The 144,179-nt window shown below is 38.9% G+C and overlaps 2 protein-coding genes and 2 long non-coding RNA genes across 5 annotated transcripts; 2 read left to right on the top strand and 2 right to left on the bottom strand.

Annotated features, from left to right (window-relative positions):
- Window positions 1–20,143: 20,143 nt before the first annotated feature.
- Window positions 20,144–24,800, bottom strand: LOC125337846. The gene is made up of 2 exons (XR_007208142.1): window positions 24,717–24,800; window positions 20,144–24,180 (listed from the first exon to the last, which is right to left on the bottom strand). It is a non-coding gene; the product is annotated as an uncharacterized LOC125337846 (long non-coding RNA).
- A 46,157-nt stretch (window positions 24,801–70,957) lies between these two features.
- On the top strand, window positions 70,958–81,485 carry ARGLU1 (arginine and glutamate rich 1). Of its 2 annotated transcripts, XM_048295941.1 has the most exons (4): window positions 70,964–71,574; window positions 75,583–75,808; window positions 78,155–78,238; window positions 79,468–81,485. In XM_048295941.1, exons 1-4 carry the CDS (start codon window positions 71,219–71,221, stop codon window positions 79,630–79,632), a joined length of 831 nt encoding a protein of 276 aa, XP_048151898.1. In that variant the 5' UTR covers window positions 70,964–71,218; the 3' UTR covers window positions 79,633–81,485. The 2 variants fall into 2 exon arrangements, 1 of the variants encoding a protein (XP_048151898.1); XR_007201904.1 differs by lacking the exon at window positions 79,468–81,485 and having other exon boundaries at window positions 70,958–71,574; window positions 75,583–77,727; window positions 78,155–78,204.
- Window positions 81,486–83,891: 2,406 nt separating this feature from the next.
- On the bottom strand, window positions 83,892–84,742 carry LOC125322252. Its single transcript, XR_007201905.1, has 3 exons — window positions 84,593–84,742; window positions 84,284–84,434; window positions 83,892–84,153 (listed from the first exon to the last, which is right to left on the bottom strand). It is a non-coding gene; the product is annotated as an uncharacterized LOC125322252 (long non-coding RNA).
- A 2,799-nt stretch (window positions 84,743–87,541) lies between these two features.
- On the top strand, window positions 87,542–133,222 carry EFNB2 (ephrin B2). Its single transcript, XM_048295940.1, has 5 exons — window positions 87,542–88,732; window positions 110,172–110,455; window positions 126,796–126,888; window positions 127,644–127,757; window positions 129,351–133,222. The coding sequence occupies exons 1-5, from the start codon at window positions 88,605–88,607 to the stop codon at window positions 129,731–129,733; spliced, it is 1,002 nt and encodes a 333-aa protein (XP_048151897.1). The 5' UTR covers window positions 87,542–88,604; the 3' UTR covers window positions 129,734–133,222.
- The last annotated feature ends 10,957 nt before the right edge of the window (window positions 133,223–144,179 follow it).

Raw genomic sequence — 144,179 nt, 5'->3', positions numbered from 1 at the left:
GGCATTGAGTTTTCAAGTTATTTTTAAAACCTGCATTATGTATTTAGGGTAAGATTTTTAAGGACAAGACATTTTGAAGTACATTACATCTGACTCAAGCTAACAATGAATTTCTCCGTGGTCTTACTGGATGAAAAGGAAGTCTTGGGTGAACCTGTTCTCTTTAATCACAGTGAAATAATACTCTTTGATTTTCAGTGCGTGTCACTCACAGTTATTTATAGGACAATGCTGGAAGTCAAAACAGTCATCAAGGGTTAGTAGATATTAGACTTAACATCATACGTTTTCATTAATGGGCTTAAATGAACAAGTAAAGAAATACTCCAGTGATTAAGGCTATTAGAAAACTAGTCACTCATATCAGCCACCAAACATGAGTCTCAAATTTCCATTAAAAAAGTATTTTCTGTCTTAATGAATGATTATTTGGTCACAATATGATTTTCTGAAAACAGCTAAATTATGATGCATCACTAAGTACTGATGGCTCAAAAATTTAATTGCCTGTGTCAGATTCTCTTCTTAAAAATCAGGCACTAGGATCCAAGCAGCTAAAACTATTATTTCTACAAATATAGCTAGTTTTAAGCAATATTACAGTCTTTTAAAACCCCATTGCCATCTGCTCTGTCAAAGTAATAAATGAAGAAGTTGGATTTACATGTGGCACTCTGTTAAATGAGGTAAAGTTCAGAACAGACTTTTGCTTCCCAGCAGATGGAGATCTCCCAGCAGGGATGGAAGTCAACAAAGAGGGTAGCAGGGGGTTTCCATAAATTCATGTGATCCCTGGGCAGAACTAAATGGATTAAATAACAAGGACTCTAGGAGTTAAGCTGTATCTTGTTATACTAAGATGTCTCTGCATATTAGGTGCACAACAGTTATTCATCCTTTCTTGATAAAGTAGAAAAAACATACTATGCATTTTCTTTGAATTTTGAGCTTGTTTTGCCATGTGTCTTCTTGTGGAACTGCAAAGTGTGAGGGAAACTGTAAATCTCTTCTACACAAGAAGATATTCAAAAGTCTATATTATCATAGAGAAAGGCAAAAAGTGTCTGTGGATACCATTCAAGGGTTTCACTCTAGTATCCTAAAACTGCTACCATTCATTGTTCATTGTTCATTAACATTTGCATCACAGTGTTTATTGTTAGAGGTTATTTAAAAGGATTTTTAATGTTATTTATCTTTTGTGACTGCAAAAGTGGACAAAATTGCTGAATTTTCCCTTGTTTTGCAGACTTGTATGTATCACCCATATTCATCACATTTGAGGAGTTTAGCAAACAAACAGTAGTGTTTAAAGAATGAAAATGGACATGGGAAAATGATTGTCTGAGTACAATATGCATCTTTAAAGTTATTTTTATGTTTGTGGGCAAAGAAATCGGCACTGAGTTTAAGTTTTTATTTTAGGGTGATGCCTTTTCCTGGTCTTAAAATCAAGAGTCTAACATGGATAGAAGGGAAAAAGGGATTTTACCTTTGTATTTATTTTAAGGATCCTTAGGAGCACTACGTCCAGGTGGAATGCACCTCAACACACACCACAATGCACACACACGATAGATCTGGTATAACATTATAGGTCTTACTAATTAGCATATCTGTCAAAAATTCCCCAATAAGAGGCTTGAATGAGCCCCCCTCCCCAAGGAGCCTTCCCCTGGATGGTTCTATCTTAGTTTAGAGAATGTGTTCTAGAGAGGATCTTGGTGTCTGGGGCTTCTAAGATGTTTAGTCTCCTAGCTTAACAAAATAAATCTAAGAATGTAGGCTAAAAAATACTAAGAATACAAAAAACTATAAGAAGGTATATAAAAGGGGTATAAAAGAAAAGGCAAAAAATCATCATGGCATCAAGGGCCATTGAGCCTGAACAAGAAATTGAATAGCCAGTATTATAATGCATCAAAGTGAACAGATGTGTTTGCCTTTGAATAGTCTTTCATATTTGCTTTTGACAGCATGTTCCAAAATTAGTCTCCTGAATTTTTTATGCTTTGTCTGACATGATTTCTGACATTCCTTGAATGAGCACCTGATCTGGAGTGAGGATTTTAAACTTGAGTTGCTTATTTGTTTTCTTAAATTTACTTTGGCTGAAATCATGCGTTATTTGCATCAGTGATCAAGATGACTGCTTCCTGTATTATGGAATGGTAAGGCTGTTCCTTTTTCAGTGTTTCATGGCATTGGATTTTCAGTAGATGAAAACCAAAATTTGCCTGCTTATGGTTTCCACAGGTTGTATGAACTGGCTACTTGCAGTGCAGGCTATTCGAGATGCTGTATTTCACTTAATTCCAACTCAGACAAACACAAGGAAAGAAAGTGTTTGCTCCTGTAGCAGAAGTAGCAGACATTTGTTTAGTCTGAATGTTATTTTAATTAAGCAAAATTATTTGAAATTATACTTGGTATTTATAGAGAGAGGTGTTTAATTTTAGATACAATACAGATATATGCCCATCTACACCAATATATTCACACATGAACTTCGGATAGTTTTAATTAGAGAGATGACTACAGGGCCTGTGTCACCTGGTTGTCTGATTGCTTAGAAAGTTTCTTCACTTAGGAATGATGATTGATTTAGAAATATAGAATAATTAATATGACTATTGCAAATCTTAAAATATTGTTTACGGACTTTTCTGTTTAACTGTTTTTTGTACTTTATCTGACACTAAACCTCATGAAGGATAATCCCTTTCCCAAGGAGTCAATACGTTTCCAAAAGTCCTTTGTTATGGTGACAGGCTAGTAATTCTACCCCCATCAGCTCTCTTTTTCCCATATTGCCAACTCTTAGCATGTGAAATAAGTTTAGGGGGAGGATGTCTTTGTCAAAATGAGTTCATTGCAATCTCAACCAAAATTCTGGCGCACATTTATTTTCACATCTCCTCTAAAAAGCATATAGCAATTCCAACAGCTGTTAACTTTAAGCTGACTGGCTTTGTGTCTTTTGAGAAGAAAAAAGGAAAGTCCAACAGAAGAGTGTAATGTGATAGAAATAGTCTGCCCAGTCTCTTCAGCAGCAGTAGGACTAATTTCCTGCTGCAGGAACATCGTAAGAAATTCAGTTCCCAAACAAATTGCTGGTTGATTTACCAGTGAGCATCTACAAACAAGATAATGGTGAGATGGTGGGAGCATCAGGCTGCGAGCTTCAAACCTCTTGCACCTTTTGTTTTCACACTCAGCTGAGCTGTCTTTTATATCTGTCTGCCAGTATTTTAGTGTTACCCTGGTTATGAGTGGATGGGATAGTTTGGGCATAGAAATATGTCTTTCTGCTCCTCTTTTGTTTGCAGTATGTGTATTTCAAAGAATATTTTTGAAAGCATAAACTTTTTTTTTAAGAAAACTGCAACAATAGAGATGAGTCTTTCATTTGCTTTCCCTGAATTAAGCATCCAGCTTCTATTGTTTTCAAAAATGAAGGATCATGTTCATGACATGTTTACAAGACAATACAAAGGGAAAAGAGAAAATATAACCAAAGTATAAATATCTCTATGCACCTATCTATATATAAAAGTAGAAACTTTTAAAGCAGTCTGTTCCTATTTAAAGAAATACACAAATGGTCCTGTTAACATTTGAATATACTGTATCACATTAACTGAAAGGCAAGGAAAAGAAAAGCAACAGAAACTTAGACAACACTTGAGAACTATGATACAGGATTGTGTTGTGCTAGAGGAGGGAATATTGAAGGCAGGCTTGAATCCTGAAGCAATTTTGTGGAAGGTTCCTTGTGAGGACTTCTTCAGAGAGCACAGGGCTGTCTCAGTGCATCTCTATGACTTCAGAGAGAATCTGAGCTGCAAATCTCCACAGGAACCACAGGTGCAAGCTCACATAGCACCGTAATCTCTGCATGCACTTAAGGGAACTCATGTACTGAGGTCTATTCAGTTACTTCTTGGAATGACTTCCTAGTCTGATTGTATTTTGTAGCAATGCCCTGTTTTAATTAGTCTCAGAAGCCCATGCTCAGGTATCACGTGATATTGGTCAGTGACATGAACTAGACTAAAGCATCCACCAATTTGTCAAGTCCTCGGGAGTGCCTGTGGCCGCCAAAAGTGCCAGGAAGCTTAGTTCATGTCTGAGTGTCATAGCATGCACCTCTTCAGCCATCCTTCTGTCTTTTGTAGTTTCTTGGCCCCCACTGCATATCTTCCAAAAGTGCACTGCAGCTGGTAAAAAAGGCTGCCATGGGTTACAGCTGATAGTCCTGCTATTTTTATTCTGCAAGGTAAAAAACTTTTACCCTGTCATTTTCCCATTGGAATAACCATTGATATCATAAGTAAGGGTACTTCCAGAACTTCTGCAGTAATTTATTCTCATTTCTTCACTAAAAAACCCCTGATATTTTGCCTTAAAATGATTGAATATCAATAATACAATCTATGTAATTTTCTTCAGAAAATAAGGCATTTAAATTTTAGCACTTCTTTCTCTGGAAAAGGGAGGGTCCCATCTTCAGGAAAAGAAAGTTTTGTTTAAATTTCCACCAAGTTATTTCAAAGTGCATTGGGTTAGACTCACACACGGACTCAGGCAATGGTGAGAAATGCAGATCACACCTCTTAAACATCTTTCCTCTTATTAAGCCCCACTGCCCTGAGTCAAATTAAATTAGGTATCTTATACAGAAGACATGAACAACACACATTTTCAAAGGAGCCTCGAGATAAAGCTTAGTCATGAGTCTATAGGTTACTCTGAGGTGACAGAGTTTGGGCATTAAGCTAGTGGTTTATATGTTAGGCATCATCAAAGCTTAGGTAAATACATACACAGACAGAGGCAGAGCTTTAAGAAACATAGCAGACAGACGCCTGTTCAGTCCCTCAATAACCAAGACATAGTGTTAGACCTCCAAATTGGTTGTTGAGTTCTAAAATCTGTCCCAGTCTTTTGACTGAATTAACCTTAAATTGCTTCAAATGTCAAGTGTTGCTTGAAGACAGGTGAGCTGTTTAAAATTATCTAAATATTTCCATTCTAAGGAGGAAGTGTGCTGTTTCAATAGTATTGCCAGGAGAAAGATTGAAACAGGAAAAAAAAAAAAAAAGGCAACCCTACATTTTAAAGAAGCGTCTACTCAACCATTTCTTTGGTAGTTTAATTATGATTTCCCTAGGGCCAGGTTTCCCTTTGCATAGTACATATGCAACTAAAACTCTTTTGCTTACAAATGCTATGTGCAATGTGACAAAGCTGCAAAACAAAGGAGTGAATGTGATTGTGAATGAGATCTTCATAAAAGACTTTTTACATTTTAGTTGGCAGATTCCATTGCTTTGACTCAGTACGAATCTGTAAAACAAATTTCAGATGTAACCTACATTATGGTGTCAGGTTAGAAGAAAAATATCTCATCCAAAAGTGTGCAAAGAATTAAAACAACATTTTCCCTTAGCTGGCTACTTATGAACAAGATGCTGAAATGTAGAATTATCACTTCTTGGGAGAGGCTATTTTTAAATTAGTTTTTAAATCCGTGGTGAAATAAAAGCTAGTTTTACTGTTCCAAAAGACAAATTTCATTTAGAAAAATAAAAACCAGATTTCTCTTTTATTTTGAAGTGTTCCTAAAGTTACTTTCTGAAACCATAAAGTACATATTTTAAACTTTAACTTTTTTGCACAGGATTTATCAGTAAAATTTATTTCACTCCATACATTGCAGATCAAGGACAGAATTGATTCAACTGTCCTATATGTATTCATTAATTTTCATCCAGATATTGTTATTTATAGTTAATCTGAATTTTCACACGCATGATAAAGCAGAAGAAAAGCATATAAATATTTTCTTTAACTGAGGTAAGCCTTTCATCATAAACTTTCCACTCAGCATGGGTGACCAGAACCTAGGAAATGTGATTGTTTCATCAACATTGACCAAAAATACCCATTTACACAGATGCAAGTTCAGAACAAATCTAGTGAAGGCCATGAACATATTCTGGATTTTCAGCAGTCTAAATGACAGTAGAAGTGTATCCCTGGCTGCCTCTGACAGTGTTTCACTTAAGCGTTATTTAAAACAAATTTCCAGTGCAATAAAGCCTCTCCCCTCTGCAAACGTAAATTATATTTAATATGCCTGGGAACAAGCGAGGCTGCCAAAGTCTGAGGCAAGCCAGCCTTTATGACTTCAGTCCGTTCTCAGCCCTTGATTACAATTTGATTTCCTTTGGCATCAAAAGACAAACTATTTTAGTGAACAATGTTCTTCCTTTACCAAGAGTGAGCTCTAGTTTCTTGGCAGAGGGCCTATTTACTGGCAGACAACATGTCCAACCTCCCAGCAATAGCAGACCTGCGGACTTTGATTTAAAGCAGCACGAAGTAAGAAAAACAGAACAGAATGTATATTGCTCACTTGAGAGGCTTATTGTTTAACCAGCCTACTTATCATTAGCCTGTGCTCCAATCCTCAACACTTTCTTTTGTGTACTTTATGTCAGACATATGGCCACATTGGGATGCTGACAGCAGTTTTAGCACTGCTGCACTATACATACTACTTGTAATTTGTTCTATCTTATAGTTGGGGCTTTCTTCAAAGAAGAAAGTGAATTTTAAATGCTGCTGTTAATAACTGTAACCCTCTGACAAGATATAAAAGTGATGTGCTTGGAGTGATGGCAGCGTTAATTCATCTACATTGAGAGCCTTGTAGATGTTAAAGCTTTTAAAATGGAGCATCTATTATGTGAAGAAATTAAACCAACAAAGGCTGCTGAATTCAGTAACACAAAATAAAGCATTCCCATGCTATTAACTCCCTGGCCCCCCATGTCAAAAGAAAAAAAAAAAAGGAAGAAACACATTTCAAAGAGAGACAAATTTCACTCAGGCTTTTTGTTTACCTCCACCTTTGGGTAACCACATATCTCCCTCAGGATTGTGATAACACGCTTTTCCCCTTCTCATCACTATCTGAGCTCCAAGAATGCCCTTTTACCTCTTCTTCTGTTTGTTTGTTTCTTTTACTTAAGTACCTTAAACCTGATATAGTGATCAGGAGGGAAGAGAGGGTGGGATAGCACTTGGGTCCAGGCAGGAGCCTTCCTGCCTGCAGAGGAGCACCAGGGTTTCCTTGCTCTTGCCCCCCCCAGTCTTCCCTGGGGCCAAGGTTCTTCCTGAATGGATTAGGATCCTCTTTGATTTCAGCTGAATTCTACACCTTATAAGACTTAGCAGGTCTGTTGTAGAGTAAGAAGCTTCCAATAATTATGTTTTTACATTAGAAAACATTGTTTTCTATGGGGAAAAAAAACTGAGGAAATGCCCTGGTGAAGAGACTGTTTTGTTTTAAAAATTCTGATAGAAAATATTGATAATCCCAGAACTGCATTTAATTTCTAAAGTTTTTTAGACAAATGTGGAATAAAAAAATTACAGGTCTGAATCAGAGCACAATATTACAATGATCCCTAGGTAGAGCATATCCATCAGTCTCCAATTATTTGGTAAAAACTTCAGTCAATTTTGGAATTATTAATAAAATTAAATTAAATCTCAGCATTTGCCAAGGAATAGACATTAGACGTTCAATCAGCTTTGCTCAAGACCAAAATCCAGCTGAACATAAGAATGAGAGATAGATATAGATACAAATATATAACATAACCTCCTTCACTACAATAGCAGAGGCACTAGAGTGAAACAGAAATTAACAGCACATCATTATAATAACAAGTAAAACAATCAAAATCATTACCCTTTTACATATCTTATTGAAAAACTCAAAATCACCTTAGTGAGGGAAGGGTAGAAGGGGGAGATAATGTGTCTGAACTATTATTAATAGCAAAAATGAAATTACATAAGATTATTAAGGTCTTGAGCATTCTTTCATTGTCATGACAAATGAAGAATAGGGTTTAGCTAAAAAAAAAATTCTCCTGCGCACTCTGAAGATTGTCATAAGTAATAAAAGGAAAGTGCAGCTGGGTGTGCATTCTGAGAACAAGCTCATTGTGAGACTGCTGGAGTAGAACAAGAAGGTAGAAAGGAAGAAAATAATGTTATTATATCTGAGCTGGAATATTCCTGTAAATATTTAAGGGGAAATATTAGGGAGAAAAAAACCCACCAAACCCTGCAGGGATTTTTAAACCATTAAAAGGTGTATTGAGAAAAAAAGGAGCAATGTAGGGTAATTAAAAAACAGTGAAGAATTATTACTGTGCAAGTTTTAGGATAAATTTCACAGAAGTGTAATTTATTTTATATGGAATCTTACTGAGCTCACCCCAGAGCTAGATTTGATTTACTAGCATAACTCCTAGAAATCTCTGGATTGCCTCTTGGTTCTAGCAAACAGGAATAATCAGAGAATTGCTACACTTCAGCCATATTCTCTTTACCCTTAAACATGCAGATAGTCAGGTACCTCAAAAACTAGCTAAGCAGGACTATGCACAATTTTACAGAGTAATAATGAAAATCAGTGCTGATGCTCCTGTCACACTGACTTGATCCATGTGAAGCACAGGGCTGATGTTTCTCTGCAGTGAGACAGATTGTCAGCCATGAATTTACTCTAAGGGCATTTTTGTCTAGTTTTCTGTGTCAGTGAGAAGCCACTGAAAGACAGAGAAGCCATCAAGTAGATCCTTCCTCGGGTCATTCACCTGTGCTTTAAGAGACTTGAATCTAATCTCTCTTGTAACTTCACAGAGGCAGTAATCTGAACTCACGTTATAATAGAGATTACCTTTAGCAGTTTGTCGCTGAATATTATGTTACTGGTCCCTGTCATTCTTCCAGTTAGAGGAATTTGTTTTGCTCATTAGACCACAGATGGAAGGAGCTGCTGTCCCCCAGCTCTTAAGACACATACTCAAGATACTGGTGCAAGTCTCAGCTCCAACAACTGCTCCAACAATTGCCTCATCAATTACATGAAATAAAAATCCAACATCTTAATGGCTGGCGCTCTCACAACATTCAGTTTGAAGTCCTGCCATCAAACAAAGGACTTGGACACAGCTTGTTACTGCTGAACATGCCACTGTCAAGGACAAAACCCAGAAATCAACAGAGGAAAAGTATGCTGTGTGTATTTTATGCACCACATTCATAGGAGATATAAGTAGATGAATGTTGCATTTGAGAACCCATATTTTAGAGGATGTGATATTTTTGTTTCAGTTAGGAAAGTTACTCTGGGATGGTCAGCAGTCACAGTGGCTACCTGAGACACCATCCAAGCTGTGTGCATCTTAGACACCCACATGGTGACAAGGCATTAAAGCTCAATTAAGATCAAGGAAACTGAGGATGACTTTGAAGGTGTCTGTCATGGCTAAAGGTGAACCTCAGCACTGTTTAGAGAGAGGTAGGTGCCTTACATCTTTAAGATTCTGGATTTCAGATGGCAACAGTTCCTTTGCATACAGAAGTGCAAAGCTCAAAACTTTAAATAATTATTTGGACAAGGACAATGAGAGCTAAAAATTAAGCAGCTCAATATTCTACTTTGCATCCTCCCTATCTCACTGGTCTCCCTCACCCTTAAAAATACTCTTTTTTCTGACGCTTACAATGCTTAGTCACATTCTAAGCAGGGAAGAAAATTATGATACCACCACCATTTTCAAGTACAAGAGCCAAATTTACTGCTGATTTGATCTCATTAGCTTAATGAGATTACACCAGGGATGTATTTGTCCCAAGGACTATATTAAATGAACAGTAATATATGTTTTTTGTAAAATCCTGTAATATACTTTCATTAACTTTGTTCCCCATACCACATATTTAACCTCTCTTCCTCCCTCTCCACTCATTGTCAGTGCAAATGCACCTCATCACCTAGGTAAGATGGAGCACATTAACTATATGAAGGAGTCAGTATGCTGAATTTATTGATTAATCTTTTCTCCCACCCTCTTAATGGACTGATTTCAACTCCATGAAGCAAAAAGAAAATATTGCTTTTCCCCTTAATGAAAACTTTTAAAAAAATTAGGCACCAGGTGCATTTTTTTTTTTTTTGACATTCTCTCTTCCTCTCCATCTCCTTCAAACTGGCAAAAATCCAGTGACTGTTTTGCTGCATCATGTATGAAATGTTTCACTTCATTGTAATACCAATGCTGCAATCCTTCTTTCAAACTGTGACTATTAATGTGTATTTCATCCTCTGGCTTTCCTGAGCCAAAGCAAATGAACTGTGGCCTCATTGAAATGATACGGTCTCTTGACCCTTTGTGCAGTTTAAAATGATGTAACCTGAACCATTTTAATCTGAAGGCTGGAACAAGTCAAAAGCTGTAATGAGTTCAGGACACTTCAAGACATTAGAAGAGCTATCTTGCCATAAAAGATGCATCCTTTGCATATAGAAGCTGTAATATCATAAATCTGAGTGACACAGACATAAAAAATCTGCCCACTATTAGATTTTTTTCTACCTCTTCCCAATGATGACTTCAGAGACCAGATCTTACACAAGGGATGTAATAATTGATAGTAAAAGCCACACCAGAGTTAAATGCCTCTGTCAATGTTTCCAACAGAATGCACATGATGGGGAGGGTTTAAACCTGTGCAATTTCTAAAGTGGAAGACTATTAAAAGCTTGGGGGAAATGCTGCCTTTCAGTGAACTGAGTTTGTTACAGATTTTGAGAATATTATGTTTGTCCCTCCAGCACACTCTGAGATGCCACTTCTGAAAATAAGCTTCAGATCTGTGGTGAGTTCCTTCCATTTCTATTGTGATCACCTCCGAATATCTCAGAGACAAACTCTGACTCCACTGAGGTCAGTGAAAAATTAACGTAATGAAACTTCATATGTTAGTTCAGGGTTTTTTAAAACCTCTAAATACTTTATAAAATGGGAGGGGTTCAGTCTTACAAGTGGGAAATCTTAAGGATAATGATCCCAGTCTGGAAAGCAATTAAAAAGGCACAAAAATTCTGTCCCAAGTGTCAAATCCAAAGGATCATCCTATCTTTTTTAACAGTTTCAGAAACAGCTTCTGTTCATGTTATGCAGTGGTGATTTAGTTCTCTATTCTCATCTTGAGAGCTAGCAATCTAATGGCAAAGGAAAAAAGGCAAATTAAACAAGGCAGAATGAATTCAGACTGCAAAGAATCCAGCAGAGCTGAACCTAACAAGCTTGAATTAAATAATTAGAATACCAAGGAAAAAAAAACAAACCTTCAGAGAGCAAAGGGTGTTCTTGGTCACTGATTGCTATTTAAATTGGTTTGGCCTCTAACAATTTAGAGATGGTCAAAATGCATAAATTTCCCCAAGCTTTATGTGCTTGGCTGTGATGACTGAAAAGGGAAGAAGTCCAATTTACATAGTAAATTTTTATAGACAGTTAAGCCTTTAAGTGGATTAATAAAGTTTGGTACTTTTAAAGGCATAGATTTTTATTAAATGACAGCATTCAAGTTAAAAATAAAATGGAAACAACATAAGCACACACTGATTAGAAACATACAATATCTATTTACTTAGGTTAAGGTCAAAGAGTTATTATAGTCAGATAACCAAAACATCTGCACAGGAAAAGCTTTCAAATTTCACCAAATTATGTATCAAATAATTTTGAGAGTCTCATGGTACTGTTGAAATCCTTGAAGACTGGTGTATGCTGAAATACAAACTTTCCAGCTTGGAACTCCAGCTAAAATCCTTCTGATTATTTGCTCATTTTCCAAGTCCAATGCCATTCAAACTCCTCACTTTAACTCTCCACCCCGATATCTTTACATTAAATGATGGAAAAAAGTTTTGTGATATGGTTTGACATCATAATGAGAGAGATAGAAAAACATGACCTGCCTTCAAACCCGCAAAATTAAATCCTATCATGCAAATTCAAAGCTTTTGCCCATAGAGAAAGTGTGTATTAACAAACAAATTATGACTGGACTGGAGAGAGTAGGTTTGTAGGGTGTTTTTTGTTATATCTGGTTAAATCAGAAAGAACATTTATGACCTACTTATAATTCATTTTTATATGCTTGTGATGAAATGAAAAATAAAATAAGTTGTAGCTGTATTTGGTTTATTTTACATGAAACATAGTGATTTCACTTCAAAAATCTCAAAAAAACCTTTTTACCAAAATATAATTTGAAATTTAAAACATAAATATTTCAATTGCATGACATTAAAGTGAAAGCTATTTTACCTTGTAGAAAATTATTTTATTTTAGCAAAAAGCAACTTAACTAATGAGACAAAAATTTACAAGATGTGACCCAAAGCAACATTTTGCAACATTTTTCAACTTTAAAAATGAAATGAAAGTTCTTGCACTGCACTGGTAAACATTACATTGGGCTACCCCTGTCACAAGATCAAAATTGACATGGCATTCTTTTGGATACAAACTGCTGTGTAAATGCAAATCACACTGAAAAACATTTCATCAATAACTGAATGTGAATCTTCAAAACATAGGGAAAGAAAAAGAAGCCATTCAAGAAAAAAGCAGACCCCAAGGTGTAGAAGGGGCAAAGCCTTCCCCAGACCCCAGAATCTGACTTAAGGAACTTGCTTAGGGCACATACCATGTCCTACTCCTTTTAAACAATTAAACATCACATCTACATAGAAACGACAATATTATAGAGTTGGAATAAGTGATCAGTTTAGCTAGTAATACCTCCATTGGGCCCTTGAAATACAGTCGTGTAACTAAATTTTTAATCAAAATAATAAATAGGTGTACAAAGTCAGTGACTAAGTATTTTAGATGATCTAGTAGACGGAATTTCAGTCTTAGTGTAGGTGCTTGTCTAGCAAAATTAAAATCAGGCCTAGGTCACTGTTGCATGCAGAGCACAGCTGGTAATGGCCTTCAGGAAAGCAGTGCAGCGGATTTGCCTTGGTATCTCTGTACCAGCATCCATGCTGCAGCTGTTTCCAGTTGTGCTCAATGTGCACGCAGTCAGGCTCTAACTTAGGACACCAAGCTCTGCTTCTTAGCTTGCATTTGGAAGGAGTTTGCAAAGGGTTAGCCAAATGCTAGTCAGGTGGTGTCAGCTCTGGTTGCATAAGTTGCTGTGAAAATCTGGGAATCCCTGAAAAAGTCCGGAAACTGGTTTGTGGGTGTTGCTTCAAAGGGCTGGGATGGACAGTGTCCTAGATTCTTTTTCCCAACAGCATCTAAATTTATCTCCATTGTTCTTTTTTTTCTTTTTTTTTCAGCTTAGTACTAAACCTGGATTCCAGCCAGTGAGGAACAACAATATCTTGACAGGGAACCTCGTGCATCCCACACGGGTCATCTACATTGTCCGGGATCCATGTGCATCAGAGATTACAACAGTGGAAAACAAAAGAATTACGCAACACAAAGGTCTTGATGAGAGTAAACAAGAGAAACGTGACTTACTGCTGAAGCACTTTCCTGCCTGTAGTTGAAGCAGAGGGATAACAGGAGGTCCACCCTTCAAATCTTCCCAGACAGTAACATACAAATGCAACAAATAAGCAAATGGAGTCTCATGTACTGTTGTCCAGTGTTTCTGTTTAGTCAGTACTTTCCTTAGAACAGAGATAAAGGACTAAATTGTATGCAGTTTCATACAAAAACATGCATTAGTTTGAAGCTGATAACATTGATAAAGTCTTAGGTAAATAAAAAATATGTGACTGAATTCAAACCCGGTTTATTCCAAAGGAAAATCAACCATACCCATGAGAGAGTTTGACTGAGAGCGAGACTGTGGAACTGGTAAAATCCTGGTCCATTCTGAACGAGGTTGTTTGACCTCACATTAAATGGCACAGTGGTGTGGCCAGCCTAAGTAGCTCAGAGCCCTTGGCACAACTGGCCCTCTAAGCATCTGTTCTGTGAATGGTTCAGCTTTCCAAGGCTCAGCAGGTTCCCCAGCCACAGCAACACGTGCCCAAGGCACCACTGCCATCACTTTTAACCCTGCCTTGGGCTCTGCATGTGTCAGCATAGGACCATCCCTGCTTTGAAGGAAGGGGATTGCAAAATTGGGAGTATTAAGATGGAGGTTAGATCCATTTTTTTCTCCTGCAACTCACTGGCAACAGCACATTGCTTCAGTAGGCACGAGTACATCTGCTCCATGTGGAAAGGAGAGACCCAGTCAGAAATAGGCTGAGGGGAGGGCTCAATATATTAAAAAAATTGATGGTGAGCTTAATATCAAGAAGCGCTTGGAAAGATGCTGTCTAGTGACCTAAGATGTTGGGAAGCCTTAAGGCATATCAAATACTGTGTTTCTCATACTTGTCCTTTTGCATGTATTGACTATTTGATAGAGTCAGTCTTCAGACTCTTGCCCTGTTTGGGGGGAAGCTTGTGTGTGTGTATGAGCTGTGTTTTGAGGTATCCCTGAGGGCAGTGCAAGATGAAAGCAACCAGAGGTAGCTCAAGGAAAAGATTTAAGCAGAATTTCAGCATACATGACAAAGACATATTATTCTGAAAATATTTTTAAGATCCTGCCCAATCCTGGAGCCACTTAGACTCCTTTGGTAAATCCATGGACTTTTGTAGTAGTCCGGAATGCACAGAGGTATCTCCGCTTTTGCAGTACTAAGCCAAAAAATACATTTCCTTTACCTAAACCAGATCAGTAGAAATATAACAGATGCTTTTCCACCTATTTTGACATCATGACACAATAAGAATTCTCGGAGCATACCTAGCATCCACAGTCATCAGCAGGAACGACACCAAGTGTACTGCTACCCTTTAATATAAAACCTAATGATTGTAATGTTCAGTCAGGATGTAGAAAAGAGCTTCAGATGACTTCCTTATTGAATCAATGCAAACCCACAACTATCATGTCCCCCAGAGAATGCTATAACCACCAGGATACAGATTATTCAAAATAAGTATAGTTTCAAATCAAGGCTGTTGAAGCAGTGCCACTGTGCACAATAGTTAATTGTAGCCAGCAGATCAAAAGTGGTTATTCCACTTTATTTGGCACTTGTGAGGCTGCATTTGCACTTTCCAGCTGGAGGCATCCCTCTGCAAGAAAGACTTTGAAAGACTGGAGCAAGTCCAGAGGATAGCTGGCAAGATGAGTATGTGGCATATGAGGAGAAGCCAAAAGAACTGGGTTTGTTCAGCCTTAAGAGGAGAAGGTGAAGGGGAAAATTTACTGCTCTCTGCAGCTGCCAAATATAAAGATGCAGAGATACCAGAGCCATGCTCTTGCCAGAGGAAGAGTACTGAAGATCTCATGCAGTGATGGCATGAGAAATGATGGTCACACTTCAGAAAAGAGGAAATTCTCTTTAGATATAGAGGGGGAAAGTGTACCATGGACATGACTGGGCACCTGAGCAGGCTGCCCAGAAAGGCTGTTGAACCACCATCTTTGGAGATACTAAAAAGTTTACTGGCCAAGTCTCCCAGCAACCTGACCTAACACAGCCTGCTTTGTGAAGGGCATGGGAGAGGATGACCTCAAGGAGTCTCTTGGTTTGCATGAGAAGATCTGAACTGTGGTCTCTAGAACCAAATGCCAAATGATATGTGTGTATATACACACAGGCATATAGGGAGATATTAAGGCTCTCTTAAAAACAATAGTGCCAAATGAGCCACTCCTTTTTAAAATGCCATGTGTTCCTCTCTCCCAGACAGAGCTCAAATTCTGGGCTACAAACTGCAGATGAAGAGGAGCATCTCTAGAAACCGTAAGTGAGAAAAACAATGAGTGGGACTTGATACATATCCCCAGGCTTCCAACTGGTTAGACTTAGGCAGAATTAAACCCATTTTCTAACCCAGGTAGCTTCCTCCCTCTATGCCAAGATGACTAATTTTCTCCATTCTTTGATACAAGAAGCCTGTATACCTCTTTCCCACTCAAGTCTTTGAGTGCCTTAATTGAACTGTTCCTTATCACTCCTTAGATTTCCTGCATATATACCAGCAGTCTTGAAAAGTTTCTGCATTCTGTGAACTAAATTCATTTCACCTGTTATATGGTTGATTTCAAATACACTTTTACAAAAAGGTGTTTTAACCCCTCGATCTTCAAGTTAGTAGATGCTACAGTGTTTAAATTAGCAAAATAGACAATGCCTCATTCAGAGACAGACTGATCTCTATACATATCTGCCTTATTTGATATCTCCTCTTGCAGTCCACCCATAAGTGTGTATTATCTGTTATCTCCTGCCTTACAATGTGTTCTCTTGAGAAACTATGAAAGGGAAAACTAATTTCTAGTTCTGTGCTTTCTTTTAAAGGCCTCATCACATGAGGTCTTTGTTACAGCCACGGACCCCATGTGCTATAGTTACATGATATTATTTAATTTTAAACATTGAAATTATTATAGGCTTTGTAAGAAAGAGGAGGGTGTAATTACCAAATTAAGCAGGAAGATGGTATGGTCAGTGAGGTCAGAAGTGTAAGGAAATACTTCAAGAAAGGGAAAACTGTTTTTAAATTTTACTAAATACGGACATCAGCATTTCAATTTCTTATATGCTCATATAAATAAAATAGACTTCACCTATGCAAAAGCCTGAAATGATCTCAGCATGAAAATAATATTTTGTGCATGTAAATCTCTTGTAAATCACTTTTTAAACGATTTTCACCTTTGCTCCATGCAATTAATTATTGAAATAATGCTTCTCTTACTGTTCTTATCATTCTCACTGAGTGTGGAGGTTCTGAACTATATATTACTCATGAATGAGTACTGAATTGACACTAGTGATCTAAGGAGGCAGAGGTGGATGTCTAAGAGATTTCATGCAAGCAGAAAATGCTGATATGTTACAGAACAAAATAAATTTCCCACTGTGATAGGTAGGTTGGAGTTTATTTCCAAACTATAGCAGAAGTCTCCATCTTAATGTCGCTAATCATATTAGCTAAATATCACAGCAAGTAAAATGAGTTTTCAATAACACTGCCGAGTAATTTTCCAGCTAGTTTCATGCTTGGGATAATCTTATTTTTTTCTTTGTAAGTTTTGCATGGATATACTGGGGCAATTATCTTCAGGCATTTGGAAACTTAGCTAACACAGCAGCTTGCCAGTCTGCCTTAGTGTGACCTACTGTGGTGTTTATGTTCTGCATGCCAGTTGTTATTAGCTCACATGTGCATGGAATACCATTTTCCTCTTTATTGGTTTAACATAATAGTGTGCCATGGGGAGTGTTTTACAGAGGGGACAGGATCTGAATGTAGAGGTCTTTCTTCAAAGCAGGTATTCATTATCCATACACAGGAGAATACAGGAAATCCATACATACAGGAAATTTTACTCATTACTCCCATTTTTTATTTTTAATCGTGAACACCAAAACAGATAATATGGAGGAGCTTAAAGACTAATAGATAGTGGAGAAAATAATTGCAACTATCTTCTGAGCAATCACAGTTTGCTCACTTTTGTATAAACATATTCCAAATCTGAGGCATTTGTACCAATAAAGGCCAGATTAAGATTGTCCACCATAGGAGAAGATAAATTTCACAGTGAATTTCTCAGTAAATTCAACAAGTGTAGGCACACATTGCTCAGTGTCCTCCTCTAACACTGTGGCTACATCCCACCCAGAGGTAAGGTAAACTTAAATGTCTCTTTACTTCCCTACTGTAAAGCTGCCCCCAGCCTGTCCCTTCAGCTGGGAACACTGAGTCAGGTCAGAGAACCATGCAGGTTTAAAAAAACTAAAAGATAAAAGCAAAACCCTCAGAAAAAGTTGTTTTTCTTTGTCCTAGTCTAGTGTATCATCTCATAAATAATGTAGCAGAGCAACAGAGAGAACAATGTATGGAAGTAATAAAAAGGCAGGGACAGAAAGATAAGGAATGCTTAAATGCACAAAACTGCAGAAAAAGGTGTAGGGAAACAGGACTCAAAAACAGAGAAAAGAAATAGGTGCCTTGCCCACAGATTTGCCCAGAAATTGAAATTTTCATTAAAAAGAGAGAGAAAATCCTAATATGAGTGAAGAAATGGAAGCCAAACCTCAGATCATACAGCAAGGTTATATACTCAAATGGATGGAACCCCTTTGATTTTGAGCCACATTTACCTATTGATCTAATGTGACTCCAAACCCCAAAATCCTAATTTCCAGCATATGTAGTTCTTTTCTGTTTTAGCTGAATTAGAATAAATGAATTTTTATATATACACTTTTTGTATAGTGGGTAGTCCACGTAGCAAAAAGACATTTATACCTCCTAACTATGGGGAAAACTTGAGTCAGTGTTTGTGCCTTTATTAGATGTCTTAGGATCATCCTGTCAGCTATAAGTAACATCATGTGTAAGTCTCTTGATCTCTAAAATAAGTTATAAACAATGAAGATTTTTATTTGCCTTGCTTCCCCCCCACCTCCAGTGACACCATTCATTACACACTTATTCAAAGTTCTCTGATCTTTGTCTGAGTTCATGCACCATCACTTATCTTCACTAAGAGCAGTAAGTAGATTCTCTACTTGGCTGCTGTTTTCAAGAACCATGTGAGAAGTCTGTGTCTTTCATACACCTACCTCTCTGTCTGATTTGGAAGTTGGCCAGTGGGTTCCAAAGTCATTAAGAAGAGAAAAATGAGAGTGAACGGAGTGGCGGGCTACACAGTGACAGCGTCTTCACTTCTTTTGGAAACCAGACAAAAATAGATGCTTGCACATCCTAAGTGACAAACTTAAGTGGAAGGCAACTTTTCTGGGCTTCCGGTCTAAACAGAAACCAGATGTTCTAGTGTTATTTTCTCTGGTGCTTCAGAGAAGAGTTGTTTTGCCAATAAGTTGCTTCCTCCATCATGGCCTGAGACTTTTTCTGCTGATATTCAAGTGCACTAAAGGCTGGAGTAGGGGGAGCAACCAACAAACCTTTCTCCAGAATTTTGGAAACTCATTATATAAACACATGTTCAGCATAAATATATGTGAGCTCATATTTTCAAGATTTAAATGTGTTTTCTTCTTACAGACAGGAACAGCCAAATCCTCAGCTTGCCTAAATCACCACAGAATCATTTAGAAGCCAACCAATTAAGAGTCTTTGTATGCAAAGCCAAATGATTTTCCACACACATCAGGTTTGATAGTTGTGCTGGTAGAAGAGTGGAAGCCACTTCTCCTTTGAATGATGATATTAAAATAAAGAAATTAGTCTTAGTTCTCCAGCCTAGTGATTTACTCCTACACACAATCAGGTGGCAATCCCCAAAGAGTGTTGGGAAGGTACTCCTGAAGGAAAGCTTGTGAAAGGCCTAACTGAAAAAAAAAAGTGCCAACTAAGTGATGTTTCAAAAGAAATATTATCTAGTTTTATTTTAAATAATTAAATAAATAGAACCTAGGACAATAGGTATCCCCTCAGACTCTGGTCTGAAGATAAGAAATAAAATTTTATTGAGGAGGATAAACATCTATTAATTTAGCAGATTGCTATTATATGCTGAAGATGGCTAGCCCTAATTTGGGGTTAACACACTCCAGCTCAGAGAAGATCGATAAAAGACCTTAATTTTACAATGCTGAAAATTATCAAAATACATTCTCACCATCAAGAAATCAGTCTCCAGAGGTTTATATATGCTTGTCACCAGATATGTTACAGTCATGAGACAAATCTGAATGAGTAAAAGTTGAGCTAAAACCTCTGTTGCAGGAAGAGGACTCTAACTGTTAAACTGAGGACAAAAGTGCTCTTTGAATACAGGTCTTAATGTCAGTTCCAATGTCAACAGAAGAAATCATAATTCCTTACTCTAATGTGATAGGCCATATCAGTGGGGTTTTTTCTGACACTATCCCTTTATTTTTCTAGATCAAATGCCACTATTAATTACATATGAAGATTTGGGGGGTTAATGTAATGTCTTTGTTTTTGGGCGGCGTGTGTTTCTTCTCTCATTAAAAATGTTTCCTTTATTAAGAAGCAACAGGAAAACTGAAAGGAGATAACAACATAAATTATATGAAGTACTAAACTGTAAACTAGTGTGAAATGTCTACCAGGCTATTCAGGGTACTGGTATGAGAGAACAAAATACATTTAGCAAGCTTTGACAATATTCAACAAGCAAGAGAGGAATTTACTCACACAGAGGTAATAACAGATGCAAAAAGAAATAATTACTTTTGAACTTATTAGTTTTTATTTATAAGGAAGTTCATTTCATGTTTTCCAACAGATTATTTACAAGGATCATTACAGATATCTATAAGCATTGTGAAAAACAAATACAAGATGAATCTATCCTACTTTAATAAACACAAGGTCCTGGCAGGAATGTATTCTCTTTTTTATTTATTCTGCAATGATAGCAGTCTTTTGACATACTTGCTATGTGTGAAGAATGTCACACTTGGATTTTTTGCTTCAGTACACAAGAGGCATTGATATCCTAATGATAAGTGCTCTAAAATGCCTTATTAATATGGTAGGTCTATTGGTTTCTCAAGTCTCAACACAGAAATGGAGACATTAATTTTCTTTTCATAAGGAAAGAATTTTCATAATAGCCCCTACATAAAATCAACCCATCCAATTTTTAAGGATCCTTCCTATGACTCTATACTTCATGTAAACCTGGCACTTAGCTTGTTGACATGCTTATTTCTTGATTTAGGACTTAGCAATATAAACAAGCTTGTGGCCTGTATTTTTTTGCAACCTTCAGGTGAATCATGGGAAAAAACTGCACATGGAGACTGCTTTCCATGACCATGTGTGTTCAGACTGAGTCAGCTGTGTTTGCTTTTAAAAAAATTGAGTCAACGCTATGCCCTATCTTGTAATGACACTGTGCAGCTGCACACAAACTAAGCCCATATTACTGTTAAAATGTAGTTTGACAAGTGCTATGAATGGAGCATTAAATGGAGAAATGGCAATACTTACACTAAAGAAACTACATTTCCTCTCCTTATGCTTTAGTGACCAAATTTAGCAGTCTGTAAAGGGTATTCCTATATGTGTACCGTCCTTATGAATTCTCCAAGTTCATTTTTAAGGTAAAATTAGCATTTCAGTAGCAAAAATGTCAAAATAATAGGAAATTATATTGCACAGGGGTAATAAAAAGGTTTCAGTCTTCTAAAACTCCTACAAAATTTTGGACTATCACAGTTTCAGAAAGACCAGGAAAATGTTTCTGAAAAATGTTTTCTGGCAAAGACACTGTACCAGTGTCCAAGAGCAGACCTAGAAATAAGGGGTCTATTTAAAATTGAATGTGGAAAGCACAAGCATGGTAGGACAGGGAAGGCATACAAGGAGAAGTATCACTCTAAATTTGATTAAATGCATGCCTATTACATCATGTGTCTCCTACTAGCTGTCATTGGAGACACTACTCAGGGCAGAAAGCTTGTTCTGCCTCTGTTACATCAATATGGGTAAGTGCATCTGTCCCAGAGAATGATTACTCACTTCTGAGCAGGTGCTGCAGCTCCTTTCACATACGTTGCTTGACTGTTCCCTTATAGAGGAAAATGGCTTCACCCACATTGCATGGAATTTTCTGTATGGATCCCCTCTGCTCCATGCTGGTGGCCCTAGAGCACAATATTTTTTGTGTGTGTTGGGTTTTTTTCCAGCTCAAGGAGTTCAAACTATTGTGAGATCAACACTTCCGTCCACCAGCACAGTAGTTATGTCATTTACTGAGGAAGTTGTTACAGGTCCTAGGGCATGACGTGGGTGTTTCAGAACGAAAATCTTTCAAGGAACATCAAATAACCAAATTTGTTGAAATCTTTTCAAATAATATTTTTTCCAATAATGAGGGACCTACAAAGAGAACTATCCCCCAACTTATGGCAGGTTTTTGTCTGATGGAGAGATACTAGCATACTTCAAAAGAAAGCCAGGGAGTCAATAAATACTTCCAATCTGTAAGACTTCAGCCCATTTCACTGTGTTCATTTCCTTACATGTATGGACAAATCAATTATATTGAAGCTGTGAAAAGTAACAAGAGTAGTTGGGACAGTGTCCCAATCACACATCTGCAATCAGAACTCTACCTCTGTTCCTTTACCTCCACCCACATGGCCTTTGTTTGGTTCATATCTGAATGAAAAACAAAGCAGCATCTAGATTAAAATGACTACTAAAGGATGTGAATGGGTGCCCTGTTCAAACATTCAAAACTTAGGCTATCAGATAGTGGCAATGAGAGAAATAACCTCATACCATTCCTTCAGAATCTTGTCAGAGCAAGTCATCGGGAAGGCATGGATATCTATACCTATAAACACAATACCTCTGCAAAGATTAGATATCACTATGTAGTGTGAATGGACTGAACATGAACAGCAATATTCCGTGTGAGACTGTACAAAGAAACACAAATGTAAATATTAAACTTTGCCCAGACAAGCACATCACTGGTACAGGCAAGTTATTACTGCCCCAAATACTATTTACAAATGTCTAACTACAGTAACCAAATGTTTGGTTTGAACATGTATTTTAAAGGTTGCCTTAGCTCAGCTATTCCAGTAGACCTATCCTGAACAAAACAGCAGCCTAGACAAAACCTGCAGCTGGGAATTTTTAGGGAGGATTTCATGTATTTGTACAAAGCATTGAGGCTGAAGACCTGACTAGTTGTGCTGGTGCATGACTGCAATTTAAGTGATTCATACAGTTCTGTTAAATTGCACTGTTCGGGTATGGTTTAATTCTTTACTGGAAATCTCTGTTTACAACAATTTGTTAAGCATAAAATAATAACAGGTACTTTTCAGAAATATTTTTCCAAGGTGTGGACTGATGAAATTAGTGGAAAAAGATTGGAATTTAAAAAAAAACCCAACAAAACAACAACCCACAACCAAATGTGGGGAGGGGGGAGGGAAAGTGTGTTTGATTGAAGTTTAGAAGTACATAAATCACTTCAGAAATATAATTTGCAAATTCATTGTATAAAGTAATTAATCAAAGCATGGCTAAGTTACAGTACTTGAGAGACTTTGATCTGACAACTGGAAGAAATATAAAGAAACTACTGCGTATCAAGCTACAGTGTTAGGATGTAAAATGTTTCTCCATGCTAGTCACAAGTTTAATTACTTCTTTTTTTCTGCTGACAGATCCAAATTAAAATAAATGGGCCACATCGAGACAAATTTCAGATGCATGGAGTGCTTAAGAATATGTTGTTCCCGTAATACAGAAACACCATGGAATTTATTAATAAAGCTGTTCATTTTTTTTATTTCACTGGGAATTGTATTGGGAAAGTAAAATGGAATATAACAAGTGCTTAACATTTTCCATTTAACATGCTTAATTTAGAGGTTTTAAGGGGTTATTTTTATATTTATAAAAGCATATGTGTCTACCCAGATTTACAGCTGCATATAACAAGAAAAATAGTTATGGTAAAAAAACAAAACCTGTAGTTACATATTAACTGAATGGACTTAATACAGTCATTCCTTACTCTCAATATAAATAATTTCACTTCAAGTGATACACAGTGATTACTCTGCTAATCTGTATTGCTGAAAGTGACTTGAGATGCTTCTAAAGTAACTAAATGCACTTTTAGAGTGACTAATTGCAAGAGAAAAAATGCAAATATAAAATATTTATTGGAAAAATATATGTATATCTTTGTTTCAAATTTAAAGGGTTTAGGAAGTGGATGGCACTCTTGCTAAAGGAAAATATTAAATCAGTATGTTCTGCTACCATGAAACCTGTGAAACACGGATGGGGCTGGTCCATCCTACTGGAACTCACATCAATAAGCATGCATTCAGAAACTAGAGTCAGTATCAACACACCCAAGGTCAAGTTTTCTAGTCATTTCCCTCAAATTAAAAACCACAAAGCTGAAAAGAGCTGTCATTGTTACACCACCTGTGTTATGGCTTTTAAAACCATAAAAGTTTATTTCTGATACTGTATCAAATATTACAGATGATTATTAAGCATCCAAAAGAAGCAGACAACATGTAGGAGCATTCCCTCTCCTATCCTAGTCCTGGCTGATAGGAAGAGGTCTTGAACAGTTCTTTAATCTGGAGGGTGATAATCTCACTTTTTCCCTTTTCACTTTCTCATCCTCCCAATGTTACTTTCCAGCATATTTCTCCTCCATCTTCACAGTCTCCTACTTTCTTCTCGCAGTTTTCTGCCCCAAGTTATCTGTAACCTGTACATAGCAATCAGCAGATAAAACACATAATGAAGCAGTAGGAAAAAATGAATGAAGCAGTAATGAAGCAGTAGGAAAAAATGAAGCAGTAGGAAAAAAGCCTCCTTTCATCTATTTGAGTGGCCATCCAAATGTAGATTTTTCATTGGCTGCTGCTGCTGCTATTACATAGCCATAATTCCTCTGCATATGCTACATACAATGGCAGTGAAGCGGGTCCATTCTCCTGTCCCTGCTGACTAAATTGCGTGAGTGATTAGGCAATCTTGCAGCAGAGGGTTCCAGAAACACTCCTTTTTGTGTATGAGCCAGCAGTGCTGGAGTTGTAGGGAAAAGGTGAACTATGTAAGAGAAGGAGAGTAGCTTTTAATGTACTAGCACTTCCTCTGGAAAACATACCTAAAAGCCAGGCAATTCAGAAGATGTGAACACCTTTTTTCTGTGTGATTCACTAGTGAAATTATCCTCAAATAAGGTGGTTTTAAAGCAAACCCTTCACTCTTAAGAGTCTGAGACTTTAAGGTCCCCCGCACCTGGGATCCACTGACATCTTCAGATTTTATTGACTTCACAGCATTGAAGGAGCCAGAAATTCACATGGACTGTCAAGCCTGAAGTATCAGTCCTATAGCAAAAAGAGAATGAATAATCTTTTATTCTGCAGACAAAACCAAAACAATCTTAAAGCAATGAAATGTCTTAATTGCAGCTGTAGACACAATGTGCTTTGCAAGCCCCAGCCTCACTGTATCCTTCCTGAGGCCCTGCTTCCTTCCAGACATCAGTGCTGGTTCGCATGCACCCAGTCCCAGCTCTCAGACTACAACCTGCTGAGTTCTTGTGTCGCTAAACCTGTCTTGCAATTCACCTATTCCCACAGCTTTGCAAAGGCTGCCTCAATCTCTTGCCAGGCTGGGAAAGATTTTTCAGCAGAGGTGAACAGGAAAAGCAGTGCTGGTTTGGAAATTTGAAAATAAAAACCAAATACATAACTAAAAAAAAAAAAAAACAAAACACCCCTTTTGACTATTTTTTTGCTCTGCATTAATCCATACAAGCAAGCAAGACTAAGTCCATCCCACAAATGGGATATGCTCTTGTTCACACAAGTTTCTTTAAAATGTATATGTATGCCTAAAATCCTAAGACATAACTAACAATTATCTTTTTCAAGATTTCATTATGTTCCACAGAAGTTCACTGAGAAAAAAAATCATGCAAGAAAAGGTTGTCTTGTTACTTAGGATGAGGAACTAATTCAGTATTTTTCTAGAAGAACTTCATTAGGGTAAAAAGGGTTGCAAGGATGCTTGAATAACAACAGACAATCTATAACATATCACTAACCCTGGTTATATATCTTAGAAATTCATTCTTATATTCAGTTTCTTCAGTACCTAATGCAGAGAAGGAAGATTATGTGACTGTAGCCTCCTTCCTCCTGCCTCAATTCCATTTTCTTTCAATAAATGTGTTTACTGTGAGATTTGATTCGGAAAACAAACCTGGAGGGAGGATGTTGAGGAGCAGGAAAGCAGTGAAAAGCAGGCAAAATGGGGATCTTTGTGGATAAGAGTAAAAGGTAAAGGGACATAAGAAAGTAAGATATAAAAGGGAAGAAAGGAGAAATGATGAAATGTCATATCAAATGAGAGATTTTTTTTTATAACAACCCAACGTTTAACTTTAAAGGACAATGTCTAAATGTTGTATTAACCATTCAGAGCTTTATCCTATCTGTATAAATAAAACTGTCATAAGCACTCTGTACTTATTCACTCTAGTATCTCCATAGCCACTATTTTTTTTTAAATTGCTGATGTTTCTTTTTGTCTGTCACTAAGAGATGCAATATTCTACTCCATGGGATTAAGAACTTTGGATTTTTGTAAATTCTTATGTTCTCTTACCACACGTAACGTGAGTGTTACATATGTCTGCAGATATTTAATCTTGATTTTTCTTCTATTGGCATTCGAACAGTGTAACCCTCACACAAAAGTGAATAATGTTCAACAAAAATGAGCATCTGTTCCTTTCATCAGCAGGTTATTTCCAGAATCTTCTGTTCACTCACCTCTTTTGCTTGAAGGAAATGAAAAAATTACTGATATGATTGCTACAAATTCTTCTCCTTTAGCAAGGTTTGAAGTACATTGAAGTTGATTTTCTGTGAGATATCCAGTGAAATCAAGTCATTATAGAAGATGCCCACCAAGATCCATTTTCTCCACTGAATTAAGAGCCTATATGGTATCAATATAAAGGCTTATGAAAAATGTTATTGTTCATTCTTCAAATAACATCAGCAAAGACTATCTTTGGTAGCTGTGGATATAATTAATTTGTTTCTTTTTTTTCAGAATTGAACGGTTTTCCACAAAATATGTGTCATTCTATATCATTACCTTCATCTCAGAAGATATCATTCAGTTTCTATATTGTGGCTATGGTAACAACTGAAAATTTCCAACAGCATGGATTCTATCCTTTTTGGTGTCCTTTCCCTCATAGTCACAATTTGCTCCTCCTCTATATTCTGATTACTTTTCCATGGGATTCCATGGCTCTCCTTCTTGAATATGACTTGGGGAAATTTCTTAAATCTGATGGTCTAAGAAACAGTTTTTTGGGGTTTGTTTGACTGTTTGTTTGTTTGCATTGGGAGTTTTTTGTTTGGTTTTATTTGGGGGTTTTCTTCCATCTGAAAATTAATGACAAATTTTAAAAATAAAATTGACTCCTTTATTTTGGTGAAATTCCCCACTGGAAAAGTTTCGTGATTCTCATCTTACAGTTAGAAAACAGAAAAAGGAAAGTTAATGTCATAAACCCAAAATCAAATATGGGAAAATTGTGGTTGTATGTGGACTAAATAGTAGCTGAAAGTTTTGGGCAGCATCTTCCCCTCCCTACCCTCTTAGGTGAGGTTACAACTTGTGCATGCAGAAACTTAACTGGCACTGAAAATTGTACTCTGCGCTGCCATGTCATACTGCCGGAAAAAAATGGAAGACGGCAGAAATTTGTGGGTTAGAGGTGCGAGATCTGCCAGCCCTTAAATATAGAAGGAAACAGGAGGGGGAGCTCTCAGTACATCGGCCAGCGACGGAGGGACGCTCCAGCGTAGCCGGGCAAGGAGGATTCGCTCTCCCACTGCTTTCAGAAAGGGTACAATTTTCTCACCTGCAGAGTCTGACCTTCGGCATTTACTGGCCAAATAATTTTCTTTAAATTGCATCTTCCTCTTTCTTGATCATTGGTACCTTGTTTGTTGGATTGCACAGAAAAAAAAAAAAAAAAAGACCTAATTCTCTTCTCATCTTTGCCTTTTGATAAAATACATCTAACTTGGTTCAGCAAGCAACTATAGCAAACAGCTACAGAAAGAGCTCGGACAGCACCAGTAACAAGTCAGAGATCCAAGAAATACTGCACAGCAAGAGAACCACACACAATTTCTTTTTGCCTCGTTTTCTGTCACCATTAGCTCTTTACTTCAAATGTTTGCAGAGCAGCACAATCTTCTCCTGTCCTGCGGCCCTATATGCCAAATGCAAACCATGCCTTGGTCTGCAATCTACCAACAGCAAAGTCACCACTAGAAATCACATTTCCTCTTTGCAGCTCTCCTCATTTATTGCAAGGTGATGCACTCACTAAACTTGAAATCAAGTAGAGACACTTGGGAGGCCTGAAAAGGAAACAGCTAATTACAGAGCAGCTACACATGCAAGTAACAGGGCAAAGAAGTTAATTTTATAAGCAAAACCAAAATACTATTGTAATCAGTCAGGAATAATTCATCCAGCCATTGCTGCCTAGCAATTTTATAGCAGGTAACATAAATATGCAGAAGGATTGAAACAAAGGTTTAATTGACATAGGACAGGCTAGACACAGAAGATAGACTGTATATATTTTGAATCATCGCCCATCATAAATTCATAATAAACCAGGATGATTTCTAGTGTAACAACCCTAGGTTCAACCCAGAAAAAAAAAAGGCTGTAAATGGTTCTAAAATTATCTAATTTTACTCATCTGTTAATTCAGCAAGTAGTATTCTCTTCAAAAGAGAAAACAATCGGACATTTTCTATCCTTTCATTATGAGCTGGATTCAGACCACTGAATACTGTAAAATCAATAGTTTTTAAGTAAGCTATAAGAAAGGCTTAGAGAAATATTATGAATAAAAACAATACTTGATACAAATCAACAGTGACTGTTGATTATTAAGCACTTACCAGCTGTTCATGATTGGCTTCTGAAGTTAGAAAAAAAGAAAAAAAACAGCTGAATTAAGTCGAACAATAATAAAAGTAAGAAATTTGACTAAATGGAAGAAAAGAGTTCCTAGGATGGTCCAGGGAATAGAAAGAAGATTTTGATAAGTCTTGATTAATCTAACAAAACAGATGCTGAGAGTATACACTAGAGAAGTCAAAGAGCTGGTAAAGCTGAGAAACCAACAGTCATCCAAGGATGATAAAAAAAAAAAGTATTCTTGGTTAATATTAGACTGGAAAATTAGAAGAAGGTTTCTAATTGCCAGAGAAGTAAAATAGCAGCTTAACTACTTCTAAGATCAAACTGGAAAAGAAATTATACAACATGGCTGCCAGCAACAGCAGAGAGCTGTTACCCCAAGAAGTTGTAGCTGCTCCCCATTACCCAGGATATCCTTTCACATCTCATGTCCTACCAGACAGAGAGACCTCTTGGCACTGGTTGATATTCCACAAACAGAAAAAGAGGCTAAATATGTCAAATGCGCTTTAGAAGTAAATTATCCACTGCAAATTATTCACAAGTTTTATTATTTTATAACTCATGCAGTGAATGAAGTTCATCTAATATTAATGAATTCTCTTAGTAGGACTAATTTAAAGATTTGTGGTTAAGCACTCAAATGACACGCATCAGACTCTCAAAGAATGCTGGCTACTATTTACTTCCCCAACGTCACAATTTTTCAGGTTTTTTTCCCTTTCTTTTTCTGCAACACATATTTTCCATCCAGTATTTATGCAAAAATGTCTAAAGTTAAAATGTACTTTGAAAAGTAAAATGTACTTTGAAAGTAAGAACTCCTGGGTCCAAAACCCGTGCGTGTTGATACATCCTTAAGTCACTCCATGGAGGTAGCACCCAGCCTCTCTGCTGAAAGTTATCTATATATGATGAAGGATATGTATATATATACATATAATTATAGGAAAATATCTAAACTGTGATCCCAAGGTTGTAGATAAACAAGCACAATAGTCTTATTTATTAGTGGAGACAGCATCAGTAATGGAAAACATAAAATGTGTTGCAAAAGCAGAGAACACACTAAATCAGCTTGGAAATGCCAGCACTCAGATAAAAATGAGAAAGAGAAACTCTATATTCTGACTTAAAGGAAGTATCCAGAAGGCTGCTTTGAAAAATCTTAAGCATCACTTTGAATGGAATTGATGGAAGAATGGAGAAGGATCAGAGAAAGATGCTAAAGCTTAATGAAGAGTCTCTTTATCACCACACCTGGGGATTTGTCAGCTTCCTGTAAATTTACTAAGCAAGGGACTGAGCTACAGGTTTGGCATGGAGACATTGAAGTTCAATGTTTAGTTGTATTTCATTTATAGAAGAGCTTTTAAGGGAAAGTTTATTTAATTTACTTGTAATTGTTCCTCATTTTCTTTCTGATTTGGATCTGGTTTACCCATTGTGGTTTCTAGATAAGAAATTATTGGTGTAGGCATGCTGTTGATGGGAAAGACATGGCTTCTTGTTTCATTTGCTCCTATCACCAGCAGCCTGCTTCCTGACAACAATATTCCTGTCTTTTGTTCAAGGATGGTACAAGGTACTAAAAAGTTATTAACAGCCCTACGAGCTGGAGCAGAGGCCATGTATCAGGTACATGTCCCAAAGCTTTATTCAGTCTGCTCCTTCCTCTTTCCCAGCCAATGGTTGTTTCTATTTCTGCAAAGAAGCGGAAATTTGGAAGGCCTCTTACTGAAACATTTTACAGAACAGCCTTTGAGCAGTAGCTGGAGAGTTCTGAATTCCTGGAAGCTAGATCTCACATTACCTGGGTACCACACACACTTTATGTGTTATCCAGGCTTTATGTGGTGTTCATGATCCAGAACAGTCTTCAGGCAGGCATGCAGGTGTGAATCACTGAAATGAGCCTGGGCATGCTATAGTTTGCCAGATTTTCCCCTTGTCCAAATCTAAGTCTGCACTGTTCAAAACCAGACAAGTGGAGAAAGTGGAAGAGCCTACCCTTAGTCAGAGGTACTTAATTTACAGCCATGTACCTTCAAAATTAATTATCTGCTTGCAGATATAGGTCATTGTGCTCTACTGTTTACATCACTAAATTAAAAGAATTCTTTACCTAGCAAGTTTAAGTGATGCTACAGCTTTGAAAATTGAGTGACACAATCAGAAAGACAGAGAAAATAATACCTAAAAGGTGAAATGAGCCCCTTCCTTTCCTGTGAGAGAAGAGAGAGGGAAGTGAAGGTGTGAGTCATTTCCAGATTTAGTTCTGGAGATCTCTGGGAGGTACTCAGCTACAGCTAAAATCGTTGTCATTATAAAGTCCTGGATAGATGAGATGTATAGAAGATAAAGTGGTAACCAGAGTCTCCCTTGGAGCACTTTAACAACTCAGTTTGAATTTGTAAGCGGCCTGATTGTACATGTGCAAATACTTCCATATAAAGGTTAGGCACCCATTGTTATTGCGGCGTCTGTTAAAAAAAGATAGCCGTATTGGTTGCTAGGAGATGGCAGCCTTCTCCTGGAGAAAAATCACTCCTGATAAAAAAAAAAAAAAATTATTTTACATAAAGACCCTCTTAAATATAAATATCTTTGACAGCAGCTATTACTATTCACTGAGTTTCTTCACAAATGAATAAATGGCAGAAAAATATATTATTTGAATACCATTATATCCTAAAGTGTTAAATAGATTTTTCTGCCACTTCTCCCCTCCCTTTTTTTGTTACACAGAAGCGATATTTACTTCCAGCTAAAATTACTGCCTTCCGTTTTCTAAAGACCATTCAGTGAAAGAAACATTTGGAGAACTGAACTCAAAAATTGAACTTGCTTGTCTTGCCTTCCACTGTAAACCCAGCTTTGATTAAAATGAACTGTACTGTAGGATAAACATTTTGTCGGGAAGGAACTTGATGCAAAAGGATGAAAAAAAGCTGCAGCAAGTCTTCACAAATGGATGGCTGGGAGAAAGCAGGTGGGAGGCTGTGTCACATGAAAGAAACTAACCATCCAATTTCATTTCAATAATGTTTGGAATTTTGCTCCTACTGAGATGGCTGGAAGTACAGCTGCCCTATAGTTGTGTCCATGTGCCCAGCTTTTGGTGAAAATGACCTTAACAAATAAAACATGAAACAAACTATATACTGGCTGTTTTAAACTTGTGTAGTCAATAAATGAAACAATAATCTTTCCTAATTTAGTGTGCTCAGATTGGCTATTGTGGACATGAGAACTCCCCAGCTGCAAAACACAAAGGCACACTGCCTGCACAATATGGGGATTCAGCAGCTGTGCCTTCCATTGACCAGAGCTGGGAGAAATGTAGATCAAATACTGACAATAAGAGATCGATGTTGTAAATATTAGCATGAGAAAGAGTGCACCAAACTCTGTGTCCTTTTTTTTTTTGTGCTTGTAATAAAGTTTCTCTAGAATTTTGCATGCAGTAGGGTGTGTGTGCATGTGCATGTGTGTGAAGTGCTTCCAAATCAGGGAGCAGCATGTTTCCTTATACAAATATTGACAGGAATCCTTCAGTTTATTTGGAATTTTCCTGAGAAAGCTGCAACAATATGGTAATACCTCTTCACTACTTTTCACACAGTTGTTTCAACTGTTGGCACCAGGAAATCCTTATTGTTTTAATCAATACCACTTGGAGTGATGACATGTTTCTTTTTTACTTTAAGTGACTGACACGGTGCATTTCCTTGCACAAAGTTCTCATGAGACACTTTTGCTCTGTGCTCAATATATCCAACAGAAACTATGTATTTGCCAGAAGGCTGAAAGAAGGGACTGCTATTTCTTCCTCTCACATTTTTCATCCTGATACTTTATGCTTCATTGCTGTACTTTCAAACTCACAAATGACCCCGAGAAAAGCAATGGGACTTCTGTCAATGGTTATAATGAAACATCTGAGTAATATCTGGAAGATCAGGATTTGTTCATTTAATGAAGCTTTGACTTTAACCTTGATGGCACCCTCCTCCTCCATCTCCTTTCTACTGCTTAGACTTGAACAAAAAAACCTATACAATAATGCTTCAAATGCATTCTTTAATGCTTTATATTAATTTCAAAGTGATTACAGTTATTAAAACAATTTGAATATAATATGTATATATCCAAGTAATAGACTATGATGCATGAAAACAGCCCAGTAGCCTCTGTCCCTGTGCTAGTAACAGCAAGAAATACTCCATTTTGAGTACTCAGAGAACAGGCAGGACCCTCACTCCCTGTTCCCAAAGACTCTGAGCAGTGAAGGAATTCAACACCTGCAGTACTCATGTCAATGTTTGGGATAAACAGAGAAGATGCACTTGTTTGCGTAGTGCTATATATGTTCATCGCCCAGCACAACGAACAAGTGTGCAAAATAAACATTTCTGACTTCAAACTTTTACAACTTAACACATGCCCCTTAAAGAGCTTAATTGCAGCAGCTGCACATCTACTGATCTGCTGAAGCTTATGGCTATGACATCCTCTCCGTTCCTTTTTTCCTGTCTTGATCAAGTAAATTTATAGCTTCCAAGCTTCATTCAGTTAAGTATTGCAAAGAAAACAGCATTTTGTGCTTTCTGAGTTTGTTTGTTTGGGTTCTTTTTTCCCATTTCTCCTCTTTTTCCATAATTGGGACTTTCTGTTTACCTCTCAAGGACCTTCAAATCATCCTTCAGTCGCAAACTTCCTCTTTCTGCAGCGTCCTGTACCACTTCAGACAGCAAAAAATTAGACATCTGCTTTAATGAAGGTGAGATTAAAGCCCAAATTTTAGCTGTATCACAAGGCCCAAGCTTCTGAGATGTTGAATGCATTTTCCTCTCATGGATTCTTTCATGTATGTGACTGCATGATGGTCCATATTTCTATAGTTAAGACACAAAAAGTGACAACCATCTCATCCTGTTTCTCTGGCGCAAAACCGATGTGGGTAGCCAAAGGAAGTGGCAATAAAGCATATTCTGCTTTCTGAAAAGATGCAGGTTTGAGATGGAGAATACAAATGGTTGGATTGCCATTTCTTTAAACTCTGAACTAATTTCTTTGTTTCAAACAGAGCCAGTCTTACAAGAAGATCTATATCAGCCTGTTCAAGGAGTTTAAAAGTAATTATCAACATTTAGACCTTGCAGTAATACAACAAACCAGTATAATTTTTCCATTCTGCTAAGTTATAAATCAGTCACTAGGTAAATTCCTGAAAATAGTTATGTTTTAGAACACTCATAATTAACTATCTTATTTGGGGCAAATGCAGGGTCTTATTCCTTAAAACAAAGTTCAAGAGCAAATACAAATCATAGCTACTTTCCTGGGAATCCTTCTGAAAAAGAGAACTATGTGAGTCTAAAGTTATTATTGCTACATTGTAAGATTAAACAGAACATTCTGAAAAAAGTTTACACACTGAAAAAAAAGTATGCATAGCACTTTTTATATTTGTAAGACTTAAATTCAACAACAGAAAGTGCACAATAAAGGGGGAAAAATTAAATATATCAGGAAACATGTCTACAGCCCTAAAGATTACCTTCATTTTTTTTTTTCCTAATGCACAAAAATTAATTGCTGTTTCATATGCAGAAGCAACTTTGGACAATGGCATTCTGACTGTAAAATGATCTTGAAAGAGAACTTGGTGAGACTTGCCCTTGTTAAGCTTGAACTTTTTTTTTCTGAAACTCCTTGAAAAATAAAGGAAAGAAAAAACAACTCTAGACATGCAGGAAATACCTGGTTTTGTGTTTTGTACTCAGTCATGAGAATTAGGAAATATATTTGGAACTGTACTGAACTACAGACCATTTGGCTATGCTAGACATTTGGCTCTTATGTCACTGGTGTTTAATGCTGATTCTATGACTAATAAATGCACAAAGTTGGGTAGGACACAGCTGGGTGCATGGCTGAGCACAGCATAAAATTTTCAAAGTGTTAGGGGTGGTAAAATTACCTTTGACTTCAGCGTAGTAGGGCATACTTCACTTTAACAACTGACTTGCAACACTTTTGACATTTATTCCATCCATCTCTTTAAAAACACATCTAATTAGCTTAACTTGATCCAGACAATTTTTAAAAATTACAACAAAAACAAATAAATCCCCCGATATCCCCATTTTACTAGCAATAAGTAGAGAAAAGTCTGAGTTTAAATGCTAGCTTTGACCCCATCTCCTCACAGAAAGTTAATGTGCAAAGAAAAAGGGAGAGAATCCAGTATGTCTTTTATCAAAAGTCAATTCAAATCTCAATATAAAGTTCAAACCTTCTGCAGCATACATTATCATTAAGATGAAATATTTAGTGGCTCTGTATTCCGGTCATCTTTTGACAATAACCTACAACGTCTCAGAGGTGGCAGGTGCTGGAGAATTCGGTGAATTTTTAAAGAATATCTCATTTTTCAGGAAAGAGGGTTGAAAACCACTAATTTGTATTAGCATGCCGTTGATTAAATTGCACCTTCCATTTTAAATGTCCTGAACAACTTCTATAAGCATTAAAAATTTTAGCGGCTTTGAATCTTTTACAGGCAGTTTATAAAACTTTGAAACATTGCTATTTAATAGCCATCTCCATCTGTTGCCCCAGTGAATGGGTATAAGTCTTTGTCCTGTGGAAAATAGGAAGTCACATTTTTGGAGTTCATGTAATGTTCTTTAGAGATAAGCTTTTCACAAATCATAGCTACTAATAATGTTTCGGGCTTCCGTGTGTGATAGGTGCAAGGTGAACACAAGGTTGGAGGAAAATTAAAGTAGAACTGCTTTTACAATTTTTTTTCAGATTAAAACCTCACTAACATTTAATATTTGAATTCAAGCAAGTGGCAAATGCTAAAAAGTAAAGCTTTTGTGATTATTAAATGAGCATTAAAGCAAAATGGAAATTGCATTGCTAAACATCCCATTGCATTCACATGGATATGCACACAGGAGATATTTCACATTTTGGAAAGCATCTGCCAAGTAAAAAAGCTTTTAAATACTTATTTTTGTGTGGAACTCTACTCACAGAGTTAATTCATACCACACACAGGGCAGAGGAAAAAGTACTTCTCTCTGGGGTTTCAGAACAGCACTACAAGCAACCAGCTCTCTGAGACTTCCAATATCTTCATTGTAGATTGCATGACATTTCCATGAGTCTTTACTAATCAAAGGCAGTTAGGCTGACCTGGTACCAAGGGATAAGACCTCTGGGGGCTGGTACCACACTTCATGTCCACTGTTACCAGCCATGCTTACAAAGAGTATCTTCTCCATTAGTAGTCCCACTCCATCAGCAGGCTCACCTGTGAGAGCCAGACGTAACTGGAGCATGTGACATTGCAGTCATGCAATCATGCAATCATACAATCATACAATCATCAACGCTGGAAGAGACCTTTCAAATTGTCAAGTCCAGCTGTCAAACCAGCACTACCCCTGTGACCCCTAAACCATCACCCAGTGCCAGACCCAGGCACCTCTTGAACACCACTCCAGGGATGGTGACTCCACCACCTGCGTGGGCAACTTATTCCAATGCCTGACCACCCTAACAGTGAAAAAGATTTTTCCAATATCTAATCTGAATCTCCCCTGTCTCAGCTTAAGGCCATTTCCTCTAGTCCTCTCACTGCAGGTATGGTAGAAGAGACCAGCACCCACCTCACTACAACCTCCTTTCAGGGAGTTGCAGAGCTGTGCCATTGCAGGACAGAGCAAAGGGGGAGATGTACTCTGCCTCCAAGATGTACAGCCCAGGTGTCCCTGGCAGGGAAGGAGAAGGTAACCTTGGACAGCTTTGCGAGGTCTGATGAGCAGTAAGGGCTTGGGGCTGAGCTTGACTTCATTTTCTTGTTCATTCCCTTCATCTCTCTTTTCTTTGATGACACAGAGAACAAAAGAGCAGCTATTTTGCACTTGCCTGAATGAAAAGTTCTGGATAATACTTACACATGCCATACTTGAGAGGATAACTGTACATTTTAAGAAAAGATCACTTCTATAAACATTTCCACCTCAATATATGCAAAGCAAAACTTTAACTGAAAAGGGTGGGAATGAAGCTGAAGTAAGCTTACAAAACCAGCTATATTAACAATGGAAAGCTTCTTTTTCTTTTCATTTTCTCTCCTCTAGCAATAAGATTCAAGAGAAACCAGATTCATAGAAAATGAGCAAGTGAACAAGTGCCTTTCCAGATGTAATCTAATACCGTTTTGAGACTGACTTCACAGAGGAAATGAACCCTTCAATTAATATTTGACTGACTGTTTCCTTGTCTTCAGTGATATTTTTTTAGTCTGAGAGAGTAAAATCCAGATTGTTGTGACAATTGTGAGAACAAATTAGTCAGAATTTATAAATCATTTGGAAGAAAAATTGGTATTGCTGATAATTATGAAATTGGATGAAATAAGCAAACATGTTGCATTGAAAACCAGTTGTTTTCTGCTTTTTTCATCTCAAAGTTAGAAAGGTAGAACTGCAGCAATCTATTGGTGATTTGGTGATGAAGGCTCCAGTACTCCAGTTAGGGCTGTTAGGCTTCATACTCCTATCTCCATACTCCTATCTCCATACTCCTATATTGCCATAATTTTGCCTTTCCAGTTTTGTAGGAATGTGAAGACAATTGACTCATTTGCACAAAACATCAGAAGTCTGAAAACTTTGAAAAGTTTTCCTTTAGCTTACAACCACCTAAACTGTGCAAGAAATAACTGTGATTTGATCAGGTTTACAAGTAGAGCAGATGACTCCCAGATTCTTAAAAGTATAATTCACACCTCAGTAAACCCATATCTCCTAGGAAATACTGGCACTTGAATCTGTAGAATTGAAGGCAGAAAATTATTGGGGAAGGTAAACCTCAGGGATCTGCTTCCCCTGGAGCCAGGCAGCCACACCTGCACACATGCATGTACACACATACAACCCACGCTTCTCACAGCACAATTGTGTTTTGTTTGTGTTTTGTTTATATTTTATTTTATTATCTTACTTTCTTTTACAGTTAAACCGAGGCTTGCATGAAGAACATTACAATAGTTCTTTCTTAGCTGCATGATGAATAAAGGCCACTGTTTGTTCTTGAATTACAAAACATTGGTACTAAAATATGTAAGAATAAACACTGGAAAGAAGGGATAAGTTTTTGGTTTTAAACATCTGTTTTAAAGTGATATGAGGGAGTGAAATTAAATTTAATAATCTCTCTTCCTTCCTCTGCTTTTGAAATCATAAGACAATGTGGTAGGACATGTGTTTCAGATCTAGTGTGGTATTTTCAGATGTAGACAATTCATTATCCGTGGTTCTCCTTTTCTGCATAAACCATGATTTTTCTAAGTACAAAATTGTCTTCTAAATTGTCCCCAGGTTACACAACATAAAACAGCATTTATGTATAATAAGGCATTACCTCCACCTGCTATAGACAGTGTTTATTCTGCACATTTTGTTTTCTCTGTTGGATTGCAGCCAGTGAACTCAATAGTTTGTTGGAAAGCAACGGATCTTACATGTCAAATTGTCTGATATATTTTACATAAGTTTAATCATCTGTCAGCCTTTTTTCAAAGGAATAGAAGGGAAGTTCTTCCATGCTTTTTAAGAGATATTTCTCCAGTGAGGTTTTTCCATGCTTTTTCATGGCTATTTCTCTAGCGAAAAACTCGTTTTTAACATGTCATATTCTAACTCACATATGTGTGTGCTTAAATCAGGCCACAGGGTGTGAGCTGATTTAAGCACTGAGCTACAGGACTTCTGCACTGGCATTAATCACACACATGAAAATGCTCATCAGTTGTGCCAACCACCTGCTCATTCTCATTTATACAATGTCTTCCGGACAACTTGGATTATACCTATGCCCATCTTTATGCCTACAGCTGTATGCCTCAGGGCATCACACCTCCTTGGACCAGTGGATCAGCCTAATCAAGAGAACTTTATCACACAGAAGCTAAATCTTTTGACTGACTGTCCGTTTGGATCAGTCAGTTGAGAGCAAAGCAAAAAGTGACATAACATTTTTCTCTCCTGTGCAGGACAGAACTGTGCTTAATTAGGCATTTAAGAGTGACTTAACTTCTACAGTTCTCACCACACGTTATTTTCAAGCAGCTCAATGATCTGAAACACCAATTAGTTTCAATTCACACCTATTATCCTCCTTTAGTGCACTGTTAATTCAAAGTCCAAATTCCCATCCTTGTCAAAAAGTGGTAATTTTCTCTTTTTGTAAGTGTTTCCTCTGAAGATCTGAAACATATAGTGCCAAATGTCATTACTTAAAACTTCATATGGAGGCCTTACACCACGTGCCAAGTTTCCAGTTTTCATGTTTTTAGGCCCAGCATATTCTCTTGCTTTCTCTCCATTGATAAACATATTGTTTCAACTCCCTAGAAACATTCTCTCTCAACATTTTTCTTTCTAAATCAGGTATAGATTTTTACAGGACACCAGTGGTATCACCAGAGATGACTAAGATGACTGCAGACTCATAAAGCACTGCAAACAAACATGCAATATATGTTAGAAAGGTTGAAACATAATGTCTTCACCTTTTTCACATATCACAGTCCATTCTGCAGTAACATCAGAAGAAACATTCAAGGCTTAATATGAAAAAAACCAAAATAAAGTAAGTATGCCTAAAAAAAAATCTCAATTATTTATCAGTTAATTTTCAGATCACTCATTTTCACCAGGCCATAGTCCAAAGAGGGAGAAAAATTCTTAGCCATGTTTTTACCATATATGATTACAAGCCTGTAAAATCAGTGATACCTACAGCTCTGTGGGCATAGCTGATAGTAGCCCCTTATTTGTTCCAAATATTACTGTTAACATAACAGATGAAAGAAATGGGGGCAATAACTTGTGGCTTAAATACGGCTTTTCTTTGAATGTCTTTAATGCAACCTAAATCAGATAATGCTTAGAAGAAGAGTCAGAAAAAAATGACCAAGTATCAAAATAAGCACTTTAAAAATGCACTTGTTACTTTACCTTTTCCTTTAGAAAACTAATGCTCATAAATGCTGATGACTGATTCTATTAATCGCCCTTTTTAACATTTTTAATAGTTTATTATACATAATCATAAAATTGTTCAGCTGTTCGTTAGTTTGTGAATGCTTGTTTTGAATTTTGGGGAAAATATAAGAGGTGGGAAAACATTTCAAATCTCCTGCTTATGAGTTGATAGTACAGGATTACCCATCACAACACAATAACTTTCCTGCAATATACAGAGTTACTTACCTGTGCACCTGCTGATGTTCTTTCATGCATGCTGTCTATACAAATTAGCATGTTTCACAAACTGCTTCCAGCTACTGCAAACCAAAATATCAGTTACACATTAATCTTTTCAGTTAAGCTGACAACACTGCTCATAATCTGTTGGAGTGCTTTGTCAGTCCAGCCTACCATCAAATATCCATACATTTCACATCTATCTGACTAGTTTTACATGTGATCCTCTTAATTATGGTGACAGATTGCATAAAAATGTACTGTGTTTGTAGGTAAAAAAAAATTGAAAAAAAAACAAAAACAAAAACACAAACAAAAAAAACCCACTTTTTTTTCCCCCCAAAAACTGGAGAGACAGATCTACACTTGTTGATTGGATTTTCAGAAAAATATGATGCAAATCCTTTGGTTTGGATAGAACTCTGGAACTACCTGTGATATGAACTACGGGCATGTCTTATTTCAGCACAAATGTAACTCTCAGTTTATATATATGCATGGTATATGCTACTGCCAAACAAAATATCTCCAAGCTCAATTTTGTATGCCTCCTGCACACTTCCAGTCAAATACACACATCAAAACCACTCAAAGGAAAAAATTAATTTTCCCTCATATCAGCAGCTAAGAGATCTAGCATATCTACAAGGGTCAAAACGTGCAGCTAACTGTATTAGAGACACAAGTAACCTCAATGCCAGAAAAAATGTAAAAGCCAGACTAGAATGTATCCAAGGTGGACTATCCACTTGAGACCATTTTTATTTAGATTCACAGAACTACCTTCTCATGCTCATGTTCCGAAATGAAAAGGCTGGACAACACAGAGCACCAGCAAAGCATTCAATTCCCAAAAAACTGTTAAACACAAAGGTCTTTTCTGTATGCAAATTTGCACAGACCCTCCACAGCATTTGAAGACATCATAACAAAGCAAGGACAAATCTTATCTACAAGTGTAATTAATAAACTTCCTCATTGTATAAAGGCGGTGAACAAGGATTAACAAAAAAGCAAGCAAAGTACAGCTATAAATCATAATTACTTCTCCAAACCAACAAGGAATATAACTGCACTTTCTTTGCCAAGGGTTAATTCTGGATATCTAAACAGCACATTTTCTAGAGATTTTTGTTCCAGATTGCAGTTAAATCTGGCCAGGGATTCAGACTCTCAAAATTGAGGATGTTCAACCTCTAAACAGTCACAAATGCTCAGCTTTTCATCTACAGTTCCTATCAAATATAGAAACATCTTTCATATGTTTAGTTTTTACACAGATTTCAGTACTCTTCAAACTTATTTTAAACCATTTTGTAGCTATCCTTCCTGCCTGTTAAACACATCAAGTGCTTCAGTGCCAGCTGGTGTCAGAAAAGAAAGTCTAAAAACAAAAAACGTACTGCTGGCTGTCTTCTATCCTTGCTGGCACCCAGTGCTTGAAGACAGATTATAACACTACTTGTAGCTCTTCCAGCTTTCCACAGACACCAGAATTTTATAGTGGGAGAGGCAATTAACAGTACTGCTCTCCAGAAAGGGGCATTTTCTGAGTTCCTTTCCTCAGTTTGATTATGACCTTCACTTTTGATCCCCTTTTGTTTGCAAAACAGCTTTCTATGCAACAAACTAAAAGGAAAAAAAAAAACAAGGCAACTGAGAGAAATACAAGGTGACTCTAAATCTTTAAATTCTATTCTGGTGTGACCAGTGAACAGAGGAAAACAAAATGTCTTTGTATGGTGTGTATTCAAAACTTTCAGGAGATTTATGCATTCAATACAGTACTGTCTCCACCTTCCCTTTCAGCTCCCCCACACTGTTCCTTACCAAAGAAGAAGCTCCAACCACCTTATTTCCCTCTGTGCTAGCCATAAGCATTGGAAGAGTTGATAAACTACACCACCATATCAGATGAGACAGAGCCATACAGCTCCATGTGTTCAAGAGTACAATAACACTGGAAAAAAAATGGAGATGATATAAATCTTTTCAAACTAACATGCTTGAGTTATGCCTTACTTTGGCATTTAGCTAAAAAGATAACTAGGAGATGTCTCATTTACTCCATATATTGATCCTGTGTTTTTTGTCAAAACCATAATTTTTTAGAGTCAGTGTGACAATTTTCCTACAAGCAGGAAAGTTTTGTACATACAAACATTTTGAAATCACTCGGATTGGCAGTTCCATTGGCTTTAATTGGATCCATTTTGTGGAGCACCTTTAAGTGAAAACTATGCATTTTTAAATAAATTCCTACAGGACTGAACCATTATGCAGTAATTGTAGGAAGACTTTAATAAAGCAATTGTTTAATATAGTCAGTTATTATTTCCATGAGACAACTTATTATTTAAAACCATATAAAAATTAGATGGCAAGTGCATATCAGCTCTCTCACCATTAGAAATTTTAAAAATAGCTGCAATGCTAATCTGATTAGAAGAACAAAGTCTAATTTAGTCAATGTTAATCAAGTTTGTGGAAAAATGTCATCATATTAGAAATTATAGTATGTGAGTTTCCTAATTTTACCTCCTAGCAGGAAAATTGAAAGATCTGCATCTAATGTAGTCATTTTTTTAATATAAGTAATGTCCACCTTTTTTCCAATAACATGTTTTCTATCATGATTAAAATATTTTTATCCCTATTGCTGTTACTTGTCATAGACTCATAGAATCATTAAGATTGGAAAAGATCTCCCAGATAATCTGGTCCAACCTTTGACTGAACACCCCATGACAATGAAACCATAGTACTAACTGCCATGTCCTACTGCTTCTTTTAAAACAATACCTTACATTTTTTACCAAATGCACTGAAAATAAGTGTATAAATAAACTGGTAAAAGTAGCTGCAACTGAATAGAAACATCACTTCATATAACTCTGGTTTTCACAACTACTACTTTATGAGACACAAAAGCCTTTTTTACCTATAAATAGATGTTTCAAATGAAACATTCAACCCAAAGCATTATTAAAAGTTTAAATCCAACGTCTTTGGTTATTATTCATTGCTGGAACAAAAAGAAACAATAGTAAAAACTTTCATTGGCTGTGCCCATTCTGGCAGTTTATGAAACAAATTAATAACTACTTTGCAAGCATAACTTTTGAACTTGCAAAATAATAGACATTTTGGCACTGGTCTAGTTGTTCTGATAGAATTTCACTTGCTTCCAATCTCCAAATTTCTAGATAGAGTAGAATAAACTTTATGGCTCAGTTCCATCTAAAGACAGCTAATTCTAAATAAACTATTCACATCAGGAGAGAAAGTATATTTGTGTTATGGACGTACTTCAGCCAGAATAACTTACCTCTGAGAGGAACCTGTTCCAGTATTTCTAGAGTAGAACTTACTGCACTTTGTAGACAAGAGTAAGAGTGAGGACCATGGAAGGATGCAGACATCTAAGGCAAAATATAGGCCAATGCAAAGGCCTGCATCCAAAATACCAATTTCATGTTGGACATGTTTACCAACAGCCCAGCAATAGGCAGTAGAGAATAAAGGTTTTTAGATATATCACTGTACTCACTGTTTTCCAATTCACAGCTCTGTAAACCCACTGCAAAGCCATGCATTCTCTCAATGGCTATGTTTGAACAACCAAACTGAGAATTCCCAAGCACCAAAGTCCACTTACATTCTCCAAAGTGGTCTTTCATGTAGATGACGATTCTCCCTCTTCCATCCTTTTTCTCATTGCCAGTGATGGAGACCCTACTGCACAAGCACAGTTATCTTCCTAAGGAACTTGAATCTCCCTGCAGATTGTAGCGGAATACTAGGTGTCCAATTCTGGACCACATATATGGGCACCCGAAAAGGGAAGAGTTTCAGAGCCTAAGTCTCAGTAGTGGACCTATATCTGCAAGTGGTTATATTATATACATAGTTATATATATAGTTGCAGCCAACTCCACAATCTTATTGCATCTGAAAGAAACACTATAAATGCGCCACACTCTATAAAAATAATCAGCCTGCATGCCAATCTCAATCTGGTCTTGTAAGCAAAGATTAGAGTGCCTATTTCTGAGCCAGTTAAAATAAAGTAAAGGGGCACTCTACAGTTACAGAATAAGATAATACCAGTCCTGCAAATACAATTCAGAAGTTTAAACTCAAATTGTTCGGATTTAGGTTCCAAAAATCATTATTAGTAAGTGTTAAAATTTAAAAATAAATATTTCTAATTAACAAATCAAGAATGCTCAAGTACATCTTGATGAAAGTGACACTGTCAGATTTTGTGTGGTCTCAAAGTACAAAGCAAAGACATTCCAAACCAAGAACGATACACTGATTCCCACTCCCTCCTCCTCCTTTTCATGTAACCCTTTCAACACCTAAAAAGTGAAAACACATCTTATTGCAGTAGTTGCTGAAAGTTACTCATATTTGTTGTTTCTAAAAATACCCAACTTTGACAGAATAACTTGGACAGAATGTCAGATGCTGATGTATTTTGAACTAATCTTAAGGAAAACAAAGATATTTCATCCCAAAATATTCAAGCAATTTACAAATACGATTCATAGGTGATTAATTATGGCCTTGATATTACTTGCTATACCAATAAAAACAGTAACTCAAGACTTCAAACCTTTTTGAGACTGGTCCAAAAACGCTTATGAAACTTTTCGAAAGTGATGTCCAAAACCAAAAGCATTAATCTTCAAAAGCATTTTATAGATTTTATACAAAATCCAATATATGTACTCAAATTCAGGTTGATACTTAGCAAAATCACTTTTATAACAGTAAATACTTCTAATAGTTCCAAATTGACTCTTTCTTATGACTGTCACTTAAAAGTCTTATTATTATGGGATTTGCAATTGCTGTTTTGTGAGGACTGAGAAAATTTCTCTCTTCTGTACGGTTATTTTTTCACTGGTTTTAAATGTTAAGATTCCTCTTTTGCAAAGGATTTTAGGTAAGGTTCTAGAAAATTATATTTAATTTTATGGTTAACTGTAAAGTTCCAGCTTTTCAGAGACTATTCATGTATAGATTATATGTAAAAATAGCATAACCCAGAGAGATTTAAAAACAAAACAAAGCCACTCAACTTCTGTGAACCAGACTAATGACATAGGTCTGTGATGTTTTTGTCCCTGTTTCTAGGCCCTCTGTGGTGCCAAAAAGAATACAGTTTATGCCAGTCTTAATCTAACCATGGGAAAGAAACCGCCAAAGATATATAGACAGAACTGTTTACGAGATAAACAAAAAGTTTACTGCTTCCCACACATGAGGGAAACAGTTGGATTACACATCAGCATCTGGTTGTTCCAGACAATACTACCAGGAAGTTAATGAAATTGGAACAAGGAAATTACTATGACTCGGCACTCCATAAAAAAGTGTAATTTATCATCAGTAAAAAAACAATGGGAGCTTTGCTGATAAATTAACAAAAGAAAATAAAAAGGCAGTATTGCTGTAAAACAATAAATCAATTTTTTTTTTTTCTGGATAAGTTAGTTCAGTTCCAAAAGCTGATGTCACCTAATATTAGAAAAACGGCGACCTCATTCTGATGAGAATTGGTGACCTTTTTGTGTTACAAGTAAGAAGTTTATCTGAAGTTTCAAGATACTTATGGCATGGTATTCACATGAAAACTCCCTTAGTTCTATTCTAAAGGGGTTTGATTCCAGCAAGACGAGGAAACCAGAATACATTCAGCATTTTGGAAAGTTTCTTCCTCTCACTAAAGGCAGAATAAGTTTTTCTCTTAAGAGACTCATTTCCCAGGAATAAAACTTGAACTGGCAGTTTGGTGACCTGACAGGAAAAATATTCTGAAACTCTGGAATTTCGTTGCCTGAAACTTCTTAACGTTAGTTTTTTAACTAAAGTTTTTTCAACTTTACTCAATCTACATTACCTGTGGAGTACTACAAAATGTGTTGTATGACAGTTCCTAAGAAATAATTTCCTTCAAAGCCAGAAAATTTCTCTTTCAGGAATGTACTTTTCATTCTCTTTGGCTGTTTCCACAGCAGATTTATTCCTGAATAAGATCTCAGTTATGGCACTACAATGGAGTAGACTATTTCCACTTCAAGTTCTTAAGAGTGTCTTCCGACCACTGTGGGCAGAGCACACCTAGGTCAGTACACCCTGAGGCACAGCACTTATCCACTAGCCCTGGCCCAGCAAGACTTTCTCAGGCTGGGCCCCCTCCTCTCTGGCATCTGTGTGCCAGCAACCTGGCATACCCACAACCTACACAAAATTCCGTGTCTGACTTATATCAGCAACTGGCAGCACTTCTCAACAAAAGGAGGAAACTTTGGTCCTGGTCTGGGTGTTCCTTACTCATATGCTCATAAGGCGTATTTGTCCATGTGCCAACACAGGAGCAGGCAGCAAGAAGTCACCCCACAGGCTCAGTCTTCTCCCATTTGCAAATTCTTCTTGTCTAAAGACAGCTTGAAGAGGATGGTGTGCCTTCTCTACTAATTTCTCGTGCATGGGCCTAAGAATATATGTGCCCCATACCAAGTCAAAACCCTCCTCTGGATCAGTATGAACGGATAACAGCAGCAGGCAGAAACACAGCTCTTTAGTCTGGAGGGAATAAGGGACGGCACCATATGTATGCATTCTGGGGGCAGAAAATTGACTTAATGGTGGAGAATCCCAGTTCTCTAGGAGTTTCTATTATAAGACAAGTATAAAATGAAATGTTACTCCCTTCAACTTAATAATAGTAATTAAAAATCCCATTGTGGTTTTTGGGGGATTTTTTTGGAGCAAATACATTGCTTTCTTTATTCTTGTCATCACTGAGGAACAAATATTCACCCTCAGCCCCCAAACTACATCTTCAATGTCCTTAATCATCTTGAAAACATGTAGCAGTAGACAGGATAGTCTCTTCCTCTAATCGACCTCTACTCTAAAATAATGCCCACCTAGAGTCAGGCCTGTGTTCTTTTGCACTACACCAGATTAGGAAAGTCTGGCAATGTTACCAAAAAGGGTCTTCTTAAAAGACCCTCCAAAGATATTCCATAAATTAAAGGTGTTGTTGCACCTACAGTCCTGGGTTCCAAGCAGTACAAAACTGCACTAAAGACTCAACACGTGTCCCTTGGGGTTGACCTTCAAATCAAGACAAATGAGACCTCTTTCTCTGATTATCCAACTGCCCAAAGTAAGTGATTTCACTCCACAAGGGAAATTCCAGTGGGAAAATGGCACTCTCAAAGCTGCAGCCTTGTGGTAGGTCTCTACTTACCTCCAGCATGTGTTCACCAAAATTGAGCCCAGGGGCTCTTGGGAGAAGGTCAGCTGTGGGGAAGCTTGCTTCAGAGATGGCGTAGTTTGTCAGAGCTCTTTTCTCAGACAGTTGTCAGTATGGAAAGTAAGCTGTCATCAGATCCTTTTGCAAGCCAATGCATTTTACTAATCTGGCAGAAAAATACAGCAGAAGAAAACCTGACTAGCTTCCTGCCAGACTAGTAAGACAAATTTGTCTTACTGCAAAAGCTGACACAGGGGAAGGGGTGGAACCATATGGCTAGAAATCGGAGTAGGGGTACAAAAGAATATGGAGAAAAGATTGGGACTTCCAGTTTTCTTGGCAACAACTACATTGGCCACTTACCCACAGTCTGGGTACTCACCTGGTTCACAGCACAAGATGGTAAGAACTTTAGAGAACATGCAGTTCATAAATGGCAAAGGGCAGGAAGATGCAACAGCATTTTAATGAGCCACTAAGGTTCAGGGACTTGGCCCTGGCCCCTCTCAAGTCAGCGGCACAGCTACAGTCTTATCCATCTAGCTAGGCTTACTATCTGTCTGTCTCCTCAAAAACCCACTGCAGTGTTTCCAAAGCAATAGCCACTCAGAGGAGTACTCATATATTGGATAAAATACATGCAACTGCAGATAAATGAAAAAAACCACAGTAGGATAGAAGTGCCTCTAGCATTTGAAGCTACAGTGCTCAAGAAATATATTGCCTTATTATGAAAAATACTGCTTATTGGCAAACTTTTACCAACATTTTGTCACTCCATTAAATTAGTACCCTATGACTGTTCCCACTGAAACTGCAAGAATTTCCACTGTATAAAAGGCATGTATAAGTCATTACACGATTTAAGCCACAGATATGAAACTCTACAGCCTGGAAAATACAAACAGTAGCATTGTAACAACCCAGGAACTGTACTAAAAGTTAAACAATGCCTTTGGACATAAAAGATAAGACATAGAATAGGCTAACAAACTACACAGCTGATGAAAACAGTAGTGAATTGAAGACTTGAACAAAAAGCATGAAAAGGAAGAACATCTGCAATACTTCACTACTGGAGGAAACAAAAGACAAATATTCTTGTTTCTTTAGCTGCAATCTATATCCCCACAACAGTTAAGCTAAAATTGAATGTATCTAGGAGGTAGTGCAGCCCAGCAGGAGCAGTGTAGGATAATCATATGCAATTTTATAACCCCATAGGCAAAACACTAATTCTATAGCTATGTGAAAGAAAGCAGACAAGTTGGAGATTCATAATTTTTCAGAGAGAAATACAAAGTATCCTTATTATTGAGAATGCTTTGTTGACAACTCAGTCATTATACATATGCATACGCACACTCTAAGTAGGAAGGACCACATCATTTATTTGACTGATTTCATGCACAAATTATGAAAACAGCTATATTTTCAACAAATTCCTAATTTCAGGAAACCTTCAAGAAGGTCATCCATCATATTGTAAATCCTTGAAGGGATGGAAATGTACTGCCAAATAAAAGTGAGCTAGGAGGGAGGACAGGCGTTAGACTTGACTTGTTGCTTAACTGTTATTCCAGTGTCTGGCTCTGTTTTGGGCCGCTCCAACTAATCATGTCCAGTACCATACCCCAAAAGCCATAAATAATGCCAGTTTATTGCAGTGAGCACTCCTAAAAGCAAAATAGGGGCAGAAAATCTGAGAAAAGCATGTCAGAATTCAAGTAAATTCTTTTTGCCATCAAAAAGAAAGAAATATTAATATAGCAAACATTATTTCAAAATGACAATTTCGTACAGTACTGTTTAGTCCAATTTGAAGAACCTGACTCAAAATAACATGAGGAGGAAAATCTGATTTGAAGACAATTTGACAATGGGCAATTAGGTACTTTATGTAGGTAGGAAGATAGTAGGTACAGATGAGTTTCTAAAGGAAGTGCTTCTGAATGTTGCATACCACATAAAATCATTTTGAATCCTGATGAAAACCACAGGATGTATATTCTCCCAATTAAAGCAAAAGAAACAGACTAAAATTAAAAGAATAACCAAGCCTCATAATGATACTATTAATATCTTTTTGTGAGACATTTAAAAAGGACATGTTATAGAGAAATGTAAGGCTGGGACCAAATGAATTATTAATGGTGGGCAGAGCCAAAATACCAGAGAGATTGAAACAAATATTAGACCAATTGGTCTAATAAAGCAGACCTTCTCCTGTATTGCTAGCTGAGGAAGGCTCCACAATTTATATTTATATCCAGATTATGTTAAAGTAATGTGAAACTTAGAGAAGGATGTTGCAAGTCCAACATCTCAATTTTGCATATTGCACACTCAAAAGCCTAAGATAAGGGTTGGAAAGTCTAAGACTCCAATTCCCCAGTTAGTTCATTTGGGTAATACAGGATTAATACAGGGCACTGTTTGCTGATCACCATAATGAAATTGCTCCACGTGGGATGCTGAGCCAAGGTAATTAATAAACTTAGGAATTTCTGGACCATGAAAGCTAGTGAGACATTTGACTCATGAGCACTTTTTTCTAAAAAGGTTTCAGAGGAATGTAGATTTAAATGAATCTACATACTTTATAAAAGACCAGTGCACTCAGGTGGATAATTAATCTGTAATTAGATCAATAAGGCTAAACAGCAGATAAACCAGGAATGCTGTTATGTGTCCAGTATTACTTAACCAAGCTATTTCATTTTTATCTTTATTAAATTAAAGGATTACTACTATAGAAGGCATACAAATATTGGAACAGATATTGAAAGATTGCTTTCCCTGATAATGATGTGAAAGTCTTTGTTAAGGATTTGTAAAAGGTCTGGCTATGTTTCTGAAGGCTTAAGGAATTGTTCAGGATTGTAGTAGTACAACATGAAGTATGCTAAATCTGAAATAACAAAAAAAGACAAGCAGCAGCCTAATTTTTCCAGTGCCATTAGAATGGAATGAAATAAAGAAAAAAAAATCAAACAAAAAAACACTTAGAGATTTGTTGTTCTCATTCTATCACTCTATTAATGCTGAACTTTTGACCAGTAAAATATTTTGTGATCTGATAAAAAAATATTCAGTCTCATATAAAAATGTGAGCTGTTTTAGGTAGACATAGGAGGGTTTCATGTGAGGGTGAAAAAAAATGTTTACATCTATTTACCAAATTTCACTCAGACTTTTGCATATCTGAACATGCATAGACTTACAAGTGTTTCAAATGACACATCACTGTAAAATATTTCACATTAGGAAAAGGATGCAAAAAATTGCAGCATCACCAAATCTAGTTCAGATGGAGAAAACAAAAAAAGCTTAATCGGTCTAGATTCATAATATTTTACAGCTTGCTATCTCTCCCACTCTGTGCACAACAAGAAGTTCTTGTGAAACCTCTGATAATATTCTCACATATTTATCATGGAAATTGAATCTTTTTCCACAGTCTGCAACCAGTCCATAAACTCTGCAATTAATTGGGAAGCATTTTCCCTCAATGGGAAAAGACAATTAATTGAGAACTTTCCCTCCAAATTTAGGACCTTAGAGGCACAGTAGGTTTCCCATTTACTTGTGCAGAGTGGAAAAATGACCTGACAACATTTCTCCCCAAGAAAACAAGACTGTAACTAAAATTTGGGAGAACAAAATGTCACACCACATAATTGTTCTTTGTTGTCAATTGCACAAAACCATTTTATTTGTAATGTGGCCTATAAGAAAAGTGTGAGAAGTGGTATCTCTGAAATCCAGAATATATTCCAGTGATGAGAACTGCATCTCCTCGGTGCAGGTAACAGTAATCTGCTTGGCACAAAAGGCACAGAAGGCTATAAGGAGTCACAAGTTATATATTATTACATATCAAAATGTAAATGAATTACATAATTACTTTTACATTTTTAGTAAGCTAGATCTCATCTTCAGAACTTAATGTGTTTGGTAATGTAACAAACCTCAAAGTTCTCTGCAGTAAATGCTTTTATGTACAACAAGAAAGAAATATGAGATACTTCAAATGACAGCCTGAATGCTGCTTTAGTACAAGGGATAATTTAGTGGTCTCCTTCTGATTCAGTTGCTGTTTAGGTCAGCGGAAGTTGTGAATCCCTTAAATGAGAACTGCGTGATCAAATGAAATATAATTCTCTAATAAAACCTAAGTTGTTGCAAACCTATATTTTATACACTAATTCCACCCCGCAGTTAAAACTCAGGTCCCTGAACAATAAAAAGCATTTTGCTGAGCACAGTCCTTCCAGCTCCTAAGCTGCTCCTTCCCCCACTGTCTTCTATGTAACCAGGCGAATACAAAAGAGACCAATCAAACAAGATTTTTGTTTACCTTTCACTGGGAGATAGAAAGTGGGGAGCCTGCATATACTCCTTTGTCCACAGAGGATATACACTAGATTTTGTTTGATACACATTTTTAAAGTTCCTTTTAAGTTTTCACTTCTTAGAGAATGGTTGTGTTGCTATAGCTTTTGGCCCCTTGCTAACAGCAGCTTTTTTCCCCCTCACCAGAATTTGAAGCTTTTGATCTCTTTTATCTTCTGCTTGCTCATAGCCTAAGAATTGCATCTGTGGCAAAGCTTGTCCTCTTAAGAGTCCATTGACTTATTGCTAGAAAACAAGGAAATAGCTTTCTTTTCACTCAAGTCCCTGTTGAGATAATACATTCTGAAGGAAAACAGCCTGTGTGGAGTAATCAGAGCTATTGTTCATCACTGTTTGAAATGTTACAAGGGAGATGTGGGGGAAAGATGGAAATCCAAGAGGGCTTCCACCTAAGAAAAGTATACAGCTGGCAACCCAAAGTAAGCTTTTCTTTAATATCACACATCAGACTATGCTACAACTTAAATAGCACATACTGAACATAAACAAACAGAGAAAAAAGCTAATAAATATATATCTATATATTTTTTTTTATTATTTCATTTCAGTGCCACAGGGGAGGCAAGGCATTAGTAGCACTCATCTTTCCAATTCAGAACAACACAGCACAGTCCAGCAGACCATCTCATGATAAGACTGGACCATGTTTTCAGGCTGATTTTCTAAACACTGGTGACTCTCCATAGCATCCTTACCAAAGAAAGTAAAAGCAGTGCTGGCCTCCACTGTATTACTATGCCCAGAGTTCACTAGCAGCTTGGCCAGAGGACTGTCATTTCCCAGCCTCAGCTGAAAAAGGAGTTCTTCACTTCCATCTTGCATTTCTGTACACTGCAACCCAAGCAGCTGGATGGCTGTCACCAGTGAAGCAACGACAGTATTCCAAATGGTTGAGACCAAACACCTTCCTACAAAAATCCAGGTGCAAAGATGTTCTAAATGTGACCTACTGGCTCCCAATCAGGTCCTCACTGCACAAGATCTGTGGTGGTATGAAATGCTTCTGACGCTGCCAGCCTATTGCACCACAATAGTGTTGGAACTATGGTCATGCAGCTCCTTATTCTGCAGCTTTCTCCTAATGGGTTTTCCCAGAACAATTTCTTTATTTCCACTCAATAAGAGAGAAAAAGTGGGTTGAAATTATTTTTATGCAGCTTCTCAGCTGTGATGTTTGTTCCTTGCAACTGCAAATTTTATTTTTAAAAATCTTTGAGTAGAATTGTACTCTACGAAAGCAGGCTATCATTATCTTAAAAACGTTTTTTTTTTAACTTCCTTTTCACTTCTTTACAATGCTGTAGAGACTGCACAAACACCTAATGGGAAGACATTATTTATATATCACAGCCAAATTCTTAATTTAATCCATTACTGTGTAAAGGAGCGCACACACTCATGTCTTAATTATTAAGAGTGGAAATTGTGTGTGTGTATTTATCTTTAACATCCCCTTCTTTTTTATTTTCTGCAAATAATTCCATTTTCATTCAGGGGAATAGCAACTTTCAACCCTGGAAGTAGAGAAACCCTCTGCAAAATTCTGACAATGCAATGTCTACATTCTAGAAAATGAAATATTAAAGGGTAAAAATGATTAATTTTATTTGTTTCTGAGTTTGGCAAAAAGAGGATATGAAAGTATATTAAGCAATGAATTTCATGTTCTACATGCAGTGCCATAAGGGAATAAAGATTTAAAGGTTAGCAGAGCAAGAAAGACAACCACAGCAGTAGTAAAAAGAAAAACAGCAATCTTACTGTCTCCAGAAATAAGCAAAAATTAGTATAGCATGACCACTACCAAATGAGTTCTTCACACTTTACATAAAGAATTGTACTAAATGATATCAAAAGGCCCTTCTGGTCTTCTATTCCCTCCCAATTAATAAATATTTCTTTGTGAAAGCTACTTTTCTGCCTAAGGAAAGGGAAACTACAAATAGTCATTTGGCCCAGTTTTTATGTCTTTTTTACAGACACATGATGTTATTTGACTTTATTTCACTTGCCAACTTTCTTTTCATAGTTCAAGTCATCAAGCACTAAGGTTATTGGTGAAAAAGTTTAAGAAAAAATGGCAGAGATACACAACATTTGGACTCAGATTGTCCTTTCCCCTTGTAATTTCTACAGGACATAGTTTCTTAGGTTCTACGTGAATATTTTTTTACAAAGATTTGCCTCTGGAGATACGTAATTTTGAGGAAAATTCCTCAGAGCAGTCCCATACCTGCTCTAACTTCAGTGGCTTCCTCAAGTGAAGTCGCACCACATGCATTCCCACCCCGGAGGGTTGTTACTCCAGTATGCACCATCCACCAGAGAAATCAATGACAAATTCAGTGTCATTTGAAGCTGCATAGATCCAGAACAAGGACACTAAACATTTTCTCTACCAACTCCCACCATAAATGAGAGTCAAAACTGACACAGCCGAGTGGCTTATGTCACAGTTTTCCACAAGAATAGAGGAAATGAGGAAGAGCCATTACTGTAAAGAGGTTGAGATAAAGCTCTATGCCCTGCCAGTCATTTCCTATGAGTAGAAGTTAACCTAGACTAGACCTTCAGCTCCAGTGACAACACTGAATGAGAATTTTACTGCTTTTTCTTTTTCTTTTTTTTTTTGTTTGTTTTTAAAGAATTAGCTTTTCTAAGATATACACTTAAAATAATGTCATAAATTATAAACTAAGTCTGTCAAATATAGTTCAGCAACAGTGATATAAATTCTCAGCAGCAGTAGTGAATATCTCCTCACAATACTTTTGAAGTCCAAAAACATCTTCGGAGATGTTTCAGGAATCTTTTCAGCCAGGCTTTCAGGCTGCATATCGGTTGGTTTAACTGTTTTGCATGCCACATTGTGAATGCATTTAATGCACTTATTTGTTGCCTAATTCCCTTTAGATTCTGTTCTGTATGGACAATATTTTTTATACAGCAATTCTGACAAAAGCTTTAAATAAAGTTAATTTGTAACATTACGGCTCTACTAAGCTTTTCAAGGTTGCAAAACAAATAGTTTCCAGCCTTAACACAAGACTTAATCAAGAAAAAAAAAAATATCCCAAATCAACCAAGAAACAAATAAAAATCTTATCACATAAAAGGCATTTTTGTTTTCACAAGAGATCTTTTTTTGCGTAGTCAGTCACAAAAAAAAAAGAAGTCCAGCTGCCCCTGAACTTAGTAAGGTCTGCCATGATGCGTTACTACTAGCAATGAGAACACCATTGGTATCGGTAAGAATGACAGCAATGAGGAAAAAATAACAGGTCACAGTTACATGATCAATCAAAAGGTTGTCTCTGCCTACCAGTATGGACAGTCTTCACAACTTCATCATGGCTCATGGGATATTTAATACCTTTTTCTTGAAAATATAGTCCGAAGGTTTGTGATGATACTGCATCCCTCAAGTTTAATTTTTAAAAGATTCTATCCCAGGAAATTTCTAAGAAATATTTAAAACTAAACTCCATGCATTCAGAGGAAAACAAAAAACCAAACCAAACCAAAAAAAAAAACAACCAAACCAAACAAGCAAACAAAAAAAAAGAAACCAAACTCTCCACCCCAAACAACTAAAAAAACCCCAAAAAACATAGAGGTAATATTTCTTAATATTTTTTAAATCTGCGCCTTTTAAATTTGTCCCCAGATTCTGTACATTTGGAAAGGGATTCAAACCTCGGCTTAAGAAGCTGCTCAAAGCAGTTGTGTAGACACCAGTTCTGCACAATAGCCCTTGCAGGCAAAAGAAAGGCAGCTGCCAGGGATAAGGGTTCCCATTCACACTGCCACACATTTCCTGAAATAGGAGTTGAGCAGGTCTCCTTCTCTTCTCATCAACTATTCAGGGGACTTGGTAGACCCCTAAAGCTGGATGAGAATTCTTTCACTCCAAGTTCCAAACTAAGAATAATGTAACAGTTAAATTTCCTAAGCTATGCATCGACTAATTAATATTAAGAAAAAATAAAAAAGTTCAGGAGTATTTGAATCTAAGGGACATTTTTAGTTCTATTAATGCATTACTCATGTAGGATACAAGCATTACAATATATCCTGATAAAACAAAACCAATTAATTAATCTTTGACACTGAACTGGGGCTGAGTAATCAATTTAATTTTCTATTGCTACAAAACCAAGATGATTTCGGGAAAAATGCTACATCATGTTTTCACCACCAGTGGTCCAATAGTAGCTACAACAGCCAAACCACAGAAAGGTTTAATTTCTTGTGAAGATTATCATATGACAGTAAACATCTCTGAAATGGCAGCCTCAGAAACAACAAATTCCCTAAACTGAGATGACTGCCAAGAACCAAGTTGTGTGTAATGAACTTGCCCACTTTCTGATGTTTCATATGTTCCTGTTTTTACATGATATCATGAGAAGTCAGCATGACTCTAATACCGAATTTAAGAAAAATTACATGCTTTATGTTATGATTGTTATTACAGGAAATCATTACATAAAATATTTAATATTTCCAGTCACATTGTAGGATTCTAACTTTTGTTTTTACAAATGAGGGAGTCGTTTCACTGGAATAATTCTTTTCCACCAGGGTTTGCCAGTTCAAAGATAACTACTGTAAGGTTACCCAAGAAGTTCTTAAATCCCTGTGGCTTGACACAAGTAACACACTGCCAGAAAGTCTCACCCCTCACAGAGCTCCATTATTATACATATTTGTAGTCCAGCAGGGAAGGATGACAGTGAGTCAGCCACAGTCACTGCCCCAGGGAGATGATCCCTTCTTGATGTCAATCACAGTGAAGATTCTCTCACTCTTTCATTTGCAGAAAGGCTGCAATGGCCAAGGGAGGGTTCAGGAATGCAGGTAGCACTGAGCAATAAGAGGTCCTGCTTAAACGTGCTTATTTAGGGCTTAAATGCTATTATAATGATGCTACTGAAACAATCTATTACAAACCCAAAGGTTTCACTTAAAGGAAAATTTTACCAAACTTTATAAAATATCAAGTTCTAGGATACTAGGACAAGTAGTTTCCCCTTCTGCTGTGACACAAAATATATTCTTTGGGTCTTAACTAGTGAAAACAGCCTCTGCCTTTCATAAACCCAAGACAGCTTCATATTCTAGTATGGCAGCTTAACCTAATTACATATATAAGAAAAAAAGGGTGGTTGAAGGAGCATAAGAGGAAACATTGATGCCTTCAGCCATGGAATAAGACAGACATTCATCTGCAACATCTTCCCTGGAACTGTACTGAGGATAACTCAGTCTGAGGCCTGATTTTGAATTCTTTGTAATGGTGATGATCCTAACAGTAATAATATGTTTGGAACAGGCAAATGCATCTTAAATAGCAATACTGGACTCATCATTAAACTTATTATGTGTTCCTGACATTAGACCACAGCAGGATCACCATGGATTGCTGGTACACTTTGATTTCTACAAGAATCTGCTCAGTAGGGGCATTCAAAATGCTGCTCCCATAGGTATTTGTACCTGTAGAGCCTATTAACATCAGCTATAAAGACAGGCACACAGCCAACCATCTCACCTGCCTTCTTCAGACCCATCCTTTGTTGAAGTTCTCCAATTTCAAAAGGATTCAGGTGTATTTAAAACACGTGTGATACAAAACAGAGTATCAGACCGCATTTTTTCACTGAATACACTTGCTTTCCAAAGTTTTTGTGAAGCAAGACATATTTTTATTAAGATCCATTATTATTTTCATTATCATTGCTGCAAACATTATCACTCATTATTAAAATGAAGCACAGAAATTGAATGGGCAAAGAAAACACTGATCAGGGGAAAAGTGTAAAATTTAAATATGCTGTTGCATCTACAGACTTACTTGGCATTACAAATACACTTTGTTTCTATAAATTGAAAACTACTTTAAACCAGTGATGAAGTTATTTCTTCATCAAGGAAGTTAATATGCTTTTCATAGAATTGTGGATTATAATGTGTGGACAATGAAAGGAAAAGTACTTATTTCTGTGAATTGTTAACTTGCTGGTGGTTCTGCTCTAACATTAATGAGCTGCAGATGTTGCCTACAAGGGGGTTTATGGTACAAAGAATATATATTGAAATATATAATATATATTGAAAACTTTGCTTTTAACGCAAAACTTCTTTTTAACTAATTCCTGCACTGTTACAGGAATATAGTAAGACACCTGAAGCCATAAAAACATTTAAGATATCAATAAAACTTAATAATGGACAAACTGGTTTGTCTCAAAGTACACAAAAATAATTGGACTGAGACGTTACATGCCAGGTTTCCACTTGGAAAAAAAAAAAAATAGTGATTCCTACTACTACAAAATACTGAAAATGAAGGTTCATAATGGAAATGCTGACCGACTATTTACTTCACCCATGCTAGCTAGACATATAAATGCTCTCAGACACTGTAAAAATCTGAAGCTTTCTTTGATAAACTCTGCTTCCATAACCAAAAATGAATGACCACCTTTCCCAGCTTTTAAGATCAGTACAGATATGGGCACAGAAATTCCTATCTTGTAAATTTCCTGATTTCCCACAATAGTCTGGAAACAGGAATTATTGTAAGTCATCAGTGAAGCTGTATTATAAGAAGTGCTAAGAAAGCATGAATTACACTATTTATGTTTTTTTTTTTTTTTGGTTAAGAGACCATCCTTTGAAGAGGTCACCAAAGTCAAAATATAATTACAAAGTTAATATTCTCTTTTCAGGGCAAATTGAAGGCATTTGTTTCAGATTATCTATCCAATACAAGCTGGGGAAATAGCTATCTAATCAAATCAAGCATGGTTTATATTACAGTTTAGCAAAAGCCACTGTATCTGACACTTTCAGAAATGATTCAGATATATAGGTACAGTAATTTCTGTACAGCAGTAGGCCAAGGCCAAACACGAAATGAAACTCATCATTAATATAAAATCCTTTAGCCTATGCTGCTCTTGAGACTTTTGCAGTAGATTCTTTCAACAGGGAAGCAAATAGCTTATTTGTGATTCATGTTTTTGCCTTTTCTGGGAGTGGTTCCCAGTACAGCAATCTTTGCCAACGGGACCAAATCACGGTCTTCAGGAGCATGTTCCAGATTTAGCCCAATGATTCAAGCTCCCACCTGCTTTTAAAGGGGAAAACCCTTCTCTGTGGAACTATTAACCTGACATGTCTCCAGTCTAGACTAATAATTATGTTAAGAACTGAGTGAGTCCATTATCCACATGGAATGGGTGGAGGCTTTGATAAACCAGTAATAATAGGCGTCAGACTAGTCACCAAGGATTGTTCTTACTTGCTTTCTTATAAAAGGGAACTTTAGGCTCATTCAAGAATTCTGCTTCCATTGGGACTGACAAACAGTGTGTTTATTTCCATCAAAGGCAAGGGACTGCCCTGTAGTGCATATAAAATGGGAAATGGAATATTGTTCAACGAAGGTTGACCTCCTCCTGTAGATTTTTGTCAACACTGCTTTTGTTCAAAATAGGAAGCAGTGTTCCTCTAATTGTACCATACCAATTCTTCTCATTGCAGTATTCTAATGGATGCAGTCATTTAATATATTCTATGCTTTGGAAAAAAAAAAAAAAACAAACAAAATGCACAAGCAAAACAAGTGTTGAGAACTGGAAAGAAGCTGATGACCCTCATTAAAAAAAGTAATGTACAATTCCCAAGGCGACAGTTTTGAAACGCAAGTTGCCCAGACCCCATCTCAGCAGCGGGCCTGGCAGCGGCTTAGTTTTCGCTAGCGAAGGAGCTTCAGTTCTGGCAGGAATCTGCCGCTCCATCCTCACGCCGCAGCCGCGGGAGTGGGGGATGTGCTCTCGGGTGCCGTCTACTGGCACCGGGAGCACGCACTGTTGGTACAATCCTGTGGGCAGTCATCTCTAACGCGTGCAGTTAGCCCAATATCCCCAAGCATGAGTGCAAATCCTTTTGCTAACCTCCCTGAGTCTATCCAGAGCTATTAAAATGTTGGGTTTTTTTTCAATTCAAGAGTGTTAACCAAAGTATGTAGCTATACAGAAAACTCTTTATCCCATTTTGAAATAGGCAAGAAGAAAACAGATTTTCAAGCACTCTTCAGACAGAGGAAAATAAATCACATAGAGCACTATTATAAAATATTTGAATTATTCACTTGCATTTTTCTATCAAATATCTCAAAGAATTGCAAGGAGATTGAGATGCATTGTTATCACTGTTTGTCACAGAGGGAAACCAAACGAGGAAACTAAAATACAGCTGTTTTATTTCTTACAAGCAAGGCTGTTACTGAAAAGGGAAATAAAATATTTCAGGAATTCTCATTTCTACATGCTGTTTTTCATATCACTCTTAAAAACAGCATATTTGAACTGATTGCTTTCATATTAATTCATGAGTTTGATATTTTTAAATAGCTGCACACAAATGTCTAACGAAAGATAAATGTATGACCTCTTTGAAAAAATATTGCTGATATCTAACTTTGCAGAGTTATGTCAGAAGTAAGAAAAGTTACCTTCTCTTATAGTAAAAATTTCTGTCATAAATGAACACTACAGAGTGAAGCACAGCCAGTTTCATACAAAGCAATATGCAAAGGTCCGAGCACAATGACCACTGAACAACTATCAGTCTTCAGCTATCAGTGTATTTTCAGGTTCAGATTTCTTTCAATAACAAAAATATGTTTAACATTACCTCAAAAGTTCCAAGTCTGCGTAAAATATATATATATATTAGAAACAGCAATTTGCGTGGTATGTTTCACTCCTATGCAGCAAGTACTAAAAGATGACTATGCTTAAAATTACTATGCAATTTATAATGTTTTCGTAATAAAAAAGCTTGACAATTTAAAGTGATGTTTTTCTTTCTCTTTAGTTCTCTGAAGTAACTATTCTAACAGGAAGCAGCAATCTTAAGAGACTGAACCCTTTTAGGGAACAGAGATGCCAAACACAGATACAAAGAAGATGGAAGAAAAACTCTTAAGATTCAGTTAAAAAAAGCAAAGATGACCCTGAAGCTCTTGTAGACACCCTAATGTAGTAACATAAGACATGGACATCACTGAAACAAACAACGAAAAAACAATCAGGAAAGAAGATCTAGCCACAGGGCTTTGTTTTCCTACAGATGAGAAGCAGTGTGCTACAGTCCCTATAGAAGCGCAGTAATTGGTGTGTTGGGAACATCCAACACCCATCCATTCTACAGCCCAGAGGACCGAGTTTATATTACACAATCTAACCCTTCCCAGCAGCATCAGCCTGGACTCTTTCCGGAGTACTGCCTCTCAGTCACTTTCCGCGTTGCACTCAGGTTTGAGAAAGTGACACTTGCCACAGCACGCTTTTTTTATGTAACCCCCTGTGATCGAGGAACAAACCTTCCCACAAATCACTACATGCTGCTAGTAAAGATAAGATCCCTGAGAATGCAGAACAACTGCTTGCAGCATGACAAAGCTAAACTAGATGGTGCCATTCAGTGAGGTTACCTCTGAGGAAGGGCAGCGGCTGTGGCCACATTGTCAGCAGGCGGGAAACATGACCAGAGCACTGCACAGCCTCCTTTTGTCAAGCTAATCACACACCTCTCTGTTTATAAATAACAATGGCTGTTAAAATTTGGCCTTAACAGGCTTTGCCAGCTTGAACTTGAAATTGCACTCATTTTAAATAGGGTCTTGCTGCAACACAGATATTTCATTATTAATGTATTTTTCAAGGCTATATGGATCTCCTATTGAAATTCCTGAAGTTATGATTCAAGCACTTCTTCAAATTTTCTTTTTCAATAGCAAGCTTTGTTCATTTACTTCCTGGTAGGTAAATCGACTGTTCAAGAAAAACCATTACGCTTGCCCTACCAGTACCAATATTCTACTACTGATTCTGTCACCTCAGAAAGTGAGCAAAGAAAGCTACTGGCCTGTGATTTGCAAAGTCCCTTGCCTGCCATAAGCTGTGCAGCTGTAAGCACTGCTCTCCTGCAGGCTCTGCCCCTCATTTGTGAAGCAGAGATAATAGCTACTCCTTGCTTGCTGCACAATAGCTATGAGAAGTCAAACACAATAAACCCTCGGGAACACTGTGGTCATAAGAAGAGTAAAGCAGCGAAGGTGAAAAGTCAGGACATATTTATTTTCCTGGCAGAGCACTGCTCTCAGAACAGTAAGGCAAACAACAGGCAAAGAACCCTGGTGTGACAACAGGTAGGGTTGGTCGAAAGTAAGATGCATTCGGCCTGTTGCTGTTGACTGGTGTTGTTTCTGTTGCTAGCTTTGTGGGACACTGCGATCAAATAATTATTGTTTCCTTGGTTGCCAACTATATTTCTTTTATTAGTAATACCGGCCTTTGTTTATTCTTCCTCTTCCCATGGGAAATTTCAACACATCTCCAGAAGGAATGTCGTATGACTCTCATTTATAATGGGATCCCTCCCTTTCTTCCCAGGCAAGGCTCTGTCTTTCCTTTTTTTCCCCCTCTATATTTGTAGAGAGGAACACCAAGTCAAATCTCTGCTGTGTTCGCATTCATGTGATCTGAACAAGATGAACAGATCAGCAGTTCTCACACATTTGCCTAGGAGACCTACAGCTGAGGAGAATTCATCTCAGACACCACTCCATTTGAACTGTTTAACATTCATTCTGACATTAGCAACAGTCTATAAAGAAAAGTAGTGCACATATATGTGTGTAGTATATATACATTTCCGTGGGGTTTTTTTCTTCCCTTAATGCAGTGAGTGTTTTCTGGGATTTTGCATCCTTCATTTCTTGGCTCTTTTGCTCTTAATTTCGTACTAGTTCTCCCACCATGCTCTTTTCTTTCTCACCAATGCATGCATTTTACTATCTGTCCCCAATAATGCTCACTCACAGCCTATTTCTTGATGTGGTTTTGTCTGCTTTTGTTACCCCCACCCCCACCACACACCTGATCATCCTTTACATAGTTTATTTTGCCTTCTTATCATGAACTACTACCCTTTGTCCTAGAAAATCATTTTCTTTCACTAGGTCATCATGTACTTCTGTCATTCTCATTTGTAGCCCCCAGCTCCACTACTGGCAGCTCCTGCTGATGACAGATGTCTCACAATCAGCTGCAAGCCTGCTCTTGGCTCCAAGCCTGAGGGAAGCTCCAGACTTTTGTTCACATTTTCTCTTTGCAGCAGCACTTTTATACAGATGCAGCAAAGTCACCTTTTCCTGAAGTATAGCTTCTTGGAGAATTCCAGGTCTCTCTGCACCACCAAGACTGAATACCTGTAGAAACAGCCTGAGAAAAATTGCAGACAATGCTATCCAACAGGGTGAGTAAGTATGGATGGCATTTTGCCCTGGAAGTCCTGTTTTGAGCAGTCAGAGCATGTCAGTGCATTATTTCATTGCCTAATATACACAGCAGGAGCTCCAGAATTGAGTGCGCTGATGAACCTTCATCATACCAACCCTAGGCTGCATACATCCTCCCCCACCATCTAGTGCCATACTTTCATCTCTTCCCATGACTCCTGTGCCATTCAACCTCAGTATTATCTTCCTCTACTCATTTCGTCTACTTTCCTTTGGCAAGCCATAAAGAATACATAATTGTCCAACATGGAGCTAAATGAAGAGAGTCTGGGGTGTGCTAAGTCATCAAACAACTAGCAGGAAAGTCTACAAATACAGATTAACTAGATATTCCAATGCTACGCACATTTAGATTGGACTGGTGCCTATCTATCAGGTGCTGGCAGTCAAATACCACAGTCTTGTAGCCTGCAAAAAAAATGTCTCAAGGGGCTATGTCTGTACAGATTCAATATACAAAGTAATTGTATCAACTTTTGGCCTTTTTGCCCTATGTGCTCCGGAGCAAAGAAACCAACACCAAAGGACTTGCTAACTCAGCTCTACGTGATGTTACCGCATTGGCAAGTAGCCCTTTGCAATAAAAGGTCTGTGAACTAAGAGAGTGGCTGCTGAGAACTGGATGCCCACGTGACCTGCTTTTGGCAAGAGCTTTACTTTTCACTAGCTCTAGACTAGTCCTGCAGACTGAAGCCCCAATAGTAGAGAGAGTTCTAGAACACGCCATCTGATTTCACAGAAACACAGAACAGTTCAGGCTGAAAGGGACCTTTGGAGGTCAGCTTGTCCAACCTGCCCTGTTCAAGCAGGACCACCTAGAGCTGATTGCCCAGGACCATGACCAGAATATGTCCAATTATGAATACTCTAAAACCTTCCCAGACAACCTTCTTTTTACTCTCACAGTAAAAGAAGTGTTTATGTTCAAACAGAATGTACCATATTTCAGTTTTTATTTTACACTTAAAAATTTATTATTATCCAAAAATAACCCAGTTCACCCAGTTTGAGACTACTCCAAATGCAATCAAATTGATGTTTGAGAGATTTGCTTCAACATCAAAAACATAAGTTATCATTCTAGCTGAAATGTTATTTTAGATTTATTCACTGTTTCATCTGTACAACAGTTGTGCCACTGTTATTCACAATCACCAGTGCCTGCCTTTAAAAAGTGGTGTTTAACATAGTATTTCTTCAAATGTTTTAACATTGTACGGGCAACTTTTTCTTCTTCCCTTAGCTGCTTCCCCATCTCCAAAAACGGGACACAAAGCAAAGTACAGAGTTGTCCAAATGCAAATATACCACTACACATTGAAATGATTTAAACAATAGAAGCATATATTTCATCCATTCAAAGGTTGGTAATAATGTAGGTAAGAGATAAAGAAGAAATGTGCTTTCCATTCCACATTTACTTTGTTTCCCACATTACCAAGATTATATCCCGAGACTTCTTAAAGCCACAATTAGCATCTGTGATAGAAACGTGAAAACAACTTTACCAAACTTTTATGCCAACACAAAACACTGTCAGTGACCAGAAACCACATAGACATTGATGCCAGGTATACCTCTGGATTAGTATATCTAGGCAGTAGATACTCCATGCATTTAGAAGCTGGTTTTGTTCTAACACAGTGTCATCTTAGACCCAAATGAACCAAACCCATTGTGAAATCAGTGCCCAGCTGGGCTGACGGCCGATGAAAGAGACGGTGCAGAGACACTACGGAGCGTGTAGCTGTGTGCAGCGTGGCACGACGCTACGTAAGCAGTGGGCTGGATGCTACATCTGCTGAGGGTGCCAGCTGTTCAGAGCTTTTGCGATTCACCAACACAGCCCTGTTCCAGTTCAGCTGAGGTCATGGTTTTTGTTACAGTTCTGTGGCAGATCATCAGCTGGGACAACTCAGCCAGATCCCTCATGAAAATACTATCCCTTTTGACCTGCAGAATTGCTATAATTCAATTTAAAAATTATCAAATAATCTGCAGACAAGTAGTACTGATTTAATTTAGGAATAAAAGATATAAGGAACAATCATAGAGGAAAATAACATATCCCTCAATATTTTTGGTCTTCCAAAAAGAGTGAAGAGACAGTCAAAAGAAAACCCCCAGAATAATGAACTTCAAAATGTCTATTTCCTCCTCAGTATTTTATTACTCTTCAGATCATTAAGAAAGATGCCTATAAGTACCGGCTCTCAGTTTCTGCCATTCTAGTGAGATTTTTCTCAAAAAGTTTCAAAAGTAAAACCTCTGTTAAAACAGAACTGTAAAATAAAATTGCATCATGCCCAAAAACTTTATTCCTTCAACCTTTAACCTAACAAGTCAAGGAAATTAATTAACAAATCAACTTGCAAAACAAAACACGACTTCTGTGAATACAGGAGGCAGAAACTGGCACTCAGAAGACTTCCTGCTAAACTGGCTTGCTCATGTCTTATATTTTTTAACTAAACTGCTATTTTCTGCCCACTCTAATATGTACAAGTTTTAAAGTTCATGAATTTGCATGGTGATTAGAAAAGAAAAGAAGGTTTCGTCTGACCCTTTTTGGATAAAATTTTAACAGAATAGCTGTTAACCTTAAATAATGCTTCAGGGTCAATTCCCACTAATTGTAGTAGCATTGATTTAATTTTTAAGTGTGGGTAGGATGCTTTTCCCATAACTGCAATCCTATTTTTATCATAAACAAGTTGCTTCTTGACTACTTAAAAAAAAAAAAAAAAAAGTAATCACTCCCAGTCATTTTCATACAGAAAAAGTGGTACTACTAGAGATGTGTGTTTAAAGAAATAAGCAGAAAAAAACCCAGGAAAAATCATGATTGCAGATAAAATATGCAAAACATTCTGGATATAAAATTTCCACAGCCAGTATTAAATCCAAATACTTTTTTCAAAATTAAACATAATTTAGGAACTCATCAAATACACATGCTAACTAGGAGTCAACAAGCCAAGAGGAAATTCTGTACAAGGAGGCGTGGCCGTCGCCTTGTTAAAGCCGAGGTGTCTGAGTCAGCACCACAAAGGTGGCATCTTCATCTATTCAGGAGCCAAAAACTGGGAGTACTCTCCTGAAGGCAGTGCCTACAGTAGCCTTTGAAGAACAGAACACGGCTCACTCCTTTTGAAATGCAGCTGCCTTGGGAGGGGAAATGTTATACAACACTCAAGCAGTTACAGCACCTGCCAAGTTTTGTGCTCCAGCTCTCAGGCTTAGCCCTGTCTCTTTTCTCATGATTATGTAACAAAATTCAGAACTGGTCTGTTGAATAGACTTAAATCCAGAGTAACTTGCTCCCCTGCTTCCAGAGTACCACTGACATTAGGTTACAACATGTTGCTGCCTGCCTCTGAACATTCATTTTCTATTTTGTGAAATCTGTGAGGACACAGAGGGAAACTTTGCCCCCAGCTCCCTTCTCACCTTCCTCCAGCCTAGACATTGGCCTAGTGATTAACATATGGTCATGGGAAGGAAGAGATGTTGATATGAATGAGGACACACCTGAATCCCATTTTCCTGCTTGTCCAACTAGTCTAACCACTGTTAACCACTGAATCATCAGCAACCTGGTTTTGAATAACAGTGTTCGTTGCTACTCTGGTTTGTTTTGTTTGTGGTTTTGGGGGTTTTTTAAAGGTATTATCCCAGTGTTCACATTGGATCAGTCCCTCATGAGGCTTAGATGACACCTCAACTCATTTCTGATTGGCTTAAATCCCTAGTCACACATACCAACACTATAATTGCTATGAAGTCCTTCAGAAAAATGAGAGCATGCCTACTGAGTTAAAGTAGCTCTATGATTATGCAGCTGCTCAGGAAGCTTGGCTGGACTTTTATTATTGCCAGTCTTTGACGGACCAAGGCATAGGTCCATATATAAATACTTACATGTGATCTTAAATGTGCATACTTACCATGGTATCAATTATATTGAAAAAAAAATACTCAGAAAAAGGTGCATTACTATGAACCACTATGGTTTGCAGATCAGTGTCTCAAGTTGTGATCAAAACTTATATTCACCACTTCTAACAGCATTCAAGAGCTTTTGTTTAGGACCTAAATAGACTAGGCACCGCAAACAAAGCATACAGATGAACATTTCTTTCCCCCCTACCATGTAGACAGAAAAACGTAGTCCAAACGTTAAAAAAAAAAGTGGCTAGTGGGCTTACATAAAACAAAAATCACAAAGTGTCCTCTGGCATTGACAATGCAATTTTTAAATTCCCACATTGATTGAAATTTGGCAATTTTCTTTATTTTCTAAAACTAAATCCACATGGGAAAGAAACCAGATATTGTTTTAAATTAATTTGATTATCATATATCCACACACTAGTCCTGATTACTCAAGCTGTGCCTTTTTGCATATCCAAATTACAAAACACTTTCAACAGCATTCTGTACAGTATTGCTCATTTCCAAGGACATGATTATCATCTGAACATGGAAAAGAGGAAAATAGTTATTTTACCTAATAACTATACTTATGTATACAGTCTACTCAACTTTTCTTTATAAGTACAATGTGAAAACTCTTTGCATTTATTTAATTTCTCATTTTACAGCATTTCTTCTACATTCTTTCAATTAAACTGTTTTTCTTCTTCTTAGTAGTCCTTTGAAGCAGAGTTTTTGTCACTTATTCTCTCAAGTTTTAGAAAGGATATTTCTCTTTCTGCCAACTGTTCCATGATCCTGCCATGCCTTCCTCACAGCTGTTCTGCCCATCTCCCTACCTCTGCAGCTTAGCAGCTCAGAACTCCACAGAGCTGCTCAAAGAGAAACAAAGCACCTGACAAAAAACACATAAGCACAACAAGCAACTCCAGCATTAGGCATTAAAAAATCATTAAAAAGTAACTAAATGATACAACTTCTACTCCTGTACAGCTTCTGTGATCTACGTGACATGAATCCCAGTGCTGCCTCATACTTAGAATAAAAAATAACTGAACCCCCCACCTGTATTCATAATTTCTGAACTCTGGCTGAAACAGCTACTTTGAAAGAACCAATACACATTTAAACCACCTTTTTCTTCTTAGCTCTTCTGTGCTACTTCTGCCCTCTTACTATTGTGAGGCAGACTATACCAGATGACAGCAAATTACATACCAAACACCTTATCCTATTATGCTCTTGCTTTCTTCCCCTGCTTGCCCTCCAGAGTTCTTCTGTTTTAGACCTATTGCAAAGATGTCACATCCAGCTGTGCCACACTAGCACAACCCAAAATAATCCACCTTTAATCTCCCAAGATCCCTCTTGACCCAGCTAATGACAGAAGTGGTAGTGTAAGCAAGAGCAGGTACAATCTGGAGATTATAAGAACACAATATCTCCATGGAGCTATCCCCAAATGCCTATGGGTTGAGAGATTTCATGTGATGACAGCAGCCAAGGTAAAGAAGGGTGAGGTGCTTTAATTACGCCACCATTTGGCTGTCAAATAAGGTATTTTCCAACTCCAAGGCAACCGTTTTAAGAAGCAAATTATGCATTTTAATATACGGAGATACATTAAATGGAAAAAAAATGCAAAAACACAAGGGTGCATGGAAATTCAGTATGGCTTGCAAACTGGGAATAAAACACGTACTTACAAGGGATTAAAAACACAACAATTCTAATATTATTTAATCAAAAAAAAATTTGCATGACTTTAATCAAATATTGAAAATTTTGAAAGAAAACTGACAAGGGAAATTACCATCTTCTTTTTTAATTAGCTGAAAACAAGAAATTAAATTATGTAATTAAACAAAGTTTTTAAATTTAGTATTTACTAAAAAGTTCCTTTTGGTACTGTAATTCCATATCAATTGTAATTATATCTGGGTGGGAAAAAAAACAAACCCTAAATATTAATATTTTACTATCATTAAGCTGGGAAATATAAGGTGGAAGAATTAAAAAAAAAACAACCAAAAACAATCAAACAACTACCAAACTTCAAAGTAAAGAGAAATCACAGATAGCAATGTTCTTCTGCTAAATTTTTTATCTACTAGGAATGTATTTTTCAAGAGGAAAAAGAGCTTTTTCCAGAAGTACTAGAAGTTAGACCTCATAAATAACCAAGTAAATAGAGTAATGACCTTAAACTATTACAGGTATTAAAAATCTTGTGTTCTTATTTATTTGGAAACTTAAAAATAATGAGACGGAACAATACAATAATGGATTGGAGAAAATTATTTCATTACTCTATATAATTCCTTAATTCCACACAATCTATCATAATTAATTGTTCTCATAAAATATTGCATATTACATTTTATAGCTCTGATGAGTCAATATTAATAAATAGGAATAAAAATCTGTTGATGAAATTGGTACTTCTTCAGACAACCAAGGTTGTCTAAAATAACAATAAATACAGGTCCAGGTTAGAGTGACTTTACCAAGGAGAAACCTTGGTTTATGAAAATTATTTTTAAAACTCATTTATAGTTAGAAGTGACCGTGAAATAATTAATTCTGCCCCTTCCTCCCTACTACATTTCAGGTCAAGTTTGGTACATCCGCTATGATACGTAGTACTAAAAAAATTATGATATTTTTTTTATCCAGAACCTGATGCACAGTATGAATTTAAAGGCTCCAGTACACACTTGTAGCAAATTGCTTCAGGAAAGGTGCCAGCTAGAAACTTACCTACCCGGTGAGGGGCTAAAAGGTCTGATTATCAACTTTCTTAGTTACCTGTTGCATGAGCTTCCCCAGGGCTAGGGACAAACAAGTATGCCCAGGGCCTGTGGCACTGGAATTCCTGCCGTGCAGGTTTCACCATGTCCTTTACTCAGCTATTACTTGCACAATGACCTGTCAGAAAGATGCTTCCATTTTACTTATTTTTGGTACTAAATAGACTGAGTTTCAAAATAAGAAAGTCTTCCTTTGAGAAAAATAAGGCAAGTCAATCAAATTAGTTAGAAGAAAAGATCTTAACGTGAGAGTGGATTTTGTCCAATGGCTAAAGGAACCTTCTGCAAGCTTAGTATAAGTACTTAGAAAAAATGCAGACCTATTTAAAAAAAAAAAAAAAAAAAAAAGCACACAAGTTCTGAAAGCTATCAAGGAGATAAAATTTTGGCTCAAAGTAAAGAATGAGGTTAACTATCTATAGATTGCACCAGTTTACTAAAATAAAGAATAACGCCAGTTCCAAATTTTGTTATAGTAGAAATGGCTAACAATTACACGGCAGAACTGGAATAAAAACATCCTACACATGCCTATAGAACAACTGAGTTCATAGTCTCTGCCTGACCTGGATACCACTGAGTTCATACTCTTCTATGCCTACACACCTGTTGCTAACAATGGACAATAACATGTACATGTAAATACATTTAAATACGACCAAGAGAGCCCTTCCCTATGCCACACTGGAGACAAACTAGAAGGAAACAGACCCCTAGGACCCTGGGCATCTCATCGGCCAGACCGACACAGCTGGATGGACGCTGAAATCAGGATTGACATTCCCTCAGCTGGGTCGACGGTGGAACCAAAACTGATGACCTCTTTTTCAGCTTTAATTCTTCTTTCCCTCATTAATTCCTCTCTTCCCTTTCACCCTGCCCTTTTATCCAAAACCCACTGCCATGGGACTAACATACTAATTTCTTTGCCAAGTGTGTGTAATTCACTGATAAAACCTTCTGGTTGTTTGCGACCCTCTGACTGTTGTCGTTCCTTTCTACCAATGAGCATTTACGAATCTCAGGTGATTCGTTCCCTTTAAGGATGGGTCTTCACAGAGGTGCAAGAGGACTCAAAAACTAATTTTCACAATTTAGTGGGGCCTTTAAGCGTTTTTCGCAACTTCCGTAATCTGCACTGATAATTCCCTCTGTTTCCCGTATCAAAACAAAAGAAAAAGAAAATATTCAATGCTTGATACAACTTTCAGTTAAAGGAAACCCAGCAATTCTCTCTCAGGCAACCCCTCGGCCGGAGCGCTCCCCACCATCGCTGCCGAGAGGCCCGCTCCAAGCGGCGCTTGCCATTGGCTGCCGAACATTGACGAGTGCTCTCGGGCTCCTCCGCCGCAGCGCCGGAGGCGGTGGGGAGGGGAGCGAACAGCTCGGGCGCGGCGCGGTGCATTGTGGGGCGGGAGAGGAGAGTCACTGCTTAGCCAGGGCCGCCATCTTGGCCGCGTCCGGACTCACTCCCGCTCCCGGGGCCTGTTCCTTCTCTTCGCAGCGCAAAGCGGTGGAAAGGGAGAGGACGAAGGGCCCGCCCGGGCGGTGCTGATGCGCGCAGAGCTTCCTCGCACCTCTCTCAGGCGCCGCTAGCAAAGGGGGCGGGGGTGGTCGAGCGGTCGCCGGCGCGGCCTCTCCTCTCCTCTGCCGGGATGGGTCGGTCCCGCAGCCGGAGCTCGTCCCGCTCCAAGCACACCAAGAGCTCCAAGCACAACAAGAAGAACCGGAGCCGATCGCGGTCCCGCTCCCGAGAAAAAGAGCGGGCACGGAAGCGCTCCAAGTCCCGGGAGAGCAAGCGGAACCGGCGCCGGGAGTCCCGCTCCCGCTCGCGCTCTAACACGGCCCCCTCCTCCCGGCGCGACCGGGACCGGGACCGCGACCGCGCCTCCTCCCCCCCCGACCGTATCGACATCTTCGGGCGCACGGTGAGCAAGCGCAGCAGCCTGGACGAGAAACAGAAGAGGGAGGAGGAGGAGAAAAAAGCGGAGTTCGAGCGGCAGCGGAAAATGTGAGCCCTGGGCCTGCGCTGGGGACGAGAGGGGTGGTGAGGGATGGGGGAGGAAGGGAGGTGCTCCGTGCCTTGGTGCCTCTCTCTCCGCGCCTTCTTCCTGTGGGCTAGGGCCGCTTGCGGCTGGGTACAGGCGCTTAGGCCCTCGCTGAGGCCTAACCAATGCCTGTTTTCCCGCCATCCGCCCCTTTCTCAAAGCCCGGCTCCCTCAGGTGCGGTAGGAGCCGCCCACTCGGGGTGCGAGCCCCCCGCACGCCTCCTCCCTCCCGGCCGGCTCTGCCCGCTTCCCATCCGCCGTCGCTGGTCTCTCCCTCCTGCGCTGCTCCTAAACTTCCCTCTGCGGCGGAGGCCTCGGCGCCCCTGAGGCTTTGTGCTGCACTTCCACACGCCCGCCCCTCCCCTCGGTGGCGTGGAGCTTGTTACGCGTCGAGCGGAGGCACCTAGAGTTGCTCGACTGAGGTTTTCAAGAAACACTGTGCAGCTGCTATATTAACACTGTGGGATTACTTTCTTGCCAAATGGGACGGTGAGATCCGGTGACTTGTTTCATTTGAAACCTTGCCCTTTTTTCAGTTTGTTATGGGGAGTGTGGTTATTTATTAAGTCTGCAGATATAAATACTACTTTAATAATGGCGGTGCATTAATATGTTTAGCAACGTATAAAGTTATAAAACAGACCTTTATGCAGCAGAGAGGAGAACGGTTTGAACAGTTGTGATCACTACCTTTGCTCATTGGACCACCTAATTCAGAAATAGCACTTGTTTGTACATGCGAAGCCAAGTAGTGCGTTAATTCTCAGGTGGAGCTTTACTTCAGCCATATTGTTCTCAGGAAATACTAGTTGTCATTGTCGGGCTTGGTGACCCCAAGTTGTCACTTTCATTTTTGCTTGAAGACAATCACCTTTGCTAATTTCAGGGTTTTGACAGTGATGTCATCAAAAACTTCCACAGTAACACAAACACGTGGAAATTGACATGTTTTGACATACTGATCCTCGGTTTGTGGTTTAGAATTTTAGTCAGTACCTAAATTAAGAAAAATATTCTGTGCATATCTACAATGAAGAACTGGAATGTGCTTAAGAATTTGAGAATAGAATGAATAGTTTACTCTAGTACTCACAAGCTGTTTTAGTTCATATGTAAGTAAATTTTCTATGTAAGTTAGCTTTGAAATTTTACAGCTCATGAAGTGTGTATAGAAGGAGTTTGATATTTGAGCAATACTTGCTACAGAATAGTAGACACATTTGAGGAAGAATCAATATTGGAAACAATTGGGCATGGAATTTTGATACTCCTTCAATACACTTTAAATTTTAAAAAGAAAAAGCAATAAAACTTAGTAGAGTAGAAAAGTATGGTATTTCAGTAAGTTATCTGTGAATTGTGTTCTGTATGTTAGTATAGATTCATGTTAGATAATGAAAGAAGTACTTCCTTTCTGATTGAATAAATCAGTGAACACTTCATAGATTGGAAGTGACTTTCTTCTTCTCATGTCTTGTTCAAATCTCAATACACAGCCTAACTTCAGCCCTTTCCTGTAATGCTCATTTTCTTGCCTTGCAAGTATGACTTTTTTCCCCCTCAGAAACTTTGTGAAATATAAGTGGTTTCTTTTCTGCAGATTTCATACAATTAGTGTTTAAGAAGTAAATGGATCATACTAAAAATAGTTTTTACATTAGTGACTTATCTGTTGCTCTGGAATCATAACTTAGTAGGCCAGGATGATGAAATGATAAAATATTGTAAGTTCATGTGATCTAAAAAAAAAGAAAAAAAAGAAAAAGTTGGTATACTGCAGAATAAATCACCGAGATTTATATCTGTGTTTATAATTTTATTTTCTTGATAAGGTCTAAGTCATCGTAATATTATCATTGCCTACAAGGCTAAAAATACATTTGATTGGTTTAATTAAATTTGAGTGGAATTTGTTGGAATGAGAAGAATGAAATGTGTGCAGGCACAGTGCTTAATTTGAGTACATCATCAGTTGCTGAGGATATTTGAAAATCTATTTCAGACATGAGTGTCATGGTATTTTTGTAACAATGCACTATCTTTATTCAATTAGCTAACTTTTTTCCTAGATTTCCTGATGTTAAACATAAAGCTATGATAGTTTAATAAAACATGAGAATATGGACTTTATGATGAATTGTTTCTTTAGAACAGACACTAAAGTATGCTAAGCTGTATTGGTACAGGATGGTGAGACTGCTGCTGAATAAATACTTGTAAGAGGGAAAGAAAACCTTTTAAAATAAAATGATACCTAGTATATAAAGGATGTTTAAACGTTTGGCTACAAAGGGTCATAGCTTGGCAGCGATAACACTTAAATGGGTTTCAGAATGGGTTTGATGCATTTTTCTGGGAGTGGTCTAGGTTTTTTGTTTGTCTTATGTTGTTTTGGGGTTTTTTTTCTGAAAAAAATCACCTCAAGATATTTTGTGTCCATTTTGAAAAAGTGACTGCTGGCCTAATGTGCCCCCAGCTAAGATTGCTGTCTCTGGGGGATCGTAAGACTAAAATTGGTATTCTCTGGCCGAATGATTGAGTTGAGGGTTCCAAAACATTCTAGGAAGGAGATCCACTTAGTTCAGTATACTTTTGAAAAGATGACACGTGAACAGGGGAAATTGGGAGCCTTTCACCTTTTTATTTCCCATATGTATGTAGATGAGTGATCCATACTTCATCATCTCCTTATTGCATATTTGCAAATTGTACCTTAGGTCATCTAAAAGTTGGTAAATTATGTAACTTTTTTTTTAATTAGTTACTTTTCACATAAGATTAGGAAGGATCTTCCAAATGACATAGGAAAATGCAAACATTCTGAAAATGACAGAATATTAAGATATTACAACAGTAGTTGGTATTCTGAATCCTGGATTTGTGTTGCTGACAGGCCAGAAGATAAGTTTCATAAGATTGTTCGGTACTTCATGGAATATTTAAAATGAAAGTTCAGTGTCAAGTTTAAAACCAAGAGTCTTCTCCCCAAAGCTCATAATAATTCCAAGTAAATAGTACTACATGAAAAACAGAATATTCTCTGTTGGTCATCCTTGAATATCTTAATTGCGATGTTGCACCAGTGATTACTACCTGGGTTGTTTTTCTGTATTTGGTAATTAACCTGCAAATTTACCTAGTATATTTGTATACTTTTTAATGAAAAATTAAAGTAGTGATCAGGCTAAATGATGATGCTGCTGCTAAATTAAAATAAAGACAATACATTTAAAAATATTTCCAAAATTCAGAACATGGAAAGCAGCAGTTTGCAAGGATTTATTTAGTGCTTGGTACTGTTGATAATTTATTTTGTATCGTTATGGTAGAAACACGAGTGCTGCATTAAAAAAGTTAAGAGCTGAAATACTTGAAATTTGTTAAGGTAAATGACTGGATAACCAGCTTACAGATACAACACCTAGAATTCTAGCTAAAATATTGAAATCACAAATTTTATTGCTTCTGTCTTCTATTTTAAGATACTGGAAATTAGTTTGGTGCCTCTAAGGTGGTGGCCTTATGACAAGATTTTACAGGATATTATTACTATATGTGAAAAATTGAGACCATTTAAACTCCTGAAGGGTGAATAATGGTCAAAGTTGGGTGGAGTTTGGATTTTTTTGAGGAGGGTGGCATGGTGTTGTGGTTGTTGGTTTAGGTTGGGGTTTTTTCTCTTTTTTCCCCCTAATTGTAATCAAGAAGTAGTAGGATAAGTTGTCTTCAATTTAGTCTGTTAGTATATAGAAAGATGTTAAATATGGTGTGGTCTGAATGGATTTCCTGTGATAGGAACATTGATGGCCTGAATATTCACTTTCTTTAGATGTAGGGCAAAATATTCTTTAAATATATCATCTATGTGTAGAAGTTATTCGGTAGCATGGCTGATGCTGTGTGTTGAAGGAGTTTGTTTCAGTGCAAACATTATTGATTAAAAATGTAATTCTCATGTTTGCATTTTGCAGTCGTCAACAAGAAATTGAAGAGAAACTCATAGAGGAAGAAACTGCTCGAAGAGTGGAAGAACTTGTAGCTAAGCGCGTAGAAGAAGAGTTGGAGAAAAGAAAGGATGAGATTGAGCGAGAGGTTCTCCGCAGGGTGGAGGAGGCTAAGCGCATCATGGAAAAACAGTTGCTCGAAGAACTCGAGCGACAGCGACAAGCTGAACTTGCAGCACAAAAAGCCAGAGAGGTAACGCTCGGTCGTTTGGAAAGTAGAGACAGTCCATGGCAAAACTTTCAGTGTCGGTTTGTGCCTCCTGTTCGGTTCAGAAAGAGATGGAATACAGCAAATCTAATTCCCTTCTCATACAAACTTGCATTGCTGCGAAACTTAATTTCTAGCCTATTCAGAGGAGCTCACTGATATTTAAACAGTTACTCTCCTAAAACCTGAACAAGGATACTTGATTGTTAAAGGAACTGACCTACATATTTCAGAATTGTTTGAAACTTTTGCCATGGCTGCAGGATTTATCAGCAGTCCTTTCATTTTGGGGAAGGGTATTGAAAAATCTGTAATTATATATCCTTCATTTGTTTCATTTTGTTTACCTAGACTGTAAGAGGCTTTTGCCTTCAGTCAGGCAAAAAGCAGGGTCCAGCAGTGAGCTGCAGTACCTGTCTTTAACAAATAGGTTTCTTACTCTTCATTTAAAATGAACATTTTCCTTGAGCTTACATTGGACTAATTCTGGGACTTCAAGCATAAGCCAATCCATGTCTTCACGAAGGATCTCTGTCCAAATCATTATATCCATTTTTAATAACTACTAACAACTCCTTTTTTTCTCCCTAGAAGTTATAAAAGAGCAGGTTGCCCTTGTCTGAAGTCAAGCTGAACATGTGACTTGGGTTTTTGGGGCTTTTTTGTTGTTTTGTTTTGGTTTTTAATCAGCAGCTGGAGCAGAAGCTGAAAATGTCTTTCTGTGAGACAGTAATTTGCTACTAAAGGCTTTGATGCCTGCCTGCACCAATCATTCCAGGATCTAGAAATTTCAAGACAAACTTCAAACTGTAGAGGAAATTTGTGCTAAATAGTCTTAAGTGTCAAATGCTTTTTTCACTCTGTACGTCCTACACAGTTTATTTTAAATTAATATTTTGATTGGCTTACGAAAGGAGAGACAGTAGCAATGCAGCTTTCCCCTTCGTACTAGATGTGGCTTGTCAGTCACATAGTATCAAATTAAATGGAAACAAATGGAATGCTAAGTTACAATAAATATTAAAACCAATAAATTATACTTTTTTTTTCAAATTCAGACTTTAATATCAAAGAGTTTAAGTTGAGTTTACATGTCCATAGTCAGCAAATTCATAATATTTAGAGGTTTTCATTTGAACAGATGGATGACTTGATTTTTTTTAAGAAAGTATTTTTGGTATCGTCATTGTCATGTGGAGAAGTCCCACCAGTTCCTTGTAATGCAGAATAAACCTCCATGCCTGGAGTGAAGTGTGCTAGCTAGTAGCTGGTTACTAGTCATAGTAAGAAGTTTTCATATGCTTGCTTTGTTCGTATTAACTTTTTTTTCTTACACAGACACAAACCTCTGGCTAACTTTAAATCCTCCAAATATAAAAATAACTTGGATATATATTATGTGAACTGAAACACTTCAAAATTTTTCACGCAGTCTTCATATTTGAGTTGCATAACAGAGTTCCATAAAATTCACCAAGAAAACAACAATTAAAAGGCTTTATTTCCTGATCTTGCCTTCCCTGGACTCCTGAATTCCAAGTTCATACTGCAGACAGTTTCAGCTGTCTTAAAATTGTCAAAATACTGACTGAATGTTAAGTCCATTCTCCCCATGAAAGAAGCCCATAGCTCCATGAAGTATGGATTACCATTTGTATTTTTCACTAACAGTAAATGTATTTTTCTTATTAATTGTTTGCCTTAGGAATGATTTACATATTTTTGTTCCTTCTTACCATAAACATCTGCATTCCTCAGCTCAGCCTTCCTTGTATGTTGTTTCTTTATAAATGGTTGAGCTGCTGATGCAGGTATTGCCAAGCTAACAGTACAAATCATTTTAAAGAGGAAGCTGGCGCGTATGGCAGCCGAGGAGCACACTCTGCAGGACACTGGACAAGACAGTAAATATTCAACTTTTAATGCTGATTAAAGGAGTATAGGTAAAGAATACGTAGGTATACTTAATTGGTGAGACAAACTATTCACTTTATTTATATTTTCTATATTACTTTTTAATTTGGTAAATACTATCCAGTTTTTGTAGTTGTCCTTGTTGATTTGTGTGATATTAAAATTCTAGTAATAAATTGTCAGGATTCTGTGATTAGGGAGGGTTTAGTTGGTTGCTGTTTGGACTGGGCGGGATGATTTAAATTGAGTACTAGAAACCAGTTTTAGTGGCTGCACAGTTTACCGTTGTGAGGCAAAATAGGTGGCTGTAAAGCTGCCACTTTAAGTCAGTTCACAAGAGAATTCTGAGAAAGATTAGTGAACATGCAGAAATGAGTATTTTACTTTACTAACATCTTGCCCTGTCCTCCCCTTTAGGAAGAAGAGCGTGCAAAGCGTGAGGAACTAGAGCGAATACTAGAAGAGAATAACCGAAAAATTGCAGAAGCACAAGCTAAACTGGTATGTGAAGGTGTTTTTAACTGTTCTGTAGGGAAATACAGGTGTCTCTGCCAGATTTGCGACACTTAAACAAATCAACCCTTTCTAGAGTTTAACTTGCATATTGCTGGTTCCATCAGTAACGCTGCTTTCCTTCCCCTGAGCATAAAAGACCAGATCCTTAGCAGTAACACTAGGTCGGTAAAACAGTTTGGATGCAGTTAATTTAGAAGGGAAATGTCTGCCTTCAGAATTTAAAAAGTACGTTTTAGCTGTATCTCATGGGGAATGTTGAAGTAAGTTTGCAAATGTGTTCAGCTTTGTGTGACTAATTCTGTTTTGTTGAGCAGGACAAGTACAAACTAGATTTGATTCTAGTATAATGTTGATGTAGAAGTGCTGAAAGGGACTTTCAGCATAAGCTTAAGATGTGTAAGTTAGGAAAGTCTAACTTTTGTTGGTCTTCAAGCCCATTTAATCAGATGCTTGCCACATGAAAACAAGCAATATGAATTACCTGATTCTAATCAATTGATGATAAGACAAACTAAGCTGCTTCTAAATTCTGATTGAACTCTGTCAGTTTCAATTGCCCAAGTAGTTGCACATCTTTCATATAAAAATGAGGCTTCTTAAATCTTTTTGCTTGAACTACATCTGTTTTAGATCTTTCTGTTTTACCCTCTTCTCAACCTCTTATGGTGGAAACAGGACAAATGGAAAATTTAAAGTATTGACTGATGTAATGAACTATAAGCACCTTTAGAAGACCACTGAGAGAGCTGTAAGAATTATAGGTCAATGTAAGGATCGACAAGTTGCAAATCAAGTGAAGATGGTTTTGGATTAGGAGGGGTTTTTAGATGGGTTTTGGAGCAGGGAGACCTCAGCCTGAAGGTATGTTACTTCAGCTTACACGTGACAAGTGTTGGGACACTTTCTGTATGTATCTAATGTCTTCCTTAATTAAAATATAATGTTATGTGCAAAGCAATGCTGAAAAACATGGCATGTAAGCACTCCAGATTTCGATACATTAGCTGTAGAAAGTTCTCAGTGTTTCTTCTAAACTTAATTCAAATAACCATTTTATAAATAGTTTCACTGAAACCAACTATGGCACCTAGCTCAGGCAGAACTGCTTACATACTTATGCAGGATTGGACCTGTTTGGAAGCTAATATGGACTTGTAAATTGCTTTTATGACTGCAAAATATGCTGGCCTAAATTTTACCATTTTCCTATATAGGCTGAAGAACAATTGAAAATTGTTGAAGAACAAAGAAAGATTCATGAGGAGAGGATGAAACTAGAACAAGAGAGACAGCGTCAGCAAAAGGAAGAGCAAAAAATTATCCTGGGCAAAGGAAAGTCTAGGCCAAAACTGTCCTTCTCCCTAAAAAGCCAGGATTAAATTTCAACTCTGAACTCTTAAAAGAAAAAAAGAAACAAACAAAAAACAACAAAAAAAGGAAAACAAACAAAAACTTTGTATGGTAGCTTCATGTTGAAGTGTTTTTTGGTTTTTTTTCTTTCTCTCAAATTTTTTTTGTCTTTTTTGAAAGTTGGAAAGTTAGCTTGTTCTAATAGGGGCTGTGCTCTGCAATTCTTTTTTTTTTAAACTTCCATTAAGTTAAACCCTTACCAGATCATCGTTGACTTTTAGAGGGTAATCTGTTTTCATCAATTTTGTTTCTGTATTGGTGGTCTGAAGCAACTCATGTCACTTAATGAACTGTGGATGATCTGATAAGGTTTTACTGACCTACTCATCAGAGTTTGACTCTGATAATTGACAGAACTTTATACTGGGTATTGCTGACTTTTAATGTTTTTATTTTAAAGTCAGTAAATACATGAGTAAATTGCCATAGTATTACTGGACCTCTGTGGTTTATTGTTAAATCAGTGTCCTATGATACTGTCCCGTTGTTGCGCTTGATGTTCCTGATACAGGTAAGGAAATAGTTTGTCATTTCTGCTATGAATACATAGAGAGTTCGGTATTGTCTCTGTTAGATTTGTTTTTATTACATTGACAGCATTCAACCAGCGTTCCCCATTGTGTAAATAAACCAATTTGCCGAATAAAGTGAAAGTCTTAAATTCGTATGTTTAAGTAAATTTTTTTAGTACACTTCTATAAACGGCTACAAGAGTGAAAATTCACATTATTAAATTCAAGACTATAGTGATATTTTTTTAAATTTTGCTTTAAACTATTGTGGCTTCTACTTATAATGCAAAATTACACACAGTAAAAAATCCCTGCAGTTGTGAATGTTATTGATGGCTGCTGCTGTTTTTATGAATGTTGGTTTTTATTCTGACAGAGACTTATTTCAGCTGTAGTATCATGTTTAAACGGCTGTTTGGCTTACTGCACCCAAACCAATACTTCCAATATCTAAACCCCTTCAGTTCACTTCATAATATAATATATTGTATAAGTTAAGGTCATTACCATATAATGAATCTGATGGATCCTAAAGGATTTAAAAATGGAAGTTTTTTCTCCCAAAGGACTGGACTGGCTAGTATATTTGAACTGAAAAACAGAAAGTGAGATTCTGTCTAAATATATTGTTTTAGCCAGAAAGCAACTGTTATACAGATCTTGAATATTATCCATTTATATATACAGGTTTTATTTTGAAAAATGAAACTACAGATTGAAAACTATATATATAAAGTTCCCCTTTTTGTATGTAATTCCTCTACCAAAACCTAGATTACTATAGCTTGTCCAGTTCTAAAACTTTCTTTTTCCTGTCAGCGTGGAACATCTGTAGTAACCATAAAATGAAAGTTACCGGTAGTTGCCTGAGCATCTGAATGCCACTGGACAAAGTTGGAAATAATTCCTGATATTTCCAATGGGTCTGTTTCTGTAGATTTAGCAAATTAAATGTGAGATCAAGTTGAATGTGCCACTGAAAGCAGTATTCAACATGCTTTGTATGAAACTGGGGCTTGGGGGCAGACTTATATGTATCACTTTGTCCAGTATGTCAAGAAAATGTGAAGACGGTAAAATACCTACACTATTACTGTACTTAAATTTGTCTATATATTGTATTACAAAAGAAGGTTGAAAGTTGCTTAATGCATAAAAACAAAAGCTGAAGCCAAATAAATCATGTACATGACCTGTTGGCAGGAGCAGGCTGTATTTAAAGATCAACTGATACCTGTATTTCTAAAACAGAAAACATCCCCTGTTCCCTTATGAGAAACAAGCTATTAAAAGTCAATACTCAAAACAGACCTATGCAGTTTTGTTTCCTGTTCTAAAAGCAAGAAGCCAAGTAATCATACATGCAGCTGTGGTATCAAGCATTTTGTTCTGCATCACATAATTTGCTGCTAAATAGCAGCATTTGTTTTCTGCATTTAATATTGTGTAGGCTTAGATGTTACCAGGTTATTTTCAGTCCCACCTCTAGGACTATCTTGTGGACAAAATGCCCATTCCTAATGAGATTGCCCCTTCTGCCATTCCACATTTCACTACTTGTTTCTCCTTCCAGTGCCCTTTTAAAAAAAAAAAAAAAAAAAAAAAAAAAAAAAAAAAGGGAAAGCAGCTAGGTCTTTGGTTTGGTCTGGTTTCATTTCCTCTGTTGCGTAGAAGTTCAGTTGGTGGAATCTGCTGTCTCTTTGCTGTCCTAAGGCATTCTCTAAGTTTTAGATCTTTGCAGACCTGGTGTTGGTGAATGTTACGTTTGCATTGTTGGGTTTTCTTTTTAAAATTATTGTAGGACTTCAGAGATACTGTTGATTTCTAGGAAAATAGTGCACACAGTTTGGGAAGGGGGCAAGTTGGCATTTGATGGTAAGAACTTGGGATATTCTTATATTCCCATAGGACTTCATATCCATTTAATGCAAAGTATGTAGGAACATAGGCTGACATTTATGTAGTGTTTAAATTGTGAGCTCCTCATATGCATCTATAGGAGGATATAAACCTACATAGAGAAGGTGCTGTTGGTGATTGTGTTGGGTGTTGAATTTTTATTTCATTACAGTTTGAAGTTTCAACTTCAAATTTTGGTTAGACAAGTCTTGGGTTATTCTGGGGTTTTGTGTGTTGTTGACCACCCCAGGGAGGCAGGTAGGCATTTTTGTTGCCACCTACTTTGAGCAGTATTCATTTCCCTTATATGGCAACAGAAGAGATCTTAATTTTCCCAAGCACGTTCATAAATGTCCTGGATAATTATTTTAATACGAAACAGTGCATCTGTCTGGCAAAGGCAGGAGCGTGGAAGGCCTTAGAGCAGCACGCTAAACATGTGCTCTTACTTTGGAGATTTGCTAAACTGCCATTTGAACTTCACATGTTCATTTATCATTGTTTTTCCAAGCCCAAGTGGAAAGCTAACTCCTAAGATGTATTGGAGGGATGGTATCCTTGAAGCTTAGCAAAGCAGAGACAGTTAAGTTAGTGAGATGTCTAAACTGCCAAGCAACTGCATACGTATGTATAATCTCACTAAAGTATCAAGACTTCAGCTATTCCTATCTTGTCTTGAAAAAGAAGGATTTACCTTTGATGTCTCCTTTTCTCTTGAGCTATGTGCCACCTCACACACCTCACCCTATCTATTGTCCTTCCTGACTTGAAGCTGGTATCCCCCTCTGCAATGCTATTAATATGCTCTCAGGACTGTTTTGAGTTCTGCCATTTATTGCATGTACACCAAATACGGAGGTGTTGGTTATTATTCACTTCTAACTGTATGCAGTATGTCATTAAACATTTTCAGAGCACTTGGGGTCTTAGCTCTGTCATTGCAGGGTCTCAGCTTGGTCCAAGTGCAGGCAAAATTCAAGTCAATAAACACCTTCCAGGCTGCATTACAACAGAGGGGATTTATTTCAGAAGAGAACTGGAGCAGCCTGTGTGCCTAAGGCTCATTCCAAGGCAGGAGGATAGGGTTGAAGTGCCTGGGTTGGTCTGGTTTCGGACTGATGCGCCAGTCTAGCAGGAGCTGAACCGTGACTTTCATGCACCTCTGTTCCATTCTCATGCTGGTCCTGCCACGTGTGCCTTTCAGGGTTATACCCCTCTTTCCATCCCACCGTTTTGTTAACCTGCTTAATAGTGCCAAGCTCCTGTTGACATTTCAGTACTGAACAACCTCATGCTTGCAATCATCTTCCCTGGACTGACACTTAGAATCAAGGGTTACGCTGCCTCAGCATCAGCTCTGCTCAAAAGGACATAGATCCCCTTTGATAATAAAAGGCCAGTTGTGTGGCAGAAGCTTGATCCCAGGTCATTTTTCTTACCCCTCATATCACAGACCGTAGAATAATGTAAATAGTTTTGTTTTCAAATACTGGGACTGAGAATTGGCATTAAGTCAAACAGAGTCAAAATGCATGGTTTGGATGTATGAGTCTTCTCTGACTTATTACAAGGCTGCTTGAATTCTATGGCTGTATTTGGGAAAAGCCAAGCTCATTTTCTAAGAAGCTATGGTTAACCAAAACTACGGTTATGAAACAGACCTGGAGAAGGCAAATTAACATCTAGATATGTACTTACTCTACCATAAGTGCAGAAAATGCACTGTTGTGGTGTGAATGAAGAGCTGTTTCAAGTATCTGGCACACTTGGCCTTTTGCACAAATTATAAACAATCCATTTAAGTCAATAAGCATCAATTGTGATCATTTCTCTTTATTGAATTTAGCAGTAATTGTATCCATTGAGTTATATCTTTTCGACTTTGAAAATTGGTACATTTTCATGTAATGATGAATGATGGTGAGCTTTTCCGCTTCAAAATTTTCATGTTTTGGTTGATGTTTAAAAGAGAATCTGGGATTGTGGGCCCAATCCTGATCCCATTCAGGTTAGTTGCCCTTCGTTATAGATTTTGTAGTACCAGAGCCAGTAGTATCTGTGTAGTTATTCCCCACATTACTGTCGGAAAGAAAGTGAAAACACGATTTTTTTTTTTAACCCTGGGTGAGGTACAGGAAATAAAGGTTTAAGCGGTGCAAACAGCTAAGTCCCAGTTTTTCAGTGAAGGCAAGGGATAGGCAGGTCTCACCTGCTCTCTGGCCGCGCTTATCCACCCATCTGTCCATTTGTGCGTCCATCCTCGTCCGCCGAGCCGGACCGCCCGGGCGCTGGGGGACCGCGGCGCCGCTCCCACAGCCGCGGCAGGATTTCCCCCAGAAGCCTGTTCCCTGTGTGTTCGTCTGTAAGGAAACCGCGTTCCTTGCGAAACCCGAAATGTCTGCCGGGCCCTCCTCCTGAAATAGCCCCCAGAGAAGCGGCGGCCGAAGCCGATTTCTAACTTCCGAACATTCGTCGGCATTTTTGCTTTGAAATCCCCGTCCCCAACCTTTACTCTTACGTTTCTCCCGTGTCCGAGGCCCTTCTCGGAAGCGAGACGGAAAGGCTGGAGGCCGGTGCAGCGGGCGCAAGGGTCGAGACCGGGGAAGGAGCGCGGTCGCAGGGCGGCTGCCCAAGGGCTCCGCGCCGCCGCAGCCCCTCAGAGCGCCGCCCGCCCCCGCCCGGCCCCCGCCTCCTGGTCCGGCCCGGCCCGGCCCTGCTCGGAACCGTAACTCTGCAGCGCTGAAAGGGCTCTGCGACCCGACCCCAGCCGCAGGGACCGGTTCCTCGGCCAAAAAGGGTGACCTGAGCCGTGTAGCCACCGAGCCCGCATTTCTTTGGATGTCTTAATCTTTGTTTCTTAGGTTATCTCGGAAACAAGTGCCCAATTTTGTCTTGTTTTTTACTGAAAAATGATTTTGTTAACGCGGATTTTTTTACTCTTACAGTGTGCATCGGTAGGATGCTGGACAGTAGAGTAAAACAGCTGTATTTGCGTAAAAATGATTAGGCACTGGACAATAGGAACCGTGTGATATATTTAGCTACAGGAGGATATTTTCAGACAATACCAGGGCTCTTCATTTCCTCTGGTTTACTTAAAGCAAGGATACGAAGAGTTAGAGGTCACAGTTTACTCACAGCTTTTACAAAACACCGCTCGTAACCTTTTGCTTCTAAACAAACAGAAGCAGCAGCATCACAAAATTGAGATAGACCTATTTTTGCATGTCTCTGTTTCTGGAAGCATTGATCAGGCTCCGTGTTTACGTTGCCTCACGACCGGCTATACACCACACATTTGCTTAAAAGTTTAATAATTAAGTACTTTCCTCCCCTCATTGGTGAAGTTCTCCTTTGATGCCCCTCGGTGTGCATAGATACCTAAGCTCCCACTTGAGTGCTAAGTTTCCGTCCCGGGAATCAGATCCTTTTCCACCAAATTGTGTCGCCGGATCTGCAATTCCTTCCTCACTGCAAATTAAATTTAATTAAGCAGTTTACTTAAAACGTATTCGATGTTTTGTCTGAAAAGCAAACTGATTTCCTTGTTTTCTTGAGTGGTAGATTTCATTAGGGAACAACCCTACACAATTAACACAAAATCTATGGGGCTTCGAGCGCGCGTCCAATTTTTTTCCCCTCTGTTGCGGGCGGGAGGAGCGGGCTCTGCCAGGCTGAAACACTCGTTCAGTTGAAAAGGGGTCGAAAGAGAACACTGGGTTCCAAAATTGATCAGGGAAATAAATTACACTGCCAGTTGTTTTCCTTATAAGAGCTTCTTGGCGTTCGTCTAAAAGCTGGACAAGCACCACCACGAAGCCGATTTTTAAGCGAATACCCATATTTCTTCAGGAAAAAAATTATGCGAAATTGGCTTTTTATTAGGGTCTTTGGTAGCATGTTCTTTGCATGCCTCGACTAAAAGGTAGGGAAATGGCAGAAAGAGCGCCGTAATTTCCTGGGATTTCACTTTTAATCCTTTCTGCAGATACTATTTTGGCAAGAAGTCTCTACTGGAAGAAATTCGGTAACCCCCTTAATTTCACAGGAGCGACTATGCCATTACACCACACGTGTTTAGCTTCGGTGCAGCTCTCGTTGTGGACCCCATTCGGTAACCCCCTTAATTTCACAGGAGCGACTATGCCATTACACCACACGTGTTTAGCTTCGGTACAGCTGTCGTTGTGGACCCCTCGTGTGTGCCGCCTCCCCAGCCCGGTACCACCTCCCGGGGCAGCGGTACCGCCGCCCTGTTTCGCTTTTGCCGGCGACTTTTGCCGTGGAACCGTGTGGGCGCCGGACCGGGCAGGACGCGGGGGAGGGCGGAGTGGGACCGCCGAGCGGGAGCGCTCCCCCTGCGGAGGGCAGCCGCTGGCCGCTAGTGGGAGCTGTGTCCCCGTGGAAGTGCCGCGGGAGCCGCGGCGTGTCGGGCTCCGAGGGCGGCGTCGGGGGTACCCGCGACCCCCGGCGCCCTCCGCACCTCCCGGGGGACCTGCGAAGCCGCGGGGAAAACACCTCCAGCGCTGCCCGCAGGTAGCTGCCTCTGGCCAGAAATTAATGATAGGATGAAATAAAAGGGCCAGGTGCCGTGTTGGTGGGATACGCGGCGTCTGAAAACGAACTGTGTCCGAACCCTTCCCACGAATATCTAGAGGGGAAGAAAGAGGCTCTGAGCAATCGCCAGAGAAAGGGGAGGGAATCCTCAGCCGGCCCCGGAGCCCTGCATTGCCCGCCGTTCTGCATCCCTCTGAGGGGCTCGGCATGTCCGGCTCTTCTTTATTCAGTGACGGCCCGTGGCTAATAGTCGCGCAACCAGATAAACTTCGAAAACTCACAGAAGCCGTGGGAAGGGCCAGTAGGAACCGAGCGCGGAAGCACCCTCAGGCCTCCTTCCCGGCAGGGAACCCGCAGAAAGTTGTGCACGGAGCTCCGCGCCAGTGGGAACACGGCCCAGCCCTTTCCCGCGCAACGGCGCGGAGGTGGCCGCTGCCGCGCAGCGCCGGCAGTGCGCTCCCCCGGGGTGCTGCGCTCGCAGCAGCGGGCAGGGTGGTGGGGGAGCCCCGTGCCTCCGGCCCTGCCGCTGCTTCCCGCTCTTTGAACGGCAGTGTACTTGGGAAACAGTTTTAGCAAAGGCTGTTTTTTAATGCTTATTTAATTTCTTCCCCCCCCCCCCCCCCCCGCCCGATTTCGCTCCATCTGGACCCGCCGCGCCTCCCGCACAGCCCTGGTGTGAGTCACAGCGAGCGGACTGTCCGCGCACGGCGGGCAGCGGCCGCCCGCGGCGCGGCGGGGCCGGGGGGTGTTACCTGCCGGCCCGCTCGGCCGGGCTCGGCGCGGCCCCGCCCGCCGCTCGGCGGTAAGTGACAGGCGCGGCGCCCAACCAGCGCGGCGGCCCGGCGGCGGCCCTATGAGCGGCGGCGGCGGGGCAGCGGGGCCGCGCTTATATGGCTACGGCAGCGCGCTGCTGCCGGCCGCGCTCCTGCGCTGGGAGCTCGCAGCGGCGGCACCGGGGGTTGGAAGCGCCGCGGTGGGAACGACTGTGGCTGGCGCCGCTCCTCTTCCCTCGCTCCATTCCTTCTCCTCCGCCCTGGGTTGCGCGGTGGCGCAAGTCCCGCGCCCAGCGTTCCTCCTCCTCAGTCGGCCGCCGCGGCGCGCACTGCAGATCGCGCAACGGGAGAGGGACGATTTGACGCTGCGACCCCCCCGCCCCGCCGTTTTTTTGGTTGGTTTTGGTATTTTTTTTTTTTTTTTTTTTTTTTGTAATCATTTTTGTCCGCCCCTGTTTATTTCCTTGCTCCGCTCCGTGGTCTTTGCCGGCGACAAGGACAGCAGTGCCCCTCGGGGAAGCCGGAGCCCTGTGGATGCGCCTCCTCGGGACTGGGGGAGCTGACTCGGAGTGGATTTATTGACTCGCGGTTGCTTCCGAGCTGCCTGAAACAGCCCGGGCTGGTGCCCGTGCGGATTGCAAACTGCGGGGACCAGTGAGAGACATACAGAAGGAATCTCCCGCCGAAGCTGTGTCCTTTTTCCCCTAACCCTTTTATTTCTCCCACCATCCTTTATTTTACCTTTTTTTAGATATATTTTTTTGTTTTACTCCTTTTCACACGAGCCTTAGACACTGTGAACGCGTATGGCGCTCTGGATCCAAATGGGAGTTGGCAGTTTGAGTGGCATCTTCCAAGGCAGCCGGGAGACCCCCACTAAGAGGAAGGACTGAGGCGTTTGCATTTTTTTGCTATTGCTGTTACTTCGGAGGTAGCTTGGATCTGACCTCTCAGGAGATATCCCTACGTGCGAGTGGCATACATGACTCAGTAGATCTGCTTGCAGCTCTCGCCAAGTGCATCGTCGACTCTTACTGTGTGATTTTTTTCAATTTTTTTTTTATTACTCTTTTTTCCGTATCAGTCGTCCCGGCTGTTGGGATACCGGGCACCCACCCTGCTGTTGCTGCTCAGGTGCGTGGGAAGGCGCACGGCGGAGTTGGCGAGGCTCCGGGGAGGGACTCGGTGCCGCCTGCGACCATGGCAGCGCGGAGGCGAGATGCCTCCGCCTGGAAGTACTGCTGGGGAGCCGTGATGGTTTTATGCAGAACTGCACTGGCGCGGTCCATCGTTTTAGACCCCATATATTGGAATTCCTCTAACCCCAAGTAAGTTTCCATCCCGCTCCCGCCCGCCGACTCCCCGGGGGCCGGCGCTGTCCTCCGAGGGCGGGGGAGGGACGGGACGGTGCCGCAGGTCGGCCCCGGCCGCCGGGAGACACGGGGACGGGGCGGGGTGTACTGGCGGTGAGCAGCGGCGGCGGCGAGGGACTCCGGCCGTGGCTGGCAGCGGGATCCGGCCCTTCCTGGGGCGGGTGTTCCGTGTGATGGCGGAGCTGCCCCGTCGCCCCTTGCCCCCCGGCGGGAGGGTCTCGGGAGGGAGGGGAGGCCGGGCCGGGTCGGCGGACCGGGAGCGGGCTGGGGTGTAGTGCGGCGGTAGCAGGATTAAACCTGCGGGCAAGGTCCGGACTCGCCCGGGCTGGAGCAGCGGAGGAGCCGGGCTGCGCTGAGCTGCCAGGAAAGGGTGATACTCTCCAACTTCTCCGTCTGCAGATGCAAACTCATCCCATTGACTCCAGCGAAGTTACATCTGCTTATAACAGGGCTAAATTTGGTTGAGGAGTTGATGGTATCAAGGCACATGTCAGTGAGTAATGAACTAAGCATTACCCATCACACAACAATTTAGTGTCATTCTTCATTAACAAACCCAGGCAAAAATGTACATGCGTTCCCAGGACCTCACTTTTAAAGCTCACTCTTAAAATAGATGTGTTATCTAAAAAAAAAAAAAAAAAAAAAAAAAAACACCAAACACAAAAAACCATCCTCTTTACTGAAACATACAAAATTATTGCTATTAGAAAGAGGAACTTTTTGAAAAGTGAGCTGTCCTTCTAAAGAAAAGTCTGAGGCAGTGGTGTAAAGCTACTTATACTTCTCTTTTGTCTCCTTGGATTTTTGACATACAAAATGGAAGTTGGCTTTGTTCACTTGTGAGATCCTCTGAACCTTTGTGATTAGAATTACTAGTCTGAAGAACAAAAATCACGATAGGAAGAAGTAATCTCTAGTGAGTTAAGGGAATTTTAAAGCAGAAGTGGATTGAAATTTTTTTTTGTATGCATGCTTTATCTTCAGTTATATGTGTATATATATAAAATCAAACCATATGGAATGTGTTAATTGAATTTAGAATTTCCCATTAAGTCCAGTAAGTACATGTTTTCTTTTCCCGGGGGAGTTTGTAGAGGAAATGTTAGGTGGTGATGAGACAAGTATGAATGGAGTATTTCCTGGATCAGGGATTAATCCTGCGCAGGTGGCAGGATCTCTGGGAGTTTGAGGAAGATTTTAAAGTTTGAATTAGGAGTACCACCTCGAGTTTACCAAGTAGCCTTGCCTTACATTCATCATTATCTACTGTTGTTTTCACTGAAGGAAAAAAAAAATCACCACAGATTTCTGCCTGTATTATTTTTTAATACTTGCTCTGCTTCTCTTTACTGAGAAGTTTCTTGATCTTTGTTAAAGAAAAAGAATCTAAAAAAAAAAAAAAAGAAACCGGCAGGAGCACTGTGGGTGGCTCAGTTTCGAGTCTTTATTTGTAATACTGATTCACAAATGCTTATTTTGTATATGCACCAGGTGGGAAGCCTGTAAAAATTAACTTTATCTCTAGTCACTGGCTCATCACTTCCATGATGCTGCATGGTTAAAGCCTTTCTTTGGCTTAAGAAAGGCACGGCATCACATCAGAGGATAAAGCGGCCTGGCCGGTTATAAAGCGGGCTTTATAAGGCTGTTTAGGCTCTCGAAAGGCAAAGGCTGAGAGCTGGGGTTGCATTGCAGGAGTGGGCCTGCTGTGCTGGTGGAAAACAGCCTTGGCTCGGCCTAGGAGGGAGGGGAATGCTTTTGCATCCCAGCCCTCGCTGAGTGTATGCCTACAGAGGTCACTCTTCCAAAGCAGAAGAGCCGGCTGCTCGGGGCTCTCCTCTGCCAGCCCCAACCTGCTTTCGCTTTTTTTTTTAGCTTACCTTGATCGCTTTTATTAGCCATCAGTGAAACGAAAGGATCCGAGCAGCTGAATTCAGCCCATCTCACAGAGCCTGGGGATATGCTTCTTTTGTCAAACACGATTTGTGTTTCCATTTAGTTAACTCTAAACTGTTTGATTACAAAAAAGGTTTGAATGTTGTTAATGGTAGATCTAATGATAATATCTAATTACTTTTTCAACTTAAATGCGCGCTTAAAAATAGGTTGTGTTGCTGATGTAATTGAATTTTCTTGAGTGATTCATTGAGGCTTAATCACCACAGTGAAGAAGTACACTATTAAAATTAGTCTTTTCAATTGCTGGGGCTAGTGATTTATAGGCCTCTTGGAGGCCTGGAGTTTGAGGAGGCTTGCAAATGCATTCCTCATACTGCTGCTGGTGAGGCTGCTCCACTTCTCAGAGCAGGATTTCTTACTAATTCTTCTCACACTTGTTTGCCTGAAGGATCCTGAATAATTTCTCCTTAGATAAGGTTGTCCTCACTCTGAATTCAAGCTGAATGTTAGCTTGGGAAGTAAAGCTGTTGAATAGATCTTGGCATGGTATAATAATAAAGCTCCTTTCTAGGTTTGAAATAATAACTGTCTTTCGTGCTGGTTAATTTATTCAGGGAATCTGTGCATTTAACTCTGTTGAAAGTCTCAACACATAAATCTGCTGAACTGGTAGGCAATTAAATGGTGGGAGAAGTTGTTAGGTTAATATAAAGTACGAAATAATAAATTTTAGGTTAAGGTGAACATATAAACTGAATTGGTTTTGCACTGAAGTCTAGAGGTTATAATTTTTAGCAGGTGGCTGGGATGGAGAGCACGCGGTAGCTACTTGAACACACAGCTCTCTCCCCTGTTTCCCCCCTGCCTCTTTAGAGATCTGCTTTATTGCCTTGACCAAATCACGAGATTGAAGTGACCTCCATAAAATAATTATGCCTGTGACTTTATTGCTTGGGAGGCTAAACGTCATTGTTGCAGATGGTCTAGGTAGACCTTACAGACTTATCATCTGAAGAACTTTAGGTCACCTGATCTTGAAAACAGAGGAAAAATTACACTAGGTCTAACTCCTGTTGACACTTTTTAACGGGAGACTTTCTGCCTGTGTTGTTTCTGCCAAGACAAACAATGTATGCAGATAGCATGGATTACCTCAGTTTCACCTCACAAGGGCTCAGCACTGCCTTTGACATGCAGGACCACACGTAATGTTATGGGGTGCCTTTTGATGAAGCAGTAGGGAAATCTCATTCAAAAAAGCATCGCTTATGTCTAAGTGTCACTATTTCCCTGTGTGCTATAGGCTGGGAAGCAAGGCAGTTCTCCTTAGTGACATGTGGAAGGTTATCCGCATAAGTGGTGCCTTTGACACTGATTAAGTTAGATTATATAGCTGTTTTTCTCTCCCTCTGATAACCAGTTATATATGGGATATTTCACAGCCCGCCTCTGAATGAATGCTAACATGTCAGAAACTGATAAAATAAACTACAATTGATGACCCTGTTAAATGTTCTATTCAGTAGCATACAGACTAGTCTGCTTCTCATTGTGTCTGAAATTCTTATTTTTGTAGGTAAACAAATGCACATTCACTACCGATTGAATAGCCCCTTGAACTATGCTCTGCAGTTTGCATTTGGGTTAATCTTGTCTGTTTTAATACAGAGAGGAAAAAAAGGAGAAAGCACCAGGGGTGGAATTGTTAGTGCTTTCACATCCACATTCCTCACATTTTGTCAGGATGATAAACTGTAGGTAATGGACAGCCCTTGTTTCACAGGACGGGCAAGCCAGCCAGAGCACAAAGAGCTTGCTAAAACGATATCTCACAACATGTTTGGGAGCCTCTCAGCTAGACAAGAATTTATTTGGGAGTCCTGTGCTGTGGGACTACACTTTCTAGCCTAAGCAATTACAGCTTCAAGCTGAAGAAGCAGGAGTGGAAGGTTAAAATGGTTTAAACACATGCTCCTAAATTGTACCCAAAACATAGCTGTTGACACTTGGCGTGCTAATACATGGAGCAAGTGGTGGCTTCCAGTCAGTCCATTTGATAGCTCTAGCATTTGTAGCCAGGTCTCTGAAGCACAAGTGAATTAGGAAAATGAATTCAGAATAAACTGAAGGCCAATTTCTTGTTATTTTCCCCATCCTTTTTATATGTAGAGTATAATTGCTATATTATTTATAGCAATTATCTTAAAGCATGTTATCTGTAAGCTGTGTTACGTTATTTCACTTTGTTTAATGAAGTAATTGCCTTTAGAAAGGCAGTGACTAAAAGTCATGCTAAAATCACTTAAGTTCTCCCTCTTCCCACACACAGAATGCCTCCCTCTCCTTTCTTTTCTTTTTTTTTCCTTTTTTTCTCTTCCCTCTTTTATTATAAGGAGATCACATTGCTTGAGGTGTGACACTCTGGATCCTCTCAAATTCGGTCAAGGTTCCTGGCATGGGAAATCAGGAGTGGAGGAGCTGAGGTGACTGCTCTGACACGCTGGCAAGGACAGGCCTTTCAGCCCTGTGCAGCAGCCACAGGCAGGCTTCCTTTGGGGACCTTTTTTTCCTTTATGATCTAGTCTTCATGCACCGTGCAAACCTGCAGTACTTGAAATTGCTTGTTGCAAATGAGAAGAAAGTGTTCTTCTGAGAAAAAAAATAGTGATTAAAATGTTATTCATGTGTGCCTAATGTCTGCCTTGGCTGCTGACATAAAGAAACCTGTTTTTCTGGTCATTTATCATACATCTACATGGATTTGCTTATGAGCTCATTCTTTGTGAGGCGTTGTGAAAACTTACATAGGAATGTTAAACTGCTTGAAATATTTTGATTAAAATACTCAGTGCCACAGAATGTAGACTTTTAACTAAGACACTGTTGTCTTGAGGGAGGGGAGGTTTTTTGGGGGGGGTTAGGGAAGGGAGCAGCAAGGGAGAAGAGTTTGTGGAGGAATTGCATGGAAAAGCAGAGGAAGGGAGGATGGCAAATGGACAGTGTTAGAAGAGCTTGGAAAAAACTCCTGTGGCTTCATTGTCTCCTTAAAGCCAGAGAACACAAAGACAAATGCAGTTCAGCCTTTCTCCCATGATGGAAAATGTAAACCGTTGACACAGCTCCCATGTTTAACTTGTTTAATTCTCATTTTAAATTCAGTACTATACCAGCCGTGTGAACTCTGAAGATTTCTTTAGTAATCCATTTTGTAGTTCCGAATCAAAAACAAAGTGAAAAGGTCTGACACAATTTGCTTTTATTTTTAGGCAAATCAACCCTGGTCATAGTTAATAAGGGGATTACAACCCAGACTAGGTCTTTACAGATGTAATGTAAATCAAGGGCAGAGTATAAAGAAACTGATCCCTTTTGATTGAAGTATGGTAAAAAGGCATAGAGAAACTAGCAGCAGTAATCTGATTGTATGGCAATAAAACCACCATTTTCTGTCTTTCAGATAAAAATAATGTGGTAAATCCATGCAGTTCATAAGATGTAAAGGCAGATAAAGGGTGATGCCATGGCAACATATAGATTAGCTTGATGTTAGAAATGACACGTCTCTGAAAGGGGTGTTATAAACTAAGGGCCTTGCTCCGGGCTGTAAGGTATTATGTGAGAACTGCACAAAACTTGGGGGCCGGGATTAGGAACTATGAAAGGCCTACTTGTGGCTTGGGGTGGTTGGAGCGGTGAAGAAAAGCGGCTCAGTTCTTGCTCATTGGTGGTGTATAATATGGTAAAGATAGATTTCATTTACTGCTTTTTGCCAAGATGGGGGCTGATTAAAACTCGAGATGGCTGCAATTGTGAGGTGTGGAAGATTTTCCTTTTTAACTCCTGCCCTAGCAGCAGCCTTTCTGAAGAATTGGCTGCGCTTGGGGTTTGTTGCCTTAATCTATTTGGGCTTCGGGCAGGAGCATGCTGGCAAGGCACAGAGAACAGAGGGGATAGGTAGGACTGGGGTTATCTGGAAGGAAAACAGAGACCTTTTGATTTCAGCTGTGTTTTAGTTTGTGGTCTCCATCTCACACTCCATGGGAGCAGCAAAGATAAACATGCTGCATTGTCTGTGCCTCAGCCAGGTGATACTTCAGCATCTCTTGTGTTTCCTATCCTGCAAAAATATAAAAGAAGAAAAAAACCAAAAAACCCCCAAAAAACAACAACAACAAAAAAACCCAACAAAACCCGAACAACCACAAACAAACCAGCATCCATTCTTATTTACCAGTCAAGCTGCAGATAACCGAATGGCTCTGGCTCAGTCTCTAGGTGGTGTTTATTTCCAAAAGGCTGGCTGAAATCTAGAAATGAATGAGATAAGCATCTGTCTCCCCCCCATTCCCCTCCTCCTCCCCGGCCAACTTACAATCACTGGGATGAGTTTGCTGTTAGCCCCTTGAGTTCAGCCGGCAGACAATATAGCTATTGTTTCATCACTTATTTTAAGTGATCCGCAGCTGTAAAGGTAGTAAATACCTCTTTTAGTGCAGCTACTTGGATGTGGTTTTCCTTGCTTTTTCTCTTAAGGAGCCTTTAAATAGTTAATACTTGCTTTTCTACCCAACTGACAACCCTGAACGCCCACAACTTAAAGTCAGTATTACATTGCAAATCAGGGGTACGATTCAAATGAGAAATATCTACTTTATTGCCTGTTCATTTGTCTGCGAAAAGGGGAGAAGAAAGCACTCTGCATTTGTTAAGCGCAGTCTAGACACAAGGGGGAAAAACACCGAAGCCTGCAATAACAGTTGTGTCTTTCTTCAGTGGGAATGAGCCTGGGATGAGCTCGGCAAAATGGAATTCATGCTGTTTGTTTGGCAGTGGTTGGACACTTTTAAAGTGGATTGGGTGTTTTGTTTATTTGTTTGTTTGATTATTCCAGGGGTTTTTTTTATATAAAGATGTTAATTACATGCTTGAATTTATCATTCTTACCCTATCCCATAGTATGCTGGAAATCTTCAGAATTCTGACTGAAAAGGGAACTCCAGACCCCAAACTGTCAAGCTGCTGATGCTGATGTGATTTAACAAATGAAAAATAAATGCATATAGGGAGCCGGACAGATTGGCAGAATATACAGGGCCTGAAGTGCTCAGATGGGTTTCCGGTCTTGAAATTTAACCTTCACAAATCTCTAGCAAAAGGTCCAATTCATTTGCTGAAATTCTCCAAAGCGCAGGGGCAACCTCATCTAATTTACAGGCCGGTCACATCCAAGCACCTTGCATTCTGCATTTGACAATGATTGCTAATGGGCCATTCAACTAAAGTATTTGCTTGTTAACAGGGAACAGAGCATGATAAATGTCCAGCAAGCTTGCGGCCTCCTTCAGCTTTTCAAATGCAGACTGGTGCATATTTATGGCAGGCAAATGACAAAGGGGGAAGCTGAATTACTCTGGCCTTATGCTTTCTGTTCGAACAAGGGTTAAAGTAATTAAAGAAATAATGCAAAAACCGATGTCCTTTGTTTGCCCACCATTATCCGACGTTTAGCTTTCGAACCTGCCTGTCATGTCACATTTCAGAAAATGTCACAGATAAGGCCGGACAGGTTTGGCAGGGCACAGGTAGAAATGGGGAATCATCTATGGAGAGCATCCTGGACAGTGCACCCCAGCTCTTCCTGCGTCCAGAGTCTTTCCCCGCCAGGTTCCCCCCTCCTTAAGGAGTTTTCACTGATACAAACTCGAAGGTGTATTTTAAAACAGAGATTTTGCAGTTTGCACTCCTGTTCCCTAAATGGGAAAAACACTCCCGAACACTGAAGAGTGGACAGGCTTTGAGAAAACGTGTACACTGAGCTCAGTATGTTTCTGGAAGCCAAGTATGAAAATAAAATGGCAGAACAAAAAACAATTTTGCATTGCTCCTTCACCCCCAGATAGATCTTGAGACCCAAAACGATAAAATGTGCACACAGAAATTTCCTCAACTTGCAGTGTCTTCAGTGTCATTTTGAATTATCTGGGTTGGTTTTTTTTTGTTGTTGTTACCATTTTTGTCCTTGTAAATTCAGGTTTAATCTTAGCCTATCTAGCTTCTGTTCAACTTCATGAAAATACCTCCAGTGGTTTCAGTGAGTACTGCAAGTCCTGCAAGCCTTCAAGGGCTTTACATTATAATTATTTTTCATTATAGGCAAAATTGAAATTTTCTTGTAATGAAAAAAATCTATTGTTTTACTCTAGGAAAGAGAACATACAGATATTTTTTTTTTTTCTGTTAGCTGTGATGCAAAGAACTTTCCTTTGATGTGATTATATACATTGTCAAAGACAGCAAATAAGGGCAGGACCTCTATCTTTTTTGGCAATCCTGGCCAGCCAACACCCAGTGTTTATTGCGGTATCAGCATGATAATTATAATGCAGCTGATTTAGACTTTGATGTAATAGTCTATGCTTTCTTCTGGTTTTAAACATAAGTTCCAAGCCAAAAAAGATAAAGGCTGGTAGAGGACTGTGTTGCTAGGTGAATCATTCCTCATGTATGACACATACATAACTATAAGATGGGTTTCCTACCTATAGTGTTCTTTTAAAATGTCTCATGGGTGATGGCTAAAATAGGATTTACAAAACTTTATTTGGTACAATCAGAGCTTTGTACTCTTTAAAGAAAAGTCAAGTTTTACACATGTCAACGGAAAACAAGAAATTATTTGGCTTGTTTTACACAGCAGGATAGGCTCGATGGTGAAATGATAATGTTAGGCTGAAAAATTTGTGATACTGCCAATTGCTTCTCACTGTTTTCTTACTTTTTGTTTGAATAGGGCATTTATTTAGATACCCAAACCAGAGAACAGCAGTGGGAAAGGTGAACACTGCACTGTAAAGGGAAATGCGTTTTAAAGCTAATAAGAGTGATTTGAAATTTTATTATCATTATTATTATTGTTAGTTAAAGCCCAGTCTCACTTGAATGCTGTTTATTTTGGATTGGGAGTTCTGCCAGACTCCAGCCTGTCAGAGTTAAGAAGACTCAAATCAAGCCCAGGCCTATTTCTGCAGCAAACGGGAATCCTGGCTCCTTGCCTGCGGATTCATTCAGGAAGACCCATCTGGCTTTTGATGTTCTGCAAGTTTGAAGCAGTTTGTTTAAGGAACCTATGCAGCAAGCACTGGTGGAAGCACACATAACTGCGCTTCTTCTGACTCCTCGAGTGGTGCATCGTTTCGCAGTTTCATTTTTGCTTGGTGCTTGCCATCTGCTTACCTACTGCCTGAGCAGCAGTTGGTTTCTATACCTGACTGGATAAAAGTGTAAATTTGGAGTTGGGAACATCTTGACTCCTTTTGAGGATTTGCAGTCCCGTAGCATTCTCTGTCCACACTTGAGTTGCTTTCTTCATGTTTAATTAATTTCAGTTTAGTTCAGAAGCAGTATAGCTTAATCACTGCACAACACTTGACCTTCAGGTTTTTGGGAGGTTTCTTTTTCCAGGGTATGGCTGAGCTATATAGATTAGCTGAACAGGGAAAGTCACATTGGCAGACTGATTACTTCACTGCCTGAAAAATACTTAAAAGGTGATTTTTAGTGATAATCATTCTTTCTATCAGACAGTTTTCAGGCACCTCTTGAAGAAAACCAAAAGCCAAATCTTAAATTTATAGCTTATTGTAGTCTTCCGTTCTGTGGATCAATGTGTGACACCAGGGCAAGCAGGACTGCACTGTGCTCCTACAGTGTGACTTGGGAAACTATCCTTATTCAGAAAAGCTCATGTCGAGCATGTGCTGAATGCTGAATATTTCTGCTGAAGCAGGACAAATTAAGCATGAGCTGTCTTGAAGCAAGGCCAGTGTGAAGAGGTTTTTTGGGGTTGGACAAATACAGGTCTCTCCAAGGCTTCGTTGTGTTTTTTTAAATCAGAAAATAATGTCAGAAGCTACAGCCCTGTCTGCATTTGGAAAGAGATGTATAGCTTGCCGATAGTCAGTGTATCCCTTGTGCCAGCTGGGACCTCAAGCAGATCCATCAGCTGTGCCTCTGGAGTCTGGCTGCACAGGTAGCTCTGCTTCAACTGATTTTTTGGTGCTTTTTTTAGCTTAGTCTGGTGTAATTCCAGCAGCACATTTCTGCTGACAACTGATCACTGGATGTGACCCGGCTGTTCCCAAGAGCCCAGGTTTCACCCCGCAAGAGAGGGCCTGGTTTATGAGGGGTGCACTGGCTGAGCCTCCCTGCAGTAGAGGCTGAACCAAATGTCAGGGTCTCATGAGTGCAGGGCAATGGGTTAAAACTGAGTGGCAGGATCTCCTGTTGTCCCCAGCTTTCTGCTGAACTCCTCCAATGGACTCTTCCATCTGGGGCAGGGGTCCCAGTTGTGTCAAATACCCTTTTGGAAGATTACAGAAGTTTTTAAACTACTCCAGTGTCAGTTTAGCTTCATTTCAGAGGCTCAGACCTTGTAGTGGGCCAAAAGCTGTTTCTTCATAAGTCAGATATTACTACTGCCATGAAGGTGGCTGTGGCCACCTGGTTTTATTCTGCTACTGCACGTCAGTCAAACCTTGGAAAAGTTGGTACTTCGTGTAAGAACACAGGATCTCTGTGCTTGTGAGTGGCTGAATCTTGGGTTTCATGTAAGAAGCAAGTGCAGATTGATTGTAGATCTCCCATTTGGATTTTTGCTCAAGGTCATTTTCTCCTTGGCATAAAAATGATTTGCCAAAATAGGTTTGTTGTACAATTCTGTTACTGATTTGGCATAACTTTTCCTGAAAGTTGTGAGTTAACAATTTGTTCTACTTCCAGTGTTTACTTATGCAGGCAAATGGTATGCAATAATATATTTTCTAGCAACTGCAAAGCAGATGAAATTTTGTCTTAGAATTGGAGATATAATCACCGATTATTAATGTCTCATCAACTAACAAGACAGTCCCCTCCCTCTTTTATAGACTTTGCTTGGAGCATGTCTTTGAAACAAGACTGTACAGGTGTGAGCAAACTGTAGTTTAGAGAAGGAAGACTGCAAACTTTGGTTGGCATCCTTATATTGTGGCTGACATAAGACATTTGTTTTTCTAAAAGGAATGGTAGAGAAGAGCACAGAATAGCATAGCAGTAGAACAATCTGGTTTGCACTTTTCAAAAAGTAGTTCTTTGGCAAATGCCAGCTGCTCTCTGTTAGCTTTCTAAAAGCAAAGGCTTTAGTGAGTTGTGTAAGACACACACATGGTTTGGTTTGACTTTCTGTTCCATGCTAACTCCTGCTCTGCATCTTTTCAATAAAGTGCCATCTCTTGGGTTTGGCACACCCAGCCTCTGTGAGCACAAGTCAAGTAGAGCAGGGGTTTTGTGTTATGCTGAATTCATGGCACAGATTTTTTTTTTATTATTTTACTTCCTTTTTTATTTTTTTTCCCAAAATTCAAACCATATAAATACCTGATTATCTTTGCCATGAGAGCAAAGAACTACTTTAATATTCCCAGTAGCATATTTTGAACAACAACGATTCTTTAATTAAAACAACATTGGTCTCTTCCTGTATTTCATGGCTAGCAAATGAGAGAAAACACCAGTGTTAATATCAAAGGGAGTCAGTTTTCATTACAGTAATGGTTCAATTGTGCAATGCTGTAGGCACTGAAATTTAATATTATTGTGACTTGTATTGTAATTGTAGGATGACAGAGGAAAATGGATTAAGTTTAAATGTAAGTGTACACAGCAGCACATGGACTTTGTCAAATGGCAGCCGAGGATTGGTACAGGATGGGTCCCCCTCTGGCTCTGTCATAATGAATTAGTATTTTGTAAATAACTGGCCACTAGACTATAGATTTATTACCTTTTGCAGATCTATGTGGACACACACAGACATACGTCGATTCTGTACTGACTGTAATTGCAGTGCGGAGTTGCAGAACGGGTTTATGCCTGTAGGCTTGCAGGGTATTTGAATGTCTAGGCTTCTTGTCTTCACCTTTCATGAAAATATTCTTGTCTGCCAGTTTGTGAAGTTTTGTTCTGAAGGATACACCCATCCTTTTAGTTCAGGCATTGCTAACATATGCATGGCCTCAGACTGGAAAGCCCTTTGTCATCCTGATGAATAAACCGAATTCAAGTTGCAGATGATCTTTGCTTTAGAAAATTATGCTAGAGACAACTAGTGTTAATGAGCAATATCCCCCTCTTTTCCAGTTGCCCATAAACATGCAGATTACAATGGAAGACAGTAATTTAAACCATCCATTACTGATCTCTTCCATGGAAGATAAAGGACAATGCAAGCTAGATGTTTCATTTGTTTGCAGTGTAGGGAAGTGGAAGATGTCCCTAAAGCAGTGACTGATAGTGTATTAGTGACTAAACCATGATGCCCTGTCGTTTTACCCCGTGTCTTCACACTGTTTCTCAGATGTATGTTCACATTGAAACCTGTTCTAATGTTAAAGTGCAAAAGGGGGCAGTAAAGTGCTATCCAAAAAAAATGTTTATTTTTATGGGTACTTTTTGTGGCAAAAGTTGCATTTCTCAATCGGCTTATAATCGCCGATATTGAAGTAAGGATCACAAGAGTATCTTCTGTTTGAAAGGCTTACAAATGTTGCCGAAGCATATCATTAAGTGTTGTGGAAGTAAAATTTGTAACATTTTGGCTTACAAATGTTGCCAAAGTGTATCATTAAGTATTGTGGAAGTAATGTTTGTCCTGTGTATTTCCACGTACTTCTGTCCTTGAATGGAGCCCTGAAACATGCTACATATTTGGAAGGAATCAAAGGCAGGAAACTTTCCTCAGATATATTTAGGACACAGCTATATGAAGCACTTCTGAAAGAATTCCAACTTTGCTAATCATCTCTGATTCTCATGTTGTGCATTACTAGCACCACGTTTCTGGAAAAAGCAAAATGAAAAGAATGCTGAGGCTAGGGGTTTCTGCTTGAAGTACTGAAGTGTGTAGTGGTGGCATGGGTCAAGAGTTGGGCTCTCATCCAGACCCGCATGCATCATTTGTCAAGAGGTAACTAGAAAGAGCAGCTAATTACAATGCACCTACTGAGTGTTTTTTCTTTCAGAAATTCCTCAGAATAAGCCATTTATACAGACTGGCTGCTGCTTTCCACTGCAGCCACTTGCAGTTTTTAAACTCTACACAGAAAGCACATTTCTGCTGAAGTGAAATTAAATAAAAAGGAGAATGTGCCTGTGTGTTTCCATGCTTGTGCATGGAGCAAGTGAGCAATGATTCTTTCTATTTGCTGAAGCTGAGTAAGTCCAGCACTGTTGTAAGGTTCATATTTCTGTAAATGCTGATGAAATGTTAATATAATACACTTTAAAATAGAACATTGGTCATATTCATCCTTTTTTTTTTTTTTTTGCTCCTTACTTAGAAGACTGTCGTGAAGCACATTAGTGGTTCTTTTGTGGTAACAGGAATTGATTTAGTAAATGGATCAGAATTCTCTAGTGCTTTAAGTACTTTAAGCAGAGCAGTAATGGCTTTCTGCATATAATACAAAAAGTTAATTGCTATTAATAGTGCCTTATGTGGAGGTCATGTATGAAAACGGAATATAATATCTGTATTTTTTGGAAAAAATGCTTAGATTTAGTAAAAGATTGGATTGTATACTTTTCAACATTTCAAGCCTTACCCTTGCAGTAAATGTTCTGAGTCAGGTTTCACATTCTTGTGCAAAAAACCCATTGCACAGGAAAAGACCAATAGGTGTTTGCTCTCCAAAGTTTTTTAAGGCAGGGAAAAACATGCCTGACTTTTACACGGGGAAAAACAGGCGTTCATTTTTGCACTCTGGATTTACTGGGGGTGAAGGGGTAATACACAAGTTGGTTTGAAAGTTTTAGTTACGTAAGTGGGCTTTTTGCTTTTTTCTGCGAGTGAGAGCCAAAGCAGCAAGGGAAAGGCCAACTTTCCAGCAAAACTAAACCACCTCTCACAGGCGGAGATGACATCCGATAATACACTGCCATACAGCAAAACCCTTCTGGCAGCTGCACACTAGGCTGCTGAAGGCAGGACGCTGCCTTGGCTCCGCATGGTGGGCTGGGGAGAGGAGGCTCTTGGTGCCCCTGCGTCCGTGGTCACTCCAAGATGCCGTGATCCCTACCTGAGATGACACGATTCCCTGGAGAGGGACTGCTAAGCAACCTACCTCTGCTGGAACCGAGGACTGGGGTAGCCTTGAAGGGGAGTCTGCGGCATTTCCTTTGGCTTGCTTACTCTTTGTGAAGACTGAGGTCACATTTGTAACCTCGTACATCACAGCTTTTAAGGAACCAGATTTTCTCTTTGAGTGTCTCCAATACGATGTGTTTGGTGCTGGGTTGCAGGCGACCTTCTGTATACGTGAAGGGTGAAAGGGGTACAGTTTTTCCAAATATTACATTTTAGCTGTGGGGTTTGTGCTCTCTCAAGTGCAAGGCACCTTTAGACTTGTGATGATTCTAAGCTGAGTGGAATGAAAAAGTGTCTGTATTTCTGCAACAGCACTAGTCATAAGAGTTTTTTGTTGAAGGAAGCTCGTGACAGATCTTTCTAAGAGACCAGCTAGGGCATTTTCTGGTGTGTTTGGAGACGAATGGTGTCTGTGGGTGTCTCTGTACAGTAGAAGCTCTGTGCCTTTAGAACTGTGATGTGATTGTGCGATTTGACTGTCAAATCCTGCAGGTCTATGCAAAAAAATATTTCCTTTGGGGGAAGCAGATGCACTCTTAGCCCATCCTTAGTTTACATGTATTAGAATGAGCTTGTTGTATTTTAGTTTTTTGCTAAAAGTAGTGCGATGAATGGATAAATGAAATGGCTAAAATTTCATACATGTTCCTAATTCCCTGTCCACTAAAAATTTTGAGAAAATGTAATAATGCTACAGAATCATTCTTGTGTAGGTTATTAAGATTAACATACTGCATCATTTTGCCCTACTGAAGTTGATGGAAGTCTTGCAACTGATGTCAGTAAGAATAGGTCCAGGAAGGGCATCGAGAACAGTGCCCATTTGCATGGCTGCTTGAGACACTTGAAATGGTGGCACCACTGATGTGTTGTGTCCAGCGCTGTGATTAAAACAACATAAAACCTTTACCATTCCCTTTTTCAGTGCACTGCAAGCATTTGCCCCAGGGTAGTCTGAAAGAAGATGGGCTCCTTTGGAGGTGAGGAAGGGTGAGGAGAATGAGGTACCCCAAACCCTAGGATGGAGATCAGCTGTAATTTCAGGCAACTGCTTCAAAGCATTTATGAGTTTACTGCAGGTTTTATTGCAGGGGAACCTGAACATACATTTTTCCCTTACAGTAGAAGTGAGAAATACAGGACTTGCTACTTTACCAGCTTGTGTTACAATATTTTATAATTTGGCTTTGTATAATGTGGTACTTGCCATTAAAGATCTTAAGGGATGAGCGTGAATATATTTGTTTATTTATTTGTTTGAATTCCATTTAGTTTCTAGCCTGCAAGTCCCATTAATGCTAGTAACCTTACATGAATAGTTTCATCAACTTTGTGGAAAAATGTTACATGTAAATAAAGGTTAGCAGATTAAACTTCTTAAATTTTATTTAAATTCAAAAACATCCCTATTTAGCATGTTGTATAAAACTTTCCTGGAGTATTAAAATGATTTAATAAGATTGCACTGGTAAAGAAAAGTAGCTTCCAAAACTGACTTAAAAGAATTTTAGTAATATGAAATGCTATACTTTTTTTGCTCTCATAGTTTCATTTGCTAGTCTGTGTATAAAGCCAGTCTGTCATCTTGCTGTGTCACACTATGGTATTTTTTCTTGCAAAGATTTCACGTAAGTGGTGCCTTTTTTCCTCGCAAAATTATGTACCCATTTTCAGACAGACTCTACATTAATCTTTTTTTTATGAAGCTTGTTTTTCTGTCTGTCCACAGCAGTTACTGGTCCTGTTCTCATTGAATTCATGTTCACTTAATCTATTTAAACTGGAGTGAGATGAGTCCTATAAAATTACTGCTTCAGCACAAAAAGCAGCTGAGTGTGCACATGGCATATTTTTGTACATGGTCTTGAAGCTGACAAAAACTAACATGAAAGTTTTGCACAGAGCGTTTGCAGAGAGCTCTGGTCTGTGTTTTGGATTTTATGTGGTTCAGTGTTTTTCGGAATCAGGAAACTGATTTTCATCATCATGAAACTGCTACTTCACTGAAATCACTACCATTTTCCTGAAACTTATATTGGCCTTGCATCAAGCTGGTTGGACTTTTGCCTTGCTTAAATATTTCTTCTGTGGACAAAGTGATGTTCAAAATACGAATGTTGTTATTTTCTCAAAAGTCAGATGATTAATATATATACTATTTAATAACCATTCTTTTTAAACAGCAAGAACTTGTACGTGGAATGTAATTCTGTATTCTGTTTCAGTTTGCAGTTTTACAAGTAACGGACTAACATACTGTGTTATTAGTATTCATGATATTTCCTTAATAAAAGTTTTCAATGAATAACCATAGTCAGGCTGGTAGTTAAACTTCATAAAGTTAAGTGGGGAGGATTCCCCAACAGTAGGTTTCAGGCTGCATTTTAAGAAGCGTCTTGATTGTTCACATTTTTAGGATTATTTTTGTGACATTAATTTAAAGCTAACTGCCTACACCAATTAGTTCTGGTAAGTTATTAAAGCACAGAATTTTGGCACTGCCTCCCCAGTTAAATATACAAGCCTTGCATCAAGTAGTAACATGCTTTCTAAAATTGTATTTATTTTATAATTACTAGAATATAGTTAAAGCTAAACATGCATATATATTTATAATATGAGTACATATATGTATGTATATAGTTTTGCAAGTTGGAAAAACCCTGGCAAGTCACTTGGTTACATCACTCAATACTGATTAAGAAAATCTCTTAAGAATTTATTTCTCTAAGAATTTTTTCTGTTGATAATTTTACAATTTCAGAAATTTTTGCGTACTAAGAAATGGTAGAATATTCTCATTGAGAGTGTGGGCAGTTTAAGTTTTTTTTTTTTGAGAATTTGCTATTATGAGGTGAGGCAGGTTTGAGTGGTTATCATTAAGCAAAATTCGTTTGTAATTTAATATGGTTGAATGTGCTGAGTTTCTTTAAACAATAATTAGATTCTTAAGAAATTAGTTGGAAACTAATACACATTTTATTTTTTTATAAAATTTCACAATCAAATTTAACTTCTTGAGGACTTTGACCAATAGGGTTACATTAGTGCCAGGAACTGCTGCTGAGCCTTAAAATAAGTGTGGTAGATAAAATCATTGTAGCATTGGTGTGAGTGGGGAATGAAATACTCTGTTCCTAATTTCTGTTTGTGTGTCATGTGATATTTTGGTCAAGTACAATAATTATTTTTAAAAAGCTTTGGGAACTCTTCAAGTTGTTGTTATTCAATGAGCTGCGTGACTAGTTGGACGTGTGGGAGGGATTCACATCCATGGGCTTTGCACAGATGTCAAATGTCGCCCACAACACACCAGTTTTGGGTTGATGGTAAAAATGCCATCTGTATCAAAAAGTGCCAGACAGAAAGCACATTAATTTCATCATACAGCTTATATGGAACTTAATATACTTTTCTGTGTTTTCTCGCAGCAAGCACCAGGATTATTTACTGTGAGCAGGATTTTTCGAATGCTCTAAGAGTCTCCCTGTATCTGACTGCTGACAGAAATGAGTTGGGAAGCTTGCTAAGCTTTTCTCTTAAGTTTCTGTTGGGTGCAGTGGCCTGTGTTGGTATTTAAGTTTTGCACTAAATCATATTTAAAGCTGAAATGCAGAAAGTTAGAAAGCTTTTTATAGAAAGCAGTGGTTCCAGTGCTGTTGCTGTCCCAAATACTTGGAGAGCACGTCGCTGTCCTAAGCCACCACTGGAGTAACAGCCTCCACAGGATCAGTCACAGGATCCTGGAAACACCTTGTTTCATCTTTATTATATCTCTGTTTTGATGGGGAAAAAAAAGCTTTGTAATTAGTTGAAGGCATGTTTTGATCAGACTTTTAAAGCCATTTCATTAACTTAATTTTTACAGACACCATCCTCCAAACATTTCTTCAGTTTTTTTGCTACTTTGGAATACTTAAGGTAACATATCAACACTTGCAGAAACACTCAGGATTAATCCTGAAGTTTTTTTAACCTCTACCGAGGCTGAATGTACATTGTCCTTTCTTTTTTTTTTTTTTTTTCAGCTAGAAGGTCTTCAAAAATAGGATCATAAAACAATAGTCTTAATCCTCCTGACATTTCATAAATAGCTTCAGAAAATGCTTAGTACCCAGCAAATGATTTATTTAAAGTCTTTATAAAAAGTACAGTAGCAAAAGTATTAAAAAAATGCAGGGATAATAATCATGCCTACTACTAATCAGCCACTGTAAGTTTTGTGGTTGAACTGAAATGCATGAGGTGAAACTTTTTTATTATCTCCATCCATATTTGGGCTTTGTTGTAGTAAGAAAATAAGGAAAGTAAATTGGAAAAATATCTCTCTGACAAAGGTCACGATCAAAACTGCAAAGTGTGGAAAAAAAATTCAATACAATCAAGTTCTCAGATTAATCCTTGCATTTTCATCCTTTTTTCTTCCTTAATCCCATCAGCGTTAGATCCTACAAGTTCAGACACTCAAGTGGAAGGAGATTTACTGAGTTTAGTTCTAAAACTGTACAGACTTCAGAGTCATAGCAAGAATATTCCCTGCCATAAAGTCTAACGAGTGCATTGGTTGAAAGCTCTTGTAAAATGTAGTTTTAACTGTCTGTCAGGGGCAGTTCTGTCCTCTACATTTTATGGGACAATTCCTGGCTGAAACCAAGGCTCACAAGTGTGCCTTCTCTCCTGCAGCTCTTTCTGGGGATTGCCTGGCATACCGTCTCTGAACCCATCATGTTTGTACTCATGTTTGCATGGAGAACATATACTATGGCTGTTTCATGTACATATGCAAACTCTAAAATTAGAATCAGTGTCTTTTGTTTCTCAGGGCAGCTTTAGGGTCCTATTCTTGATAATGGTGGACAGGTGCATTTATCTAAACTTATGAATTTCATATTTTTTATGTATGGAAATCTCAATTGATTAACTTATAAGCAAAGGTTCAGTCCTTTGAAATCTCATGTGTTTCCTATTACACAGTCCCATTATGTGAAGAAGAATTGCTGGCAAGAAGGCGTATGTGCAGCAGTGGGGTCATACAGTGACCGGCCTTTGTCCTGGCATGCAGATGGGGGAATAGGAGCAACTGTCATTTTCCTGGTACAGCACTGCTGCACAGGAGCAAAGTTTAAATGGGGCTGTGGTCAGACAAGGTAGTAAAGTCAGTCATAGGTGACATAGGTTGGCTTGGAAACTCTGTTCCTTTGCTTTTGCCTGGTCGGAGTTGATCCCTGAGGAGAGCCAGAATCAGAATACATGCTGCTGCCTTGGGAATATTTGCTGGCTGGGATCCTCCTCCTCACCTTTTCTTGGTACCCTTGAAGAACTGGCCTCTCCCTTAGTCATAGGACTGTAGAATCGTTTAGGTTGGAATAGATCTGTAAGATCATCAAGTCCACATGTTAACCCAGCATTGCTGTGTTCACCACTAAACCACGTCCTAGGTGCCACATCTACACATACATCTGGTTGTCCTTCACCAGGCTGGTAACTCTGAGGATACATTTCCACCTTTCCATTTGTTTGATCATTTCAGCTCTCAGGAGGTGGTAGTCACTGCATTCCTTTGGCATGTCTGGAAACTGGAGGAGGAGGCACAGCTTTGCCCCATCTCCACTTCAATCTCAGTTTGAACAGCCGTGGCCAAGCCCAGTTTCTGCAGTCTGGAAATTACACTGCACAGCACAAAAGAGAGCAGTGATTTATACATCAACAGTCGCTTTTCTTGCCATAACATTTCATTGTTCTAGTTCCCTAAATCTGTAATTACATGTCTTTGTCCTGCTACGTGCTGCTTCATAACAAATATAATTCTTACACTGGCTTTGTGAGTGAAAATAATCCTGCTCAATTAGCACAGATCATAAACTTGAATTGTGTGGGAGCAAGCAGTTGTAAATGATGGATTTGAAATTTGGGACATTGCATCATCCTTTAATTTAGTGGGTTCTCCCCCACCACGACTTCATGCTAGTGGCTCCTTTCGCCAAGCCAGAGGTTGGAGGTCACCGACGCCTACAGCTTTGTTCTGCGTGGGCCTTGATACTCTAATTTAAAGTTTCCAGGAAGGCTGCCTGTGAATAAGCTAGATTTACTACGTGTGCTGTTTAAATACTAGCACTTGGAGAAGGGTGTTCATTAGGCAGCAGTTGTTTCACTTGGTTTTTCAGGCCGATTCTCCATTAAGGAAGATCTTTGGAAAATGCTGGCAGGCAGGAGAAAGAGGAAAGAAAGTCAGTCTTTTTGGTCTGTGCATTCGATTACGTTGTGTTGTTGGCTGTTGTTCTAAAACATGCACTTCTTGGCCTTAATTGAAATAAACATGTCTTAGTGGAGAGAGAAACAAACAAACCTGCTGTGGCTTTTATCCTTGTGAGAACACGACTCCTCATTTTGTGGATGAACCAATAATATAAGTAATTATTTATATTTTTCTTCCATGAAGAAGCGGTCATGTTTGCCTGTTAATTAATATGAGTAGGAAAGACAAAATACTATGTCTAACTGCAAATATTAAAGCTCACTGTGGGTTTGTGTAAGAACTCTTCCCATACTAAGAAAATAAGCACACCTGTTTTTCACTACTAGCACAAAAAAATCAAGAAAGAGCTAAAATAATGACAGTAATGTAGTGGAGTGTAATGTAATGACAGCATTTTAGTGGAGTGGTCACGCTGTGTTGGATATAGGTGTTTTCCCAGAATCTTGTGTGGTCCATGGATCAGGTAGATCTCTGTCCATCCCAGGTCTGTAAGCATGGTCCTGGTGAGTGACTGATGTTCCTTTGTGTTACACTAGTAATATCAATCAGCATCTTAATATATTCTTTAAAATCTTTTAAATTTTTTCCTGTCCCACATGGCTGTTCAAGGGGGTTGAAAGATTATTTTTATCATTCTCCCATGTCCAAAATTAGCAAAATATGTGCAAGAATAGCAGAAATATTAGCAAAACAGAAAAACAGGTTCATGGCCCACCAGGTATTGTATTAGCTGCTCTGCATGGCTAAATGCAGTGGAAGAAACAGCATTGCCTGACAGAGAGAGAGATGTAAAATCTGCTAGAATGGGATAAGGACTATAAGACTCAATTGATCTATAATTTCCAAGACCTAAATAAACATCTTGTTGATACTGAATCAAGACCAAACTATTAAGATTTGGTTTGCTCAGTCTGTCATTTTGGTTTTGGAAACTGTGTTTATTCCTGTCTGTTCATGGCAGTTACTACTTTTCTGAATGAGATTTTATCAAGTGTCTCACATTCTACCTCTTCTTCTCTTCCCCCATCCCCCCTTTTTTTTTTCCTTCCTTTTAGATTCCTTCCTGGACAAGGATTGGTACTATATCCACAGATAGGAGACAAACTGGATATTATATGCCCAAAGGTGGACTCTAAAACTATTGGCCAATATGAATATTATAAAGTCTACATGGTTGATAAAGACCAAGCAGATAGCTGTGCTATTAAAAAGGACAATACACCTCTACTTAACTGTGCCAAGCCAGATCAAGATGTTAAGTTTACCATCAAGTTTCAAGAATTCAGTCCTAATCTCTGGGGCCTGGAATTTCAGAAGAACAAAGATTATTACGTCATATGTAAGTTCAAAATTTCAGTTGTTCATTCTTTTAAATATAGTTGTTCATTGTTTTGTATGCTGTCTTGTACATTATAAGCAAACTAAGAGGAATACAAATGGATTTGTATTTTTTTATCTGAAAACAATTTCTTGCCAGCATATTTTTAATTTTGTTCCTGATTTCCAAAGGGTCTCTGTCTCTTTTTTCCTTGGTTTGTGTAAACCACATTAGATTGTACCTCTGTGCCTGTGAAAGGCTTCTTTTTCTTGTGCCCAGTATTGTGTCCTGTATTTGCATTAGGAGTTGTTTGCAGCTGGACTGTGACACGTTTCCTGCTCACAGCCCTGCTGACGTGCCTTGCTATTGGCCTTGTTCTTGGGTTCTCTTATGCCAGGAGTAGGAGTACGGTGACCCAGCTGTTCTGAGGCATCCTATGTGACATGGCTAGCCATTGCTGCAAGTGGTCCAGGGACTCTCACAGGATGCATCTTTTGGCCACTTTGGTGCCAATTTTGTCAGTGTAGTTTCCTCACAAGGGTTACTGGTAAAGGCCTGTAATTGAACATGCTTTTCCTCAAAACAGACCTACTATGTTCATACAGTAGCTAGGAGAGTTCTTGGGTAAAACCTAGGCTAGCAAGGTCTTGAATTTCATCCTTTTTCATGGTCCTGGCTTGCAAAACAAATGTGCATGGCACAGGCCTCTGTGCAGCAATACAAACTTTGTGTGAGTTTCTGATCAGGGATTTATGGCTGAAAGCAAGTCTGGAGGTAGCCACTGTGTTCAGTGACTCAAATTACTTATGATGTGTAAAGTTAATGATGTGAATCAGGAGTTAGCATAAGCTGAGACCTCAGAAGTACAACAACAATTTACATTAGTTTAGGTTTTGTCATTTTAATACTATGCCCTGTGTATCTCATTTAGCCCCATGGGCACTTTTGAAGTCTTGAGCAAGTATCAACAGTTATTAGGTGATGGAACAAATTCTGCAAAGACTTGGCTTTTCTGCAGTTACAAGGAAGTTAGATATTTGTGTGTTTTATTTCACAGAATCATGGAATAAGTTGGGTTGGAAGGGACCTTTAAAGGTCATCTAGTCCAAGCCCTATTCAATGTGCTGGGACAGCTTCAACTAGATCAGTTTGCTCAGAGGTCTTTTCCCAGGTATGGAGCATCTACCACCCCTCTAGGCAACCTGTTCCAGTGTTTCACAACACTTATTATAAAAAATTTATTCACTATATGTCGTCTAAATCTACCCTCTTTTAGTTTAAGACCATTGACCTGTCAGGTCCTGCTGAAAAATTAGACCCCAAACAGATTTCTGCCACCTTCTTGAAAACTGGAGGATTGATAACTGTTTCATGTAATGTCTGCCAGTGTAATTATTTCTTAACTTCTGATTTAAAAATATTGGCAATTTAAAAAGTGCTCTTATTAAGTACTTTTAAAATGGAAATGAAAATTAATTCAATATAAATTAATGCTCACTTCCCAGTTATATCCATAATGGTACGTGATAATGTATGAAACAGGTTGCATGTCACAGAAACTTAAGTTAGAATTCACTGCATCATTAATACTAATTACTAATTTTAGAAATTACTAAGAGTTACAGGAGATACAAACCACAATTTTTTGGTTTTAAAGATTGCTTAATATAGGCACTTTCTCTGTTTAGTGAGGGGGTGTGAAAAATGTGATCCCACTTAAACAATAAAAACTTTGACAAACTTCCCACTGAAATCTAGTGAGATATTTACTAGGGTGAAAACGACAAAACTACACGTTGAGAGATAGTTATCTGTAACTCCAGTGAAAAAGTGTAGCATAAAAATAACCATGCTCAAATATTTGGCTTAAATGAGGAAATATGCTCATTATTAAGTGCTGCTTTTAAAAACATCCACAGAAGACCAACTGTAGTGGAACAAATGGCACTGTTACAATTATTACCTGAAAATTATGGGCACAAATGGAGCTTTCTGATACACTGTCAGTTCTGTCATATCTATGTCATGGATTTACCCAGAGAATTATTAAGTACGTCTCATTTTCATTAGTTTTGTATAATTATTTCATTATAGCAATAAGACATAATAGACATTGCATTTCCTGGAAGCTTAACAGCATAACTTGGTTGAAAGAACTTACTCAGCCTTCAGTCTAATGCCTCAAAAATTATGCTGGCCTAGCAGTAATACTGGAGTGCCCTAGGGTATTACTTTTCCTACTCATTGTGGCATAAACAACTGGCTAACTTATCACTCCATTGCTAGCATAATGACTGAGCTTCAGCAAGGGTACCCATACATTTTAATAGGCTAGACAAAAAAGCACCCCACCCTTGAAAACCCAGCCATCCTGAAGCTAAAATCCTCACTTTCCTCTTATTCAAGGGGAAAACAATAAACTCAGTGATGCTGGTCTCAGAAGCAGAAAGAAGGGTAGAAAACTAGGCCAGTGCTCAGCTGGGACACCATTTTAGGCAGTACTGGAGCTAGATAGGGTTTTAACAGTTTGTATTAAAAAGCTCATGACACAGCCTTGTCAATGCAAGTTCTGGTAGTCAGAACATGTGCTGTCATTTTTATAAGTAATAAAACGCATCTTAGTCATGTACACAAATCAGGCTTTAAATTGTTTGCATACATCCCTGTTCACAGACCTGTAATTCTTTCTTTTCCTTCCTTCCTTCCTTCCTTCCTTGAGTTTTGTTTTGCTTGTTTTGTTGGGTTTTTTGAGGGGGTGGAAAAGCTGTGAAATGAAGGCAATGATGCATTTTATGTGCCAGCTTTTGATTTTGAAGTATTTTAGGATCTTGCATTCCCTCAACTAAGTGGCATCAAACAAACCTAACACAAGAGCTTACTGAGCTCAGCATCTTTGCAGTGCTTGCTGTGGCTGCACCTACAGCCTAATCTCATGCTGTTTATGCTGGCAGGCTGTTGTCAGCCCTTTAAATGTTTTGTGCATCGTCATGTACCTTTATCATCTTGCCATTATTTGAAAACAGAGTTTGTTTTTCTCATGTAATAGTATGTGGTTTGTGGAGCTGTATTAAACAGTAAAATGTCTATTCGTATTAGGGGGTTAGTCATTTTGGGATGAGGAATTGCAACACAGGATGAAGCAGCTTCCTGAGCCCTTTAGAGACATGTGATTGCACAGGAATTTTTTAAGCCATCATTTTTATATCATCCAGATGTATTCATGATAGGTATAGCAGAAGGACAACTTTTCTATTCAGTGCTTCCCTAAGTCTAAGCACATAAAATCTTCTCATTCCACCATTCCCTATTTTTAAAAAGTATAAGTGTGGGTAAGTTTCTCATATCTGTTTTCGCATTTAGTGGTACTTTAATAACTTAAAAAAAAAGGAACCCATTTCTTGGCAAGATATTCCTCAATATGAGTATCAGTATCCAAAGAGTTAATTCTGTGAACAGCAATAATTGGAAAGACGATACTGAATGGTATTGTGAAAGTGAATAAATGATGTAACAGTGTCCTTGCTTTTCTCTTCTTTGCTATCATCAATTTTTCGTTCCTCGGAAATGAATAGATTCATTTTCCTACAGTTACCTGATTTCTTTTCAGCAGAACTGGAGAAGGTCAAGTGTACTTGAGATCTCAGAAGTATTAATGTTTGATTATCCTAAAATATGCGACCATTTAGCTAACATATCATAAGTCTCTAAGGAAATCCTTAATCAGATGCATGAAGGAAGATACATCATGCCCAAAACCATAAATATCTATATGAAGGGCAAACTTGGGCAGAAGGATGTGAAGATTTGCAACTCAGATGTTTGCATTAAAAAGTCTTTTTATGTCTTTGTACGGTTAGAGAATAAAGTATAATTTTCTGCTGTTGTGAGTTGCTCAGAACAAGCAATGAGTATCTTCTCAGTACTGAGGAGATACTCAGTACTTGATCTGCAAGTACTCGGGTCATGGTGTTGCTGCTTCAGTACCTCTCAGATGCAGATTCTTGTTTGTGAGAGAGACATGTTAGCATAGTTCAAGTGCATATAATATACCAAAGATGTTTACTTTTGGTGAACAGGAATCGTCCTGAACTCTTCCTCATGAAACTTGGCCTTTAGTCAGAGGGCACAGAGAGCCCGGTGATACACTGGGTTTGTGCTGAGGGAGCACCAGGGGAAGCCTGTGAGAAGCTATGCCAGAGGGAAGGGAGCAGTGCCAGAGGGAAGGGAGTAGTGCTGCCTGCCTCCAAGCCACCGTCAAGCTCCTTAGGTAGTTTGGCCAAGCAAGCACATATTTCACACCATCTCTTCTTTTGTGTAAGTAAAGTGAATTTTATGGGCTGACATCATCAACATTAAAAAATAAGTCACCTGCAATGAAATCTTCACCTGTTCCGAATTTGCAACAGAGTGACTTGAGACTTGGGAAGGGGCTACAGAACAGTTCTCTGAAAGATTCCTCTATAAGGCTTGCTCTGCCTGGACCTCATTAGCTGAGCTTGCTGAGCTAATGATGCTCATTGGCTTTGACGTTGGCAAAATTGAATATGCAGCTTTCCTTAAATGTTGTTTTGTCAACTTTTTTTCAAGCGATCCACTTACATAATTGGCTTCTGGCTTAAATTAAAAAACATATATGTATATATATTTGATCCCTGACTGATTTAAAGGTTTATACTGGCTAGTAGCACTATATTTTGGATAACTGCTTTAATAGTACTGTGGCTTTTAAAATCAAAACAGTCATTCTGAAACTTTAGCATTAGCTGTGTTTGAAAAAAATCACAAGGCTTTTTATGTTTTCACTTTGTCATTCTGTTACAATTAAAGGGCAATAACTGTCTGAGGAAGAACATATTAAAGGACAATATAGATTGTGCCCTGAAATATGGCCCAGCTGGGAAGAATAAATCTCTTTGCGTGGCCAAATAGATTTACATTAAAATGTTATTTTAGTATTCTGGCCAGTTTAAGTGCTGGCTAATCTGTCTGGCTGAGCATTCTGAAAACGGTCTGAGGCAGATTTCAGCCTGCAGCCCCCTGCAACCACCAAATCACCTAGTGAAAGCTGCCCAAAAGGAAACAGTAAACAGGTTTTTCTTTGTTAATGCCAAACTAGCCAAAATGGGAACAAATACTGTATCAGAAATTCAGTTCCTTTACCTTTGCAACAAAGATGTTTTTCCTGTTTTTTGTTAAAGGCTCTGTGATCCAGAAATCTACTGTTACTTTTTTGTTGTTGTTGGTTTTTTTTTGTTTTGTGGTGGTGGTGGTGATGGTGTTAATGAAAGCCAGTGCGATAATAGTCACTCTGATTCCATTTGTACAAAGATCAGGTTTTTTTCTTTCCTTTCTCTTCCTCCTTCCTAGAAAATGAGATAAATAATTTCTCCTCAGTGTAAAATGATATCCAGAGGTCAGTCTTTGACTTTGCTGAAGAGTCTTTTAAGGGATGTGTCAGCAATACCACTTAGCTCTTGTTGAATGAAATATAAATACAGCTTATACAAATAATATTATTAGAGGGAAAAATCACTGTCTGTGCAGCTTCAGATTTCTAACAGAGTCTAAGACCTGCAGGATTAATGGAGTCATGGTCCTTTGGGGTTTTGTCCCAGACCACACAGGTCTTGTAAGAGAATAAGGCTATTTTATATTGATGGACTGTGTTCATATTCGGTGCCATTACCTAGGCAATACCAATCGTTTATCTCCTTTAAAGTAGACAGAGATAGTTCAGCAGGAAATCTGTTATTATGTCGCTATTCCTAAGGGAGGGAAATGAAAGATAGGAATGCTCAGTTTGTTAATTGATGGCATGTTGTGAAAAAAATACAGTTATCTTCCCCCGCACCCCTGCAAGTATTCCAAATAGATATGGAATCAGATGAAAATGAAGAATAATTTTTCAGACAGGAAGAAAAAATTATTCAGGAAATACCCATGAATTGAATAGATTTTAAAATTTCACAGGAAGCTCTTTAATAGTTTTAGTCACTATTTTTACAACTCGCTTTTATAGTTCCTCAGAAACAGTTTATAAATACAGGAAATATAGTACATTCACAAAGAAAGATACAATATTCTCCTTTAGAAGTCTTTATATATGTAGTATTTGTAGTGCTTTGCAAAAAAAGCTTAAACCCTGATCTTCTCCAAAATGTGTATGTTCTTAGATTTGCATAAACATCCTTAACAGGACTAAATGCGGAAGAAGATTGTGTTGCGTATGTATTTTATCCTTTCTATTCGGGATATGAGTAACTGTTTAAATCGAGGGGGTGTGTATTGAAAAGACATGCCATGCTATGATGAAAGCATGAAGAAAGTATCTGTCTAAACTGAAGATTGAGAGTGCACTACCACACTGAAACACATTTAACTTTTATTTTGTACGTAGGTTCAGTGATGATCATTTAGCTCATCAAGTGGGATAATTAGTCTTTATAGAATTGCTTGTATCATATGTGTTACATATTGCAGTATTTTAAGTCCTAAAATAAAAGATGAGGAGCTACATAAGGATTTATGAGGGCTTTAATGAAACTCTTTTTAAAGACTTGAAATTGTTTGCCTCATTAAAGTCTTTACATAGCTGGGATGGGGGAAATGTACTTTTGTCTGAGAACTGCATTAGCTAAAACAAAAGGTTGGAATGGCTGAAAACCAGGGTTAAATGTCAGTTTGGATTTTCTTTCCTGACTTCAGTCAATCCTGGAAACCTTGGACGAAGAATATTTCAGGATTTATTTCTGATAAATCAGACTATAAAACTAAGCCCTAATGGGCAGTCTTCCAGTTTCTTTTTTTCGGTCCCAAGGAAATCATGCAAATATTTCTGGGAGTAGACGCAGGATTAGGCTTAAGGTAGTCTTAGCTGTTCTTGGAGAAGAGTCCGTATTAAGCTGATAATGTTGGTTTTTAAAAGCATGTTCAGATCTTTGTTAGCATGATTTATCTGTTTTGTGTTCAGTAAATGAAGACACCAAAAATCACTAAACCGCAGCAGCAGAGCAGTCCTTATGTGCTTACTGGGCTGCTGTGAGAGAAACAGAATTCTGAATCCAAATCCTGCCAGGAAAAGTTAAAATGATTTGTTTTTCAAGTATTTTATGTTAGCACATAAATGCGTCAGACCACAACAGCACAGCCAATTGCAGAATCCCAGAATGGTTTGGTTTGGATGGCAGCTCTGGAACTCATTGAGTCCCCTGCTCAGACCTTTGCTCAAGCAGGCCCACCTGCAGCCAGTTGCCCAGAACCGTGTCCAGCTGAGTTTTGAGTATCCCCAGGGGTAAAGCCCCTTCTTCTGTACAGCTGCTGCAGTTCCTTCATCATCTTCATGAGCATTTACTGGACTTGCTCCTGTAAGTCCATGTCTGTCTTGTACTGGGGAGCCTGTGACTGCACCCAGCACTGCAGGTGTGGCCTCACCAGTGAAGAGTGTGGTGTGGTAGTATCACCTCCCCAAACCAGCTGCCGCTGCTCTGACAGATTGAGCCCAAGAGCTGGTTGCCCCCTTTGCCATGAGGGCATGTTGCTGCCTCATGGTCAACTTGGTGTCCACCAGGACCCTTAGAGCCTTTTTGCAAAGCTGCTTTCCATGTGTTTGGCCCCAGCCTGTGCTGAAGCTTGATTCCACATGCCGTCCAGAGGCTGCCACAGCAGATTTGGTAGCACAATCAAGACATTAGCAAAATAATTCACATTGCAAAAGGGAAAAAAACCGAACTAAATAATGTTACACTGTTAAAACACCAGTGAACTTTTAAAATCTCTATGAATATAAGTATTAAAAGTATCAGTTCACTTGTCTAGTTGTGACTTTTCAAAATTCTAAACATTGGCAGATTAACATATCCCACTGGAGTTTCATAAAATGAACCAAGATGTGCCTACGTGATAATTTCTAAAGCAGCTAAACCTCTTAATTTCTTAATGGAAAGTATTTGAACAGGAGGTCCTGTAGAACCGTGGAAATTCAGATTGCTTCATTTCTGCAATGTTTCCTCATTAAGCTTTACTTTGTGGGTATTTTACAGCTCTAAACACAAACATAAGCATACTGCAGTCAAAACAGTGCTTAACTTCTGATCATCTTTGCCAAGTGTACAGTCATCCAATAGTATCATAATTGATCTCAGTACTAAGGTGCCAAACTCTGTGTTGCTGAAGGATAGTTAGATGATGTAAATAGCTTTTTGTGTTTTGCAATAAAGCACACTTTTGTTGTGCTACATGTAAAAGCAGGAGATGAAGGTATTCTTTTATTGAAGCAAACATGTGGAAAATTGCTCTAGATTGTTATAGTACAGAGCATCTCCCCTGAAAGGAATGAGGTTCATCCACAGGGCAAAGTCTGACTGTGGCACTTTATTGGGGTTACTCCTAGACTCTGTGTGGTCAAAGCAAATAACATCATGTCCATCTAAACTGTTATAACCATGAGACTGGCACATTTTCTCCTCTATAGTGTTATATTCTAAACTGTCACTAGGCATTAACTCAGTCACTGGTGAAGTCCTACCACCTAGAGATGAACTCTGCCTCAGAATGATGTTTTCCACTTCAGTGCTACTCGTATAGCAATTACTGGGTCATTAATATCATTGCATGCAATTAGTGACAGTGGAATGAGCAAGAGGTTTGTTATTTATTTAATATGAACTTTCACTATAACCCTTTCTTATCCAAGTGTCCACAGACAAAAAAACAGAGAGATTTTTAAGGCAGGTGAACATCCTTGTAAAGTTGAATTTGTATGATACAGAAAGTGGGTCCTTATTTAATGTTAAAGCTTCTGTTTTTGTTTCCAGCAAGCCCTCTTGTCATTAGCAACAATCAGTGTAACTTGAATGCTAACTAATTTTATTAGTTCTGTTCAGCTGAACTGTTAAGCAAAGGTTGCTGTGGTAGTGGGAGACGCTTCTCCGCATCCATGAGACGCTTTTGTGAGTAGCATGCTGGGAGAAAGGATAAACTTGCATAAAATACCTGTTGTGAATGGTGAAGCCAACTAACTAGTAATCCGTTTTAGATGCATACTTTCAGATATACACTAAGTACATCATAATTAGTGGGCCTACATCTGCCACAGTTACTTCAGCACTCACAAATATATAATTTGTTTATGTAAACTAGAAGCAACCATGTGTGCAGTGGATCATTATCTGACAACATTTCTCAGAGTATGTGAAATATAGAACTGAAATTCTTTTAGAAATGCTTAACTGTAATGAAAGACTCAAATTGTCGCTCACAGTGGTACAGTATTGAGATGCTTCTCTGGTTTGTTTTTATATAATCTCTAAATCATTCCAAGGGAATTTTGTAAAGGGGCACTTGACAGCAGTGAAGCAAGTAGGATTTTGTTATGGGTGGGTGGAACCTGTGACCTTCAGTAATGGATAATAATTCAGCAAATAGTTTACTGTTCATTACACTTCAGCTGTGGTGTTCCTTAACCCAGAGAGAAAGTGGTGGTGTTTTTAAAATGATAGGCAGAAGTAAACAGTCAGAATTCACAGCTTTTTTGATGTTTTCCAGCTCTCTCACTGTCTCATTTTCCCTTTATGGAAAGACTTTGTTGACATAAATGGCTTTTTTTTTTTTTTTTTACCACGTATATTTTTCTTATATGGTGCCTTACCTCCCTGGAATTAATAAAATCATTCTGAATGTAGGAAACTTTACAACTCTCTTCCTATTTTGTGCTGTTGGATGACATGAGATGTGGGATGGAGAGTCTGTGGATTTCCAGAGATGTCCCTGGAATCGTACAGCTGGTATATACCAAAGTATATTGCAGTACAGAATTGATTGGCTCTGTCTTGATTGTGTCCTCCACGTTGCACCCTCAAAAAACCATTGAAACAGTAATAGAATCTGTCCCTCTCTTAACATATGAATACAAGTGGAGACTTTTATGGGGAATTATATAAATACCCTTGTATCATGAATCCCATCTAAGTACCACAAGTCACGCTATTCACAGTTGGACAAGATACATTTTAGAGCAGTGGTTAGAAAAGTGAATCATGAAGTTTCACTGCAGAGCCTTTGCTTCTTCCTGGCAAGAAGGGGCCTGTTCTTTATTTCACTTCATTTTGTTCAGGTTTTAGCTTGACTGGAGGGGGCATTGCTGCTTACTTGCTGCTTACTTGCTGTGCAGAATATAATTTGTGGATCCTGTTTAGATATAAATCCTGAGACGTGCAGTATAGGACTTAATTTATGAAACAGGAATGCAAAGTGAAAAAGAAGAATAGAGAATTCTTGTCCTTTTCTGCGCGTTGAAGTTCTGCCTCATGTGTGGATACAGGGGAAAAAGGCTGGCATCAGGAGTATTTATAAACACTCCCTAAGCCTTAGTTTAAGTAAAAAAAATCTATCTTAATTTGAAACAATATGTGGAATAAGATAGAGAGAATGAGAGTTTCTGAATGGTTTTTAGGTTGAGAAGCTCCTCAAAATTCTGCTGCCACCTTGACTTTGCAAGTAGGGCAAATAAAAAACCAGACATGTTAGAAAAAAGCAAAATCATTGGTAAGCTGTTTTTATACATTTTTCTTTATAGACTTGGTGTCCTAAATTGTATTAGTTGAGCAAATTCAGCAGGTTTTGAGTTTTTTGGGGGTTTTTTTAGGATCATTTCTTTGTCTCTACAAGATCAGTAGAAAGTTGTGATTTTATTGTCTGTTATAAAAACACAGTCAACACATAACAGCACTCCATTCAACTATTTGTAATGCATTTAAGTTTTAGCACTTGTGGTCCAGGTTTTGGACTGCTGATGGTTACGTTTCAGAAGACAATTTAATTTTTTTTAAAAGCGAAGGTTTCAGAGTCAATCTTATTTTTGTCACTACAAGAAAAGGTAAACCATTAGTTGCTAGTATTTGAAATTAGCGTACTTCTCTTCCCTCTAAACATTCTTCAGCTCACTCAGCGTAATGTGTGCCAAACTACCTGTTCTTTGGTGAGTGGCCTGAACAACTTTTTTTGATTGTTTCAGATCTCCATGCAGATCTGGCATTGTTACCAGGGTGCTGAATTTAATTTCATTTAATTAAAACACTCCTTCTATTACCTCAGCTACCTTGTTCTTTTGTCCATGGCTGTTCTAGAAACAACCTCCCTGTTGTGATCAGTGATTTATGGTTTTGCAGTGTGTGATTTCTGGTGTTCTTAAACCTCTCCCGTAAATTATCTAAATTTATAGAAAAGAAGAATTATTTATTCAGTGCTTTACTAAGATTATCATTAAAAGGACCAAAAGCAGATGAAAGCAGTCAGAGCACAATGATGCCTGTCCAAAATAGTGTTCTATTACTTGATAAAATAAAAAACCCTCAAAAACTTTACATGCACTTAGTAATCCTGAGAGTGCTTGTGAGATCAAGCGCAGCTTTGCTTTAAGAATAACTTCTTACTGTTGGATCTAAAGCTTGTGTGGATTTTTGCTGCTGTTTTTTCTCTTTGTTTCTAGGCACAGCAGGGGAAAAGTGGAAATAGGTAGTGTTATTTGATTTTATTTTATTCTGATTTTGAGAAATTTATTTTCTGATGTGGTATTCAAGCAGTACTTAATGAATAAAATCTGTGAAAATCACTACTATTGGATAGTACTGATCTGCCCCTCGAAAACCTGTAATTCTCAATTTGCTGTTAACAGATCCACATCAGCAGCAATTAATTCTTCATGACCTCATCAATGATGTGTCTTTAATATATTGCCAAATGACTTTTATTGTCCAGCACACTAAGGAGGGACAAAATCAATTTTGCCCTTGCCCATCAGTTGACATCATTCATTCATTCCTATAGTCTGTGTTTTAAAGTCCATTTAGTTTTCACAGGAAAATTAAATAAGATGATCATCCTTTCTCTCGTCAGCTATGTAGTCCATTTCATATTCAAGCACTAGAAATAGATGTGTTTTAAAGTTGTGTTGGTTCAAAGCATATGGCATTTAATTTGCAAATAGGTAATGTTTTTCATAATCCTAAAACATGAAACTGTGGGTAATAATAGCAGCAGAATTAAGAGGCTGAGATTTTTGTCTGCGGGTGTTTTAAGTAATTGTGGTGGCATTTTTTCATTTTGTAATGTGTGTTTTTAGGAGTGAAGGAAGTTGAATTTTTGTGACTGTGCCTTCATTTCTAATCTCTTTGTGAATGAAAAGCTATATACAGGCACAAATCCAGCAGCTTAATTCTCCGTCTGATTAGAGCAATGTTACCAACCTGATAGGTTGAAAACAGCCATGATCCATGCAGTGGCGTAGCCTCCTGGGAGGCAGAGTAATAACAATCAAATGAAGACATATTAAAATGTAATATTACTTCCTCTCCATGGGGACTGTATAAGAATCATAGCCAGGAACTATTCTTGTCAGCTGACTCTGCTATGCTCACTGAATCCCTGCCTCTGCATTTATGACTAATGCACTTTGTACAATAAACAGCACTTGCGGAGTTTTAAAAGCAAATAAATGTAAAACATTATACATTGATTTACATGAGTTCCAGGCTTTTTTGTTTGTTTGTTTCTTTGTTTGTTTCATTGGGGATTTTGTTTGTTTTTATACAATTCATGTGTTTCAAAGAAGGGGAGGCAGATCTGAATGAGGTTCTTTGGTCTGAATAATTTAATTTCTCCCTTGTGTACGGAGGAGGATATGTTAAAGCAGTATGTTACCAACCTGAAAATGTATACTAGCTTCTCTAAAGTAAGTATGTATTAGCAAGACTCTTAACCATAATTTCATAACAGTAAGTGTTTTCTGAATGTTGAAAAACTAAACTTGCATTCCTTGTAAAATGGCAGCTGCTGTTGTATTCAAGGAATGCAGACAGTGTCTGATAAACTACTGTAAAATGGCCCAGAAGTGTGCAATTTTGTTAGAAAGTCTTAAAATTAGTAGAGATTTTAGCACAATTATGTGTTTATTTTTAGGTGTGGACAAACTGTTGAATAATTTCATGTGGTTTTGACTGTAGTTATTAGTTTTGCAGTTGACATCAGTGGGGCAGGACAGGTCTCAGAAAATCAGACATATTTAACCACCAAAAGATTTAAAAATATTTTGCTACCTGTTTAGCAACATTTTACTTACTTCTAGATTACTATGTGTTGCTGTATTAATACAAAGTGAAGTGTGGGATCCTGAGAACATACTAATACTAATACTAATGAGAAACTTAATATTAATAATTATATTTATTAATGTTAATATTTAAGTATTTAGTCTTCTTAGCAGAGGGCTTTGTATGGTAGCTCGTGTCAGTAATTGACTTTAAAATATATCCGTATTTAGACCTTTATGTAAAAAAACTTGTTCTTTTTTATATATATGTATATAAGAATAAATTGGATGGAAGGTTTAAAATCTGATTATATAAACACACTGGAAAGTAACATTTCCATTTTGGACACCAGAAACTTGTGTTATGTTTTTGTTTAAATCCAAAACTCCTATCAGGGGCACTTTTTTTTTTTTTTTTTTTTCTTTTTTTAATATCCTCTCAGTGTGAGCAGAGCTGCAGATGCTGGGTCACTTTCCCGCAGAGGTGTGAGTGCAGTGGAGGAGCTAACATGACAGTCAGTGGGTGTAATTTTCATTTGAAGATCAATATAGAAAGGCCACAGCAAGTGTTTGAGGAATAGTTTGTACTCACTCCCTTGTTTGACTTCTGCACACTGCACTGTCAAGGGGCATTAGCAGTATGAAACTGTGTTTTCTCTGCTGTCCCAGGTTACTTCTTTTTCTCCATGCAGCTTTTCAAAGCTTAAAACGATGTGTTTAAAGCTATCCACTTTCTTCCTGGTACACTAGGGATACGCAAGGTTGCATTTTGAAAGTCTTAATGAATTTTGAAAAATAATTTCCTCTGGTGGCTTTGGGTAATTGTCAGTTTAATTACAGGAGAAGCTGAGAAGGAAACTTTGCTTTGTCACTGAAATGCTCCTCTTTGAAAATTCCCTATTCCTCAGGATGTAGCAGTCTGTACTCTGAGCCACAACGTAGGCTTTCCTAAAATCCCTTGAAGAACTGTGGAAAAAGTGAATACTTCTGCAAATTCATTCATCTGACATCAAAGCTATGAAAGCATTCTTTTAGCAAGCAAGTGAGGCAGATTGCGCTGGCGTAGGCACACAACCAGACTCATTGTACGTCTGGGTCTTCTCATTTGGAGACTGTATTTGAAGTAATTTTGCATTCTTTTTTGCCATCTTACTTTCTGAGGTCAGACTGCATCCTCTGCATCCTATTGAGGTCTCCTACTCTGTGGGTTAAGTGGATAGGTCTTTAAAGAATAAAAAGGCATTGATGTTCAGAAGAAGCTGCTTTCTATTCAATTAAAATCAAGTAGAAGGTGTTTAAGGAGATGTGATTCCCTTCAGCTCGATTTAAAAAATAATCAAATAACAAAAAACCACAAGAGAAAGTCAGTGTTTTTTATTTGTACATTCAGTTGGTGCTCAGCTTTGGTATTTCTATTTACTGCTTTTTTTCTCTGTGTCCTTGTGCTGGTACATTGGCAAATAGATCATAAAAAACACTTTCAGCAAAGACACATTTGATTTATGTCCAGGATGGGTTCTTGGTATTGATTTTTTTTTCCCCTCTGGAAAAAAAACAAAAGAAAACAAAACTATATGTCTCCATTATTTTCCGAGCCTGGCAATGCAGTGGCACATTTCAGATCAGCTTTTATCTCAAATTACTCAACGTGCTCTTTGTATTTTGAAAGGTCTTTTTGCCATACAGCTATTGTCATGTTTTTACAGGGGGGAGGGAACAAGAGGAGGAACTGGGAGTGACAACGTATGAGGAGAAGGGAATTTTAGGAAAAGAAAGCACAGTTTGGGAAGTTTGTATGGTGGCTGTAATTCGAGTTGGTCACAAAAGAGTCAGAAGTGGAACAAAAACAAGAAGCAGATCAAAGGCTAGGAAGCAGGGTTCAGCGGTATGGGGTTTATATCTTTACAGCTAGAGAGAAGATTAGAGCAAGAAAAATACTGCCATGGGGGTAGGAAGACATTGTGAAGGAAAAAGGAAATATACATAGACTGCATTTGAAAGAAAATCCCCAAGGAAGGTGAAAGAGAAGGAGCAAGAATTAAAAACAAAGACCTGAAGAGCGTAAAGCCTACAAACTGAAAGGAGAGGGGCAGAGGGAGGCATGTGCTGCTTAAGCAGCTCACCGCTGCTGCGGCAAGCAGTGAGCTCCCTTACATCCCATTTTCCATTTGTTTTCTCCAGTTGGCGGCCCAGTGCTGGTGCCTGTGCATGCACCCGCTCATAAGTCTGTTTTGGTCCTTGGATAAACGGCTCCAAGAAATGACAGTGAAATTTCCATCCCCAGGACAGCCAGGGTAGGAAAACCCCCAGTGCATGCCTTGCACAGTGAATCCGGAGCCTGCCACTGGCAGTTGTGCCCTGCTCGCGGTGGCCAGTAGCCAGTGCAGTGCAGTGGCCGCAATGCCTGCTGCCAAGGAGCCGCCAAATAATTTTCCAGCAGCTGTTTTGCAACCAACAGCTGGCTGTGGCAGCAGCGGCGCACCCATACATCGTGATTCAGTGTTGTGGATTCTCCCAGGGAGTGGTGCTTTGCACTCACATCGCATGGCAGTGTCAGCCGGCGCCTGGATCGCGTGGCTCCAGCTGGCACCTAGATAAGCAAGAACAATATCAGCACAGGGGAAAGCACCCTGTTGTTTGTATGAGCTAAAAGGTTTCCGTGAGAATAGAGCGTATTCCCCTTTGCCACCCACCCCTGCAGAGGCTCCTCAACGCTGAGAAAAGTGAGATTGTACTTTAAAATATTAAATGGTTTTCCAATCAGTTCAGAATCTTAGCTTTCACCTGGGTCTTTTGTATGCGTTCACTTCTTCCAGCAGGAGATTTGTAATAGAGGAAGCAGGTGTAACATGGTGATTATAAAGATATTGTTGGGAGAGGAAAAAAAAAGGGTGATTTTTCAGTGCTTTTCTCCTCTGAGCCTGCCAGAGCTTCCTTTTCAGCTAACTCCATCACCTTTTTAGCAAGATGGTGTGTTTTTGTCCAAGTAAGTCAGTCAGTCAATTGTGCATAGGAAAATAAAAGGTTGCTGGGTAAATTTGAAACCTTGATAACACATTCCTCCATTTGTATATATTGTACAGTTTACCAGTGTATTCATTCCTTTGGCTTTCAACATTTCACAACTTTCCATAGGTCAGCCTGAGCAACAAGAACAGGTTCTGGTAGATTGAAAGATCCCTGCTTTCAGACACTCATGTTCACATCACTTTGCCTGTTGATTTCCTGATTTTTATTTATTTTTATTTTTATTTATTTTTCTTTTATTTTTAATCAGCAACATCAAATGGGTCTTTGGAGGGCCTGGATAACCAGGAGGGAGGGGTGTGCCAGACAAAAACCATGAAGATCCTCATGAAAGTTGGACAAGGTAAAGACCATCTGCTGTTTCATGAAATCACTTTGATCGGTCTCAATGTCTTTTTTAGTTTTCAGGCTTCTTTTAGCAGTGTAGAGCAGAGAGCCAGTCGAGTCTAGTGTGGTCATTCCTCCCTTACAGTCTGAAAGCAAAGCCTATTTTCTCTTCCTCAGCTACTGACAGATTTCTACAGAAGGAGGGTTAGCATAATAAGATCTCTTCATTGGAGAGATCCCTAGAAGGAAAGGTCACCTGGGAGTAGTGTGTTTCAGTCATTTTTATTTTTATTTTAAAAACAAAAGCCACAACTCTGCTGCTCAAAATTATTTAAAATACATGAAAAGAGGGAAGCTAATATTTCTATAGTTTGCTTGTTATGAATTCTGATTACAGAGAGGTTTTTGTTCATTGTCTCTTTTCACATATAGATAACCTATTGTGCAGGAAGAAAGAATTATTCTTCTAAGTAGAAGTTGGTTTAGTAGTCAATCAACTTCCTCAGTTAAACTGAAATATCATCTGCAAAGCTTTTCTTGCCAGTTACAGGAGACCCTATAGTTTCTGCAGATGGCCTCACAATTTAAACCTGAAATAACTAATATAACCATTTTGCTTTAAAAGGAAAATTACGTTCTTGTATCTCCCAGTCCTTTGCATAAAGGTTCTTCTGTTAAACCATTTGTTTCTCACGAGGTGCCTAGAGCCAGCTTGTAAGGCTCCGTACCATCAAGTGCCAAAGCTGCATGAGTCGTCTTTCTCTCCCCCAGATCCCAACTCGGCAGGGCAGCCCCGGCACACGGATCCCACCAAGCGCCCCGAGCAGGAAGCTGGCACCAATGGGAAGAGTTCCACCACCAGCCCCTTTGTGAAGGACCACTCAGGTAGGTGTGGTGGGACTTTGCCCTGGAAAGTCTTCTCCTCCTTTGTCCCCAAATGTGTTTTATTTTACCATTTAAGCGCCAGAAAAGCAAATGTTTTCATGGTGAGATGAAGCGAAAGCTTGTTCTGTTTGCTCCGGTGGGTAGTGTCTGGGAGCTGCACGTTTTGGCAACATCTTCTCTCTCTCCCCTCTTCTACTCTGCTGTAGAAGTTAATTACGTCTTGTGATAATGTCACTCATTTACAGGAAAAATTTTGGATAGGACATTTGCTAAGCAGCTTAACAGTGGTCTGTGCTGCCTTACATTTAGTACTCTGGCAGATGAACAAGTCTTTGTCTTTCTCTTCCCGCATAAGACATTGTCAAGTGGTTCTCAACAGCCATTTATGAAGTTTATTTCAAGGCATCTATAATTAATGTCCTGATCTTTTAGCTGACCATATAAAGTCTAGACATGGATGGCTGGTCTTTTGCCAAATGTAAAGGTTTTTTTTTAATAATTATCTTAGCAAAATAAATAGATGATTCCAAACACATATCTTCAGGATGCATTTCACTCATAGGGTGAACAAGAAAAAGCCTAACTCTTAAGACTCAAGCTGTCCAGAAGAAAATTCGGTAATTAGTAATGCTACAAAGCAAAACTTCTCTGACAGGTGATTCTGGGTTTCCCAAAAAAGGCCACAAGCTTTCCTTGCCAGCTCTGTCATTAGTTACTGGGCTAATGAATCTTTGATACAGTAAGTGGCTTCAGCTGATCCCTGCAGAGGCTTTGGAAGGAAGAGTTAACAATTATGTGAATGTAGCATCTATATCATTTTTTCATTGTGAGTGAGCATCAAGAGAGGAAAATAGGTCCAAACTTGAAATGAAAACGTGCCAAGTGAGCATTCACGTAATTTTTGTGACAAGTATCATGTGATGGTGTGATGGGCAGCAAATACTCAATAGGCTGTTCAGCGCATGAGCTTTTCCTGACTACCAAATTCATGATGTTGTTTTCTTTTAAGTAACTGTAAGTTAATACTAACAGGCATGCTGTAGACATTTTGCCTGTCTCCCACGCTGCCTCAAGCTCCTTAGTTTCATTTCCAAGCAAGAGGAGTCCATGTAAAGAGGCACTAAGGATGGTTTAACTTAAATCAGTGTGCAAAAGATAAAAGAGCAGAGGGAACAGTGTGGCACTGAACAGTACCAGTTGTTCTGAGAATTGTCATTTCCCTGTGTTATTTTCCCTTCCAGTTCTATCCCACCCCTCCCTTGTGCCCGGGGCTGGCCGGCATCTGTTAAAAGATGCCGTGTGCATCAAAGGCTGCCTTGTCAGTGACAGTTCTCACCGCTGATGGATGATGATGTATGAAACAGAGTGGTTTGGGAGCGACACAAAAGTGAGACCAACAGACACAAAGTCTTGTTCTATATTGATTGCTGACTTCGGCTGTTTGCATTTAGCTATCTAACAGGGTAATTGGTTTGTCAAAGTTTAGCTGTCAGTTAATTCTTCTGGTCTTGCTTACTCTACACATTTTTAAGCAACATAAATGGGTCACAGGATGGCAATAACTTTTGTCTATTGTATTTCCGTTCTTTCCAGGATCTAGCACAGATGGCAGTAAGGCTGGGCATTCCAGTATACTGGGTTCAGAGGTGGCCTTATTTGCAGGGATTGCATCAGGGTGCATCATTTTCATCGTCATCATCATCACTTTGGTGGTTCTTTTGTTGAAGTACCGGAGAAGACACAGGAAGCATTCCCCGCAACACACGACAACTCTATCACTTAGTACATTAGCCACCCCAAAGCGCAGTGGCAACAACAATGGTTCTGAGCCCAGTGACATTATCATTCCTCTAAGGACTGCAGACAGTGTCTTTTGCCCCCACTATGAAAAGGTCAGCGGCGACTATGGACATCCGGTGTACATAGTTCAAGAGATGCCTCCTCAGAGTCCAGCAAACATTTATTACAAGGTCTGAGAAACACACAACCAGCTCTGTGGTACAGTTGAGTCATAGAGGAAACTCACTGGTCAAATGCTTTCTGTTGGGGTTTGTGATGACGCCTTGTGCACTAGCATTGACTTAAGCACAGGGGGGAGAAGGCACAGCTCTTTCTCCAGGAACCGACGCGAGCTGGACAGCTTACCTAGTCTGTAGAATTCTTATCTCGGTGAATAAGTATTCACTAAAAGCTGGAAGACTTTTATGTAGAAGATGCCCATTCTGATTGCTGTACTCTTGTTACATTCATCATCCTCAAAGCCATGTGCTGTGGGCGTTCAGGCATGTACAAAAGCCAAGGGAAGATGGAGCAATCCGTGGATGTTAATAGCTCTAGGCATCCTGGGAAGGTGCTCTAGGATATATCAAGCTTGAAATGCAATCTTCTGACTTTTGTGTGTCTCTCTCAGTGCGTACTGGATTTGTCACACAGACCTTGGTGTCTAAGTAAGACTCGTTAAAGTTCTCTTGCTTTTAGTCCGTCACTGTTCCATTTGTTTCTGTTATCCGGGGCTCTGCCATCCTTCACATAAGATTTCCTTTCACTCCACCTCCTGAATCACTAATGGAACATTAATGTTTGGAGATCCACACTCCATCCATCTGCTACAGCAGCCTCACTCGAATGGGTAATGCATTTATAAAAATTGTGTTTGATAGTAAGGAGCCTTCCAGCCAAAAAGTTAGGCTGTCAACAAAGTCAAGAGCAGGACTGGGTGGTGGAGGGAAGGGCTGATTGAAGTTTGCAATTGAATATTGCTGCCTCAAAAGTAGAAACTGGGAAGAAAAACAAATACATTTAGGTAGCACAGCACTTTGGTATGCTAAGTTTTAAGAGGCAAGTAGGAAACACAATAACATGCGCAGTGGTTTATGGCTGCATTTGAAGGAATTCATGGTTATCAAATACCAGTGTGCAGAAAAAAATAGTACCTTCAATACAGTAGAACAAAGGGGTATTGTTAGTAAGTGAACAAGCCTGGAGAAGACAAGACAATAGCAGGCCGCTGAGGATATATTAGGGCAGGGCTGTTGTGGTACTGGTAATAAAATACACAGCTTTGAAGCTGTAGCAAAAATGTAGTCTGCTTTGGGTGACTTTTAAGCAGACTCAGCTGCTATACTATCACATTATAATAAACACAGGGAAAGCATTTAAGAAAACAACAGAGAGCCAAGTGACCAAGATGATTATAAGCCAGTGGGTCAAATGAGCTATAATTCTATCACTGGTAAAGTTGTGGAAAAAAGCCCAAAAAACAACAAACCACAAAACCTTGCTTTAAAAGTAAGGCAGAATCTCTTTGTGACTGACCCTTTTGGCACTTTGGCTTATTGTAGTGCTGTCCCTGCACAGTGAGTGTAGGTACTGACTGACACAGCCGTTCATTGGTGCTCTGTTGCAAAGTTAAAGCACATATGGCAAACCTCTGGCAGTCCGTAAGAGTAAAATAAATTATGACACTGAGATGGAGAAGCAAAATATGTCTTATTTATAATAGGTGTATAGAACACAAGGGATATAAAGTGAGAGTTTTTCTTTTGTTCATTCTTTCTTACTTTTGATTTGGTTTTTTTTTTTACTAATATATATTTTGAGATTGCACAGAATCTACACCAGAAGATGTGAAATTCATTTGCGGCAATTACATAGTCTTAACTTGTCATCATTTTACATATATATATGTGTGTGTGTGTGTCTATGTATATACACACATACATAAGTCTATATATGCATACCTATGCATATATATGTATGCATATGTGCACATTTTTTTAAAAAATAAACTACTTCTGGAAAAAAAAAAATCAGCCATCCAAAACCACCAGTGGGAGCATAGTTTAAAAAAAGAAAAATTCCAAAGCATCTTGTAAGAGAAAAGTAGAAAATACAAGGTCCAAAAAATCAGGAATTCAGTGTTACTGCATCACATATTTAACAGCAACAAGATGTGCCGGCATTTATTTTCTGTGTTGTGTTTTCCCTTGCCTTACAGGCTGATGTGTTCTGTAGATTTTGTTGAGATTTGTAGAGGGGGGTTTCAGGTTAAAGTTTTCTCTCTAGCGTGGCTATTCCCCTAAAGCTCCCACCCTGGGGAGGAAATAAAAAAACTCTACTTTTATATGTGCTATGCAAATAGACATTTCTAACATAGTCATGTTACTATGGTAACACTTTGCTTTCTGATTTGGAAAGAAAATGTAGCAACAGCATTTTAGGGTTCTCAGACCTCTGGTGAGCACCTGCAAAAAAAAAAAAAAAAAAAAAAGAAAAAAAAAGAAAAGAAAAAAAAAGAAAGAAAAGAAAAAAATCAGTCATAGAAATGATCACTCTCTTTGTTTTCTGAACCTGAAGATAACGTTGGGATGTTGGCCCAAAAGAGAGAAACGAAAAACAAAAAAATTCCAACCCATGGTTCTGTGGAAGGTTACCATGGTGACTAACTACAGTACATATGTAATTCTTTTCAACAACCCTTCTTTTCTATGAATCCATCCATACAAGGTTCTCTTGTAAGTCATTAAGATTTTATTTTGGGGGAGGGGGAGAAAGGGAAGGGATGGGCTTACTGAGCCTTATTTTTATTAAATCATATCTACGCTTCATCAGTTGGCTACATTCTAGTTACATACTAAACTGTGAAAAAAAAAATCAGACTAATTGCTCAAGAGCAACCTGCAACCAATTGAAAAAAAGAAAATGTACTGTGCGTCTGTTTTGTGTCTGGTGCAGAATTATGACAATCTACCAACTGTTCCTTTCTTTGACGTTGGTCCAGCTTTGAAAAGTTACTGTAAATGCCTTGCTTGTATGATCATCCCTAGTCACCCGAATTGGAATTTGCACCATCATGTCTAAGTGAAGATGCTGTAAATAGGTTCAGATTTACTGTATATGGATTTGGGGTGTTACAGTAGCCTTATTCACATTTTTAAATAATAAAAATACCCACATGAAAATAAGACAAAAAAGGCTTTTCTTAACCAGATTGTGTATATAGAGCAATGTTGGTTTTTTATAAAGTCTGAGCAAGATGTTTTGTATAAAATTTGAATTTTGCAATGTATTTAGCTACAGCTTGTTTAAAGGCAGTGTCATTCCCCTTTGCACTGTATTGAGGAAAAAATTATATAAAAGGTTGCCAAATTGCCGCATATTTGTGCTGAAATTGTGTACCATGAATATTTATTTAAGAATTTCTTTGTCCAGTTTGTAAGTAACACAGTATTATGCTTGAGTTATAAATAATTTCTTCTTTCTTTTTCTTTTTTTTTAATTTTATTTTTTGTTTTTGTTTGTTTGTTTCATTCTGTATTAAGACTAGCCGGTAATAAGTTTGAAATCTGCTTTAGTTCCACATTGCAATTAGTTCCCAGAAAATGAAAATTATGAAAATCACATTCCACGTCTGTTTCAAACTGAATTTGTTCTTAAAAAAATAAAATATTTTTTTCCTATGGAAACCTTGCCTTCTAAGTATTTTCTTCTTTAGTTTTGCAATTTTTTTCTTTATTAAAATATGAAAATAAATAAGGAAGTCACCAAACTGGTCTGCCTGCCTGCCTCCCTCCCTCCGATCTCTCCCTTCCTCCTCTCCCCCCTCTCTCCAACCTGACTGCTAGCGTTTTATAGGAAATCTCCTTAGAGTACACTGACTTCTGTTAACCTACTTCTTTCAGATTCTCTCTTCCATATATCAGCAGATTTTAGAAAACACCTGGGCATCTTACGTCCTTGGAAGTCAATGAACTGCAATCAGATGCAGTAGCCAGGTTTCTTGGATTATCTTGGAGTTGAGAGTATAACCACAAAAATAATTCCCAGACATTATGGGGTGGACTTACTCTGTGAGCAGAATCAGAGAAAAAAATTATCTGAAGTCTTCTGGGCACTGTTGTTGTCACTGCTTCTCCTGAGGAGGGGAAGTGGTGAGCCTGGGATGACAGGGTTGAGCAAGAAGGGACAGGAGATGGAATACATTGGAAGGATGATGAAGGATTGCAAGTGCTGCAAAGCCAAGACATCTCTTCATGTTTCTTTTAGTGGGGCCCTGCATTGTCCTGTCCCTGCTTTACTGCATCTTAAGGGAGATGAGGGCCAACATGTGCAGGTAGCACAAGCCTTAATACAAGATCTGTGGTTCTGCTGCCCTGATTTTCACTAGGGTAACACATACGTTTAATAAATTATACCTTAATTTTCTGACAAAGCCCAATCACCCTCCCTGAAAGTGAAGCACTTTTCAGTTTGTTAGCAGCACATATATGGTATGATCATCCATGGAGCAACAGGTGGGAAGGTCTACAGAGGGCAAATATGCATTTGTCACTTTAACAACAGATGCCAGTTAGCCAGAGAAATTTCACTGAAGAAAGGCAGTTAGCTATTCGTGGTATGGGTCATGCAATTGCCATTTGTCAAATTATTTATTATTTTCTGAATAATCAGGGAAAAATGACTGTATGGTGAAGGCACTTAGCATGTTGCAATGGCACAAGTACTCTGAAATGGGATGTACAGAAACCCCTGGACTGGGAGATGGTTGGACTAGTATGACTTCTTGCAGATGGAGCTCATTTTAGAGATCTAGTTTACAGAATCTGTGCTGGAAGTTGACCTTAAAGGGAAAGTCACACAGTGGCACTTAGGTTCTTCTCCTGGTTCTAGTGCAGAGGACCTTGGGAAACTGTCTTGGTCCAGCAGAAGGCACAAGAGTGGAGCATGTGAGCATCCTCTGGCATCTCAGTAAATCTTGGGCCTAATCCTCTATTTATGTCTGTAAGTCACTTCAAAGGAGATGGCCTTGTGTTCTCTGAGCACACAGGTACTCGGCTGGATTGTGTTTTCACTCCCTGCTTCCTGCTTGCACGCAGGGAATTTCGGTGATCTGATCTCGGTGGGTTTTCGTGAGGGCTCCCACGTCGTTATCTTCTGTGAGATGCTCAGGTCTGGTCTGTGCCTTTCTGGCACAGCCATCTGTTAGAGCTGTGGCTCTAGCTTAGTTAAGGCCAAGGCTATTGTTTTTATTTTAATCCTTGGTAAATACTGGAAGATGTTGACAAACAAATATTTCAGTAGTGTCAAGTTTACATGGCATTTTCATTACTGTGCCTCTTTATTCAAGTATAATAAACATGTATTATTATATATATTTATAACTAGCATGTATACTGACACCCATGGGCACCTATTTTTGCCACTGTCTTAGCAATAAGGGAAAATCAGTGTTGCTATAAACTGTGTCTCCACTGGGAGGGAAAAATCGTTGCCAGTGTAATAACTATCTGTGTATTTATGCCTGGGGCCAAGGTTAACAGGAGTGCCTTGCACACATACCTTCCCAAACAGAACAGAACCTCCACTGAGCTGCTGAACTTATTTTAGTAAAAGATATGTGCCTTAGACACTCAGCATAAAGTCATTGACTTATAACCCATCTTTTATAACATGCAGAGGAAAAAAAATACTTTCATTTTGTCCTGCTGCTGACACCTCACTATTAATTATCAAACAAGCACAAAATCAGAATTTACTGCCTTTATTACAAAACCGGTTCTCTGGCAAGAGCTAGTCCAAGTCAATAGGCTCTACTAAGTGGAAAATAAAATTATAATTCACAGTAGTTATCCATCTAGAGTGGAATTAGGATCTGTTATATAAAATAGTGCCTCACAAAGTAAGCATAACAATGTTATTGCCTGGGTTTAAAACGTTGTACCTCTTCTTCAGCCTGTCTCTTTAGCTTTGCTGTGATGCATCGATCAAATACTCACTCAGTCAGTAGCACACTCATTTTGATTCTATGGGCACCATAAATTTTCTTTTTGCAGAAAAGCTTAAAATTTTGTAGTGGTTAGCAAAATAAAGGACAATGAAAATTCAGTCTTGCTAACTGCCACTCTCCATCTTCACAGTCACAATACAAATTTTGGTGGGGAAAATGCCCAGGGTTTAAAAACACTAAACAAGCTCCTTATACAATTGGTATATTATTATAGGAAGCATCAGACCAGAAATCAAGTAATATTTATTTTGGAAAAAGATGAATGTTGGAGCATATACCACAGTGTATTAATGATTGTGCTATTCATAAACCAAATGGTGCTGGATTCAGCTGACTGAACTATCATCTATGAAACAAAATAATACCTGTCTTTCACATGATTCATGCAAATACTTTGATGTGTAATTAAGGCATAATTCAATCCATAGGAAACCCTCTTGAGAAGGAAGGGCAAGAGCCTGCCAATACACAGTGAGGATGAGGAGGTGGCGCTGCTGGTGGCTGCTTCTGGAGGAAGGCCTGTGGAACAGAGGGAGGAGGCAAGAGAGGGAAAGTGTGTGAGAGGGCAGTGACTCTCTGAGGAGGAGGCTCAGGGAGATCTGCAATGACAAAATCCAGGGAGAAGTCAGAGCAAGGTGGCAGCTGTGGAGGTAGAGAAACAGGGTCTTCACAGCTCTGGGAAAGGCTTTGGTGGAAAACACATAACAGCAAGCAGAACAAAAGTATTGACAGATGAAAGGCAAGTAAGTGTAGAACTGGTTGTTGTTTCAGGTAGGTGTGGAGATTAGGCCAGGTTGTTCTGCTAGACACAGAGAGGAGACTGAGCCTAAGTGGGGTGGAGAACCCAGGCCAGAACTCAGTGCTTTCTGCAACCAGGGATCCTGTGAAAAAGACATCAAAGATCCGCAAGAATTGAATAGCTGTAGGACTGTTGAAACTCCAAAAAGGAGACAACCTTGTGCACAGCTGTCATAGCCCCTGGAATAGGACTTGTGTTTTCATAAGTGCATTGACAAACCCTCATGTGCTTAGACTGCTGAAGAAGTGCAATTATTAAATTAATAATATGGGGAATTCATTGAGGGTGGGAGGATAGTTGCTTCTAGATCAGACCTTCAGTGGATATAAATTAGCATAGTTCAGTTTGATACCTGATCCTACTTATCACAGTTCAGAATTGCACACGCATAAGCAATACTCATACAGATTTTATTATAGCTCTTAGCTATGAGAAAATGCTTTATAAGAGTGTTGTTCTGAATATTATGAAGATTGTACTCAAAAACATACCAACAGTGACTTGCTTTTATAAAAGACTGCTATCAAATGCCATAAAAATTGTATTTTGTATTTTATTGAACATTGTCAGCAATTTGCTGTATCTGTTCATTAAAAGTAGGTTGGATTACTAGCAAATGTGTAATAAAAATTGTTTACTTTTTAATGAGTCTTTTTGTCCTCTCTTTAATATTTAAACTTGTTCCTTCCTACTCCTGCATTCAGTTCTATTCCCTATGCATAACAGGCAGGTCGGCTGTGCAACGTTATTACATTATCTGTTCATGCCCACATGCTATGTTTCTAGTCTTTCCAAATCTCTTAATTCGTTCAACATACCTAATTTTGACTGCCTTTAAACTCAGCTGTTGGAAGCATATGACCACATGAATAATTTAGTAATTATTCAGAATCAATAGCACTTCAGCTTTCATTGCCATGAGGAGTATGGGAGGATATGAGGCCAGGAGGCCAAAAGAGACCTTTGCTTGTCACTCTAAAAGATCTCAGGATTTGGGGAAATCCAAATGGTAATGCGAGAGTTTAAAATAATGCATGTGCTGCCTTTGCTTCACACTTTTTCCTTCATTATGTATTACGTTTTCATACATAACCAACAAAGCACATACAAATTTTCCAGGCCTCAAAACAGTGCCCAAGCTGTAGGGATTCATATGGCTGGGTCTGTAGGTCTTTTCTCGAATTTCCACTGGTGAGTAAGTGCTGGCTGCTTTTCTTCAGCCTATTTATTGCACACCTGTTACCTTCCACACACACCCAGATGCCATGCCCTGATCACCTGCTCATCACAGCAGCCCTGCCCATGACACCAGCCCTCACTGGGGCTTCATATCTTCCCAAATAAGGTTTAATTTCTGGACAGAGCTTTCGTTACTCACCCTGAAAGTTGCTTTTCAAATGTTGCCCTAGGCTTTCCTCCTTTTACATGCCTGTCTCTGGATTTCAGCTGGTGATGACATTTCCTGAAAAAAAATAAGGTTCTGATGGAGCACAGGAACCATCCCTGTACCAAGAGTGTGCTTTCTTATAAGCCCCTTATTTTCCAGTCAGCTTTAGTTTGAATTTTTATATGGCTTTATCTCTTCCTTTTGTATTTATTCAGTTGCATCTGAAGGAAAATAGCACGCAGTAAAGTTCCTAAATACAATTTAAATATAGCTCATTTCAATCTGCTTAGTTTTACATTTCCATTCATCAATACATTAAGCTAAAAATATCTCAGATTGCTTTGTTTTGCTTCTTGTAATTTAAGAAAAATTATCGAATCTGTTAAAATTTCTTCTCAGAAAAGTGTAACCTGTTCACTTTAGAAAGCATCATTTGAGCAGAATTAAGAAGCAGTTATTGGTGTGCAGCTCGAAATTGAGTGAGCATATGTGAAAGACAGAATGACTTTGGCAATAACAGATATTTGGTTCTGTTTTGTTTCCTTAAGCCAGCTCAAAACTGGGGAGCAGAAAGTGCTGTTGGTTTTACTGTCAGTGCACCAGTCTGGTGGCAGCCAGCTTGGAGCTTCTTTGGTTAGCTTTGTCCTTTCAGTCTCTTATGACAAACAGTGATAAAACTGAAGTCTGGATGCTTTGGCCACTGAAAGGTGTATCCTATGTGATTACACACAATACAAGGGATTTATACTAAGACATTGTTCCTGCAGAAGAGACATAAATCCCTTCTGCCAGCTCCCCTCCACTGCCTTCTACTGCTGCATTTTAAAACAGCAGACATTTTTGCTTTGGATTTTTTACTCAGCCTAAATATTTCAAAGATAGAATCAGAACTATATTTATCAAATTATACAACACTTTTGTCTCCTTGTGTAACTGGCTGCTTGCAATGTTTCCTCAGTATCCTCTTTACACAAGACACCATTAACAGACTGGTGCCTACAAGCATCCAGATGAGACTTGGGAGACTCATTTTTGCACCAGTTCTTTGCGAGATATCTTACCACGGCATTTGATCTGTGTTATGCTACTGATGGATTGAAAAACCAAGACATTTTGCTCCAGAAAGGCCCCTTCACTGCTGACGAAAGTTAGACAGGCTGGTTTTATTTTCTCTTTCAGTTACCATCAGAGAGGGACTACTTTGCTGTTCAGGCTTTCACAGGGAGGTGGAGAGGAGGAGGCGAAGTCTCACTCCCCAGCACTTTGATAAATCCTTCTCAAAGGGAAGGGCTGCTCCATGTTGCACAAGGCAGGAGTTTCACACAGCTCTCGCCGTGGCACTGAGCGTGGCAGACGCAGGACCGAAGCTGCGAGTGATGAGGCACAGTCATTCAGCTTTCTGTGCACGGCTGTGAGAGCAAGCGCCTGGAATTCAAAAGATTTCTTGGAAGTGGGCTGAACCTCTAAAGGAGGCACGTGGGAGCTGATCCCGGGCCTTTGGCATGCCTTAGCTCATCTGCTGCACCGCTCTGCCAGACGTGCTTTGCAAGGGACAATGAGGAGGATCCGCCTTAATTAAACCCTTGCAAGCTTCACGGGTGGTGAGAATCACGGATGCAGGGATAACCAGCTGCGACTGTCACGGCAGTATCTTCTGCAGACCCGGAGGTCGGCACCAGCGTCTCTGGAGAGGCTGTTTCTGGGTCGCAGAGGGAGATCCGCAAAGGTTTACACTCCCTACTCACTTTTTGGCGGCCTCACTTAACATTACTGCCGGCTCCTGGAGCAGCGGCTGACCCACTTCATGATTTCTTAAGCATGAAGTGAAGCTTCTCGTTGATGTAGCTGACTGATCTCAGTGCCCTGAAGAATCTGGCCCCTGATTACCAACCAACTGACAGACATGAATCAGGTGGCAATTAAATGCTTGTAAAATATAAGACCCATTCAGTAACATTTCCAAGTCCCTTAGAAATATTGGTTCTTGGAAATATCCTATCCGTTGCCAGCTATTCTAAGATAAACATAAACATTAAGTATACTAAATTATTTTTCTTTAAGGGCAGTGAAAATCAGAACTCTGAGCACTCTTAATGGGTGTTGAAATTCTGATTTTTTTTAATCTCCCTAAAGTCCAGGCCTATGTGGCTTCCTGTGGAGGTGAGTTTTATAGTTCAGTCACACATCATATGAAAGAGTGTTTTCTTTGATCAATGTTTAGCTTTCCACCTTTGAATCTCTCTATTCCTTTCTTCTGAGACAGGGAAATCAACTCCTAAGTTCTATCACTTGTTAGCATATTTCTACCTTAAAGAAAAGTTAAAATTCATTCATCTCATTCTCTTTCTTGTGGTACCCATGCTTCCCTGTCTATTTCCATTTCGTGAATTTTCCATGCCCCAAACACTTTTTTTCTGTACTTTGAAATCTCCCTTAGTTCTGCTTTGTCCCTTAAAAAGAGAGGGAATATACAGTTTACTAGTCAAGCTTGCATGGCTTTTTCCTATAGTATAACCTCAGAAAGGCTGAAGAGGAACTGCATGAGAAACAGTGTGGATGCCATCCTGGCCAGTTATTATGTCCACAGCATTTTAGGAAACTGCTCCTGTAAAACATCATAAATGGTGATAAAGCACCTTAAGCTCGCATTAATAGTAGTAGGATTTGAAACTGCTCAGCACCTCTTAGGTATCCTATCCAGAAAGAGAGGATTGTATTTTTGGCTGCAGTTACAAAGCTTAAGAGGTTTCTACCTATGTTTCTGTATAGCAAAATCGGGATATTTCCTTTATAGTACATCAGCAGGAAATATTTCTCTGAATACTCTGTTGTATTTTCCAACCAGATGCATAAAGCTCCTTTTGCAAATAGGCCTCTTAATCCATTTTTTTTCCTCACAAACCACATGAATCACCCATGTACTAACTATTTGCCTCATTTCTCAATCCATCTTTTTTAGACAGACCGCACCCTCAGCTAAGTCTGTGTGCTTTCTCATGTACTAAAAGTCCCTGCTAGCAGCCAGACTGTCACCATCTCCATGACCTGTGAAAACAGGCAGTTTAGGTCATTCACCAGGGATGTGGGAGTCTTGGGTTGAAATACACTGTTAGCGTGACTCAGAACAGAGGTATGGATATATGATTTCAGGTTAGTGCCCTGTCAGGTATTTTCTGTTGGAGTTTTATCACTTTTGGTAGATGAACAGTTATTGCTCAGAAAAGCCTCTAAAATTCATGAACCAGCAGTCTAGGGAGTGAGGCTGCAACACTGCTCACCAGTCACGGGCAGAGGCATTATCCTGTTGTTGTTCAATAAGAGAGGTGGATCAAGATTATCCCAAAACCTGACATTTAGGGAGTTCCCCTTTAATATGGAGGGCACGGCCATGTCTCAGAAGAGACTGCAGGCCCATTTGCACAGCTTAAATCTTGTTAGAGGTCTCTGACCCTCACACTGTCCTGATTCACCGCATCCTAAAGTGGGAGATTGGATCTTACTGGCAATGCACTCTCCTCTTTTGAGCTTTTGGCTTGGGCTGAGATCCCAAACACTTCCCTAATGATGGGCAGTGGACTCTGTGAGGAGATTTCTTTTTTCAGAAATCAAGGCACCCTCTGGGTCCAGTGTCAGAGAGAGGTGTCAGCGGTGCCAATCAGACAGATTTAGAGAAGAAAACACACAGCAAAGAGCCTGACTGCTTCTGAAGACCCAAAAAAGATGAATCTGTCAATTTTTGCTCTAAATGGGAAGCTGAACTTTAAGTCATGGCTTAACCAAAGGGCAGCGTATGGCAGCACTACAGCTGTTCGAGATCCACGTGCACTTCACACTGGCACTTTGACAAACGCTATTGTGTTACAAATACTGGATGACACAGTAAATCTGGGGCTGCATTCAGCTCTGCCCTACGCAGGCATAATTCCCACTGACTTTGTACACGTCTATACCAAAAAATGTGTGGAAGTGCGTAGGACCGAAACAAATACACTGTGCTTGTAAGGAATCCTTCTGGCAGACTGAGAAACATTTGATATGGTTAGACCCCTGTAGCAGGAAGCATGAATGCTGTAATATGGAACTGGAGGAAAAATTAGGGAATCCATGAGGTCTAGAAGCTGCCTGGTGATTTTAAAGACAAAACTTGAATTTCTGCACTGGAGCAACAGACATGCTGGCTGGTCATTATAAGGGGAACAGGGCTTCTCCTGCTGAGATCCATTTACTGTCTTTCATGCTCTGCTTTTTGTCTCTCTGCCAGTTTCTACAAGGAAAGAAAGAATTCAGAGGTTTTTTGTTTTTTTTCTGGAGTGAAAGCCTACAGGAGGCCTAAAAAGAGCACTACACAAATATATCAGAGAAGAGATCATGTTGCAGGGAAGCTGTGGCTGCCAATGATGAGATCTTCAGTTTCTTAGCCACTTTAGGTCAGAAACCAGGTGTTATGTTGTTGATCCCATGGCTGCTTGCCATCCCCTGCCTCCTCCTGTAACAAACAGTCTCAGACGAACAGCTTTCACAGCTCCAGATGTTTAAAAATACACTTTTAGAGTACTTCAACAAGGAAGTGCTCTTTGCAAAGTGCTGCTTTCTATGTTCAGTGGCAGAGCCGGTGCTAACTCCTCTACACTGATTTTTAGATGGCATTTTAAAAGCTTCAGCAAGTCTGGACACATATTTTCTCTGCTTAAAACCTGCTTAACTCTTTCAGCACTGTTTTTAGATGCCCCTGATGTTCATATAACTGCAAAGGGCTTAAAATCAGAACAGTGGAAAATAAGTGAGAAATTAATGGCCTTCTTTTTTTTTCTCAAAAGAGTAAAGGCCAAAAGGAACAATGCTGTAAACATATCTATGAAATCAACTTACTTGTGCATTTTCTACCACTAAGAGCCAGAACAAGCTGGCTTATGCCAAATAGTCAGGCAGCAGGGACAATTTTTGCAAGGGGTACAATAACTGCAGAAAATACCATCCCACTGGAACATTTGGGACACTTTAACAGTCACAGCTCCAAATTTATTAAGCCAAATGACATTACAAACTGTGGGGAAAACAGAGCAAGAGCTAAAAATCATTTAAGATTTAGGTAAAAATCCATCTTCATGTTAAAGACAAGTACTTTATGCTAAAAGAGGCAAAGCTGGTGCTGGCATCAAAGGCAAGGGTGTCAGCAGGAAGTGCCAAGGAAACAGCTGAGGCCTTGTACTTCAAAAAGCTTAACTCTGGGTGAGGGATGTTCCCACCAACAGTCAAGATTCACAGATGACATTTTCAGATGTCTTAGGTTTTTTTCCATCCAGGCAGTCACATGATGGTTCCTATGCCATATGTCTTTTCCATGGGCTTCAGTTTCTTAGGTGTCTACAGCTGCTTTCAGTTCTCCGCTACAAGGTGGAAAAGAAAGCCTCGGTGGTTTGTCTTCTTATTTTAGGATTAGTTCCGTGAGATTTGGATGGATTTCTATTTCTCTTCCATTAGCAGAGACAATTTTTAGCTGCTAAATGCAGTGTTAACCAGTTTCTCTGACATGGACATGGCTGACCCATCAGATCTTTGACAAATGATTGATTTAATCTAGAAATGTCTATTTATAAACTAATGCAAAAAAATATTAAGGATGAGTAAACTAATTAATAAGCTTCCCACTGGCAACATGAATAAAATTACTGCTAGGTCAACTGAGAAGTCAGCATTGCTCCATATGCTTCTTTTAGTGGTGTTCAAATAGCACAGGTGTAAACTTTGGGTGACCTTATTTATTTCATATTTAAGTGGGTCATTAAAGGAAACTGTCATCTATTGAACTAATTGCTTTTTTAATTCCTTCCTGTGAAGAGGAATAATAAGCTTCTTATCTTATTAATACATCTATAGTTCTTATCAAATTTGTCTTGCTTTTGGAAAAACTCTGTATCCTCAGAAATGAGGCTGAATTTCCCCTAAAATGAGGTTGAATTTCCTCTAAAATCAGAGGCATAATCTTAAACATTTATAATCTGAATGTGGGAAAGAGACAACCTGACTCAGTGTTTTTAATGCGCTTCATTCATCTATTTGCTAAGGTGGGGCAGAAAGCCTCAGTCTGAAGGTGTGGGGGAAGGGGAATCAGCCTCAGGCGGAGCTGAGTTACATCTCTGTGCCCCAGATGCAGAAAGACTTCTGTGCTTTGCAATGCTCAAACCTAAATTTTAGGTGTCTGACTTCTGTTGTGGAATCCAAGACCCAAATGGTGCATGAATTCTCCATCTGACGCCTCGGGAGAAGAGTTAGGTGAATCATAACCTACCCAACTAAATTCATCTATTATGTACAGGCTCTGAAGCCAGTAGTGTTAAATTGAAAATTACATGGAGAACACTTGGCCTGTGGTTTACTTGAAAGAAAAAAAAAAACAAACCAAAACGAGTAAAAGTGTGTATTTCTTTAAATTTTATGCTGACAGACCAG

Source organism: Corvus hawaiiensis, chromosome 2, assembly GCF_020740725.1.
Source record: "Corvus hawaiiensis isolate bCorHaw1 chromosome 2, bCorHaw1.pri.cur, whole genome shotgun sequence".
NCBI lineage: Eukaryota > Metazoa > Chordata > Aves > Passeriformes > Corvidae > Corvus > Corvus hawaiiensis.
The sequence above is the reverse complement of the archived record's forward strand: the minus strand, read 5'-3'. Positions and strand labels throughout refer to the sequence as shown.

What these genes read in the sequence shown, in the direction of transcription:
- ARGLU1 (XM_048295941.1), top strand. Translation starts at nt 71,219, where the DNA reads ATGGGTCGGTCCCGCAGCCGGAGCTCGTCCCGCTCCAAGCACACCAAG. An exon ending in CAGCACAAAAAGCCAGAGAG is followed by an intron (nt 75,809 to 78,154) that starts GTAACGCTCGGT and finishes CCTCCCCTTTAG; the next exon opens with GAAGAAGAGCGTGCAAAGCG. An exon ending in CAGAAGCACAAGCTAAACTG is followed by an intron (nt 78,239 to 79,467) that starts GTATGTGAAGGT and finishes TTTCCTATATAG; the next exon opens with GCTGAAGAACAATTGAAAAT.
- EFNB2 (XM_048295940.1), top strand. Translation starts at nt 88,605, where the DNA reads ATGGCAGCGCGGAGGCGAGATGCCTCCGCCTGGAAGTACTGCTGGGGA. An exon ending in CAAAGATTATTACGTCATAT is followed by an intron (nt 110,456 to 126,795) that starts GTAAGTTCAAAA and finishes ATTTTTAATCAG; the next exon opens with CAACATCAAATGGGTCTTTG. An exon ending in CCTCATGAAAGTTGGACAAG is followed by an intron (nt 126,889 to 127,643) that starts GTAAAGACCATC and finishes TCTCTCCCCCAG; the next exon opens with ATCCCAACTCGGCAGGGCAG.